The sequence below is a fragment of the Adiantum capillus-veneris genome, chromosome 25, assembly GCF_014529385.1.
Source record: "Adiantum capillus-veneris isolate H3 chromosome 25, ASM1452938v2, whole genome shotgun sequence".
Lineage (NCBI taxonomy): Eukaryota > Viridiplantae > Streptophyta > Polypodiopsida > Polypodiales > Pteridaceae > Adiantum > Adiantum capillus-veneris.
Window position 1 is genome coordinate 97,748,151 of NC_140955.1, and position 144,179 is coordinate 97,892,329.

Sequence of the window (144,179 nt, forward strand, 5' to 3'; positions counted from 1 at the left end):
CTCGTAGCTACACTTCAATGATGGTCCTAGGCTATGCAACCACTCTCTACCAAGTACCACATCTGCTCGCTCCATATTCATAACCTGAAAATCCAAGGATATGGAATAGTCTTGAATTTCCAACAGTACAACTCTGACTTGAGTATCCCATACTTTGGCATCATAGCCATTCAACATTGCTACCTTGTAGCGGTGGGAACTCAGAGTTTGGGGCAATTTGAGTCTTTTCACTAATCCATAGTTAATGAAATTGTGAATAGCACCGTCATCTACCAAGATACGCCCCGTGTTCCCTTGAAGAGATCCGTGCATACACACTAACTCATGTGGACCGAAGTTCTGTTGCCACATGGAAGCTCTGATACAGCATTCATGCACCACCTCAGTGCGTGTGATCTCCACCTCCGAGAAACGAGTGAAAGACTCAAGAGACAGCAGTTGCACCGTGTGCACTGCTTTCTCCTTGCCTCCAGTAGCAGATTTCCCTTGGGACAATCCTTTTTCCCATGGCCGCTTCCCAAGCATTGAAAACATAACTTCTCTTTTTTAGCCTTCTCAAATTCCTTAGGAGAGAGAGACCCTCGAGACCCTTTGGGTTTTTTAGCTACTTCAGAGTTGGCTACTATAAATTTCCTTTTATTTTTTTAATGTTATGTGCGTATATTAACATGTGTATTTGTAGGCACATGAGTACTATGTAATTTCTTCTCATCTAGATCATCATGAATGTGAGCTTTCACCATGGCCTCATCAAGTGTTTTAGGGTCTTGAGTCTTGACGTGCTTCTTCTTAAGCTCTGGTGTCAGACCATGGATAAACCCACGTACTTGTTGAAAGGTGTCTAACCCTTCCAACTTGAGGACAACATCCCGATATTGTGAGATATATACAAGCGATGATGGGTGTTGGCGCATGGAACATGTGTCCCAAGCGGTCCAATTTCTATCCGCCTCATTTGTGGACAGGAACTCTTTTCTAAACATAGTCTCCAAAGCTGTCCAACTCTGTGGTATGATATTCTTCTCCTTGAGAGACATCCACCATTTATGGGATTGCATTCCAAAGTTAGACTTGTCTGCGGCGCCCTGACTGCATTCGGAGTACGTCGTAAGGCGTGAATTCCATCCCACTTGCTGAGAAAGATATTCACTGCATCCTTCTTGCGCTCTTGGTCCTCTCCCTTAAACATTGATGGCTTTGTATTTTTCAACAACTCGTCCACCTCCTTCGCGATGAGAGAGTGCAGAGAATCCGGAGATGGACCTTGTCCATTACTAAAGTGGATAATTTACTGACATTTTCATTTAGTGATGCAAAATTCGCTATGTGTGCTTGAAATGCTCGAAATTCTTGGATATTGAGCATTCATAAGCATCATCTCCTCCCGTAGCTTTGCGGGTACCCTCCGTGAGAGTATCCGACCGCAAGGCATGATTGGGAGGATCGGGCATACTGTGCTCGAAATCAAAAGTCATGTTGATATCCGAATCCAAGGCGACTGTGTAGTGCTAAGAAGAAATAGAAGAATACCTGGAGATCAAAAGATTTGATGCCAACCTGTTGTATCCGTCATTGGTACCGAAAATCATCGCTAATCAGCCATGCTAATTACGTGATTTTTAGGTAAGGTAATCCCGTCACGTTTATTGCGGAACTTGTCTAATCGATTGTCGAATCCCAAACTGTTATCAATAGGTCGAGCTTCGAACACTTTGCAAATAGTTGAAATGAATGAAGAACTACGACTGTCTCTAGTCGAAAAACTAAGAAATTTTTGAAACTTCGAAAATTTCTGCAGAAATTTGGTGACTTGCCAATGAATTTTCTGGCTCCGGCCGAGGTTGTCACAGTGTTTACCGTCAAGGAGAGTGGAGGGCCTTTAGCCGTGGGCACTTGCCCTAAGGGGAGAGGTGTTCCTTTTTTTAGATTTGCCCTAAGGCCTCAGACAGCCCGAGTGTGGATGGTAAAACACAAAAACTCACCAAGTTTGGCGATGGCGCACAGGGCAGGCCGCCTAGAGAGAGAAAGAGAGAGAGACATCATTGCGTTGCTCGACTGCGCCCGCCGATGTGCGGATTCTCCTCGGCTCCCCCTCGCGCTCCTTCCAGGCCTGCTTGTGCCGGTCAAAAAACCTTCTTCCTCCCCCCTTATAGGGCTGCTGCCCAGGCCGCGGCTTCGTCTTCCGGCTATGTGTAGAGAGCTTCCCTGCCTTTGGTAAGAGAGGAGCTCCTCGGCCCTATTGCATGCACATGCAAAACCATGAGAGGACCACGCTTGCCCTTGGACTATTTTTAGCTCTGATACCAAAATGAAGCCCCGAGAACTACCTTGTTGGATTCACCGCCCAACCTCCCATATATATAGCCCTTGGCCTGAATCCCTAATCCACACTGATAGCCGGCCTCTTCGCCCAGGTCCGTGACCCCCCTTGGGTATGCCCTTGGCATGACACTCCACGAGGTACATAATCCCCAAGTGATTTATTACTTGCTTACATGTGAGTGTCACTTCTCCTCCAAAATCTCGTTGGCTCTCTTGGTGTAACTATTAGACTCTACATGTATGATCAACTCTACTACTCATGCTTACAGTACTATCTAAACTTTTAAGGATTTTCCTTCAAAATTATATTTGCTTTCACGTCCTTTCTAATCGCTATAAAATGAGGGGGGTAATCGTAAAAGAGAGAGGAATGTGTCACGCACACGCACACGCACATGCACGAGTGGGTGGGAGGTAACACCTTTGTTTTGCAGCTACACCTCAAAGAGGTGCAATTAGGGGAGGTAGGAGGGGGTAATTTAGAACAACTATTCCCCTCCATGTGGGGGTACCCTTACTTACCAAGTAGGTCTCCCCAATCTCGGAAAAAGAAAAATGTTCGTGCAATGTCATTGAAGATTCAAAATCAAATGTAAATGGTTGTCTTATTGTGAAGAAAGTGGAAGGTTTTGTAGAATTTAGAAGGCTGAGTGTCTGCCTGAGGCGAGTGCCAAAGAATTACTTGTGTTTCTTGTTGATCCGATGACACCAAAGTTATGATGCTCTAATTTCCCTTCACAATAACCTTGGTTGAACAGGGACTGATTCCCTCTCTCTGGATATCGATATCTATGCATCCATGTGTTTTTTTGTGTGTGAGCTTTTACTTTGGTATTTTAAGCAATTAAAAAACGAGCCAAGAGAATCGTGAATCCATTAGGTTATCCTTTTAATTTTTTTAAGCCATTAAGTGATCCATTAAGTAGTACCAAATGAGTGCAGTAAACCTTCATCCTTGAAATGCTCAATTTTTTTCACGTTCAACTTATTGATTTGCAACACAAAGTTTTGGAGGCCATATGAAATAAACTTGGCCAATAAAATTGCATCTTCAATGTGCGCATAGGGTAGAGGAGCCAGGTTAGGTACAGTTAAAAAGCAGGGGCCAATTTAAGAAATTTCAAATTGTAATGCTTCAATTTTACATTTGTGCTCAATGATTTTCATTGAATTGGATATCAAATTGTAGCACTCGTGAAGATCTACTCACACATCTATCCATTTCCATCCTCTATTTGCATTATCTCAACAATATATTAGCTTCAAGTTATATGCGTACTTGTATTGGTCACGTCTTTTCAGTGGCTCCTGTACCCTAGATCTCACTAAAAAAAAGTGCTTCACACCAACAATGTTAGACATTTTCCCTTGAAGCATCTTTCAAGTGATGTGGATGATCTACATTGCCAATTTTCGAGAGCATAAAAAGTTCATGGTACTTCTCACTCATAAACCAAGTCCTTATAGTGAGATTCATTAAGATTTTATTCTCAAATACAATAGGGTTCCCCCTAAATAGTAGCAACACTATTGCAAATGCCTCACTACTTGGCTCAATCTCCAACATAAAAAAAAATCATTAGGGTCGATAACACTCAAAAACATATTGAAGCCATAGCTACTTTGATATTTTCAAAGCTACTTTGGTGTGGATAGTTTCCCAATTGATACTTTTTAACTTTGATTGCAAGTGGTTAGTCAACATCCATGTAAAATCCTTCACATGCTATCGGTAGAAACCAGGCATGCCTAGAATTAGTTTGCGATTCCTTGAGACTCTTTGACATGAGCCATTTGACAATAAATTTCTTTTTTTGAGGTTCCTTCGTGTCTATCTCTATAGAAAAATGTAGATTTCATTTTTGTAGTGTTTATTTGATTGCCGTTTAGGAAATCTTTCGCTTTCTCGATGTAAGCCGTTAAGGAAATCTTTCGCTTTCTAGTTCCATCCAACTACTTTTCTAAATAAATCGAGGGCTCAAATAATGAATCCTTTTTGTAACAAAAAGAAATTTCCCTCTAAAAGTAGAGTGTGCATATGTAAGACTCAAACACTAATTGTAAATATTTTAGTTTTTCATTGTGTATCTAAATATATAGATATTGTAGTAATTATAGATGCATAACATTGTCCTCAATGTTTCTTGTGCATTGTCCAAACCAAATGGCATGACCAAGAAGTCATCATGTCCAAACTAAGTTCTAACATACTCTAGACTTTATCCTCATGATTATGCCCTAATCTCTAGTCAATTCTAAAAAAGTATGTTCCTCTATGGAGGTTGTCAAATAACTAGTCCATTTGAGACATAGGGTAACAATCACTAACCAAATGTAGTCCATGAATGTCTGCATTACAATCACCAAAGAATAGGCAATGCAAATGGTGAGGAACGGGGGTGAATGAATCCTCTTCATATAATCAACCAAATGTCATTTCACTTTTTGTACCATGGAGTTTCTCAATCATTAATATAGCCTGTTTTTTGTGTGACCTTTGTTGCGCCTCTTGTGTAAACAACCACTCCACCTAGGTCAAGCCATGTAGACAAATCCACGTGAAAATGATGATGTAAGTGTGATGGTGAAAGAGATAGCCAACCTATAAGGCGGATAGAAATGCATCTTGTGATGAGGTTAATGAACACAAATAATATCTTTGATTATTTCCACACATGTAAATGTTACCATATACATGTGGCAGTGATATGTGTGAACACACTAGGACCGTCAGGGCATTTTTTCCCTCTTTAGGAGGTTTTTTCCCCCGAGCATTGTATATACGCCCATCACTCTAGGGCTATCTATCTTTCCATTGCATACTAAGTAACACACTCTCTATTGTGTGCCTTGAGCTTCCTTCGTCTTCCCCAAGCTGTGTGTGTTTCTCTGCAACCCTAATTCCAACAATTGGTATCAGAGCAGGTTGCGTCCTCCCGGGCTTAGTCGCCAGCTACTCCAGCACACGCCTGCTCACTTTCTCCGATTTCAGTGAGCTTTGGCGAACGTTTGCAGGTCAACAAATATTTTGGGTTCGGGCTCATTTCGGCCTCCGTTTCCACTACAGGCAGTATTGCACATGCAATTTCGTCATTTTGTGCAGAGATTCTGTCAGTGTCATTTTTTGCATAACGGGTGCCTTACAGTCTTCTACATTTTGTGCTATATAGCACGTGTTGTTCCCGCTCCGTTTCTCCTATTTTCGAGCAGTTTACACATCAGGTGCAACATTTACCATGGCTGACAACAACACAGATGTCTTCAAGATGTTTGTGGTTGAGGACATGTTGGATGGGGACAATTACCCTATCTGAGCTTATATGATGCAACACGTTCTGATGTCAAAGGGCGTCTGGAATATTTTGCAAGGCATTGATGTACGTCCTGGTTCTGAGGATGTAGGCGATGTTGAGGATGTTGCAGGTCTTGCTGCAAGGATTGCTGCTATTAGAGTTGTTTTTCCTACGGTAGAACAAGCTCGTTGGGATGTAAAGGATGCGTAGACTCATGCATTGATTGCGTTGTCTGTGAAGCGCACTATTGTTCCACACATCCGTTCAGCAAAATCTGCAAAACAGGCTTGGGATATTTGGCTGGTCTTTATGCAAGTTGCAATGAAGCTAAAATTGCTTTGCTGCGTAAAGAGTTGCAGTCGAAGATTATGCACGAGGAAGATGATATGGACACTTTCCTTTTTAGTGTCAAGGATATCAATGAGCAACTTATTTCTACAAGTGAAGTCATTTCAGACAGTTACTTTGTGCAGACTGTTCTTGATGCCTTACCAAAATTCTTATCAGACTTTTGCTAGTACTTGGAGACTTATGACCCAAGGAAATCCAGAAGTTGTCAAGTTTGATGCATTATGCACATTGTTGTTGCAAGTCACTTTCTAGAAAAAACAAGACTAGACAGAGTGCAGTTGAACAGGCTTTTATTGCTTCTCAAAGAAAGGGTGGCAACAGCAATGCAGCCACTTCTTATGGTTCTTCTACGAGTGGCAAAACTTCTGTTCCCAATGCTTCTGCTGGCAGCACTTCGTCCGGCAATTCTGGTGATAAGGGCAAAAAGAAGATGCGTTGCCATTATTGTAAAGCTAATGATCACTTGATCAAGTCGTGTCCTAAGTTGAAGGCCAAAGAGGCTAAGAAGAAAGAGGGTGGTTCCACTGCAAATGTTGGTTCCACTACAAATGCAGCCATTGTTGAGTCTTCTGTGAAAGGAGACTATAATGCTGATGTTGATGCAGAATGGGCTTTTAGCGCAGAGTGCACTTACAATCCTGTTGTCCATGATGCATGCTTGTCAGTTGCTGCAGATTCACATGTGTGATATTTCGACAGTGGTGCTACAAAGCACATTACCTCACATCATAAATTGTTCACCTCTCTCGAGTCTGTCCCTCACGGGAATTCAGTCACTTGTGCCAACAATGCCTCTTATCCGGTTTAGGGAGATGAAAAGATTGTGCTTACTGCTGCAAATGCCAGTTCCTTCACACTTGTTGATGCACTTTATGTACCTGGGATCAAGAAGAATCTCGTCTGTATCCGCACTTGCTAGACTTGGACTTGTAGTCAAATTTGTGGATGACAGATGTACAGTTCATGTTCTCAGTTTTGGTAATGAAATTGTTGCATCTGGCCTTTTGTGCCGTGGTCTGTATAAGCTCACTTTGTATGACAAGTGTGGACAAAATTTTACAAATGCAGTTGCAGATTCAAGGGCTATTTTAGATGCAAAACTTTGGCATGCACGTTTTGGTCATCTGAATTTTGCCAGTTTGCGGCGTTTGCAGAAATCTGATATGGTTGCTTCTTGCCGCCTCTTGAAGCACCTGTCAAACATGTTTGTGAAGGCTGTATTTTGGGTAAGATGCAGCGTTCTAAGTTTCCAAAGAATGGTTCAGTTCGGGCTACATGCAGGTTGCAGCTTGTGCATAGTCATGTTTGTGGGCCCATGCAAACTCCGTCCTTGGGCAATTACCTTTACTTCGTGACTTTCATTGATGATTACTCCAGGCATGCATGGGTATTTCCGCTTAAAGCAAAGTCCGAAGTTTTTATGTGCTTCAAACAATTTCTGGCTATGGTTGAAAATGTCTCAAAATGTACTATCGGTACTCTCCGTTCCGATCGAGGGGGGGAGTATATGTCTCATGAATTCAATGCATTTCTGGCTAGTTGTGGGATAAAAGAGCAATGTACAATGCCTTATACACCTCAGCAAAATGGTGTTGCTGAGAGGAAAAACAGGTCACTTACGGAAATGGCACGATGTATGGTCAAAAGTCAAGCTTTGCCTCATTCATTTTGGCTTCGGGCCATCATGTGTGCCACTTATGTACTAAACAAATGTCCTCCCGAAAGCTTTGCAGTCTATTACTCCATATGAAGCATGGCATGATAGAAAGCCTTCTATTGAGCATATGCGTGTTTTTGGCTGTTTGGCATAGTGCTTTGGTGCCACAAACACAACGCAGAAAATTGGATGATAAGGCTGTCAAATGTATTTTTGTTGGTTATAGTGCTAAAAGCAAAGGTTACAGGTTGTATCATCCGCAAACAAAACGTATTCTGGTTTCACGAGATGTAGTGTTTGTGGAAGATTCTGTTCAACCCTTGTCTCATGTAGTAGAGACAATAATGTAAGCTCACATGACATTTATGACACTTTGTACCCTCTTTTCAGTGGTGGAAATATGAATGTAAGTTCCAATGAGGAAAATGTACAACCTATGGGGGTTTCAGAAAATGTTACAGATCAGCCTATTACTGATGCAGATGTACATGATGTACTTGATGAGGAAAGGGCTCAAAATGAGCACGCTAGAGGTATGTCAAAATGGTTGGTGCACACTTTGTGTGACAGTAAATTGGATGCACCTTTGTCTAGTCGTACTCGTTCAGGCTCTCGCCACGCATCAGATTGTTATGCTTTGGCTATGTCTAGCTTATGTTGAGGAGCCTCTGTCTTTTGATGAAGCACAAAATTCAGAAAATTGGATGGCTACCATGCAATCAGAATATGATGCACTTATAGAAAATGACACAAGAACTTTATGTGATTTTCCTCCTGGCAAAAAGGCCTTTGGTACGAAGTGGGTTTACAAGGTGAAACGCAAGCCGGATGGTGAGATCGATCGCCATAAGGTTTGACTTGTTGTAAAGGGTTATGCACAGCAAAAAGGCATAGATTATGAAGAGACCTTTTCTCCCACTTGTCGTATGACTACTCTGCGTTTTCTATGTGCATTGGCAGCTCATTTTGGTTGGGATGTACATCAATCAGACATTGTTACTGCGTTCTTGAATGGTGACATATTTGAGGAAGTTTATGTAACGCAGTCTCGCGATTTTGTCATAAAAGGACAAGAGGACAAAGTGTGCAGATGTAAGAAGGCTTTGTATGGGTTGAAGCAATCTCCTCGTGCTTGGTATGAGAAAGCTGACACTCATTTGGTCAAACGAGGCTTTCGTAACAGTCCAACAGAAAGCACATTGTATGTAAAGTGTGAGGGTGATGTACTTTTCATTGTAATTCTTTATGTTGATGATTTGTTGATCACTGGACCAAATGAGAGACATATTGCTGAATTTAAGACTGATTTGGACGCTACTTTCAAGATAAAAGATTTGGGGTTGTTGTATCATTACTTGGGTATACAGTTTGAGCAGTGTGATGGTGGTATTGCCTTGTGTCAGAAAAGTTACATGGAGACATTGCTATGTAAGTTTGGACTTGAGGATTGCAAACCTATTGCCACTCCCATGGAAACAGGTTTGAAGTTGAGTCTACATGATGCTGGCGATCCTGTTGATGTCACTCTTTACCAAACTGCTATTGGCTGCCTCATTTCTGTATGCAACACGAGGCTGGATATTCAGTTTGCAGTCTCACAGGTCAGCAGATTTATGCATAGCCGAGGGTCTAAGCATTGGCAAGCTGTCAAGAGGATTTTCCACTACCTTAGTGGCACTTTACATCTTGGCTTGTTTTATCCCAAAGGGGGATCATTACCGCCAGACTTACATGCTTTTTCGGACTCATATTGGGTTGGTTGTTTTCACACGCGAGTGTCCACAAGTGGTTTTTGTTTCATGCTTGGCAGTTCATGTATATCATGGTTGAGCAAGAAGCAACCTACTGTGGCCACTTGGAGTTGTGAGGCTCAGTACAGGGCAATCTTCACAACTACAGTTGAGTGTGTATGGCTCAGACGCCTTATGGCTGATTTGGGTGTTGGACAAGACACTGCCAACACTATCTACACTAACAGTCAGAGCGCATTCGCAGTTGCGAGGAACCCACTTTTTCATGCTCGCACAAAGCACATTGAGGTGCATTACCACTATGTCAAGGAGAGTCTCTCAACAGGAGAGATCAGCTTGGCTTATGTGCCAAGACAACCTTGCAGATCTTTTCACAAAGGCATTGTCTCGTGAGAAGCTTGAAGCTTTCCGCAAAGCTTTGGACTTACTCCCCTTTGTGGACTAATCATGTCATGGCACTTCCCTTTACTCATGTGCCAGCTCTCGTTCACCGCATCACTCCAGGGGGGATTTGTTACCATATACATGTGGTAGTGATGTGTGTGAACACATCACTAGGACCGCCGGGGTATTTTTTCCCGCATCACTCAGGGGGGATTTGTTACCATATACATGTGGTAGTGATGTGTGTGAACACACTAGGACCGCCGGGGTATTTTTTCCCTCTTTATGAGGTTTTTTCCCCCGAGCATTGTATATACGCCCATCATTCTAGGGCTATCTATCTTTCCATTGCATACTAAGTAACACACTCTCTATTGTGTGCCTTGAGGTTCCTTCGTCTTCCCCAAGCTGTGTGTGTTTCTCTGCAACCCTAATTCACAACAAAACACATAAGCAAGATTCTTGGAATATGCCAAAGTTCTTGCCTCTAAATTGGGGGTGGATATGTATCTAACCTGGGGGTCAAAAAATTTCGTCTCTAAACTGGCTGCCTTACCCTAGTTTGCATACTTCCATTGCAATAGCTGCAACCACAATCGACGTTCCATGTACAATAAGTGACGTCAAGATGGATATATTGTAGTTGAATTTTACTAACTTGGCACAACACCTGGCTCAACATACAGTCAATTGAAAACAAACCTTCATGTCTTAATGGTAAGACTAGGTATGCTAGGTAAAAGAATTATACGCCATGTCTTCAGCTTTTTTGCAACCCTCACCTTGGAAACCCTATTAGTTCTTTGTAACAATGCAAGGATATAAATGAGAATGTGGAGTGAAACTAAGTAGTGGAAGGGTCAAATCTTTTAGAAGCAGAATGATTTTTAGACAAAGGGTGAATAAGTGGCATTAGGCAAGAAAAAATCTAACCAGGTAAGATTCAAACTCTTCATCCAAAAGTTGGCGTGTGTTGTAGACGCTTGGAGCTATGTCATGGGAATTTATCCCCCCTACAACTCTTGAGCCATCATCTTCAATTTAGTCAAGGTGCTCCAATTTTTCTCAACTTAAAATGTGAACACTTGTTTCAAAACTCTCATAACCCACACACACATCTTATTCGTACATTGAATAAAAGTACTTCTAGACAAATTGGTCACTATTTATATCAATTTGGTACACGTTAATTGGACCATGTACTGGCCGAGAGGTTTTCCATCTTTTTTAAAGGCTTCCAATTAAGGGCATCCTTCAATCTAATTGTATTAATTTGCTAACTAGGCATTGGGCCTATCGGTAAAGCTCAATTTGTTCAAGCTTGTACACTTAATTGTTTGACTATCTATAAGATATGATCAACCGGAAGACTTTCTCTCTAGCTCGCTACTGCTGCCCACCTGCGCATGCCTAGCCCCCCCCCCCCCTCCCCCACTGCCCCGCTGCCTGTCCTCGTGGGCCGCCCCCTGCCTACCCGCGCTCTTTCTCTCCAGGAGTCTCTGGCTCGACGGGCTACAGCAAGAGAGGAGGAGCAGCGCCTCAGACGGGGCATTGCTTCACTACAGAGGATGCAGGAGCAACATCCAGACAGTCCATGGTTGAAGGAGCAGTTACAGCAGCCTCGACAGCAGCTTGCTTGCACAGAGGAGAGGCATCCTGAGTTTTCCTTTCATCGACAGGCATCTCAGTGGACTCAGGTTGGTGACAAAGTGACAGGTGCTTTTTTTGAGACAGTGGGACCTCGGCACTCGCATGCCAAGGTCAATCAGTTGAGGAGACCCGATGGGTCAGTTGTTTGTGAGCCCGAGGATATGCGTGCAGTTGCTACTGACTTTTATCGTGAGTTACTGTCGGCTGAGCCCCAGTCAGAGCGGCAAGATGCATGCAGGGAGCAGGTTTGGCCACAAATGCCTTGTCTTGTGACTGAGGAGATGCGCCACAGGCTAGAGATGCCTCTTGAGCTTGAGGAGCTACACACAGCTCTTAGGGCCCTCCCTCGTGGTAGCTGTCCAGGTGAGGATGGGTTGACTCCCAGCTTCTTCTTGGATTACTGGGACCTGCTTGGCCCAGATCTTTGTAGTGCCTTACAGTACATTTTGCACACAGGAGTGATTGCGGATAGCATGAGTGAGGGCCTGATTTACCTCATTCCAAAGGAGGGTGGCTCCTTGAATGAGATTCGACAGTGTCGCCCCATCACATTCCTCAACTGAGCCCTAAAAAATTCTTGCCAAGGCTCTGAGTTTGAGGATTCAGCCACTTTTGGAGACCCTTATACATGGGACTCAGACAAGTTTTGTCAAGCACTTTTTGGGAGGCTTCTGCCCTGGCACGGCTCCGTGGGGAGGACCTTGTGATTCTTCTTCTCGATTTTGAGAAGACATACGACAGAGTTGACTGGGACTTTCTAGAGGGCACTCTATGCAGGATGGGCTTCTCAGATGCTTGGATCAGAGGGGTGTCAGCTTTGTACAGACAAGCTCACATTCAGGTGCTTTTGGCAGGAGGTAGAGGTGAGCGTTTCATGCTCCCCCTTTCTCTTTTTGTTCTATGCGGAGGCGATGAGCAGATTTTTGGTGTCACAGCAGGTTGGTCTGAGGGGCTTAGCACTCCCTATTCAAGGAGATGAGCTTCTGGACGCTGAGCTTGCCGACGACTCAGCCTTGTACTTAGAGGGCCAGGAGGCCAATCTACACAGATGTGAGCAGGCTTTGGAGACCTTCTGTTGTGCATCGGGCGCACTGATCAACTGGAGAAAGACAGTGGCTTTCTCGGTTGGCAGTGCTCCTGTGCGCCAGATTGGATGTCAGGAGAGGGTTTCAGGTGGATTCCCCCAGGCATTGCAGTTCGGTACTTGGGTTGTCAGGTTGTTTTGGACTTGTCCCGCGAGCAGCAAATTGCTCCTCTTCTCCTATCCATCAGGAGAAAGCTGTTACATTGGAGCTCAGCACGACTTTCGCTGGCTGGTAGAGTAGTAGTTGCCAACCAGGTGTTGTTGGCGACTATGTGGTACATCACTTCTTGCTGGATCTTCTCCAGTTCTTGTATCAGCCAGGTAGAGAGCCTAATCAAGAACTTCCTTTGGTCAGGTCGTGACACTCAAATTGCCCGAGCCAAGGTGGCTTGGTCGGTCATCACACTTTCTTGTTCTCAGGGAGGGCTTGGGATCATTGATCCAGTACAGCACAGCAGAGCCCTTCTTAGGAAGTTCGTCGTCAGAGGACTTCTTCCAGGCGAGGAGCCCTGGAAGAAGTTCTTGCTGCAGAGGCTTCGTGCCAGGGTGCCTCAGTCAGGAGGCCCTTGGCAACCTTCGGCCAGATGGATCTTTACCGAGTTGCGCCGAGTTGGTTTGAGTAGGAGACTGGAAGACCGCTTCGCTGTGAGTTTGCTTCGATCTTGGGAGCTCTTACGGCGTGGCCTAGAGCAGAGACAACCGGCATACACGGAGGAGAGCCTACGGCAGTGACCCCATGGTTAGCACTCAGAGAGGCCACTTGGTTGGGAGTCGGCCTCATGTTTCTTAGGGTCCCATGGCAGCAGGTCCAGCACGCTCTCTAGGTGACCGGCTAGAGTTCACAGGTTTGTCAGAGGAGGTACAGGGTTTCCAGATCCAGGGCATGAGGGGTGCAGAGCATGTGTCAGGACATCTCAGAGTCAGTTCCAGATGAGTGGCTCACGCCTCTCGAGCCAGTAGCACCCCGGTGGATAGGAGCCTTCACACGACTGGAGGTTCTCATTTCAATCAGGGCCTGCTCAGAGATTGTCCCAGCCTTGTTCTTCGAGCTTCAGGGTGGGGGATGATTACAGCGAGTTGCAATAGAGGCCCCACAGGTAGCAGAGTGCTGTTTCCAAAGGATCCGAGTTGTGGGCATCTGTGGGAGCACTTGCGTCATAGACCCTGACCCAGCAACTCTTGAGACTGGACACTGGAGGCTATGGGCTTGTGAGTGTTGTCCACTGGCACGAATACAGTGGGATCATGGTGAGTGGCTATGGAGGGACCCCTTCTCTTCTGCAAACCGCCTAGGAGTCCCCTTCTTTCAGTACACTGTTCGGCTTGGACGTCATATACTTGCAGCACAGAGAGAGGCCCGCCCCGCTGCAGCACGTCATTGGCAGGAGGAGGGCCTCACAGTCGAGTTCTTGGCAGCCTTTTAACAGAGGCTGTGGGACTAGCCGAGGCGCGTCACTTTGTTTTAGTGGTTGGTTGCACACAGAGCCACAACAGTAGGGAGTTGGCTTGTGCATAGTGCTCTCTCGGCAACATGTGCAACCTGTGTGACCAGTTGGTGGAGAGTCAACGTCATTGTCTTTGGGACTATCCCTCGGCCCAACAGGTGTGGCTACGAGTTCTTTGACTGATGTCTGCTCTCTCCACGGCTCGACAGTACACTTGGGGGGCAACGGCCTGGTCCACACTCACGGGCCCGACACTTCAGTTTGAGCTATCTTCCACCAACACGATGATAATGATGCAAGGGGGACAACCTACACTCCAGCCTGCTACAGAGCTTACTCCACAAGAGTGGTGCAGTGAGAGAGGAGTGTTGGGAGCTCATTAGTGGCCTGACACTTTGGTTCATCTGGCGGGCCCGCTGTTTCCGCATCTTTGAGGCTCGCCCTGTGCCACCAACAGAGACTGTTCGTGACTTTTAGCTAGAGCTGATCCATACTCTCAGAGGACAACTTGAGGGACTACAGGGTAGCTCCGACCGCATGCACAGCGCCGCGAGGCTTTCCTTTGACTCTGGCGCCCTGGGCCTTTCTACACCATACTCCAAGGGGTGCTCAGATGGCACTACTGTCCACCTGTGTGGCTCTTCCCTCCTCCCATCTCTTGATTTAGCCTCATTGTATATATGTTTTTTCATTGGGAGAGTCTGCCCATCATGCTTGTTGTAACCCTCTCTTGCAGAGGTGGATGTAGCCCTATGGGCAGTTTTCATTAACTAATATAAGGATCTTTTTCTCGGAAAAAAAGAAGATATGATCAACCAAGAATGCAATTAGCAACCAAAGTAATGAAGCTAGCAACGTTTCCATAGTACTCTTGGACTTTCAAGCCATGGTCATTTGAGTCTTGTCATTGTTGCTGGCATAGGACCACCTCTCACACGATAGATGATTAGTCTACGTGCCAATTGCAACCATAGCACTGACGAAATGATAACACATACCTAAATGCACAATGATAAAAGGGCTGAGTGATATAAAGGCAACGAATAGAGAAGCCTACGCTTTAACCATGAGCTCTAATACCAAGTTGGAACATGAAACTTAAAATAAATCGCTCTCAAAAGAGTTCAATGGCACCCATGAAGCACACTCTTTTTAAATGGAGTTCGAGCCATTGAAAGCTTCAAGCAGCATGTTTTCCTCATAACCATGCAACAATATTCTCTCTTGCATCCTCCCTTCCCCAAGGATTTATTGATGGTAGCTTTCCTGGAACATAAGCGTGTACCATTGGGAATTGGAATCATAAGTGTGTCCTGATACTAATCTATTGCTCATTACATGCTCTTTTTCCCTTTGCATTAAGATAAAGCTCAAAAGCATATGTTTCGATGTAGCTCATCATTGAGATAATTCACAACATCATATTAAGGCCAAAAGAGCACCAATATCAACTTGTGCAACGTAGTACGCAAATAAGGCAACAAACACGGTCAAAACCCCCAAAGAAACAGAGAAGCACATCCGTGCCCATACACATGCAATGCTCACACACAACATGCATAACCATACCCACCCATACACTGAGCATATGCCCATAAACCATACACTTGACATGCATATCCGAGGGCATCTTATCTATCACACAGAAGCTTGCATGAATCACGATGCAATATTTAAAGCAACATGAAACGTCACAAAGGCCTATGTAAGAATAAGAGGACGAACAAGGTGCAACTTTATAGTAACCTACATAAGAGGATGAGAAAGAGTGTGAACCACTACTCAAATGTCCATAGTTACAGGACTACGAAAACAAATGTCGAGTATCTCTCAAATTGGCCTAGATACACACACGATGATGATTAGTCAACGCCCTTTTTACAAGAACAAGGCTGGCCATCATTAGCTTGCAATGTGGCACTAATCCACAGGCTTTTTGAGAATGTGTGCACGTCTGGGAATAAGGGGTTCTTGCCATCTTTCCATGAGAATACATGGAACTGAGCACATAGAAAAAAGCAAGACAGCCACCTTTCACAGCGCACATTGAAGTTCAACATTTTAAAGCTTGACCCAGACCTGCTTTTGCAATCTCCATCAGTAGTTTCACCCTCATTTGTTTGTTTGGGAGGACAAAACAAGTTTTCATGTAACTTTGTATTCTCAAAACATAATGAGAACCCAAGAAAGAATTCTCACAAAGCCTTCAGCCCCTGTGGGAGTGAACATAACTAGAGGGCTTGAGGAACTTGCATCTCATTTCTTCTTTTTAATGTTGTGTAAAGAGCTCATCCAATGTGGCTTAGAAAACTCATCATCATACACATCAGCTTAATTGCAAATTGGAGAACACTTGTAAGAAATTGTCCGTTCCACCACTAACAATTGAATCCCCATTCCACCAGTCAGCACACAAGACCTGATAAGAGACACAAGAACATGGTTGGATCTCTCTCTCTCTCTCTCTCTCTCTCTCTCTCTCTGTGTGTGTGTCTGTGTGTGTGTGTGTGTGTCCAAGGAAAGGAGGCTGATTCTATTGCTTGAAAATCTCCCAGAACGCCCAAATGGTTCCTATTCTGAGAGCAAGTACATCACTGTTACATAGCAAGCCTTAGGCATCAAACGGAAAATTGTAAAACGAGATACAACTAGGCACATGGCCGAACGGAAAAGACTGAAGGCTAAGGCAAAAAACCTGTCCTGATAAGAGACACAAGAACATGGTTGGATCTCTCTCTCTCTCTCTCTCTCTCTCTCTCTCTCTCTCTCTCTCTCTCTCTCTCTCTCTCTGTGTGTGTGTCTGTGTGTGTGTGTGTGTGTGTGTGTGTGTGTGTGTGTGTCCAAGGAAAGGAGGCTGATTCTATTGCTTGAAAATCTCCCAGAACGCCCAAATGGTTCCTATTCTGAGAGCAAGTACATCACTGTTACATAGCAAGCCTTAGGCATCAAACGGAAAATTGTAAAACGAGATACAACTAGGCACATGGCCGAGCGGAAAAGACTGAAGGCTAAGGTAAAAAACCTCTCCTAAAGAAAGTAAAAAGTGCCCTGACAAGCTAAGTGGAGAGATGATGGCAGTAGAGTCTGAAAGATATGCGCTTCAACTAAAAGCCCATTGAGCAACCGTAAATCAAGCACTGGAGCCACCAAAAGCCACCAGAGCTGACAAGGCGCTTTCTTATAGAAGATCGAGTAGTCTACTTGTTGATGGTGGCTCCTGGAGACCATGGCTGGAGATGGAGCTTCCCGGAGACAGTGTAGGAGGCTTTGACACAACATCCAGGTGAAAATCTGCCGAAGAAGCTTGGTAGAGAGAACAGAGATGAGAGCAGCTAGCTGACCCTGAACAAACCAACCGCCAACAAGCAACAAATACCAAAACCCCAAAAACAACCCCCCAACCCCACCAAAAAAAGAGGGAAGGAATATAACACAAACAAAAACAAACAAACAAACAAACCAGAACGACAAGCTTTCACTCGCACGCACAAACCAGAAGGACAAGCTTTCATGCACGCACATTCGCACGCGTGCAACACGCCCGAAAGCAAGCCTTGAGTGGCCAACAAGCGACACACATTCACAAAGACTCAAAGCAAGCTTCTACGCACACACTCGCATGCACTCAAACACACACACCCAGAAGCAAGCCAACAGAGAGATGCACTGACCAGAAGCAAAAAGCAAAAACAACCACAAAAGCAAAAACAAAACAAGAACCAAAGAGGAAAGACCAAACCCGAAACCGGAGAGCACCAACGAACCAACAGGATCAACATTGGGAGAAGCGCCCGAACAAGTGTCAGGGAGTCTGCAGCACCAAGTGAAGAAACTGGTGTGGAAGCAAAGCCAGGGAGGCAACCTTCTCCAGGCAGAGACATTGTCCTGACGGGCTCGGTGTTGAAGGTGGGGGCGTAGCTTGGAATTCTGGCAAGAAGACGGAGAAGCTGAGGAAGAGGCCACGAACAAATCAGTGCAGAGGCCATTGAAGATCTTGCGAAGCCTGGATCTGTGAAGGAGAGTTGCTGTGGCCAAGGGAAAGGGAACCAGCCCGCAGGGGAGTAGAGGGGAGCCAAGTTGCGGAAGAGGGGAGGGGACCAGGCCGCATGGGAGCAAACTGCGATAGGGCAAGGGTGCGTGGAGGGGCAAGGGTAGATTGCCGCAGGGTCACAAGGGAGCAGCCTTCGCGAGGGACAAGCCTCCTGCGAGGAGTAGAATCAGCCATCGCTAGGGCTCGTGCTGCTTCTCTCTCTCTCTCTCTCTCTCTCTCTCTCTCTCTCTCTCTCTCTCTCTCTCTCTCCCCCCCTGCCCTGCTCTGCTTTGCATCTCTCTCGCCCCCGCTCTGCACCCCGCGCCTGCCCTGCACTTCGCTCCCGCTGCCCTGCCCTGTTCTGCAGCCCCGCTCACGACTTCTGCTCTGCACCCCGCTCCCGCTGCCCCCCCCCCCCCCCCCCCCCCCCCCCCCCCCCCCCCCTCGCTCCCGCTGCCCTGCCCCACTCGCGCCCTGCCCTGTTCTGCAGCCCCGCTCACGACCTCTGCTCTACCCCCGCTCCTGCCCCCCCCCCCCCCCCCCCCCCCCCCCCTCCCGTTGCATAGTGAGAGAGAGTTGCGAGCGTAGAGAGAGAAAGAGCGGAAAAATGTGGCGTGGAGAGAGAAAGAGGGGGGCAAAATTGCGTAGAGAGAGAAAGAGGTAAAAAAGAACGTGATGAATAGCGTAGAGAGAGAAAGGGTAGAGAGAGAGTCTATGCCCGCGTAGAGAGAGAGAGAGAGAGAGAGAGAGAGGGGGGGGGGGGGGGGGGGGGGGGGGGGGAAGAGAGAGAAGTGTGCATAGTGTGGGTCCCGTCGGCGACAAGTAAGCATGAGGAAGCAGAGTGACAAAGCCGACCCCTTAGACGATGCCATTCAAAAGTGCAAAGAAGAGATGACGGAAACCATTACCAAGATGAACCACAACCTGCTGGGCACGATAAAAATGCTTGAAGGACGCGTGTTGATCCAAGAAAGTAAAATAAATGCACTGGAAGACCGTGTGACGGCTCAAGATGAAGAAATTGTCACTCAAGAAGTACCTCACTGACACACCATCAGGAAACACACTTGAAGAAGGAGAATTGCAACCCTCAGTAATAGAAGAACTAAACACGATCAAAGAGCAAGTACGCGCCATCAAAGAGGGAGAAGAGCAGCACAAAGAAATGACCACTTCCTCGGTGGCACCAAGACTCAACAGAAGATAGATGAAGCCGAAAAATGGACCGAGGTTGCCAAGAAAGAAAAAGGCAAAGAAATCACGTCCACGCCCACACCCACTATTTTTAATAGGACACTAGAGGAGGAGCAAAGAAAACAAGTGCGCACTTTACATGTGAGAATTTTCCGCCTTAAAGACAAAGATAATGTGGACGAAGAAGTAAAAGAACTCATGGCCCTGATGGGGGTTCATGAACCGATGCACACAAGAGCTTGGAGAGTAGGCAACAAGAAAAATGGAAGCAATGGGGAAACCTCGAAGGAAAGGGCACTCATCCTTCGTTTTCCCTCCATTAAAATGAAGGACTTTTTGAAGAAAAGGCCAACTCTTAAGAAGACGGGCATCTTGATGATCTCACCCTCTCGCAGATCGCTCATATGCAAGAGGTAATGCCGGAGATTAGAGCGGAAAGGGAAAAAGGCAAGATTGCCTTCTACCAAGATGGAAGAGTGGTAATACTAGAGCCACACGCCACATGACGGTGCGAGACCTATGGGACCACACTAAAAGTTGCCACCTAGAACTGTAATGGATCTATGCGCCTTGATATGGGTGCCTTTGAAGATAGTTTTAACGGGAGAGACATCATCTTCTACTCTGAGACACATCAGGCCCCTGGGCAGTCTATGCCCCACTTTAGTGGATACAGATGGGAGACAGCTTGTAGACGGGAGACACGATCAGAGCACAGAGGACAGGGCTCAGGAGGAGTGGGAGTGTTATTTAGGGAGGGTTTACAGCTACATATAGCTCGCAGGGTGAGCAAGCCAGGTACATGTGGGTGAGACTGAGAGCAGAGATTGGCAGATATCTCTACATTGCTATATGCTACTTTCCCCTGAGTACGTCAGTATATGCACCACCCGGAGGACAGTCCCCCTCTATTTTGGATGATGATATATGGAAATTCTCTAGAGATGGTAACATTATCATTCTAGGGTACTTCAATGCTATGACTACCCATCATCAGACAGTATTTTATGATACTTCAAAGGAGATGTTGAGAGAACTGGATGTTGCAGAGACGGGCCTAACCTGACTATCACACGATGGGGAACAGACTGAGTATGGATGGCACTTGATAGACATGGGGACCGCACATGGATTGGCCATCTTGAATGGCCTACAAAGATTTCCCGCTACGGGAGGCTTCACATGCTTTCCACACACACACACGGAGCCAGCACAATGGATTATGTCATGGCACAACCAAGCCTCATCCCTAGTATCCAGGATCTCATAGTTGGGCCCAGACCTGTTGGGGTGGCAGTGGATCATGCTATTGTGTCGCTGACAATCTCTTTCCAGTTCAGTGTAGCACACAGTCCACGGGTGGCAGCCCCTACTCGCTATACCTTCACACGGGAGACAGATTCTAAATACATAGACGAGATCTACAAACGCCTATGCACTGAGGACCCAGGGCAACCTTTGGAGGAGCTTACTACTATACTGACACAAACATTACATGATGTAGCACCAGAGGCATACCCACACACCCAGCCCGAGCATAGACGTCGTTTTGGGAGCATGCCTCAGAACAGCTGGTATGATGAGGAATGCCGCCAAACTAGAGCTAGACTTCAGAGGGAGGTGCTTTTGGGAGACATCACTCACAGACAGTCACAGATTGACTTCCGACGCCTAGTGCGGCGGAAAAAGAGGGCATTTTTGGCTCAACTAGAGCACGATCTCTACCAGCTATTCTTGAGTCAGGAATCGCATGAGGCATGGCAGCTCTTTCATGAGTTGTCCCCCCCCCCCCCCCCCCCCCCCCCTCTCTACAGAGACTTGGGGTCAGTACGCATCATCGTTGTACACAGTTTCTGGACAGCCAACCCTTCCTGACCCCCCCAACCCATGCCCACACACGTGTTTTTTTTCACCACTAAGATGGTGAAGAAGGCTATTGACAGGATGAGGACTGGGAGAGCATATGATCATGATGGCTTGGTAGCTGAGCATTTCATGCATGCCAAAGATCTACTAGCAGAGCTTCTAGCAGTCATGTTTAACCGTGCCATGTGCGAGGGCTTGCCTGATACTTGGAGCCTATCTACGATTGTACCTATTTTCAAATCTGGAGACCCTATGGAACCTAGGAATTATCGCACTATCATGATTGGACACACACTGGCAGGGTTGTACGCATCCATTCTTGAGCAGCAGCTAAGTAGATGGGCAAAGAGGAAGGGAATGCGTGCAATTGGGCAGGCAGGGTTCAGGAGAGGCTTTTCTACTCTTGACCATATCTTAACACTCAGGGCCATCATCGAGGAGGGCAGATCCCGTGGGAAAAGGATCTATTGTAGCTTTGTGGACTTCCCCAAAGCATTTGACACAGTACCCAGAGCTAGACTGATGCGCAGATTACAGGAGATGGGAGTACCCACAGAACTCAATTGGGGGATCATGGCATTGTACAGATCAGTAGTAGGGCATGTGTGCACCCCAGGGGTCTATCTACACCGGTTCACTCCACTATTGGGGTGAAGCGCGGCTACCCGCTCTCTCCTACTCTGTTTGGTATGTATGTAGATGAGGTTTCTAACTACATTGAGAGAGATGGGGATAGAGGTGCACCGCTGGCAAGGACATGGATCCCGCTATTATTATACGCTGATGATATCCTGTTGATTTCAGACTCCCCGGAGGGGATGCAAAAGTCACCTGGATGCTTTGCATAGGTTTGCCCATGACAGTTGTTTGTCCGTTAACCTTGGTAAAACCAAGGTCATGGTATTTAACAGTGGATCAGGAGGTCAACGCCCGCATTCGCATATGGCCAGGAGACGGTGGAGTATACAGATGCTTACACTTACCTTGGAGTGGTTTTTAGTGAACCAGCATTCTCATTAAGGAGGGCAGCAGAAACTAGATTGACCAGAGCCCATTCGGCATTGGGTAGATTGGAGAGGATGTGTTCACAGGTTCAGTTTCAAGAGCCTCGAATGAAGCTCTGGCTCTTTGACACATTAGTGGCTTCTGCATTGCTATATGAGCTTAGATTTGGGGGCCTTCATTGGATCATCGCAGGAGAACAGGTCGCACTGATGGATGGGAGAACATGGAGAAGCCCCTGGTTTCTATGATTTCGCAGCTCATTAGAGCCAAGGCTTCAGTACCACCTGCCATTATCCGAGCAAAGCTAGCTGCCCCGCCACTAGTGATTGAGGCGCTCACCAGATCAGTCTCCTTCATACACCGCGTGTGGAAACTTCCTAGAGCCAGATACGCTCGCCTTGCACTTGAGTCCTCTCCAGAGTTAGCCATGCAAGGAGATACAACATGTTGGTAAGGGGAGATGACATCATGGTTCCAGGCGCATGGGTTCAATATAGACAGATTGCCCCCCTTCCAGTACTCACTGGACGCACCCTCCATACACAGTCTGAGATCGCCAGGCTCATCCGGCAGGACCTGACTCAGCTAGACACTAGAAGGACATGGACACAGCTAGCACAAGAGTTGGGCACAAAGATGGCTTTCTACAGAGAACATCTTCTCCAGCTTACGGCGGACGGTTTCGTGGTGAGGCCCAGATACATGGACACCCACTTGTCCCATGGGATACGGTGTGCTATTGGCCAGATACGCCATAGTTACCAGGAACGGGAAAACGGAACGAGAACGCGGAACGGGAACGCGGAACAAAATGCCATTCCCTGTTACGGGCACTCACGTTTGAAACACGGAACGGGGATTCGGAACGAGAACTTGGAATGGGAACGGGGAACGGAGACCTGAAAACGGTCATTCCCTGTTACCACATCTTCACACCAACTGCGGATCGAGACTGGGAGATACAGCGGAGTACCAGCAGAGGCTAGGACATGCCCCCTGTGTAACATGGAGCCTGAGACAAAGTTACACTACACATGCCACTGCCCCGTCTACTACGAGATACGAGGACGCTTCCACTGCTTGTTCCGAGAGGGCTTTGGACCACTCTCCAAATTCATGGGGTACGAGGATCAGAGATGCCTAGGTTTGTTTCTGCTCAAGCTGCGCAGACACAGAGAGAGCCTGCTGAGAGGAGAGGCCAAACAATCTCAAAGACACATCACAGACTTCTTTAGAGCAGACACTGGACACCCGGAGGAGTTACTACCACAGCAAATCTTGTCGCCTCACACCACAGGCACACTGATCGACCGAGCGACTGAATTGGGGAGATCCAGACGCCCACAACTGCGGAGGACTACACAGCATCGATGGAGGCTACATCAGAGAATCCGGATTGCTTAGGCCCGATATGCACGACGCCCAGTCAGACTGCCGGCCGTGGAGAAGATTGATGAGATCCACCAGCGACCAATGCTGGATCTCTTGTGATTTGTGGTTTAGCTATCCCAACTAGCTGCTTTGTTCACACCTACCGGCTTAGGATTTCACAGTATTTATATTCCATCATTTTGTCATTTCATTTCATTTTGTCACTCTGACTTTGTATCAGATCCACCACATTGTAACGCTTTGGTCACATAGGTCATTTTGGCCTCTTGAAGACGTTAATATAACATTTCATTTCATTCATTCTCTCTCTCTCTCTCTCTCTCTCTCTCTCTCTCTCTCTCTCTCTCTCTCTCTCTCTCTCTCTCTCACACACACACACACACACACACAAAGGAAAGGGGGGCGGGCTGGTAACCTATTGTATTACGTAATCGATTACAGGCCCGCAAGTATTACGTCAGCCCGCAAGCACACAAATATAAGAGATCTAACAATGAAAAAACCCTTGGGATATTCAGCAACCACAAATTATAGGGAGATACTACAAAAGATGGGTGATACTACAAAAGCTAGGAGAAGGGAAGTAAGGGAATAAGGTAGCAGAGAGTTGAAGTAGAAACATGCCACCCAAAACTCAACGAGGAGGCCGAAAACTCCACCAAAGAATCTGCAAAAGCCAAGTTCAGGTCTCTAGCGCATCCCAGCAGAAGGAACATCACCACCGCAAATAAATTGTGCATCAAAGATCTCGGAGAGAGAAGGCCTCTACCCATCCTTGGCAATAATCGACAGGGGTATGTTTCCAGAACCTGTAGGGCAAGCCGAAGACGAGGCTAAATGGTAATCCATGCCCAAACCCACAACCCTGCCATCCAAGGACTTTGCATATGCCCAACAAACGATGAAGGAAACAACAACATGCAAGCAACAGACGGGCAGATATGCAAACACACCCACATATCGCACACATCCATACCATACAAATCAAAATGCAGAAACAACAGATACAAAAACAAAAAACACAGGTAGAGGAAACCAAAGAACGGTGAGAAAAAAGGCAACGAAGCAAACCCTGATCTCTCTCTCTCTCTCTCTCTCTCTCTCTCTCTCTCAGATTTACGAGTTTGTTTTGGAAAGCAATTTGGGAGAACATTGGCACGCGGTTGCAGTTCTCGTCATCGTTCCACCCGCAGACTGACGGGCAATCTGAGATTGCCAATTCAGTGATTTTAGATTTAATGAAGTCTTATATCTCGGAAAAGAAGACTCAATGGGAAAAGTATCTACCTTTGGTGGAATTTGCTTACAACAACACGATACACTCTTCGACGGGGAAGGCGCCATTTGAGATTGTTGAAGGTGCTGCTAAGGTTCCACCCTTCCTAAGCACGAAATATAAGATTTTTGAAGCTGATGAGTATACGTGCGACTTAGACACGGCTTTTGCCAAGGTCCGCGAGGCTTTGCAAAAATTTCAAGAACGACAGAAAAAGGCAGCACATCGCCATCCTCGCGATTTGAAATTGGAGGATGATTGGGTGCTCTTACGTTTTGAGAAGGCACGCCTGAGAAAGAAGAAGGGAAAGGAGAGGCTTTTTCCAAAGCTTAGTATGCGATACTACGGACCTTTCCAGATCTCTGAAAAGATTAGTGATGTCTCCTTCCGACTGAAACTGCCTGACACTTGGAGGATTCACAATGCATTCCATGTTAGTCACTTGAAACCTTTTAAAGGTGATGTGCCTGATGATGGGGAGCATGATGAGCAACCTGAAGTGGAAGAAAACGGGAAGATCCTTGTTCCTGAACAGATTTTGGCACATAAGGATACGAAGAATAAAGGTAAAGTCCGAAGGCGGTTCTTGGTCAAGGTCAAGAACTATCCTGCATTGGATGCGAAGTGGATGGAGGAGGAGGACCTAGCAGATACTCCTCAGATTGTGAAACTTTACCTCGAAGCTTTTGGTTTAGCATAGTCTACTACAAATGGAACCCAGAATTCAGCTTGGCCGGATATCTGGTGCAATGGGATGCACAAGAGGGGAGTTACTCCGCTCCTTTGTCAACAGATGCCTCGATTTTGATACTAGAGTCACTGATGTCTCTATGAGCTTCAAGGATACTGAGAGCTGACAGTATTCTGCTGTATGACTTTATGAAATGGAAATCCTGTATATGAAACTCATTTGTTCTTGACTTGTAAGTGCAGGAACTGATAGAGAAAATGGCTGCAACATTTTGGTCTAATTGATCTCGAATAGACATGGTTGCAATAGGGGTTGGTCAATCGGGCATCGATGAGGTCCCGATTGGATCTAGATGCGATTGCTAGCTACATTGCCGAAAAATCATGGTCTAAGATCCGAATGAATGTTGAACGTCATGTGATGTCCTGTGATGTCTAGTGATGTCCTGTGATGTGACTGTCGATTGGTACATGTGCTAGTGTGTGTTCCTAGTGCGTAGGTACTAACAGTCAATGTCTGCTAAGGCAGTTATGGCTTCTGTCTGTTTTGCAGGCGTAATCGAGGGCGATTACAATGCTTTCAAGAGGGGGGTATGTGACAAAGTGATGACGTGGCTACCCGACTGTTGAAACCCTAACCCTAACCCTAACCCTAAACAATCTGCAAGCTAAAATGCTGATGTGGCATGACCGTATGGCAGAATCTAGAAAACACTCTGCGTTTCACGCTGGACTGTATGGTAGAATTTCCGCTTTTTGCGTTGGGAAAAGCAGCAGAGAATTCCACGGGTGGGGCTTTAAGGGTTGCTTTATTTTATAAGAGCTGAATTTTTAAAAGCCTTTAGGAGCAGTTTTTTTATGAGCAAGCTTTTGATTTTAAGATTTTGGGGCTCTGCTTTTGGGCATCCCTTGTAAACAAATAGATAAATGGTTTGGGCTCCCACTCTGCAGAGCATCTGGACGCAGAGTCTGAGAGTGAGACCCAACCACTCTTGTACTTTGAACTCAGATTAATACAAAAAGAAACACCGAAAGGGGCGCCAGTCTTTGGGGCCAATATCTCTAGGCACGGAACTCCGTCGGGCCAGTGTAAATCAATTGTGAACTGTGAATTGTTTTGAAGTGGTTATTTGGTGTTGTCGGTCGATTCTTGACTTGGTGTGTCCAAGTCTTTTACAGTGGTATCAGAGCACAGCCAATTTCGCTTCTACGGGAATCCGATCCCATATTTTTTTTTCCAAGGCACCTATGGCTTCACGCTAGGACCAGTCGACTCTCTCTACATCCAGAGATGCGACAAGGGATCACAATGAAGATACCGGCAAGGAGTAGGGCCCGCCTCGGCCTACTCAGGCGGAGTGATGAGAGATGGAGCATCGTCAATTGATCGGCGATGCAACAAAGATGATGCTCAATTTTGCAAAGGACCCAAAATTTGCAATATATATGAGCGAAACTTCTTTTCAAGAAGTGCACGAGTAGTGGCAAAAAACCACACCAGCCCCCCAGAAACCCGCTCTCAAGAAACCTTCTACTCACAAGAAATATCCAGAGAAGGAATTAGAAGAGGTGGTTGATGCATGGATTGCTCAGCTTTTTGATGCGCAAAACAAAGCTATAAAGCACGGCAAAAAGCAGAAGAAAGGCACTGACTTCCCGAGTTATTTGGGTCATCAGTCGACATTTGTAAAGGCAAAGAAACAGAAGAAGCGTGTGCGATTAGAAGAAGTACCCAGTTCTTCTTCTTCTTCTTCTTCTTCTTCTTCTTCTTCTTCTTCTGACAGTTCTTATAGCTCATCTGACTCGAGCGAAGAAGACCGCAAAGGCAAAAAGCGAAGCAAGAAACAACGCTTTGGAAAGGGCAAGAAAAAGGCAAAGAATTCTAAATCTCGCCCAGTGAGTGACAGTTCTACAAAGGACTCGTCCACACGGGTTATTTGGGTTGTCAGTCGGTATTTGAAAAGGCAAAGAAACAGAAGAAGCGTGTTCGATTTGAAGAAGTACCCAGTTTCTTCTCCTTCTTCTGACACTTCTTCTAGCTCGTCTGACTCGAGCGAAGAAGACCGCAAAGGCAAAAAGCGAAGCAAGAAACAACGCTTCGGAAAGGGCAAGAAAAAGGCAAAGAAGTCTAAATCTCGTCCAATGCATGACAGTTCTACAGAGGATTGGTCTATAGACAGTTCAGACTCTGACGACGGCAACTTTTATGCAAAGAAGAAGAATTTTTATAAAGCCAACCAGTATGACTTTCTGGAAGACAAGAGCAAGAAAGTCCGAGAGTTTAAGCAAGGTGGACAGTCAATTAAATTTGACACGTTTTCTGGTTATAGAGATACTTCAAAGGCTTTGTCTTTTGTACAACAGTTTGACATCGCTGTCGCGAGAGGACACTACTCAGAGCACTCTAAGATTCGGAGAGCTGTCTCTTTTTAACAAGACTGCTCGAACTTGGTGGTCCACACTTCTTTTTAACAAGACTGCGCCAGTTAAATGGCTGAAATTTAAGAAGCTTTTTATTTCTTCTTGGCTGACTCAAGAGTATAAACGCGATATACGAGCTGCTTGGAACCATCTTCGCATGACCAAGAAAGATACAGTGGACGCTTATTGCGAGAGATTCTGGAGCTCTTTTCTACCCGCCTCTTCATTCAAGAAGATCTCGTTCAGAGAACAGATTTACCTTGGGTCTACCTACAGAGATCCGAGATCACTGCTTGGAACAGAAGTCAGCTTCTATTCAGGAGTCGATGAGCCATGCGAAACGGGGTTTTGCCATTCACTCTGGCAGCCTGACCTACCCCACCGATGAGGTCATGACACAACAAGCAGAACAGACTTCAGCAAATGAAAGTAGAAAGAGAAAGAGCAACCCAGAAAAGAAGGATGCACAACCCAAGCTTACTCCTCAGGAGAGAGCTCGCTTCATCAGGGAGTGGAAGTGCTTTGGATGCGGGGAACATGGACATATCCCAGTGAAGTGCCCTAAAAAGGCACCGAGAGAACAAAATGACAAGGACGACAAAAGGCCTGAGAGTTCAAGAGCAGTTGAGGAACGTGGAAGAAAAGGCAAGATGAAAACAGGACTGGTTCCAGATTGTGTGGGTACCGATCCCAACACCGTGGACGAGAGTACGGAACTTTGCCAAGCTTGGGGCAAAGTGAAAGACCAAGAGGCCCTGATCTTCTTTGATGGAAGAGCCAAGGCCAACTTCATTTCATCGGAATTCGCGGCGCGGCTCGAGATCACTCCCGATCGGATGGGACCACTTGCGGAGGTTGTTCTAGCGGCACCCGGCAGGGACGTAGCCATTACACCTGTCATTGGCAAACTTCGGTTGCATTGTCAGGGGTATTTGGGGCATGAGGACTTTTACATAATGCCTTCGCAAGGTTGTGATGTCCTCTTGGGAATTCCCTGGTACCACAAGAACAACGCCGTGGTCGATTATCGCGCGAGGCAAGCGACATTGACTACAGAGAAGGGTAGAACCATTGTACTTGACATTAAACTGAAGGGCGAGTCTGCCCCTATTGTATTGGCTTCGGCCATTTCTAAAGTAATGAAATCCAGTCTATTTGTTTACTCGATCTTTATGAAAGAATTGAGTGATGAGGATTGTCTAAACTTGATAAAGAACGCCAAGATTTTCTCTACTCTCGCGCTTATTGCTTCTGAGAGGGCATACCAGGCGAGTTATCACCTGCTCGTCCTGAAGATCATACCATTGATCTGATACCTGGAAGCACACCACTGGACCAGCCACCTTACCGTGTGAGCCGAGCACAGAATAAACAGATTATGAACCAAGTGAAAGACCTCTTGGAAAAGGGTTTTGTCTTGCCTAGTACTTCACCTTATTACTCTCCAGTGTTGTTGGTTTTGAAGAAAGACGGATCTCGGAGAATGTGCATCGATTATAGCACTCTCAACGAAATCACCATCAAGAACAGATTTCCAATTCCTAGGATCGATGATATACTCGACAGGTTACAGGGATCCTCGTGCTTTAGCAGGATTGACTTGAAGAGTGGATATCATCAGATCAGGATAGTGCCGGGAGACGTCTACAAGACAGCTTTTTGGATTACTTTTGGGTTATTTGAGTTTTTGGTAAGCCTTTTGGCTTAACCAATGCTCCTGCGACATTTAATCGGATGATAGACAGGATTTTTCGAGAGTACAGTCTATTTGTTGGCACTTTCTTTGACGACATCATTGTTTTCTCTAAGAATGAGGCAGAACACACAGATCGTCTGCTTCAAATCTTTCAGGCATTACGAGATCACACGTTAGTGATTAATGCAAAGAAAAGTGAATTTTTCATACCAGAGATACATTTTTTGGGAGACATTGTGTCAGCAGCAGGAGTGCAAATGGACCCGGCCAAGATAGAGACTATCCGTGATTGGCCCGATTTGAGGAATGTCCATGAAGTTAGAAGCTTCTTGGGACTGTGTTCGTACTACAGGCGGTTCATACGTAAGTTTGCAGAGGTTGCTTCCCCTTTGCATATCTTGACACTGAAACGAGTCCCTTTCTCGTGGGGACCCACAGAGGTGACTGCCTTTCAGACTTTGAAAGAGAAATTGACTACGGGACCAGTTTTGACTTTGCCGAACTTGCAGAAGTCATTTGAAGTATATTGTGATGCTTGTGGTCGTAGTCTGGGTGCAGTCTTAATGCAAGAAGGCCATGTCATTGCTCACAAGGGCTGATTGTTCTCACGGCCGGAAATTACAGCACAGATTTATGAGAAAGAGCTTTTGGCGGTTATCCATGCTCTTACTCAGTGGCAGCACTACCTACTTGGAGCGGATTTTACTGTCTTTACAGACCATCAGAGTTTGCGCTACTTCTTGTCACAGAAGCAGCTATCGGAAAAGCAGATGCGGTGGGCGAACATCTTGTCACAGTTTCACTTCCAGATTGTCCATGTTCAAGGACAGAAGAATGTGGTGGCAGATGCTTTGTCTCGGAAGCCGTTGGTTCTGGCTATTTCCGCGATACATCATACGAGCTTCGAGGATATGGTCGACCAGTATGCCACAGATACAAATTTTGCAAACGTTTTCACACGGATACGGGATGGGGAGACAGTAGCGGGATATTCCATTCAGGATGGCTACTTGATGAGAAAAACCATGTTGTGCGTTACACAGCTGTTGAGGGAAAAGGTTATGACCGAATGCCACTGTCCACCTTTTACGGGTCATCGCGGCATTGCTACCACCATGAAAGGGGTAGAGAGATACTTCTTTTGGCCAAGACTCAAGAAGGATGTGGAAGAATTTGTGCGCAGTTGCTTGGTATGCCAGAAGGTCAAGTTTGACAGGCATAAAGCACAGGGATTATTACAGCCTTTGCCCATACCCACCCGCCCTTGGGAAAGTATTGCAATGGATTTCATTTTTGATCCCCCGAGAACGCAGAGCGGTCACGATGGTATCTGGACTGTTATTGACAGATTTAGCAAGCAGGATCATTTCATTCCAGTGAAGAAAACAGTCAAGCAAGATCACTTAGCAAGACTATTTGTGGCTCAGATTTTTAGATTACAATGCATGCCTGAGACGATTGTCTCCGACAGGGACCCCAGATTTACGAGTTTGTTTTGGAAGGCAATTTGGGAGAACATTGGCATGAGGTTGCAGTTCTCATCATCGTTCCACCCGCAGACTGACGAATCTGAGATTGCCAATTCAGTGATTTTAGATTTATTGAAGTCTTATATCTCGGATTAGAAGACTCAATGGGAAAAGTATCTACAATAACACGATACACTGTTCGACGAGAAGGCGCCATTTGAGATTGTTGAAGGTGTTGCGAAGGTTCCACCCTTCCTAAGTACGAAAGATAAGATTTTTGAAGCTGATGAGTATATGTGCGACTTAGACACGGCTTTTGCCAAGGTCCGCGAGGCTTTGTAGAAATCTCAAGAACGACAGAAAACGGAAGCGGATCGCCATCGTCGCGATTTGAAATTGGAGGAGGATGATTGGGTGCTCTTACGTTTTGAGAAGGCACACCTGAGAAAGAAGAAGGGAAAGGAGAGTGCCACGCTACGGGCCGGTAGACGTTAGCTTTCACCTGATTCTTAACACTTGACTTTACGACATAAAGCAATAGGTTAAAAGGAACCTGTAACTGAGACTGAATTACAATTCAAGACACATAGCACGGCCAAGAAGCTAGAATGCTTCCAAGTAGACATCGACACTTGTAGGCCCCAAAGGTTGGCGCCCCTTTCGGTATTTCTTTATTCTTTAATAGAGGGAATAAAACCTTTGGTTCTTTACAAGCTGCCCGGCACAATCTGGGCTGAATTCCAACTGTTCTGGCCCGATTTCGGTAGCATAACTGTACTAGGACCCTTCACAATCAATATTCCCACGCGTCAGATGACTTTCCCGACACATACGGACACTTTGCAAAACCTGGCAAGAATCTGCAGCACGCTGAATCTCTGTTTTCTGCCCCGAAAATGCGCTAGATCACCTCTACAGCGGTCCCCTCGCGTCCCCGAACCTCCTGGGGGTATTAGGGTCCGTTTAGGGACGAAACCCTAAACCTGCAAAAATACACAGCAGGCTGTAATTCCCTGTTTTGGGCTCCGTTTCCGTGCCGGTCACATCCGTAGCAAGTCCTCATGCTCCCGCACCCATAGGGCTACTTGCCCTTTGAATCGGACGAGATTTCGCACGTGAAACCTCTCCAAATTCACATGTACCTGCGGGGGATTAGCCACTAGCTAATCCAGTACCTGTGCAAGAGGCTCTTGCCTCGGCAATGGCGCATGAACCCACATAGCTGTACATGGGTCAAATGAAAAGCCCACTAGAGGGGCATAACATACTGCTCATAGGGGAGAGAGAGAGCAGTGCGTAGCGTGCAGGGCATCACTCCTGGCACCGCACTGTACATAAGAGGGAAAGAAAGCACTCCATAGCTCTTGCAACCTGTTGCAATCCGCCTACTACTGAAAAATGCGCCCCTTCCTCTTGTAGACTCCCCTCAAAGTGGCAGAAGTGCTCACAAAGTGACACCTCGCCCAGTTTTCGATTTTGGCCAACTTGGCTAAAAATATCTCAATTGGTGCGTCAGTTGACTTGGCAGCAGAGCAGTAAAATGTTCCCCTTGTCATTCCAGAGCTAATGACGCAAACACATTTCACGGCCCAAAATAGCAGTTCCCTAAATTTTAGGAGATGCTTCCACGGCACTCACATTGGTCGTCTGACCATCAATCACCACTAGAACCACATCGGAAAATGCAATGTCGGCCAGCTATAAGATGATTTACACTCGTAGCCCCACCATGGCCAACCTTAGTCCATTTGCCCAACTTCAGTGCTCATTGGCCCTCCGGCCTAGACTCTCATTGTCCGCCTCACACCATGCAACTCAGGCATTGGCATTTCCAGAGGCGTGCTTTAAAAGAAATCAAATAAATTTCCCCCAAAAAGAAATCAACAAGTAAAGTTGCCACAGACTCGTGACAGAGAGGCTTTTTCCAAAGCTTAATATGCGATACTACGGACCTTTCCAGATCTCTGAAAAGATTAATGGTGTCTCCTTCCGACTGAAACTGCCTGACACTTGGAGGATTCACAATGCATTCCATGTGAGTCTCTTGAAACCTTTAAAGGTGATGTGCCTGATGATGGGGAGCTTGATGAGCAACCCGAAGTGGAAGAAAACGAGGAGATCCTTGTTCCTGAACAGATTTTGGCACATAAGGATACGAAGAATAAAGGTAAAGTCCGAAGGCGGTTCTTGGTTAAGTTCAAGAACTATCCTGCATTGGATGCGAAGTGGATGGAGGAGGAGGAACTAGTAGATACTCCTCAAATTAGGAAACTTTACCTCGAAGGTTTTGGTTTAGCATAGTCTACTCCAAATGGAATCCAGAATTCAGCTTCGCCGGAGATCTGGTGCAGTAGGATGCACAAGACGGGAGTTACTCCACTCCTTTGTCAACAGATGCCTCGATTTTGATACTAGAGTCACTAATGTCTCTTTGAGCTCCAGGGATACTGAGAGCTCACAGTATTCTGTTGTATGACTTTATGAAATGGAAATCCTGAATATGAAACTGATTTGTTCTTGACAGTGTAACAGGGAACGGGGGAACACGGCCCAAACGTTCCGAAACGGTGTTCGCACGAGTCCCGTTCCTGAAACGGAGATGGGAACGAAACGCAGTGTCACGGGGACGTGGCAGTGTCACGGAATGTAGCGTCAGGGAGATGTGGCAACTGTTAACTATGTCACGAGGATGTGGCAACTGCTAACTTTAGTTGTTGGTTTCTTTCCAAGCGGTTTTGTTTTGTTTTTGAGACCCTCTTCTTGAAGTAGCAAACGGTCGAACATTGCATGGCCAATGTGAACAGTAGTTTCACCCGCAGATGGGTAGTGGTCGGCACTGGAATTCGTATGGTAAGAGGATGTCTAGGTCAGAGCAAGATCATATAGGTCCCCCCGTCGCACTTAGCAAGTTGGTGGATACTAGGAAGTGAACTCAATTACGGCGTAAAGTCAAGGTGGGACTACCAACAAAAAGTATCCGACAGTTGGGCCACATTGCACTTTTGGATGCGGTCCCAATGAGGATAGATGGTCAGAAGACCAGTGGGAGCCCAACAGAAGCATCTCCTAAAATTTAGGGAACTACTATTTTGGGCCGTGAAATGTTTTCACGTCATAACCTCCGGTATGACTAGGGGAACATTTTACAACTCTGCCGCGAAGTCAACTGGGCAACCGGTCAGGATATTTTTAAGCGGCAAACCCGAAACGGGCAAATGCTTGTAAATGCGCCAAGTGTCGATTTTTCATGAACTTTCCCCTTGCAAAAAAATGGGCGCTGATTTTTAAGCTGGGAGAGGCCTCATTTCAGCTTTTGTCACAGGTTAAGAGCTATGGAGTGCTTCCTTTCCCTCTCATGTACAGTGTGGTGCTAGGAGTGATGCCCTGCACACTACACATTGCTCTCTCTCTCTCTCCCCTACGTGCAGTTATGTGATGCCCCACAAGAGGGCTCCTCATTTGACTGATGTACACCTGTGTGGGTTCATGCTTTTGTGCTGAGGCAAGAGCCTCCTTGAGCAGGAACAGGGGTAGCTAGCTGCTACTCCAAAGCAGGCACTGGTAAGGGTCATAACCTCACCATACACATGCAAAATCAGCGCTGTGTATGCGCTGTAATTTTACTGTTTTTCAGCCATACGGACGCTAGAACCTTTGGGAATCGTGCCCCACTGGCAGAGGACAGTTAGGGGACTGTTTGGGGCTGAAAACAGGGCAAAAAACAGTAAATACAGCGTGCTGAATTTATTTGTTTTTGGGCAGGAATCAGAGGGTATACGCCAATGCAAGTGAGTTCTAGCAAGGGAATTGGTTTCGCGCAAGTTTTGAGGCTGTTATGCTGCCGAAATTTGGCCATATCAAATGGTATCTAGGTGGATACACGTGAAGGATTCCCAGGACCTTACCTTCTAATTTACCCTCCTAAAGAATAAAGAAATACCGAAAGGGGCGCCAATTTTGGGGCCTACAGGTTGTCGGCGTCTCCTCGGAGCATTCTAGCTTCCGAGTTGTGTGTATTCAAGTGTTAATTCCCGTCGCAGGTTCTCTTTGCAAAGTGCTCTGTGTGTGTGTCTAAAGTAAAGAATTTCGGGTGAAAGCCAACGCCTACCGCCCTACGGGCCGGTTTCATGGTTCTGTCGCCGGGACATCAATCACTTTTTCCTTAAAGAGTGAGCCTGGATTGTTTTGGGATAAAGACACAAGAATGCAGGAAGGCGGCGATTACACTATGGCCAACAAGGGGAAAGGAATTATGGAAGAGGGTTCCTCTTCAAAGGACAGGCACGAGATTCCTATGGTTTTTGAGATTGGCGAGAGCTCACGGCCACGTCAAATTGTACCTCCTGCCAACGTGAATGTCCCTCTAGTAGTACAGGGCTTTATGACAGGGCAACTTCAGGATTGTCACAAAAATACGGAAGCGTAAACTGACATTTAATTGTACTTCAAATACTCAAGAGAATTGGAGAGAGAGAGAGAGAGGAAAAGCTTGACACTTCATTGGGGACCAGAAGATGGGCTGGTCCCCCCCCATAAAGAGAATATCTTTATTACTAAGGGAGAATCTTTACAAGCACAAGAACGGGGCAATAGCCCGTCCTCTATTCTTTTTTTCTGCTTCTGATTGAGAGAGTGCGAACGCTACTCTCTGAATACTGAGAGGATCTTCCCTCTGCTATGAGATTTTTGGGAAGCTCTCAAAAACGAGAGTCTATCTTCCACAAAACTCAACGGAAGCTCTCGAAAATGAGAGTCTACCTTCCACTAATTGAGTCCCTTTATGCATAATTATTCCTGCAACAAAAACAAGGGAGAAACACGCAAAATGCGCGCACACATGCTTGCTGTAATTTTCTGCACATAACCTGAAAATGTTACCTGAGCACCTTCCAGAGCCGAAAAAGAGACCTTTTCCGCGATGGAATTGCACGAAACTTGGTATACGCGTAGTGTAGGTAGAGAAGAACTAGATTCTATATGTATTTTGCTGAAATTCAACCTAAAGGAGGTGATTAAGGGCTGAAAACAGAGAATTTACAGCCACCACACTCTACGAAGAGAGTGCCTGCTGCAACTTCTCGCGATGAAACCTCACCAAAAGCTGGCTATGGCTATGAGAGCCCTTGTTCTAAACAATGGGAGCACGAGGCCACCACATATGTCACAAGGGGCTGGCTGCTCTCAATCTTCCATGGAGGGCTCCAATGCGTAGGGCATACTCACACTAGGCGGGGTAGGAGCACTACCAACCTGGCAAGAGGGGGAGGGGCTGCTCTCTTATAGCCTCCCAGAAGAGGGGGCGCTAGCATGAAGAGAGAGAGAGAGAGAGAGAGAGAGATTGCATGGGAAAGTGTGCCAAGTGGCACACTCACTTTAAAATTTAAAAACCATTCAACTTTTGACTTTAAAAATCCTATGCTAGTTAATAAAATGTGCAATTAAGTGCACAACTGCACACATAGATGCAACCAATTAAATTGTTAGCTGCTCCCCAGCGCAATGCCGTACCGACACTGCTCTGGCATTACCTGTTCACACTTGTCCGGCCATTTGGTCCAGCGCAAATCATTTAAGAATACTTTAACTAACTTATCCTAAGGCCGTAAAATAATCAGGCCTTAGGGTTATTAATCTAAGGACCCCATCTCATTCCTGTGCTTGCACTAGCGCACGTAATTTTCTGAGCCTGAAATCTGAGGCTACCGTCTACCCCTTCAAGAAGACCCGATTTCCCAATCGCTAGGGCTTCAGGGTATTTTCTGCTAGGGTCTCCCCAAGGTGCACTGGCCCAAACTTGGGCGCACCTGAGGCCCCAGAACTGCTAAATCTATTCTGATGTGCACACAACTAATTAAATAATTCTTTTCTCGTAAATAAATTAATTATTTACAAAGTCTGACTTAGTTACAAGGATGATGCATTCAAGACTCAGTTAGTTGCCGCGGTGAATGTCTTTTCGCAGCTGGTGCAGAATCCGAGGTTTATGGAATTCTTGCAAGCGCCACCAGTGCAACAGCAAAATAGGCAACCTACGCCCCGTATGGAGCTTGTTGATGCTCAAGCCAAGATACTTCATGTCGCGCAGGAGGAAAGGGAACACTCACATGTTGCGGAGTCGGGGGCTCCAAAGCAGGTTCCTCCCGTGCTTGAACAGGTGGCTAGAACGTCTATTCCACAGGTTATGCCAGTTCAGCCCGCCACCTTTCAGAGCCAGTATGCTGTCTTGAATGGACAGGGAGCTGGATACCAGGCTATGCACTGAGTTTTTCCACCACCCACGGTACATCCTGGGTATTTCGGGGGTGGATCAGTGTTCCAAAATATGGCTGGTTATGCACCTGGAAGTCAACCGTACATGCCCGTAACAGTGTTCGGGGGTATGCAAGGCATCATGCCAAACCCCATGTATGGTAGTATCGGCATGCAGCAACGTTTCCACTGCAACCAGGGCCAGTTTGGGGTGCCACAGGGTCATTTTGGCATGGCTGGTTTTTCTGGACAGCAGCCAGATATCGCACCTTTGACGCAAAATGTGAATGGCCAAGACATGCCAATCATGCCTACTACAGTGCCCATGTTGCAGACCATTCCGTATGACAACTTGGGGGCACTAGAGAAACCGAAGGCTTACAAAGAAGGTGGTGCAGCGGTAAAGTTCAGTACCTTCAGTGGTTTCGAGGATAAGACAAAGGCCCTCACTTTCCTCCAGCAGTTTGATACAGCTTATGCGGGAGGGAATTTTACAGAGGCCTCGAAGGTCAGGAAAGCTGCCACTTTCTTGAAGGACAATGCGCTTACATGGTGGACGACATTGTTAATGCAAGGGCAGGCATCCGCCACTTGGGTTTACTTCAAGCAAATGTTTGCATCTGCTTGGCTATCAAATGAATTTGAAGCCGACGTCATCACAGACTGGCACCAGCTTACTTCAGCTTCGTGCAAGAGCTTGCTGGAGTACAATAGGAGGTTTTCTAAAACGTTACTCTCAGTGACCTCCTACAGATTTGTGCCATTGACAGAGCAGATAGAGAAGTATTGTTGTGGGCTACCTAAAGGGCTTCGCGATTACTGTACAAAGAACAGAGTGGCTACCCTTACTCAGCTTATGGAAGTTGCGAACACTGGTCTTGCCTTGTTGAAAGGACAGGATAGTGGATTTCTCAACAGTGACAAAGGAGGGCAGCAAAAGAAAAATTCAGCGAAGAAGCCCTTTCTGACAACGGCTCCTGATGCGTCACAGGGGTCAAAAAAGGCCACCAAAGACAAGGATTCAGCCGGGAGTTCTGGAGCGCAGGCAAAGAAACAGAAAAGGAAGCCTTTTGTGCGCAAGTCGCTCGAGGAAAAGAAGGTCCTAATGGCTGAGAACAAATGCTTTTTATGCGAGCAGCCTGGTCACTTTTCTATCAATTGTCCACAAAGGAAAAGACCAGTTGACTCAGAGGATAAAGAAGACCAGAAAGGCAAGAAGCCAAAACCCACGGCAGGTTTAGTGCCAGACATGGTAGGTGACAGGCCCAGCACAGATGCCAGTGAGTTATGCAGGACATGGGGTAAAGTTAGGGATCAGACGGCACTCATCTCCTTTGATCCAGGTGCCAAAGCCAACTTTATCTCACCAGAGTTAGCTATGAAGCTGGGCATCAAAGCTGAAGAGATGGGGTACACAGCAGAGGCATGATTGGCATGTCCTGGCCACTCACAGCGTGTTACTCCCATCATTGGAAAACTGCGTCTGCATATTCAGTCGTATGTGGACACTGAAGAGTTTTATATCATGCCGCTGAAAGGTTGTGACGCCTTGTTGGGGATCCCGTGGATGTTCCGAGTGCATGGAGTCTTGGATGCTTACAACAAAAAGATCACTGTACAACATAGGGGCAAAACTCACATCTTGAATGTAAAGCTTAAAGGAGAGTCAGTCCCTATTGTATCTGCTTCTGCTATCACTTCTGTAATAAAGAATCATCTTTCTGTGTACTTGATTTTTGCACGTGATGTCTCAGATAGTGATCAGTCAAATTTGTATGTGTTAGATAAAGAAAGGTCAGCATTTTTGCAAAAGTTTAGTGACTGTTTTTCTGATTCATTACCGTCACAATTGCCGCCAGAGAGACCTGAGGACCATCGCATAGATTTGGTGCCAAGGTGTAGCCCACCAAATAGACCTCCCTACAGGGTTAGTGCGACGCAGTAGAAAGAGATTATGGGCCAGGTTGAGGAGTTATTAGAGAAGGGGCTGATTCAGCCTAGTTCTTCACCCTTTTGCTCCCCAGTGCTCCTAGTGCAGAAGAAGGATGGCTCATGGCGCATGTGTATTGATTACCGTGCGTTGAATAAGAATACCATCATCAAGAATAGGTTCCCTATTCTTAGAATTGATGATATTCTCGATCGTTTAGAGGGTGCTGCAATTTTCAGCAGGATAGACCTTAAGAGTGGGTACCATCAGATTCGTATAAGGCCAAAGGATGTGCACAAGACTACCTTCAGAACGACATTTGGTCTTTATGAGTTTCTAGTGATGCCGTTTGGGCTAACAAATGCTCCTGCCACGTTCAACAGAATGATGGACCGGATTTTCCGCTTGCATTAACAGTTTGTTGGAACGTTCTTCGATGACATGATAGTGTATTCGAAGAATGACGAGGAGCATAGGCGTCACTTGACCATTGTGTTCGACGAGTTGCGCAATCACAGGTTACTTGTCAATCCTAAGAAAAGCGAATTCTTCCTCGAAGAGATCCACTTTCTGGGCCACATAGTCTCAAAGGATGGTGTTAGAATGGATCCCGCAAAGGTCGAAGCTATCAAGACATGGCCAGACTTGAAGACTGTGCACGATGTCAGAAGCTTCTTGGGATTGTGTTCCTACTAAAGAAGGTTTATTAGAAATTTTACAAAGATAGCATCGCCTCTTCACGCATTGCAAAAGAAAGAGGTCACACCTCTTAAGTGCTGATTTTGTTGTCCAAACAGATCATCAGACCTTGCGATACTTCTTGACACAGTCAAAGTTATCTGAAAAGCATATGCGATGGGCAAACATTCTTTCCATGTTCCACTTCCAGATTATGCATGCGGAAGACAAGAAGAATGTTGTCGCTGATGCATTATCAAGAAAGCCACAAATTTCAGCTGTGTCAATTCCTTATCATCATGAGTTAGATGACATGAAGGAACAGTATACTACTGATGAAGATTTTGCAAGGATCTTTGAACAGTTACAAGAGGGGCAACATCACGAGCACTACCTCCTCAGAGATGGTTTTATGATGATGCATGGCAAACTTTGTGTCACTAGGCCATTGCGACATAAGGTCATGGAAGAGAGTCATGTCCCACCGTATGCAGGGCATCGTGGCATTGATGCAACAGTTAAAGCGGTAGAGACATTCTTCTATTGGCCTACCTTGAGGAGAGATGTGGATGCCTTTGTGCGAGCATGCATAGTTTGCCAAAAGGTCAAATTTGTCAGGCAAAAGGCACCAGGGTTGTTACAACCACTCCCGATTCCGGATAAGCCATGGGAAAGCATTGCTATGGACTTTATCTTTGATCTTCCAAGGACGCCAACAGGGAATGATGGTAGATGGACCATTATCTGCAGGTTCAACAAGCAGGCCCATTTTATCCCTATCAGGAAGAAGATAAAATCTGATCAGATGGCACGCTTGTTCATGTACAATGTGTTTAAGTACCATGGTATGCCACAATCGATTATCAGTGATCGTGATCCTCGCATGACCAGTTTGTTCTGGAGAGGATTGTTTGAGAACATGGGCACTACGCTCAGATTCTCGTCTTCGTTTCATCCACAAACTGATGGACAGTCAAAAGAGGCTAATTCTATTGTCTTAGATCTGTTGAAATGCTATGTGTCAGATAATAAGGGCAAGTGCGAACAGTATTTGCCTATGCTTGAGTATGCGTACAATAATACGGTGCATTCGTCTACTGGCAAAGCACCTTTTGAGATTGTGGCGGCAAAAAGGTTCCTCCCATTTTGCATACAAAGGACAAGATCTTTGAGGCAGATCGATAGGTTGAGAACATGGATGAGATGTATAAGAAGATTAAAGTTGCCTTGGAGAAGACTCGGGCAAAGTAGAAAAAGGTTGTTGATCGTCACCGTCGTGAAGCTACTATCACCTAGTGATTGGGTTCTGTTAAGGTTCAAAAAGGCAAGGTTAAAGAAGATGAAGGGCAAGGAACGGCTGTTTCCTAAGCTCAACACGCATTACTATGGGCCTTTTCAAGTGGTTGACAAGATTAGCAATGTGGCTTACAGGCTGAAATTGCCTGATGCATGGAAGATTCATAATGCGTTTCACATGAGTCTTCTAAGACCCTTCGTGGGTGATGTGCCAGAAGATATGCCAGATGAGGATCAGCCAGAAGTTGAGGAACTTGATGAGATCCTGGTACCTGAGCAAGTTTTGGTACATAAGGACAGAAAAGTTAAAGGACCAGTTGCAAGACGCTATTTGGTGAAGTTCAAGAACTATCCGCCTATGGATGCAAAGTGGATGGAAGAGCATGAACTGTAAGAGTCACCAAATGTATTGCAGCTTTACCTTGAAGCCTTTGGGTTACAGCCTACTTATGCCCCAACCCAACGTGTGCAAAGGAGGGGTAATGATAGAGCTAGTACATCAAATGTACATATGAATTCAGTGTAATAGATGGAAATGACAAAAGTATGAAGGCCTCATTAAGTCATTTGTATCTATATGTTATGACCTTTCTTGCCGATACATGCGATGATAAAAGAGTGTTAATCGCACAAGATCATCAGTGGCGTGTATTTATGGTATGCAATCGAGGACGTTTGCGATTTCAAGACGGGGGTATGTCACGGGGGCGTGGCAACAGTTAACTATGTCACGAGGACGTGGCAACTGCTAACTTTAGTTGCTGGTTTCTTTCCAAGGGGTTTTGTTTTGTTTTTGAGACCCTCTTCTTGAAGTAGCAAACGGTCGGACATTGCATGGCCAATGTGAACAGTAGTTTCACCCGCAGATGGGTAGTGGTCAGCATTGGAATTCGTATGGTAAGAGGATGTCTAGGCTCAGAGCAAGATAATATAGGTCCCCCCGTCGCACTTAGCAAGTTGGTGGATACTAGGAAGTAAACTCAATTAAGGTGTAAAGTCAAGGTGGGACTACCAACAAAAAGTATCCGACAGTTGGGCCACATTGCACTTTTGGATGCGGTCCCAATGAGGATAGATGGTCAGAAGACCAGTGGGAGCCCAACAGAAGCATCTCCTAAAATTTAGGGAACTGCTATTTTGGGCCGTGAAATGTGTTCGCGTCATAACCTCCGGTATGACTAGGGGAACATTTTACAACTCTACCGCGAAGTCAACTGGGCAACCGGTCAAGATATTTTTAAGCGGCGAACCCGAAACAAGCAAATCCTTGTAAATGCGCCAAGTGTCGATTTTTCATGAACTTTCCCCTTGCAGAAAAATGGGCGCTGATTTTTAAGCTGGGAGAGGCCTCATTTCAGCTTTTGTCACAGGTTAAGAGCTATGGAGTGCTTTCTTTCCCTCTCATGTAAAGTGTGGTGCTAGGAGTGATGCCCTGCACACTACACACTGCTCTCTCTCTCTCCCCTACTTGCAGTTATGTGATGCCCCACAAGAGGGCTCCTCATACGCACGCCATACGGACGCCAGAACCTTTGGGAATCGTGCCCCACTGGCAGAGGACAGTTAGGGGACTGTTTGGGGCTGAAAACAGGGCAAAAAACAGTAAATACAGCGTGCTGAATTTATTTGTTTTTGGGCAGGAATAAGAGGGTATACGCCAGTGCAAGTTAGTTCTAGCAGGGGAATTGGTTTCGCGCAAGTTTTGGGGCTGTTATGCTGCTGAAATTTGGCCAGATCAAATGGTATCTAGGTGGATACACGTGAAGGATTCCCAGGAGCTTACCTTGTAATTTACCTTCCTAAAGAATAAAGAAATACCAAAAGGGGCGCCAATTTTGGGGCCTACAGGTTGTCGGCGTCTCCTCGGAGCATTCTAGCTTCCGAGCTGTGTGTATTCAAGTGTTATCTCCCGTCGCAGGTTCTCTTTGCAAAGTGCTCTGTGTGTGTGTCTAAAGTAAAGAATTTCGGGTGAAAGCCAACGCCTACCGCCCTACGGGCCGGTTTCACGCAGCAGGTGACGAAACCCTAAAACAGGTGGCGAAAACACAAAAAAGAAACCTAAAACAGCTTCGCAGCAGGTGACCAGGTCGCACAGGCAAAGATATCACGCAAGATACCTCTCTCTACAGCGGGAGGTGAGAGAAGCTCTCTAAAGCACGGGTGAGGGCAACACTCTGCAGCGTGAGCGTGAAGGTCTGCTCTATTGAGCAGCGTGCAGGTGGAGGGTGTGGGCAGCAAACAAGAGGTCTGCAACCTCTGTCGAAAATGGCAAGCTAAAGGGTTGTTGACAGCAGACGCGCAGGGTTGTGGAAACGCAGGTACGCCACACACACCCTTTCTCTCTGGCTCTTTGTAAACCGTGTGCGCACCGCTGCTATGCTCTCCCAGCCCACGCGTCGTTGTTGTGCTGCTAAGCCTTGCGTCGTACCCTTGCTGTGCTACCCCAGCCCTCGCGGGTGCTACTACTTTCCCAGCCCTAGCATGCCATTGTTGTGCCAAGTTGTTTATCAGCTCATCTGCGTGCCTGTTACCACTGCATAGGCGGCCGCTAGTTCTTCTTGCCAATTTCCTACCATTAAAAGGATCTCCCTTGCTCCACCTTCAGAGGACACGGAAGCCATGAATGTTTCACCTACTTGCAAGCCGTGAGGAAAGGCCACCTTCATGCTCACGAACAAGCGGATGACGCAAATGGAAAGGGAAATGAAGGAATGGAAAACAGAGATGAGAGGATGGTGGAAGGAGAAGGCCAACCTTCTTCAGATGGTCTTCAACCAAGGTGCACATTGGAAGAAGGAGAAAGAGAACCTAAACGCAGAGATACAAGCACTTAAGGCGGACTCACAGACACTCAAAGAAGAAGTCTCGGCCCTCAAATGGGAGCTTGTTGATAGAGCAAGCAGGGGACTAGAGGAAGATGAATTTCAGCCCTCTGTGATAGAAGAAATCAAGGTAATCAAGGAACAGGTAAGGATGATCAAAGAGGAAGAGAAACTGAATTTGGTGAAGACGTCTTCATGGGCGGATATGATAAAAAGACACAGAAGATGTCACAAACGGGAGCGCATAAACAATATAAAATACATTCGGATAAATAGAATTTATCACTTAATACTGAAGCCAGAGTATATAGAGAGAAATAGATAAAGGGAGAGAGATAGAGAGTGAGAAGATCCACACAGTACTGGGGACCAGAAGATGGGCTTGTCCTCCCCCGTAATAGTATCTTCATTATTGAGGAGAAGTCTATACAAGCACTTGAACCGAACGTATTACCACGTTTGTTCTAGAATAAGACTTGATGGTTCCTAGAAGCCTCGGCTTCCTATTCCTAGGGCAAAGCCCTATTCCAAGGAACTTCCGTTCCTTATTCCAAATCCTCGAGAATCAAGGTTCTCGCCTCTGGATCTCACCTTCCGGACTCAGGGCACGACATCCCTGCAACTCTCTTTTCCAACTCTGTTTCCAGAGTCCTCTTCCCACAGAACAACTCTGCTTTCCCGGACACGAAGTCCTTACTTGGGAATTCCAACTTTCGGATCACAACTTGAGAGACTACGTCTCTGCGATCCGAGGATCTACTTCCCAAACTCGGGTATGAACCCTTGGGCTGATCTGGCTCTAGTACCTCAGAGCGCTTTTCTCCTGCAGAGGCTCATGCCTTCCTCTGCTCCTACTCCCTCACTAAGAGGAACTACACCTGCAAACAAATACTTAGAGACCATAACATGAAATCGTTACCTTCAAAGTCTCGACGCTCGAAACGCAACTCGGGTCTCGAAAAGCAATTCCCCAGAAGAGATCTCTACATAGAAAATCCTCTCTTCCAATCCTACACACAAAAGAGGTGTGTTCTCGGGTTCCTTCTCATAAATCAGTCCCGTCTACGACATTTATGGGCTGAAAACAGAGAAAAACAGCAACTTGTCGCGATAGAAACACGCTCCGTAGGCACTTCTTCGCGAGGGAACTCGCGCACTGGGTCTTGGTGACATCTGGTACACTTGGGACAGTCGTGGGCATCACCGGCAAACGTCTTCCTTGCGGGTGAACTCTGCAGAGCAGCATCTCCTTCTTGGAAAAACTGATCCTCCCCTCTGAGTGAGGGCATGTGATGCTTTAATAGCTCCTAGCCACGGGCACGAATAGCTGCTCGCGTAGAGATCGCGGCCGTTTTTTTTTTTTCTTTTTTTTTTCGTTCGCTATCTCCCAAAAGAAGAGAGAGAGAAAACGTTGACTGATCTGTAGCCTTATTTATCAGATGGCTGCCCACTTATTAAATGGGCGGCCGGCGTATTTTAAAATAGTCTGAATCTGCCCAAAAACTCAATAAAACCTTATAAGTTAAAAACAATGCTTTCACAGCACTTCCCAGGCGTCCGTGGATGCAATCACACGCACAGTTGCAATGCAGGCATAGACTTCCTCATGCTAAAACATCTGCTTTCCCGAAAAGCAATCCCGCTTTCTCAGAAAGCATCTGTTTTTCCTCAAAGTTTCCTCTGAACCCATCTTCATTCAAGTGCTTGCATTTCCTTGTGCACAATTCTAACACAGTTCGGAATTTCCTCCTGACTATGGATATCCCCTTTTCCGATGCACCCGTCACCCACCTTGTGACGCATCAAGAATACCCATCACCTAGTCCTTTCCTACCGAACTTACGGTACAATCTCCTTCGCGATGCTCTATGTCACCCATCCTATGACGCATCAGAGATGTCCGTTCCTGGATGGTCGGATACTTTTTCTCGATGCTCCTTGTCACCCATCCGATGTGACGCATCAGAAGTACCCATTCCTGGTGGCCTTACAGATATTCCCTTTCACAGTGCTCCCGTCATTACTCTGAATGACGCACTAGGAATTCTCTGTACTCGGATGTCTCCAGTGAGAAAACCCCTCTCACTTAAAATTCCAATAATTCATTTAGAATCATTTTTCCTGGTGTTCCAAGCATAGTTACCCGGAACGCGACACGGGAACGGCAACGAGATCCCCGCGGAAGGAGGGAACGGCTAGTGGTCCGGAACGGGAACGTCGCGGAACGGGAGGTATAAAAAACACCCAAATAGTGCAATTTTTAGCTCCTTGTGTTTAAATACAAGGAGTATTAGAGTGCTTTGACTCTAATACTCACAAAAAACTCGTTTTGAAGACCATTCAACCTTGCTATGACTAGATGATGTGTGTGTGTGTGTGAGAGAGAGAGAGAGAGAGAGAGGGAGAGATTCGAGAGAGTCGGAGGGAGAGGAAGAGAGCTTGAAGGCTTGAAGCCTTGAGCCTTGAGAGAGTGAGTCTTGAGAGGGAGAGATCTTGAGAGTGAGAGGGAGAGCTTGAGCCTTGAGGATTAGCTTGTGAAGAGAAAGGGGAAGGGGGGTGCATTTTATGAGTCCTTGAGGCCTTGCACACTTTCAAAAGAAGCCCAAACATTTACTTCAATTTTTTCAATTTTTGCCAAATTTGTTTGTAGCCATTGGCCGTTCCAGGGGCATTCCGGAACGGTCCGTGGGCGTTTCGGAACGTTCCGGAACGGCCGTTCCGGTTTGCATTGGCCACCCGGAATGTCAGACATTCCGGGACGTTCCGGAACGTTCGGGAAGAGAACTACCCCCCGGAACGCCGGAACGGGGGCTAGGGGGCGTTCCCCGGTAACTATGGTTCCAAGCGAGAAAACCCTCTCACTTATAAATCCAATAATTCATTTAGAATTATCTTTCTGTAAGATAAAGCCAAATTAGCAACAGAAGAAGGTGGATGAGGCTGAAAAATGGATTGAGGCCGCCAAGGAAGGGAAAGGTAAGGAGGCTCCTTCTACACCAACCGCTTATCAACATAAGCCTTGAAGAGGAACAAAGAAGGCGGATGCGGGCTCTACATGTGAGAGTGACTGGCCTCAAGGACATAAACAATGTGGAGAAAGAGGTCACAAGCCTCACATCCATGATGGGGGTGGAGAAGAATTTGCACACAAAGGCATGGAGAGTAGATAAGAAAAGTGATGGCCCGGGAGAGTCTTCAAAGGAGAAAGCTCTCATACTACGCTTCCTTTCCTTGGAAGAGAAGAAGGAATTCTTGAGAAAGAGGCCTACTCTCAAGAAGACAGGTATTTTCCTCGGCGATGATCTTACTCTCTCACAGCTCGCACATATGAGAGAGCTAATGCCAGAGATTACAGCGGCAAGGGAGAAGGGAAAGATAGGCTTCTACAGAAATGGTCGGGTGGTGATTGTAGAGCGGCGCGTTGCATGACGGTGTGAGACCTATGGGACCACACTGAAGATTGCTACTTGGAATTGTAATGGGTCTATGAGGTTGGACGTTGGTGCATTTGAGGACAGTTTCAGAGACAGAGACATTGTATTATTCTCACAGACTCACCAGGCCCCTGGACAGGTGATGCCACATGTGGTGGGATATAGGTGGGAGACAACCCATAAAACAGCTATGAGATCTGAGCGTGGGAGTAGAGGTTCAGGAGGAGTAGCAGTGCTATTTAGAGAGGAGCTACAGCCACTACTACATATTGTACGGAGAGATGAGCATGCTAGATACATGTGGGTGAGACTGCAAGCTGACACAAGTCGATTTCTATACATTGCCATATGTTACTTTCCTCCCAGTACATCAGTATATGCTGCATCCAGAGGGCAGTCGCCTTTCTCTATACTAAACGATGACATATGGGAGTTTTCTAGGGATGGTGATATCATTCTCCTAGGGGACTTCAATGCCCGAACCGGCAACTCTCAAACGGTCTTCTACGACACTTCATATGAGATGCTTAGCGAGATGGATGTGGGTGAGTTGGGGCTTGACAGACACTCACATGACAGAGAGCAGACAGATTATGGGAGATACCTCATGGAGATGACGACTACACATGGGTTAGCCATATTTAATGGCTTACAGCGATTTCTTGGAGCAGCCGGCTTCACATGCTTTCCACACAGACATGGGGCCAGTACAGTGGACTATGTTATGACACAACCGAGCTTTGTCCCTCGCATTCAGGATTTCACAGTAGGATCCAGGCCAGTGGGCGTAGCAGTGGATCATGCTCTCTTGACACTCTCCGTTTCATTTCAGTATAGTACAGCCTAGACATCAGAAGGCAGGTCACACACCCATTATACATTTACACAAGAGACTGATTCCGTTTATACAGAGGACATTTGGGACCGTCTATGGGAAGGGACAGTTGGCACAACTCATTCACGCCTCTCTGTGGAGGAGTGCACCACTCTATTGACTGAGACACTGCATGGTGTTGCATCAATGGCATACCCACACACTCAGTTAAGTAGGAGACGACAGTCTGGGAGCATGCCCCTGAATAGTTGGTATGATGAGGAGTGCAGAGAGATAAGAGCCCAACTTCAGAGGGATCTTCTTTTATGAGTCATCACTTACAAACAATCTCGGATTGCTTCCCGGTACCTTGTGCGACGGAAGAAGCGAGCTTACCTGGCTCAGATGGAGCGAGATGATCTTGAGTAGGGACTCAGAAGAGGCATGGCGACTCTTTCATGAGCACTCCCCTCCCCCAATGATTACTTCACCTGATGTGTGGGGCCAATATGCGACATCGTTATACACGGTTCCTGGACAGGAACCCCTTCCAGACCCTACAAAGCCATGCCCAGCTACAAGCACCTTCTTCACCACTGAGATGGTACAGAGGGCCATTGACAGGATGAGGACCGGGAGGGCATATGATCATGACGGTCTAGTAGCGGAGTACTTTATACATGCTCGGGATATGTTGATGGAGGTTCTTGCAGTGTTGTTCAATCGTGCCATGTGTGAGGGCTTACCTGAGACTTGGAGGTTGTCTACTATTGTGCCTATCTTCAAGGTAGGTGTCACGAGTGTGTTTCAACTAACTTTACTTGTTGATTTCTTTTTTGGGGAAATTTTATTTGACTTGTTTTAAAGCACCCCTCTGGAAATGCCAATGCCCGAGTTGCATGGTGTGAGGCGGACAGTGAGAGTCTAGGCCGGACGGCCAGTGGGCACTAAAGTTGGACAAATGGATTAAGGTTAGCCACGGTGGGGCTACGAGTGTAAATCACCTGATAGCAGGCAGCAAGGTGGATTGCAACAAGTGCAAGAGGTATGGAGTGCTTGCTTACCCTCTTATGTACAGTGCGGTGCCAGGAGTGACGCCCTGCACGCTACGCGCTGCTCTCTCTCTTCCCTACGGCCAGTTATGTTATGCCCCTCAAGTAGGCTTCTCATTTGACCAATGTACAGCTGTGTGGATTTATGCTTTTGTGCCGAGGCAAGAGTCTCTTCGAACAAGAACGGGTGTAGCTAACTGCTACACCAAAGCAGGCACCGGTGAGGGTGATAACCCCACCACAAAAGTGCATTTTCAGCGTTGCGTATTCGCTGAAATTGGACTGTTTTGCAGCCGTCATGGTGCCGGGAGCATTGGGAACAGTGCCCCACTGTTAGATGACAATTCGGGGGCTGTTTAGGGAGGAAAAGAGAGGAAAAACCAGTAATTACAGCGCGCTGTAATTACTGTTTTTGCGTAGGAAACAAGGAATCTATGCTATTGGAAACGAGTCGGAGCTTGGGAAACTGTCCAGGGCAAGTTTTGGGGCCGTTATACTCCCAAAATTTTGCCTGCACACGTGCCATCTAGCTGGATGCACATGAAAGTCTCAAGGACTTGGGTTTTGTAGCTTATTCCTCATTCCTGAAGAGTAATAAAGAAATACCAAAAGGGGCGCCAACCTTTGGGGCCTACAAATGTCACTATCTACTTGGGAGCATTTTAGCTTCTTGGCCGTGCTTTTGTTTTTGAAGTGTAATTCTGGTCTCAGTTACAGGTTCCTTTTAAGTCATTGCTTTGTGTCGTAAAGTCGAGTGATAAAGAATCGGGTAAAAGCGAACGTCTACCACCCTACGGGCCGGTTTCAACAGGTGATCCTACAGAGCCTGGGAACTACCGCACTATTATGGTTGGACACACATTGGCACGGTTGTATGCATCCATTCTTGAGCAGCACTTGAGTAATTGGGCAGAGGGTGAGGGTGTACGAGCAAAGGGTCAAGCCGGTTTCAGGAGGGGTTTCTCCACTCTTGATCATATTCTCACACTCAGAGCCATCATTGAGGAGGACAGGTCACATGGGACACGGATTTATTGTAGCTTTGTGGATTTCCGCAAAGCATTTGACATGGTACCAAGAGCTCCATTGATGCGCAGACTACAAGAAATGGGGGTGCCCATAGAGTTGATTTGGGGGTTTTTTGTACAGATCAGTGATGGGACATGTACACACTCCAGAAGGGGTATCTGATTTAGTTCACTCTACTTTGGGGTGAAACAGGGCTGCCCATTGTCTCCTACTCTACTTGGTATGTATGTTGATGAGGTGTCTGATTACATTGACAAAGAGGGTGACAGAGGTGCCCAGCTGGCAGGGACGTGGATCCCATTGTTGTTATATGTTGATGATATTGTGTCGATATTTGACTCACCAAAGGGTATGCAGCGACATTTGGATGCACTACACAGTTTTGCAAAGGGTAGTGGATTGTGTGTAAACCTTGGTAAAACCAAGGTTATGGTGTTTAATACTACACTACAATGGATCAGGAGATCAGCACCTACTTTCACATATGGTCAGGAGACTGTGGAGTATACAGATGCATACACTTACCTGGGGGTAGTCTTTACTGGGCTGAGATTTTCTTTGAGAAGAGCAGCGGAGACTAGACTAACTAGAGCTTATGCGGCTTTGGGAGAATTGAAGAGGATGTGTTCACAGGTTCAATTCCAGGAACCTAGGACAAAGTTATGGCTCTTTGATACTTTGGTTGCCTCTACTATGCTATATGGGGTGCAGGTTTGGGAACTTCTATAGGCCAGGATGGTTGGAGACGTATGGAGAGGCACTTGGTATCTATGATCTCTCGGCTGATTAGAGCCAAGGCCTCCGTACCGCATGATATTAGTCGAGTGGAGTTAGCTACCCCCTCTATGGAGATTGAGGCGCTTACCAGATCAGTCTCCTTTGTACACTGCCTATGCGATACTACCAGAGATAGATATGCCATGTTGGCCCTAGAGTCCCCCATACAGTTAGCTCTACAGGGGGATACATCATGCTGGTATGCACAGATGACATCATGGTTTCAGACACATGGTTTCACCATGGACAGGCTGCCTCCTTTTCAGTACTCTCTACAGGCACCCTTGCTGTCTGTAACACGGGTGGAGATTACTAGGCTCATTCGTCAGAATCTGATCCAGTGGACATGAGGAGGACATGGATAGAGCCGGTACAAGAGTTGGCACGAAGATGGCTTTCTATAGAGAGCATCTTCTCCACCCCACATGGGATGGGTTTGATTCGACCTAGCTATATGGACACACATCTTTCTCATAATATGCGTTGTGCCATTGGCCAAATACGCGCATCCTAGCAGATAGCAGGATATGCCGCTTATGTCATCTAGAGCCAGAGATAGAGTTACATTACATATGTCATTGCACAGTGTCCTATGAGATATGAGGCCATTTTCATTGTCTATTCAGAGAAAGGTTTGGACCTCTATCTAGGGTCATGAGTTATGAGGATCAGAGATGTCTTGGACTATATCTACTTCAGTTACATAGGCATAGAGACACTTTACTGAGGAGAGCTGGAGAGAAACAGTCCCAGAGACAGATTACAGATTTCTTTACACTAGATATTGGACACCCAGAGGAGCAGCCACCATTGCAGATCTCGGCCCGCACTCGTACTACCACTACAGGCATTCTCATAGACCGAGCATTGGAGCTAGGGAGATCTAGACGACCACGATTGAGGAGAGAATCTACACAGTATTGACGGAGACTACAGCAGAGGATTCGAGCCATACTTTCTCGACGTCCAGAGTGCAGATGAGGATGGATCTCTGTCACGAGGACGTGGCAGTTATTAACCATGTCACAGAGATGTGGCAACTGCTAACCTTGGTTGTTGGTTTCTTTCCTATGGAATTTATTTTATTTGTTTTGAGACCCTCTTTTTGAAGTAGCAAACGGTCGGACATTGTATGGCCAATGTGAACGGTAGATTCACCCGCAGACAGGCAGTGGTCGGCACTGGAATTCGTATGGTAAGTGGATGTCTAGCCTCAGAGCAAGATCATATAGGTCCCCTCGTCGCACTTAGCAAGTTGGTGGATACTAGGAAGTGAACTCAATTAAGGCGTAAAGTCAAGGTGGGACTACCAACAAAAAGTATCTGACAGTTGGGCCACATTGCACTTTTGGATGCGGTCCCAATGAGGATAGATGGTCATAAGACCAGTGGCAGCCCAACGGAAGCATCTCCTAAAATTTAGGGAACTGCTATTTTGGGCCGTGAAATGTGTTCGCGTCATTACCTCCGGTATGACTAGGGGAACATTTTATAACTCTGCCGCGAAGTCAACTGACGCGTTGGTTGGGATATTTTTAAGCGGCGAACCCGAAACGGGAAAATGCTTGAAAATGCGCCGAGTGTCACATTTTCGTGAACTTTCCTCTTGCAGAAAAATGGGCGCTGATTTTTATGCTGGGAGAGGCCTCATTTCAGTTTTTGTCACAGGTTAAGAGCTATGGAGTGCTTTCTTTCCCTCTCATGTACAGTGTGGTGCTAGGAGTGATGCCCTGCACACTACACACTGCTCTCTCTCTCCCCTACGTGCAGTTATGTGATGCCCCACAAGAGGGCTACTCATTTGATTGATGTACAGTTGTGTGGGTTCATGCTTTTGTGCTGAGGCAAGAGCCTCCTTGAGCAGGAACAGGGGTAGCTAACTGCTGCTCCAAAGCAGGCACTGGTGAGGGTCATAACCTCACCGTACAGGTGCAAAATCAGCGCTGTGTATGCGCTGTAAATTCACTGTTTTTCAGCCATACGGATGCCAGGATCATTGGGAATCGTGCCCCACTGGCAAAGGACAGTTAGGAGACTGTTTGGGGCTGAAAACAAGGCAAAAACCAGTAAATACAGCGTGCTGAATTTACTGTTTTTGGACAGGAATAAGAGGGTATACGACAGTGCAAGCGAGTTCCAGCAGGGGAATTGGTTTCGCGCAAGTTTTGGGGCTGTTATGCTGCCGAAATTTGGCCAAATCAAATGGTATCTAGGTGGATACACGTGAAGGATTCCCAGGACCTTACCTTGTAATTTACCCTCCTAAAGAATAAAGAAATACCGAAAGGGGCGCCAATTTTGGGGCCTACAGGTTGTCGGCGGCTGCTCGGAGCATTCTAGCTTCCGAGCCGTGTGTGTGATTAAGTGTTAATTCTCGTCACAGGTTCTCTTTGCAAAGTGCTCTGTGTGTGTGTCTAAAGTAAAGAATTTCGGGTGAAAGCCAACGCCTACCGCCCTACGGGCCGGTTTCATGGTTGCGTTGCCAGGACATCAATCACTTTTTCCTCAAAGAGTGAGCCTGGATTGTTCAGGGTAAAGACACACAGTGCAACAACACGGGGATTACACTACGGCCAACAAGGGAAAGGGAATTATGGAAGAGGGTTCCTCTCCAAAGGACAGGCAGGAGATTCCTATGGTTTTTGAGATTGGCGAGAGCTCACGGCCACGTCAGTCTGTACCTCCTGTCAACGTGAATGTCCCTCCAGTAGTACAGGGCTTTATGACAGGGCAACTTGAGGATGATGCGTTCAAAACTCAGATAGTTGCCGCGGTGAATGTCTTTTCGCAGCTGGTGCAGAATCCGAGGTTCATGGGAATTCTTGCAAGCGCCACCAATGCAACAGCATAATAGGCAACCTACGCCGCGTACGGAGCTTGTTGAAGCTCAAGCCCAGGTACTTCATGAGGTGCAGGAGGAAAGGGAACACTCGCATGTTGCGGAGTAGGGGGCTCCAAAGTAGGTTCCTCCTGTGCTTGAACAGGTGGCTAGAACGCCTATTCCACAAGTTATGCTAGTTCAGCCCGCCACCTTTCAGCGCCAGCATGCTGTCTTGAATGGACAGGGAGCTGGATACCAGGCTATACACTCAGTTTCTCCACCACCCACGGTACATCCTCGGTATTTCGGGGGTGGATCAGTGTTCCAAAGTATGGCTGGTTATGCGTCTGGAAGTCAGCCGTACATGCCAGGAACAGTGTTCGGGGGTATGCAAGGCATCATGCCAAACCCCATGTATGGTACTATCGGCATGCAGCAAGGTTTCCACGGCAACCAGGGCCAGTTTGGGGTGCCACAGGGTCATTTTGGCATGGCTGGTTTTTCTGGACAGCAGCCAGATATCGCACCTCTGACGCAAAATGTGAATGGCCAAGGCGTGCCGATCATGCCTAGTACAGTGCCCATGTTGCAGACCATTCCGTATGACAACTTGGGGGCACTAGAGAAACAGAAGGCTTACAAAGAAGGTGGTGCAGCGGTAAAGTTCAGTACCTTCAGTGGTTTCGAGGATAAGACAAAGGCCCTCACTTTTCTCCAGCAGTTTGATACAGCTTATGCGGGAGGGAATTTTACAGAGGCCTCGAAGGTCAGGAAAGCTGCCACTTTCTTGAAGGACAATGCGCTTACATGGTGGACGACATTGTTAATGCAAGGGCAGGCATCCGCCACTTGGGTTTACTTCAAGCAAATGTTTGCATCTGCTTGGCTATCAAATGAATTTGAAGCCGACGTCATGACAGATTGGCACCAGCTTACTTCAGCTTCATGCAAGAGCTTGCTGGAGTACAATAGGAGGTTTTGTAAAACGTTACTCTCAGTGACCTCCTACAGATTTGTGCCACTGACAGAGCAGATAGAGAAGTATTGTTGTGGGATGCCTATAGGGCTTCGTGATTAATGTACAATGAACAGAGTGGCTACCCTTACTCAGCTTATGGAAGTTGCGAACATTGGTCTTGCCCTGTTGAGAGGAGAGGACAGTGGATTTACGAGCAGTGATAAAGGAGGGCAGCAATAGAAAAATTCAGCGAAGAAGCCCTTTGTGAAAACGGCTCCTGATGCGTCACAGGGGTCAGAACAGGCCACCAAAGACAAGGATTTAGCTGGGACTTCTGGAGCGCAGGCAAAGAAACAGAAAAGGAAGCCTTTTGTGCGCAAGTCGCTCGAGGAAAAGAAGGTCCTAATGGCTGAGAACAAATGCTTTATATGCGAGCAGCCTGGTCATATTTCTATCAATTGTCCACAAAGGAAAAGGCCAGCTGACTCAGAGGATAAAGAAGACCAGAAAGGCAAGAAGCCTAAATCCACGGCAGGTTTAGTGCCAGACATGGTGGGTGACAGGCCCAGCACAGGTGCCAGTGAGTTATGCAGGCCATGGGGTAAAGTTAGAGATCAGACGGCAATCATCTTCTTTGATCCGGGTGCCAAAGCCAACTTTATCTCACTAGAGTTAGCTATGAAGCTGGGCATCAGAGCTGAAGAGATGGGGTACACCGCAGAGGCAGGGTTGGCATGTCCTGGCCACTCACAGTGTGTTACTCCCATGATTGGAAAACTGCGTCTGCATATTCAGTCGTATGTGGACACTGAAGAGTTTTACATCATGCCGCTGGTAGGTTGTGACGCCTTGTTGGGGACCCCGTGGATGTTCCGAGTGCATGGAGTCTTGGATGCCTACAACAAAAAGATCATTGTACAGCATAGGGGCAAAACTCACATCTTGAATGTAAAGCTTAAAGGAGAGTCAGTCCCTATTGTATCTGCTTCTGCTATCACTTCTGTAATAAAGAATCATCTTTCTGTGTACTTGATTTTTGCACGTGATGTCTCAGATAGTGATCAGCCAAATTTGTATGTGTTAGATAAAGAAAGGTCAACATTTTTGCAAAAGTTTAGTGACTGTTTTTCTGATTCATTACCGTCACAATTGCCGCCAGAGAGACCTGAGGACCATCGGATAGATTTGGTGCCAGGGTGTAGCCCACCAAATAGACCTCCCTACAGGGTTAGTGCGGCGCAACAGAAAGAGATTATGGGCCAGGTTGAGGAGTTATTAGAGAAGGGGCTGATTCAGCCTAGTTCTTCACCCTTTTGCTCCCCAGTGCTCCTAGTGCAGAAGAAGGATGGCTCATGGCGCATGTGTATTGATTACCGTGCGTTGAATAAGAATACCATCAAGAATAGGTTCCCTATTCCTCGCATTGATGATATTCTCGATCGTTTAGAGGGTGCTGCAATTTTCAACAGGATAGACCTTAAGAGTGGGTACCATCAGATTCGTATAAGCCCAGAGGATGTGCACAAGACTGCGTTTAGAACGACGTTTGGTCTTTATGAGTTTCTAGTGATGCCGTTTGGGCTAACAAATGCTTCTGCCACGTTCAACAGAATGATGGACCGGATTTTCCGCTTGCATTAACAGTTTGTTGGAACGTTCTTCGATGACATGATCGTGTATTCGAAGAATGACGAGGAGCATAGGCGTCACTTGACCATTGTGTTCGACGAGCTGCGCAATCACAGGTTACTTGTCAATCCTAAGAAAAGCGAATTCTTCCTCGAAGAGATCCACTTTCTGGGCCACATAGTCTCAAAGGATGGTGTTAGAATGGATCCCGCAAAGGTCGAAGCTATCAAGACATGGCCAGACTTGAAGACTGTGCACGATGTCACAAGCTTCTTGGGATTGTGTTCCTACTATAGAAGGTTTATCAGAAATTTTGCAGAGATAGCATCGCCTTTTCACGCATTGCAATAGAAAGAGGTCACTTTCAGATGGACCCAAAAAGAGATTTCAGCTTTTAGTCTCTTAAAGGAAAAGTTGACTTCAGATCGAGTTATTGTTTTGCCAGATCCTAGGAAGTCATTTGTGGTCCAATGTGACGCGTGTGGCAGTAGCATAGGAGCAGTGCTAATGCAAGATGGACGGGTAGTAGCCTATGAAAGCCGAATTTTGCAAGCGCCAGAGAGGACTATGCAAGTCTATGAGAAAGAGCTCTTGGCCGTGATTCATGCGCTTTCTAGCTGGAAGCACTACCTCTTAGGTGCTGATTTTGTTGTCCAAACAGATCATCAGACCTTGCGATACTTCTTGACACAGTCAAAGTTATCCGAAAAGCATATGCGATGGGCAAACATTCTTTGCATGTTCCACTTCCAGATTATGCATGTGGAAGGCAAGAAGAATGTTGTGGCTGATGCGTTATCAAGAAAGCCACAAATTTCAGCTATGTCAATTCCTTATCATCATGAGTTAGATGACATGAAGAAACAGTATACTACTGATGAGGATTTTGAAGGGATCTTTGAACAGTTACAAGAGGGGCAACATCACGAGCACTACCTCCTCAGAAATGGTTTTATGATGATGAATGGCAGACTTTGTGTCACTAGGCCACTGCGACATAAGGTCATGGAAGAGAGTCATGTCCCACCGTATGCAGGGCATCGTGGCATTGATGCAACAGTTAAAGCGGTAGAGACGTTCTTCTATTGGCCTACCTTGAGGAGAGATGTGTATGCCTTTGTGCGAGCATGCATAGTTTGCCAAAAGGTCAACTTTGACAGGCAAAAGGCACCAGGGTTGTTACAACCACTCCCGATTCCGCATAAGCCATGGGAAAGCATTGCTATGGACTTTATCTTTGATCTTCCAAGGACGCCAACAGGGAATGATGGTATATGGACCATTATCTGCAGGTTCAGCAAGCAAGCCCATTTTATCCCTGTCAGGAAGAAGATAAAATCTGATCAGATGGCACGCTTGTTCATGTATAATGTGTTTAAGTACCATGGTATGCCACAATCGATTATCAGTGATCGTGATCCTCGCATGACCAGTTTGTTCTATTGTTTGAGAACATGAGTACTACGCTCAAGTTCTCGTCTTCGTTTCATCCACAAATTGATGGACAGTCAGAAGAGGCCAATTCTACTGTCTTAGATCTGCTGAAATGCTATGTGTCAGATAATAAGGGCAAGTGGGAACAGTATTTGCTATGCTTGAGTATGCGTACAATAATACGGTGCATTCGTCTACTGGCAAAGCACCTTTTGAAATTGTTGAAGGCGGCAAAAAGGTTCCTCCCATTTTGCACACATAGGACAAGATCTTTGAGGCAGATCGATATGTTGAGAACATGGATGAGATGTATAAGAAGATTAAAGTTGCCTTGGAGAAGACTCAGGCAAAACAGAAAAAGGCTGCTGATCGTCACCGTCGTGAAATGCTACTATCACCTGGTGATTGGGTTCTCTTAAGGTTCGAAAAGGCAAGGTTAAAGAAGATGAAGGGCAAGGAACGACTCTTTCCTAAACTCAGCATGCGTTACTATGGGCCTTTTCAAGTGCTTGACAAGATCAGCGATGTGGCTTACAGGCTGAAATTGCCTGATGCGTGGAAGATTCATAATCCGTTTCACGTGAGTCTTCTAAGACCCTTCGTGGGTGATGTGCCAGAAGATATGCCAGTTGAGAATCAGCCACAAGTTGAGGAACTTGATGACATCCTGGTACCTGAGCAAGTTTTGGCACATGAGGACAGAAAAGTTAAAGGACAAGTTGCAAGACGTTATTTGGTGAAGTTCAAGAACTATCCACCTATGGATGCAAAGTGGATGGAAGAGCATGAACTGTTAGATTCACCAAATGTATTGCAGCTTTACCTTGAAGCCTTTGGGTTACAGCCTACTTATGCCCCAACCCAACGTGTGCAAAGGAGGGGTAATGATAGAGCTAGTACATCAAATGTACATATGAATTCAGTGCCATAGATAGAAATGGCAAAAGTATGAAGGCCTCATTAAGTCATTTGTATCTATGTATGTTACGACCTTTCTTGCGGATACATGCGAGGATAAAAGAGTGTTGATAGCACAAGATCATCAGTGGCGTGTATTTATGGAATGCAATCGAGGACGTTTGCGATTTCAAGAGGGGGGTATGTCACGAGGACGTGGCAGTTATTAACCATGTCACAGAGATGTGGCAACTGCTAACCTTGGTTGTTGGTTTCTTTCCTATGGAATTTATTTTATTTGTTTTGAGACCCTCTTTTTGAAGTAGCAAACGGTCGGACATTGTATGGCCAATGTGAACGGTAGATTCACCTGCAGACGGGAAGTGGTCGGCACTGGAATTCGTATGGTAAGAGGATGTCTAGGCTCAGAGCAAGATCATATAGGTCCCCTCGTCGCACTTAGCAAGTTGGTGGATACTAGGAAGTGAACTCAATTAAGGCGTAAAGTCAAGGTGGGACTACCAACAAAAAGTATCTGACAGTTGGGCCACATTGCACTTTTGGATGCGGTCCCAATGAGGATAGATGGTCATAAGACCAGTGGCAGCCCAACGGAAGCATCTCCTAAAATTTAGGGAACTGCTATTTTGGGCCGTGAAATGTGTTCGCGTCATTACCTCCGGTATGACTAGGGGAACATTTTATAACTCTGCCGCGAAGTCAACTGACGCGTCGGTTGGGATATTTTTAAGCGGCGAACCCGAAACGGGAAAATGCTTGAAAATGCGCCAAGTGTCACATTTTCGTGAACTTTCCTCTTGCAGAAAAATGGGCGCTGATTTTTATGCTAGGAGAGGCCTCATTTCAGTTTTTGTCACAGGTTAAGAGCTATGGAGTGCTTTCTTTCCCTCTCATGTACAGTGTGTTGCTAGGAGTGATGCCCTGCACACTATACACTGCTCTCTCTCTCCCCTACGTGCAGTTATGTGATGCCCCACAAGAGGGCTACTCATTTGACTGATGTACAGTTGTGTGGGTTCATGCTTTTGTGGTGAGGCAAGAGCCTCCTTGAGCAGGAACAGGGGTAGCTAACTGCTGCTCCAAAGCAGGCACTGGTGAGGGTCATAACCTCACCGTAAAGGTGCAAAATCAGCGCTGTGTATGCGCTGTAAATTCACTGTTTTTCAGCCATACGGACGCCAGGATCATTGGGAATCGTGCCCCACTGGCAAAGGACAGTTAGGAGACTGTTTGGGGCTGAAAACAGGGCAAAAACCAGTAAATACAGCGTGCTGAATTTACTGTTTTTGGACAGGAATCAGAGGGTATACGACAGTGCAAGCGAGTTCCAGCAGGGGAATTGGTTTCGCGCAAGTTTTGGGGCTGTTATGTTGCCGAAATTTGGCCAAATCAAATGGTATCTAGGTGGATACACGTGAAGGATTCCCAGGACCTTACCTTGTAATTTACCCTCCTAAAGAATAAAGAAATACCGAAAGGGGGCGCCAATTTTGGGGCCTACAGGTTGTCAGTGGCTGCTCGGAGCATTCTAGCTTCCGAGCCGTGTGTGTGATTAAGTGTTAATTCTCGTCGCAGGTTCTCTTTGCAAAGTGCTTTGTGTGTGTGTCTAAAGTAAAGAATTTCGGGTGAAAGCCAACGCCTACCGCCCTACGGGCCGGTTTCAATCTCTACCATATCTTCCCTCCCCCCCCCCCCCCCCCCTTCCCTTCTCTCATTGTACTACACATTGTACTGGGCACCTTATGTATTAGCTGGCACATCCATGCAGTCCCAGCTTGTAGTAGTAGTTGTTTTTTTTTTTTTTCAATTCTTTTTTATTCCGGACATGGTATCAGATTCACTATGTTGTAACAGCTTGGTCTCATAGGTCATTTTGGCCTTTTGAAGACGTTAATATATCATTTCATATCTCTCTCTCTCTCTCTCTCTCTCTCTCTCTCTCTCTCTCTCTCTCTCTCTCTCTCTCTCTCTCTCACATTCATTCATGCAGGAGGCTGATTTCTATTACTTGAAAGTCCCAATAACACCCAAACGGTGCCAATTCTGAGGGCAAGTACATCACTAATTACAAAGCAAGCCCAAAGGCAGAAATCTGGAAACTGCAAAAACTGGATACAATTGGCCTCATGGCAACTCGAAAACATGAAAACTAGGGTTAAAAACCTCTCCTAAAGAGAGTAGAAAATGCCCTAGCAAGCTAAGTGGAGAAAGGATGATAGCAGCCTTTGAAAGATAGGCACTTCTACCAAAAACCAACTCCACTTCTGTATATCAAAACCTGAATCACCAAAAGCCACTAGATGTGAAAAGGTAAGGAGAATTTGCAGTGGCTAAAGCTCGAAAATCGGGCATAGCCCACCAACTGGTAAAATCTAACACCAAAAGGCAACGGATAAGCAGAGAGGAGAGAGCAGTCAGTGACAAAGATGAGGGAGAAGAGGCAACCAACATCACCAGGGAACTACAAGAGGATGTCAGAAGATGAGCAACAAAGCACTGCACTGGAGCTAACAAGGTGCTATTAGTCCGAATAGAAACCAGTCCACTTGCTAAAGGTGGCTCCTAAGGACCAGAGCTGGTGAGGGAACTTCAAGAAGATAGTGAAGGAGGCTCTCCAGACAGCAACCTTTAGGAACCTGGTGCAGGAACCTCGTAGAGCAAGTAGATAGCAGAGTAGCAAGCTAACAACAGCAAACTCAACCAGCCCAAAGCGGAAAACACGAGGAAGAAGAAGACAAAGAAATAAACACCGAAATAAAGAAGCCAAGGAAATCAAACAACAAAAAAAAAAGCTCCAAAACAAACTTCACACACGCTTACCCACCCTATTGTCTGTTCAAAGAGCACGGGGAAAACAGAGCATGCAAAACTCAACTGTACACACACACCAAAGCAAGGAAATGCAAGCTGAAAAACATAATAAACCAGGAAAGTGAACAAAAAGCAAACCCGCCTAGCAGCTTGCACTAGAGTTCGTCAGGTGACGTAACTTCTCCACCTTCACAAGGACCAGCAACCGTGGCTCGATTTAGGGTCCTTGCTTGCAGGAGCCCCTCCAATTGGTTTCCTCAACACTGCATGGAAGGTGTCGTCAATGCAATCTAATGCTTGAGTTCTCCAAGCATGCATTGCAGGGCAGGAGCCATCCAACCAAGGTTGTATACACTAGATGACTGTAATTAAATTGCGGATGAAACAAAGGAGATCAAAGGTGAAACGAAGGCAAGTCCAGGACCCAAAGGAGGAAGGGTACACGGCGTGGACGGAACAAACCTCTGGCGGTGTACTTGTGCCACAACAGGCAGCAAAGGACCAAAGATTGCGGCATACAACAGCACAACGGGTAGTTTGTGGGCAGCCTCTTGTTTGGAACCCCATGGTCAGAGCACACTGCAAGGCCACTTGGTTGGTAGCAGACCTCATGTTTTGTGGGGTCCCATGGCAGAGGGTCCACCCTGTACTTTTGGAGACTCGCTCAGTTTTCAAGCCTTCTCGAGTAGATTCAAAGCATCCAGCTACAAGGCGTGAGGGGGGTGCAGAGCATGTATCAGGATATTACATAGGCTATACCTGCTAAGAGTGGCATACCCCTCTTGAGACAGCAACTCCCAGTTGGATGGGGGCTTTCAAGGATTGGAGGTCCTCGTTGCAGTTAGAGATTGCTCAGAGTCAGGACCCTGCATGTTTTTTGAGGTTCAGGGAGAGGGTCGTCTTCACAGAGTCATAGGATCCAAGATATGGGCATCTGTGGGAGAACTTGTGTCATAGATCTCGACTCAATAGATCTTTGAGTCAGGACATTGGCGGCTTTGGGCTTGGGAGAGTGGCCCTTTGGTACGAGTGTAGTGGGACCCGAGAGAGTGGTTTTGGCGAGATCCTTTCGTGAGCAACTTTAAGCACTTCAAATAACAACTAAATAGAAAGAGATGCACGACACGAGACGGGAGTGGCGGAGTTCCACCCCAAGAGAGCACTGGCCCCAAACCTTGGCGCCCCTTTTGATATTTCTTTATATCGCTTGAACTCAGTACAATGCCGGTACTCCAATCCCTGCCTGCACCTTCACTCGGAAGCGTGCCAAAGAATGAGCCCTTGGCACATATTCAAAGGCTCTTGGCCTCTCAAAAGCAGTTACATAAAAAGCTTCAAACTCAAAAGCATCTGGTCTCAAAAACTAACACTAAAAGCTGTCTGGCGTAAATCACGGAGATCCGTACAACCTGCCATGTCATCAGCGTAAACGCGGGCGTCCGTACAGTTGCCACGCCATCAGCAATTTCGAAAGAGAGTGTGTGTGCATGTGGTCTTGCATTATTTTAATGCCTTTAGGTCCCCTGGGCCACATCGAGCGGGGTCCCATAAGTTGGTGGGAACTCTTCTTTAAAAAATAGGCCGCTCGACGAGACTTTCCAAGTTGGTAAAACTTCTTGTGCCGCTTCTACTTCTTCTACTGCTTCTTCTTAGGGTTTAGGCCCCTCAGCCAGGATCTGCAGGTTGGCTCCGTTCTTAGTGGCTTGACACGTTAGCGATTTGAAACAGCATTTCTCACTACTCCACCCGAGAGATCACCAAGCATTGAAACCAATATTAAAACCAGAGTCAAAAAGTTTAAATCGGCACCAAGACAAGCTTCAAACAGATTCCAAACAACAAGCTCTCAAATAGATTCAGAAAACTGAAAACATTCTCAACATCGATGAAGCTCGAAAGTCGACAAGGCTTCCATTTTGAAACCTGCATCAAAATTAGGGTTAGATTTCTTCCATAAGGTTGTAGCCGACCGTAGCATGGTGTAACAAACTTGAACACCCCAAGTCTGTCGCGACACGAGAGAGAATCACTTAAAATATTTCACACTTTAAAATCACAATTCAATTTGGTCGACACGGTCCGGCGTAGTTCCGTGCCCAAAGGGATTGGCCCCAAAGACTGGCACCCCTTTCGGTATTTCTTTTATATTAATCTTTGAGCAAAGTACAACTCCCGAGGGACCTCTGCTCTCAAACTCTGCATCCAGATGCTTTGAAGAGTGAGGCCCTTAGGGCTCTTTTATTCTTACAAGGGATGCCAAAAGCAGAGCCCCAAAATCAGTTAAACTCAAAAGCAAAAGTTCCAAAAGCAATTGTTTCCAAAAATCTGCAGTAAAAGCACTCAGCGTAATTTACGAAAATTCACTGCAAAAAGTGGGCATGTTCGTACAACTTGCCACGTCAGCACGTCAACGGAAAATCCGGGTGTTCCATATTGTTGCCACGTCAGCGTCCATATTGCCTGCCACGTCAGCATGTCAGTGCAGGATCCGGAAATCAGTACTACTGTCTGCGTGTGTGTCCGGGCAGAACTGCCATGTCATCAATTTGTGACACATGGTCCATAAGCTCTTGAATAGTCAAAACAACCCTCGACAGACAATGTTCATGTAGCAGTGATGATAGCCCCAAGATATAGCAATCACACTAAGCCTCCAAGGTTATCGGTTCGAGAAGAGAGACTCCCTGAGAGATGTCGAGAAATTTCAAGTAATGATCTGCTAGTGTTTCCTTGGCAAGCATTTCAAGATACCCCACTTTGCCAAAAGTTGCACTCCGAAAAAAAATGTATGAAGGCATGTAACTTTGGAGGAAAAAAACGGTGGCTCCAAAGATCTTTGATTCTTCTGATTAATTCACCATGGCTTATGCCCTATAAGACAGAGCGATGAAGACAGGAGTGCGCCCGATGCGCAATGTAGTAAGGGTGGGAGTGACTAAAAAGTCGGGGATCGGGACACAAAGATTCTTTGATAAAATATCATGTAGGACTTGGAAGCGCCACCTTGCTCTGTCTGCTCTTTGGTAAGACCGGTGTGCTTTCAGAAAAGCTCATGCATGAAGCTCTAATACCACTGTCACATGGACCGGCACCACATGCCAACGGAAAAGAATAGAGTGAGCAACTTGAAGCACTTCAAATGACAACTAAACAGAAAGAGATGCACAACACGAGACGGGAGTGGCGGAGTTCCACCCCAAGAGAGCACTGGCCCCAAACCCTGGAGCCCCTTTCGAGATTTCTTTATATTGCTTCAACTCGGTACAATGCCGGTACTCCAATCTCTGCACCTTCACCCGGAAGCGTGCCAGAGAATGAGCCCTTGGCACATATTTAAAGGCTCTTAGCCTCTCAAAAGCAGTTACATAAAAAGCTTCATACTTAAAAGCATGTGGTCTCAAAAACTGGACCTAAAAGCTGTCTAGCATAAATCACGGAAATCCGTATTAGCTTGCCACGTCATCAGTGTCAGTACAAATGCAACGCTATCAACAATTTCGCAAGAAGAGAGTGTGTGTGCGTCTGGTCCTGCATTATTTTGATGCCTTTAGGTCCCCTGGGCCCCATCAGACGGGGTCCCATAGGTTGGTGGAAACTCTTCTTTTTTAAAAATAGGCCACTCGACGAGACTTTGCAAGTTGGTAAAACTTCTTGTGCCGCTTCTACTTCTTCTGCTGCTGCTTCTTAGGGTTTAGGCCCCTCGGCCAATATCTCTAGGTTGGCTCCGTTCTTCAATGGCTTGAGACATCAGTGATTTGTGATAACTTCCATCAGCAGGATGATAGTGATTCAAGGGGGCGGCCTACACTCCAACCTGCCACCCACGGAGCTCATCCCCCATGAATAGTGCAATGATAGAGAGTGGTGTTGGGAGCTCATCTGCGGCCTGACACTCTGGTTCATCTGGCGGGCCCGCTGCTTTCGCATCTTCGAGGCTCGACATGTCCCATCGACAGAGACTGTCCGCGACATTTGGTTGGAGTTGATCCACACGCCAGTTTGAGAGACTTCAAGGCAACTCCGACCGCATGCGGGAGTGCCGCGATGCTTTCTTGCGACTTTGGTGCCCAGGGCCTTTCTTCACCACATTTCAGGGTATGCCTAGATGGCATTACCAGCCACCAATGTGGTTGTTTCCCCCTCCCATTTCATGATTTAGCCCTCAATGTACATATCTTGTCTTTCCATTGGGAGAGTCTCCCCATGTTTCTGATGTAACCCTCTCTAGCAAAGGCCGGTTGTAGCCCTTTGGGCACTGTTATTAACTAATGGAAGGATCTTTTTCTAGGGGAAAAAAAATGCCACTGTCAGTGCCCCTGTTTGGGTATTCCTTTATAAGTATAACTCTTCTCATTAATGGAGTCGGAGAGCTCAAATCTGAGAGTGAACCGACGGTGGTGGTGTGGAACCGAAGGTGGAGGTCCATAAGGCAACGGTAGTGGCACTTTGGACATAACAAGTAGATGTTCTCTTAAAGCCTTGAAGATACGTCCCAAGAATTGAGAAACATCTCCAAAGCTCCAAAGTGAAGAGGTAACAAGAGGATTATGAGAAAGCGAGCAAGGAAGACGAGTAGATCTGAGAATTTTGTTGAGGGATAGAAGGGTAACATGAGGATTAAGAGAACCTAAGTGATTGTGCAAAGCCTCCAAATCAATCCGATCATCCGTCTATTTCTGCTTTTGTTGCTCGGCCAGACACCTCAATTGTCAAACCATGTACTGAGCATGGGTCTCCTTTGGATGCTTTGGGTGGAAGGACTGTGTGAATTTTTGCGTTGTCCATTCTGGTGATCTCCATGTTCTCGGTCCATGTTGTTAAGAATTATTTCGGTTTGCAAAGGGCAAGGAAGCAATTGAAGCTCTGATACTGCTATTATCACTTGCGGCGAGTAATCTGATGGAATACACAAAGGAAACCACAATCTGCAAAACTTTGGAACACTTCATCACTTCAAACAACTTGAACTGAACTGAATTGAAACAAAGAGTGAAGAGAGAGAGAGAGAGAGAGAGAGAGAGGATGTTGGACCAGGATGCCCCTTTGCACAGTTGGTGGCCCTAAACAGCCACTGTCAATGCCCCCATTTGGGTATTTCTTTATTAGTTTGACTCTTCTCATTCATGAGTCGGAGGACTGAAATCCGAGAGTTGGTGCTCATGCAATCACGCGGCGTCAATCCTCGTAAACTGGTGCAAGTGACCCAAAAGTGCTTTCAAAGTCTGGAAACGAATCGGCTCACACCAAGCCCTTCACATGCTTTGTAAAGACCACCTCTAGTGAGCTCCTACTTCTTGGTTCTCGGTCTCTCAGCCCTCCTAACACATACATTTTATCAACTCTCTTAGACTGTGACATTAGAATAGCCAGAGAAATGTCTATTATCCTCTCTGTCTAAACCAAATGAAGGGACTACCATATCCTCAGGAGCCTTGTCAGGCTATGGGGAAAAAGGGTGGTAAAACTGTTGAAGGTGGAAACGCCTCGAGGAGGACCCTAGGCAATGGGGTCCCTACGTTTATATACCTAGAGTAATCCAAGGAGCCTCTATCTCCCTCTGTTGTTTTCTTTCTTTCCCTCCTTCTGGCTCTCTCTCCCTTTGATCTCCTAGTGTCTATAGACCCCACGGAGTCCCCCACAATCTCTGACATGTGCAGCTGGAGTGAACCATAAATACATGCCTAAACAGGTTTCATATTTCTTGACATGTGGTCTCTTGGATGGGCTTGGAGACTCTGATGGATGGGATCAGGGTGCCACATACGCAGGCACCCCGAGATTTATCAAAATCCATGATAGTGTTGGTCCCTGAAAGCATGATGCTGATATGTAAACAAGCAATGGCATCTTTGTTGGGGTTGGATCATGCAAAGCCACAGCCTACATTTACTAAAGTCGCTTGTAGTAGGGGATTTGTACTAAGGTCCAAGACACACTTTCATGGTTCACTTTATGGTACAGTCTGACTGGAACAAATTTTGAGAACATAAAAAGACAAACATCCAATTTTTCAATAGCTAGGATGCTGAAAAAAAAACAAAGAAAACTAAAGTTACCTTGCCCTTGTGTGCATCTATTGTCTGTAAGGGAATCTGCATTTGCAAAGCCACAACTAATCAATCAGAATTCTAGAATTCTTCAAAACAGACTGCAATCCAATTCACATTCACAAGAATATGAACACTGTAACAGAAGCAACTACAGCAGACTTCCTTTTTGTTACAGAAGCAACTACAGCAGACTTCCTTTTTTGTTACGTAAATAAGAAAGATGAGGTTTTGATTGCTAAAGTAATGTTGAAACTCACAGAAGGTTTTACACTAACTGCAAGATTAGAATTGCTTATAAAATGTTCACAACAAACCAGACAAAAGAAGATAAGTTCTAGAGAAGAAGTGGCATGCCTTACAAGGATGAGAACGGACTTAAAGCAAACATGACGACGGTATGGGCTCTCACTCAGCAGAATTAAAGCCAATGCAAACATGCACATTGCAGTGGAGAAATGAGGAAGACGCCATGCAAGTAATGACTTGTTACCAGCTGAAAGCAACAAAAACTCTTGTAATCCATGTGTAAGTCAAACTTGTTCAACTCTTCATTTAAAAACTGTTGAAAATCTTAACATCATCGATCTGTCCGTTGATGTGAATACCAGATACAGGGGGCAATGATATATTCTTTTTCCAAAAAATAAGCCTACAATCAACCTATATAAGAATAGATATTCCCCAAAACATGATGAATAGCGTAACGAACATATAAACAGGTATTTCTGAAACAGACGTCTGTGTGTCTCTACATATATGACCTAAAATCAAGGTCGTGCAATCACATGGGCATGCATCAGGACAGCTGGAACATCAAAAAGATACCTTGCTTCGTAGGTCCCATAGCTTGACTGAACCATCATGAGAAGCTGATAAAATATGGCGCCTTGAGTGTCGATGCCTTAAAAATTAAGTAACAGCTGTAGTAACCATCCTTAAAAGGTCCAAACAGCAAATAACAGTTCAGCAGAACCTTACCATTTACAAGCAGTAATCCATGCCTTGTGAGATGATAGCTGAAAAATAGGTGTATTAGTGCCTGAAACAAAATGTTGAAGGTTAGTTTACATATCTCTTTTAAAAAAATAAGATCTCAGTGCTTGGAGAGTTACCTGGCATACGAGGATCCCAAATCCTTAAAATTGGGTCAGCTCCACCTGCTGCAAACAGTGCCATATTATCTCCTCCCACGCTAAGGCAATGCAATGCTTTGGGACCTATCTGCCAGCATCCACACAGTAAAAGATGATTTTCAACACAATGCCCATAAACAGCAATAGACTTATTTACCAGTGTTTCTGTATTGATATTAGTCTCAACATCCCAACTTCTGATTGACTGATCCCACGAAGCAGACACAATTGAATCTCGCTGACCCCAACTGACTGCTGAAACACACTGTGTGTGACCCTCTAAGGTAATACTTGTACCAACCTGCTCTCACGCACAAGAGTTTGTAAGACAATCAAGAGACTGAAAAAAACAAACAAATCATAGTGCATAACAGCTAGTAAATACACCTCTAGCTCTTGAGCCTCAGCAGAAGCATCCAGTTTCCTCTTTTTACTACGAACAGTGAGACTCTCTCCATTTTCATCTTCTGAAATATTCCACAGCTTTATCGAGCAATCCCAAGAACCTGAACAGACCTGCAAAACAAACTTTTGGCTTAGTTGCCATACATTGCAGCCCAAGACATTCCAATTTTGATGCAAACGTTAGAGGCTCTCACTTCACTGTTGGCTTGCAAAATGAGCAGGAAATCATGTCAGCTGAAAACTTTTTTTAAAGAGATGGTGTCTAGCATCCCAAAGCAAACTATAATGCTGCCTCATCAAAAAGCCAAAGATGTGACGTCTTATACCAAAGAACTTACAGCAGTGCCGGAACCGTTTGAAGCAACACACTGAACCGCAGAAGTATGACCCTTCAAAACTTTCACAGGCCGCTCAAGAGTCACTGCAGTATTCACAGCCTCCTGAGAGCTAGTGAGAGATAACTGCAAAGGAGCAAACAGAGCCATGACTAAATAAAGAACAAGGAGTAAACAATGACTTATGTATTTAGAATATAACATGTCCTGCAAACTCTAGAACAAGATAAGTAAATCATCTACTGACCTCCCACCTACGAACTGTATGATCCTTCGAGCCAGAAATTAATACCCACATCTCATCCCCTAATGAAGTCGGAAAAAAAATTAGTAGACTACATAAAGCGTAAATGATCTGTTTTTTACCTGGGTTCCTCAATAAAAGGTTGATACCTGTTGGTCTAGAAGCTTCAAGGGAGCTTATTGCATCACCATGGCCCTCCAGGGATTGCACAACTGATCCATCAGCACCCCAAATCCTTAAAAAATTGTCCACAGAGTCGAGGTGTGAGAAAGTTTTCATTCCACACAACAATTCAACAAGAATTACAAAGAGCTCAGTAAAGGAATTAACCTTATAGAAGTATCATAAGATCCTGTTGCGATGTACCTGCAAAAGAAGCTTCGCGATCTTCACGATATAGTTCACATGCTTGAAGCATCTTATAGAACTCAATGAACCAAAACATCTATACAACGTACAAATAAAAGAAACAAAAAAATCCACAAACACTTAAATAGCAAAGGCTTTTCCAGCAAAAAAAAACCTGTATTGGTCACCCACGGAGAGAGAAAAAAATCATAGGCTGAAAACGTACCAATCAACAATTACAGCTCTGACAATTTCATACAGGTGAAAGCACTTGAAGTATGTTTACTCAATGCATAAGCGAAAAATCTTAAAACTAGACAATTTGAAGAACAGTGGAATCCTTAGATGTCTTAATCCTCTAAAATCTAAACAAAAGCTACCTGATCTCATTAGGCTAATGTAACTAGCTAGCTCGAAGCAGAGATCACTAATCAATTGAAAATGTAAATTGATTCCAAAACCAACCTTGTCATTTCAAGGTGATGATGGAGATAATTGCACCCGCCGGTACCAAAAAAAAGGATTAAAAATGTCTTCCATGCATGCATATAAAAGATTTAGGAATTAAAAACAAGAGCTCATAAGTAAATAAGAGGGTTAATCCCAGTTACTCATTCATTGATAAACAATTACCCTCCATCAGGGTTGTCCTCGTACGGCGTACTAAACGATCCGTACGTACCGTACCGTACCGTACGACTCGTACGTTCCATACATGACTGGTCTTTTTTTTTTTTTTTTTTTTTTTTTGGGTGCGTTGCTTTGTGGGGTGGGATCGACTGCATGTGACCAAGAGCCCAATGGTTGCATTGGCTCAAGCAACCATGACCAATGTGTGACGAGGCTCGGGTAGCGGATCTACTATGGTCGCCAGCACTTGGAGATCATGATTCTTCTTTTTTCGGACATTGCGTTTCCAATGTCCATGGATAGATCTTTTATGTTCTAACTTGTAAGACTTAAGTTGCAAGTAGTTAGTACTAAGTACTAAGGTCTATGTCATGACTCATATGATCTATCATGTTCTAACTTGTTTAGTCTCTCTTGTAGTGTGTAAGACAATTTTTATTTTTTTTTGCATCGTACGTTACGTCAACGTACGTCTAATTTTTTTTAGTTCGATTAGTACCGCACGTCTTCGTACGTGGCCGTACGTGTCAATTTTGACCTCCATAACAATGTTATAACACGAGTGATCAATTTAAAAACGATCAATCTTCTATTGTTGTGCAACCAAGAAGATGGAGTACTTCTATACCTCAGAGATAGTGTGGATTTTCTTCTTGCACACGTGCTAGACAGTAGTTGTTCTTGTTATTTATGTTTCTTAGTGTGATACTTAAAACATCTTCCTTCTCGATTCGTTCTTCAAGAATTAACCAACCTCCTACTATTCCTTGAGCAGATTTTTCATCACGTGTCAACTTAGGGATTTTCAGAGTTTTAGCCTTTCCTTTGTTATCACTGTTAGGTGAAGAGTTCTATGGTTTAGGTGTAGAGGAAGATTGAGAAGAAGAAGAATTACCGTTGGTCCTACCATTGCTCTTACCATTGTTCTTACCATTTTGTTGGTTATGAGGGTTTTTTGGAGTCTTTGAAGGTGACTTGTTCTCTTTAGCCTTACCTTTGTTGTGTTTCATTTCTCGCTCAAGAGCTAACATGACGGGGGCATTGTAGTCAGTAGGGTCTAAGAGTCAAGACTTCTACGCGTCCAAACCAAAGAGGAAAGCCTCCGTGCAATCCTCATCCGAATTATGCAATTGCACACCAAAATACAGTTAGAAAAAGACATAACGGGAGTCCCATTTTTCTTGAGGCCTCTCCAATTCTCTTTCAACCAATCAAGGTACTACAATGGCATAAAACGAGCCTTGAGCTTGTCTTGAAAGTCGACCAAAATGTAAGATAGTGGTTCGCCATCCCGCGGCATGCTCCAGATGGTCGGCCAATTGTGCCTCTTGTTAGTCTTGATACCAATTAATGGCATCATGAAACAAAGAAGCGGAGTGGATCTCCCGACTACACGGACCGCCTACAAACATGCGTCGCGGACGAACCCTCCCCAACCATAGCCACCATCCAACAGCTCTCCCGTGCTCGGGCCAACGTCCGAGGACATAGGCGTGCACCTGTACGACCGAGCATCTCACACCTCCCGGCCTCACCTCCTCAAGCTGACCTTCACACACTCCTCAGGCACTAACCACTGGGAATCTGTTAGTGGGGGTCGATAACTACAAATGAGGCCTTGCCCTCCCTTTTCTAATAATGGTCAGCCTCACTGGCTGTGTTCACACTACGTCCATCCGGACACTGGACGCCCGATCCCCTCTCCTGTAAGGAGGACATAACATACTTCCCCCCTTAAGAACCATTGATGTCCTCATCAATGAAGTTGGGATACTGAGCTTTCAAAGCTCTAACTGATTCCCAAGTAGCAAACCTTTCAGATTGACCCTTCCATTTAATTAAGTACTCGTCATAAGCCTTTTGGCGCGAATGAGGGGTACGATGATCTAAAACTGCCTCTGGTTCTCGAGGAATATACTCAATTTGGATATCTTGCCATACATTTTCCTCGATATGCACAACAATGTCAGCCTGGCCTAGTTTTTCTTCAAGGTGGCTGACATGAAATATTGGATGTACGCTAACATCCGAAGGAAGAGCCAGTTTGTAGGCAACTTGGCCAATTTTTCACACAGACCACAATATCTAGCTGAAAGCTTATAATGCTTTCCCATTCGCATAGTCTAGGAATCCTTAGGTATCCTCTAATAGACCCATTGTCCCACATCTAGAGTCCCTGGAGATCTCTTTTGATTAGCATAAGTGGTGACTCGATCACGAGCCGTTCTTATACTATCCTTAGCCAGTTCGAGCATTTCTTGCATGTCATACAAGAAATCACGAGCTTGGGGTTCCTTGACTTTCTCTAAGCCAATGGCAATCGAGGATTTAGGATCAAACCCATACATCAGCATGAATGGGCTAAATCCAGTAGCAGAATGCTTGCTACTATTGTAGGCAAACTCTAAATGTGGAAGATACCTTTCCCAATCAGACTGTCGATGAGAGACATAAGCCCTCAACATGTCCTCTAATGTCTGATTCATCCTCTCAGTTTGTCCATTGGTCAGAAGACGACATACTCAACTTCATCTGAAGATGAGCAAACACATCTCGCCAAAATCGCTAACGATATCCTCTCACAGATCGTACAACTTGTAAAGCTCATCAGTAAATAAAACTGCCAACTCATGGCTTTTTACTGTCGATTTCGTTGAAATAAATTTCCCTTTTTTTGTAAGTCTATCGACCACTACCCAAATGGCGTCATTGCCTCAACTAGTATTTGGCAAACCATGGAAATACTTTGCCACTTGGCATCTAGGATTTCCAATGGATGTAGCAGGCCAGCTTTCCTAAAGCGCTCTGTCTTTTTGACCTGACACTGAGCGCATCTCTTCACATAGCTCTCTATGTAAGAGCGCATTCTTGGCCAATAGCCAAAGTTCTGTAAATGCTTGGGTGCCCAACGCTAGGAACATCATGGCATTCGAACAAAATCCTTCGTCGAACCTCATCGATTTTCGGCACACAGACCTTTCCATTTCTGAACAATAGTCTACCTCTAATGGAAGATTGTCGTTGTCTCGTCTCTCCAGCACGACTCACTTGGGTCTCCGGACCAACCAAGCCTGTACACAAGTCATGCCCCGCTTCGACCTCGTTCCATATCTTGCCAAAATAGCTATCGGTACGACATAGCCCTTGGATAGAGAGATAGAAATCCGTCGAGATTTCAGCCATAGACAAGGCATTAACTTTAGGAATCCTGCTGACTGTATCAGCAACTCGATTGCTGGATCCTTTTCTATAACGGATCTCAAAGTCAAACTCTGGCATAAGTTCAACCCATCTAGCCTTCGAGCCTCTGAGATCACCCTGATCACAGATGTAGCGCAAGGAGTGATGATCTGTCCATCCAACAAACGTAGAGCCATACAGGTAGTGCCGCCATTTTCTCAAGGCGTGGACTACTGCGTAAAGCTCCTTTTCATACCTTGGATAACGCATCTCAGCGTCAGAAAGTTTCTTACTTTCAAACGGAGTTGAACATCCATCCTAGTATAACGCCGCACCAATGGCATAATCACTAGCATCCGTTTCAACCACAAACGGTTTTCTAGGATCCACAATGTGCAATATTGGCGCGGTAGTCACAAGTGCTTTAGTGTCCGAAAGCTCTCGTCGAGACGCTCATCCCAGACCACAAGGGGGTTACCCTTACGGTGAGGACTCGAAGTCTTCGCTCCTTTCACCCCTCCTTTTAAAAGTTGCGTAACCAGAGCAGCAACTTTGGAGTAGTCCTTGATAAATTTGCGAAAGAATCATGTAAAGCCTGAAAAGGACTCACATTCTTCAAAATGGGCCAATTTCGCACTTTATCCAGCTTTTCAAGGTCAACGCGAATTCCATCGCAAGTAATGATGTGACCCAAATACAGAAGCTCTTTCTTGAAGAATTCACAATTGGAAGCCTTAGCATAAAGCTTCTCAGTTCTCAGTACTTCGAGAACGGCGCGTATATGCACTAAATGCTCAGACAAACTTCGGCTGTAGATCAAGATGTCATCGAGAAATACAACAACGAAGTTGCCTACAAACGGTCGCAGCAGATCGTTCATCATATGCTTGGGAACATCTTCCAGTTGGATCCATATTTGATGATAGCCTGATCACAAGTCTATCTTCGTAAAATACAACGCTCCATGGAGCCGATCTATCAGATCATCTATACGCGGGAGATACGTCTATACGTGGGAAGCAGATACTTATTCTTGATAGTGAGCTTATTCAGGCCCTTGTAATTTCACAAAAGCGCATAATGTTATCCTTCTTTCGAGAAAGAAACACAGGCGCTCCCCACGAGGATTTACTTGGCCGAACAAAACCTCTATCGAGATAATCTTTCAGCTACCACTCAATCTCGTCCTCCTTGGTTTAACTAAACCGATAGGGTTGCTTTGAGAAGGAATGAGTACCAGCCACCAACTCAATGCCGTGATCTATGCCTCTGAAGGCAGCAAGCCAGGAGGTAGATCATCGGGAAAAACATCCTTGAAATCAGTCATGATTTCTCCGATCAGATTGAATTCGTCGAAATCTCGAAGTTCAATAGAAGAACATGAAACATTTTTACGAAATCCAGTGACAGAAGTACCACGCACTAATGAATCAAACTAAGCAGATGGTACACACTGATAAAAGTCGACATCAGAAGACTTCGTATCTTTATACATTTCTATAGCAATAACAACTCGTATTGCAAAACCATTATTTACAGAAATTTGATTACAAAGCGACACAGATACATGAGCTTGTTCAACAAAAACAAGAGAGTGATGTACATAGTCTATATACAATGATCCTGTTTATCATAAATCCATGGAATTCCTAAAATAACATATGCTCTATCCAGGCCAATGATGTGCAAATCCAGGTTCTCTTTGTAATCAGCTAGCTCGAGCAAAAAATCCCGAACCATTTGATTCTATACATCTATATCCTCGCCACAAGCCATCTTCACGCGATACTCATGGTCACTATCCCGCGTCTGCAGGCTCAGTTTCTGCACCAATTTTGCATCCACAAAATTCTATGAGCTTCCATTATCAAGGAGTGCGGTCACGTCGCCACCATTGATCTTCCCGGAGACACGAAAAGATCCTGCTTATCAAACACTTTGGTGCTAAAAGTACAATAGTGCATGAACTGTGCGCTAAATGATGGATTTCAACTTGAATAACATCAGAGTTACCTGAGATCTCGTGAATTTGAATCGAAGCACGACCCTGCGGTTTCTTGGTCTTCTTCTGGGGCAACCCTTGATTTGGTGACCTGTCTGGCCACATCCGAAGCAAGCCCCCTTCTTCACTGCATGAGCAATTGAAGCATTTTTTGGCTTTCTTCTTCTCCAGAGAAGGTCTCGACGGTGATTTGGACCTTTGTTGGAATCGAGGTTGCTTCCTTGAAGCGCCCTTGCCAGATTGATGGTTTGAAGTTCTTTTCTTTTCATGATTCGCTCCATTTATTAAATGGAACGTCTTGGCCTTTGCCACTGCATCCTCGACGTCAGTCGAGGCTTTGTCTTTAATTACCCTCATGTAATCCCAGCAAGTACATGTACACAGCATGAGTAGAGTCCACCTTACAGAAGGTGAGTGCTTCCTTGAAAGTTGTCGTGTACTTATCAAAGGATAGAGTCTTCATCGAAAGACACTGCGATTTCGCATACGGTTTAAAGGATCCATTTTGGCGAAGTCTCTATTGAACTTCACACAAAAATCAGCCCATGTTGTAGGCTTTTCTATCATATCACGCAGAGTCTTTATCGAAAGACACTGCGATTTCGCATACGGTTTAAAGGATCCATTTTGGCGAAGTCTTTATTGAGCTTCACACAAAAATCAGCCCGCGTTGTAGGTTTTTCGATCATATCACGCCACCAGGGAAGCGCCTTGCTGCGCAATTAAAGAGGGATCGTCTGAATCCTCCGTCCATCATGCTACCCATGGGGTCAAAGTACGTGGTCACTCGTGAAGCCAGTTATTTACGGTCAGTTCCGTACATTCCTTCTCTTCTCCTCAGACATTTGTGGTTTTGTACGGAAATGTGGCAGTTGGACCACCCTGTGAATGCCCAAAATCAGCAACCTGCGTCCGCACTTGCTAGAGATGACTTTCTCTGAGAGCGCGCGTGTGCAAAAGCGTGAGAGAGAGAGAGAGAGAGAGAGAGAGAGAGAGAGAGAGACAATAGACACAAACGCCACAGATGGTGAAGACCCTGAGCAGAAGACCCTGTCAGTACACCACATGTCTGTGGAAGTGGGGACCCCCCTGGCCCCATAAATAGGTGGCCAAGGGGAGGTAGGGCAATGCCTGGAAAAATCCCCCACAACCCAACAAAAAAATGATATATAGAAATATATGTGGGTGTCCGGACAAAAGTGGGCAGCTGGCCCCACACTTGGGCGGCCGGACAAGGTAAGCCTAGACTATGGGTGGCCAGCCCGGAGACATACTAGCCGTACAAGTATGCCCTAGACTTGTGAAGCAGCAGAGTGGTGTAAGTCTAACACCCCCTCTCAACACCTAATGCTGAACAAACTGCGTGAAGCCAAAGATATGAGGCAAATGATGAAGATGTCTGCAACAGTCTGGGTTGTCCCAACCAGAGTTACCCGGAACGCGGAACGGGAACAGCGACGAGCCTCCCTGCGGAACGGGGGAACAGGAATGGGCCCGGAACGGGAACGGCGCAGAACGGCAGGCTAAAACAACACCCAAATATTTTTTTTTTTAGCGTTATGTGTTTGAATACAAGTAGTATTAGAGTCCTTTGACTCTAATACCCACAAAAAACACGAATCGAAGACCATTTAACCTTATTATGACTTGATTGGGATGTCAGGCGCCCAGAGTGCATAGCCAGATAAACAACAATGAGCAAACACAATGCCCATAGTACATACACAATGCTCTCAAATAAAATAATTGCAAGAGTAGTAGTCAGAGATAACACTTTGGAATTAATTATGGCTAACATAGTAACAAGCCTCAAGGGCCGCCAGCAGCCAAGGTGCTACAAAAAAACCAAAGGGGGGCAAAGTTCAAACCAGACTTCAGTGACCACAATACCAAAAGACTGAAGGTGACAAATACCATAAAGATGCTAGTAGCTACAAATGGCAAAGAGGGCAAGGCTCAAGCAGCCATACAAAAAGGTAAGGATAAATGGCAAAGACTCAAGACTCAAGAGCCACTAGCCTGAGAGGCCTCCCAATTCGTAGTAGCCGGCTGTAAATCATGCACATCCTCCCATTCCTCATCATCGAGGTCTAGGTCCGGCTCGATCTCAGCCACAGATGAAGTACCTGGTATTGGTGGATGTGCATCTCCACCCGCCTGAGAAGCCTCTTGCTCCATCTCCCACTGTGTAAAAGGATCTGTCTGTTTGTCTGTACTCTTGCAAAGCATTTTCAAATTTGCGCTGACGAAGACAAGATCATTAGCCTTCTCCACTCCAAGCCGATTCCTCTTCTTGGAAGCAATGTGGCTAAAGGTACTCCACAATTGCTCCAAGCATGAGGTACTAACTGACTGGCTGAGAATACGGATCGCCAATCTCTGAAGCTCAGGGCCACCAAAGCACTGAACCTATTTTCCTGCGATCAATCTGAGCATCTGGATTGCCAAATGACCCCCGCATCTCTCTGTACTGTCTCAGCTGATCTCTGACAATGCGTCGCCCATCTCTGTCTAGAACCATCTTGTTTAAGATCTCTGTAAATTGGTTCATGACTTCCCTATCTGTCTCTTGCCCTGCACCTTGGAACTCTGGATCCACCATGTACGTTGCCCCGTGTAAAGGAGAGGCATATGAATTCCACCTCGAGCTGCAAAGCGCATGGATCTCCCCATATCGCTCTGCGTTCAGCTCAAGCTGTGCAAGCTGCTCAATCATGCGGTCCATTGCCTCATAAATCAAATTTGCGCTGACGAAGACAAGATCATTAGCCTTCTCCACTCCAAGCCGATTCCTCTTCTTGGAAGCAATGTGGCTAAAGGTACTCCACAATTGCTCCAAGCATGAGGTACTAACTGACTGGCTGAGAATACGGATCGCCAATCTCTGAAGCTCAGGGCCACCAAAGCACTGAACCTATTTTCCTGCGATCAATCTGAGCATCTGGACTGCCAAATGACCCCCGCATCTCTCTGTACTGTCTCAGCTGATCTCTGACAATGCGTCGCCCATCTCTGTCTAGAACCATCTTGTTTAAGATCTCTGTAAATTGGTTCATGACTTCCCTATCTGTCTCTTGCCCTGCACCTTGGAACTCTGGATCCACCATGTACGTTGCCCCGTGTAAAGGAGAGGCATATGAATTCCACCTCGAGCTGCAAAGCGCATGGATCTCCTCATATCGCTCTGCGTTCAGCTCAAGCTGTGCAAGCTGCTCAATCATGCGGTCCATTGCCTCATAAATCTTGCCAATGCAAGGATCCATGCCATCCAGAACTCGAAGCAAATGAACCACCGGTTTTACCTGTGTATCTAGACTCTTGAGCTCCTTCCAGAACTCAAGATCCTCTGCCTTATCCTTGCACAAAATCCCTGCAACTGTCTTTGCATAAGAAGAGGTGGTGAACTCATCACTGATGAAGACCTGTCGGACCGCATTTTGACATTCAGACAGCCTGCACGCAAGAAGAAAGTTGAATGTGAAGCGAGTATCTGAATACTTTAGAAGCACTTTGCCGCCCGACCTCTTGAGGTACTCACTCCAAACCAAGTTGTGATTGTTGATGAAACCATCTTCATTGCATCAGCAATGACTGGAGCAATCCAGTCTAGCTTGCCGATGTCTTTTAGAAGATTGTTCAAGCAGTTTGCCATGCAAAAGCACACTGTCACATGCGGATAGTGGCCCTCTATGATAGCTGCTGCTGCCCTGTTTGATGTCTCCCCATCTGTGACAAAGGCCACCACGTGTTGCTCACCGATGGTTTCTATGGCCGTTGTCCACTCTGTAGAGAGGACATCGGCGGACTTGCCACTCTCAGTGGCATCATGAGAGTGCACAAAGTACATCTCTCCACCGGAGTATGCGACGAGACCATGGATAGATCTCTTCCTTGTATCGCTCCACCCATCCGCAATGAGGGAAACGCCATGTTTTGCCCAAAGACGCTGAATGTTGAGGGTTGCTTGCTCCACGATAGCCTTCTCTCGATCGAGCAAGGTGGTTCGGAGAGCCTCTGAAGATGGCGGCACATAGCCGGTGCTATACTCTCCTATCCGTTGCACCATGACTTTCCAATACTCCGACCTATTTCGATCAAACCTAGAAGAGGTTAGTATCAAAAAAGTGGAACCGACGATAACGGAAGAAATGAGAGAGAAATTTGATAAATCATAAAACAATGAACATACCTCGCTGCGACAAATGGGATATGGTCGTGATAGAAGAATCGGGCCACGGCCGCATCCACCTCTTTCTTTTCTTTGGGTCCCAAGAGGTGGCAAGGGTCTTTTGGCGACGAATTGGACCTTGTGAAGATGCACCAACACCTACACCGGGTAGAGAGGAAGAAGGGAAAATGAGGGTCTTTGGATCAATACCTTTGCGTGCCGGCTTGGCTTTATGGTTGAATTGCCGATCCTTTTCCTCGAGCTCCTTCCTCTTCTCGATGGTTACGTTGGCACAAAATTTCACCTCATGTCCCGACACTCGAAGAAAGTGTGCCCTCACTTTGCCATGCCCCCCTTTCCGTGTGTAACAGCATAGCTTGCATCCCCATGCACGAGAACCTCCCGCCGCCGACAAGGTGCCCTCCGAGGTCACTTCATCCCACCACGACCATTCCTTCGCCTTTTGAGTGTTGCCCGCATGAACGGAGGGGGTTGAACGAGAAGAAGAGGCCATGGATTATCCGTGAAAGAGAGAGAGCTTGATCTTTGAGGATTTGAGAGAGAGAGATAGCTTGAGAGAGGGCTTGAGAGAGAGAGAGGCTTGATTCCGTTGTTGCTTGAGGCTTGAGCAATGAGAAGTTGAGATAGAGAGCTTGAGAGAGAGGCTTCACCTCTTGGAAGTTGAGACCGAGAGAGAGAGTTTGACCCTTGAGCCTTGAGGGTTAGCCCAAGAGCTTCTTTTGTTGCTTTTGCTTCTTCTCTTAGGGTTTATGCTCCTCGCTCGGGATCTGTAGGTTGGCTCCGTTCTTTCAATGGCTTGACAAGTCAGCAATTTGTGACATCCCCCCTTCTTGAAAGAAACTAATCGTCCGCGATTACAGCATATCTGCAAAACAACCAAGTTAGCTCAAAAATTTCTGAGGGTCGTTCCAGGGACAATCAGTTTTCTCATTCCGAATTGGAGCTCTTGATATCCTAGGTCGTTGGCTTCCCAGAAAAATCTCATCCAATAAGGAGTATATACTCATTCCAAATCGGAGGTCTTAATATTCCAGGTGTAGTAAAATTAGCCATTACACACAGACCACGCTCATCTCCAACAGGTGTCTTGATGCACTAGAATTACATACCCAGGCAATCTCATCCAATAAGGAATATTCAGTGGTTGGCACATCACAATGCAACACAAATGCTCACATATGCACGTAAAATTAGCCATTACACGCAGACCACGCTCATCTCCAACAGGTGTCTTGATGCACTAGAATTACATACCCAGGCAATCTCATCCAATAAGGAACATTCAGTGGTTGGCACATCACAATGCAACACAAATGCTCACATATGCACGTAACAAGACATAGAAACATACAGCCGCCAATGAGCACTCCTCCGCAAATAACCATCTTGGTCCGAGCCATGAGCTGTTCAACGACTCCCTCATCACTTCTCCCGCAAATAACCTAAAAAGGTTTGGGCCATGAGATATAGCCGCCTTTTACAACCAAATGTCCCCTAGACTGAGAGTAGCCACTGCTCAGACTTCTTAATACTCCCCCCGTAAATAACCATCTAGGTCCGGGCCATGAGTAACAACAACAATACTCCCCCCGTAAATAACCACAAGGGTCTGGGCCATGAGTACAAACAGCACTTTCAAACATTCAATATTCCCCCCGCAAATAACCACAAGGGTCCGGGCCATGAGTATGTGCAAGAATTCTCAAACATCATTTCTCACTACTCCACCTGAGAGTAAATCACCAAGCATTGAAACCAGTATTCAAACCAGAGTCAAACAGCTCAAATCGGCACCAAAACAAGTTTCAAACAGATACCATCCATTTCAAACGAATTTCAAACAATACTTCGTCAAATAGAGTTCAAAAGTATTTAAAACAACTAGATAATTCATTCAAGTTTTTGTTTGGACAACCGAACTTTGAGGACGATTGGCTTGTCCTTGTGCATTACAGTAATGGTTCAAATCCGGATTTGGAGAGTCGCATCATCGTGTTGTGCCGAGGCATGCCCAAGAGAACGTCGCAATTGCCCAACTTCATAATGTGGAAATCTGCTTTTCCCTGATATCCTTGGATGGTCACTCGAAGGGCACCAATGAGAGGTACCACCTTCTGGGTCTCTGACCGATGGCTAACTCAGCTTCAATTTTGCCACCCTGTGGATCATAATCAAAGTCCATCTGCTTCAGGAATTCTAGATGGATAAAGTTTTCGGTAGCTCCTCAGTCGAAGAAAATTAGGGCTTTCAAGCTGTTAACTTTGCCATATGCTCGACACAATTCATTTGTACTTTCAAGGCGTATGCCATAGATGTCACGTACAAGTCCAATGGCCACTTTAGCTCGTTTGGGTGGAGATGGTCTCGGGGTTCTATCGACCTCTACGCGGGCATCAGCTCCGCTAGTCTGTCAATGCGTTGGGGACAACCAAAATAGTTATGCCTATTTGAAAGCATCCAAAGCATCGGCCTTCTTCTAATAAGGTGTCTCCTTGTTGAGGCGTCAATAGGGGCCTTTGAGGTTCATTTTCATGAGAATCTCAAGAATTTGTTCTTTGTTGCCGAAAGTTCTGGTTATTGGCCGGAATTACCTCTGTAGTAAACTCTAGCTTGCCTTTCATCAATTTGTAGCCGGCAGCGGCATGGTGCATAAGTTCTGTTGAGACTTGCTTGGACACGCAATATTCTTGCAATGGTGATGGTAGTCCAATGGTGTATCACTTGCACTGGTCGTCCAAGGAAATAAACTTAAAGAAGGATCGGAAGGTAGACGTCGAGAAACCTTCGGTTATAGTCGTCCGTGGTCTCTGTGACAAGCATTTTCAAGTTGCCCCATTCTGCCAAGATCCGGACTTCAAAGAGAGAAGTCATAAAACTGCGTGCAAATATTGTCTTGAAAGCTTGCCAAGTCCTTGGAGCATGCAGTTGCGTCGCGATTGAACTCTGCATGCATTATCTTTAAGAATCTTGTTGCTTGAGAAATCTTAGATTCTTCTGTATAGTTCCCCAAAGCACAGATGTTGTCGAATTGTTGTAGGAACTGCAATGCTTTCTTCCGATCTTTCATCCCGGAAAAGGTGAAAATTTTGATCCTCTTGCCACCATCCTTGAAATCTTTTGGTTGGTTAGGCGCATATCCCTTGTACGGATAATAAGGATATCCATATGGGCTCCAACCATTGCAGCCTAGTGGTAGTGGTGGTGGGGGAGGTGGGGGCAACGGAAGGAGCAAAGGCGGTTGCACTGGATCAGGGTCAGATGGTTGCACCATATTCCTGAAGACTCCCTCGTAGGAGCCCCTTTCGGTATTCCTTTATATTGCTTGAACTCAGTAAAATCCTGGTACTCCAAGCTCTGCACCTTCACACTGAAGCGTGCCAGTGGCTCGTATTTAAAGGCCCTTGGCCTCTAAAAGCAGTTGCAATGAAAAGCTTCAAGTTCCAAAAACATTTGGCCCAAAAGCAGACAGCATGAATTACAAAAATCCGTACACCTACCACATCAACAGCGCGATTCGCGAAAGTCTGTGCAGTTGCCACGTCAACAGCGCAATTCGCAGAAGTCCGTAATGCTACCACATCATCATGCTCCACGTGATTTGTGTGTGTTCATCCTTTTATTTAACATCTTGTGTCACTTGGGTCCCATCAGAGGAGATCCCATAAGTTGGTAGGAACTTCTTTAAAAATAGGCCACTCGGCAAGACTTCACAAGTTGGTAAAACTTCTTTTGCTGCTTTTGCTTCTTCTACTACTTCTTCTCTTAGGGTTTAGGCTCCTCGATTGGGATCTGCAAGTTGGCGTTGTCCTTTCTGTGGCTTGACACGTCAATTGTTTGTGGCATCACCCCCCCCCTCATGCCCATATATATTGCCTACCCTTGGCTATCCTACCCAGCCCTCAGCCCCCATGACCCTGCATAAATCCCATAAATGAGGAAAAATAGCAGAAAGGGGCATGCTAACTATTAGGGCTCTAGGAGGGCATTGGAGTTTAAGGGGGAGAGGTACCCTATAGAAAAAGGAGCCTGCGTGGCTATGGAATTGAGCCAAAACCCAAGACTAAGCATATTTAGACACAACCCGACATGAGAAACAACCTCACACTGGCAGGGCACAGCCACAAAACAGTCCCCCACTCCCTAACACTTGTCCCTGGGAGAAATTGAGACCGATTGGACGAATCCAGAGAGGTGCCTGACCAGGAAGCTAAAGTGAGAAATCTGCAACTGGAAAGAGAGGGTTTTGTGGAGGAGGAAATCTGCTACACGTCTCCGCAATAGAAAAGTATCCCGCAATAAATACGAGACAACTGCTACCCCCAAAAGACATCCGGGAAGTAAAATGTTGTCCATTGAAAGTAAGTCTAACTCTAACAACAATCTCCTCAACTCAACCGACTCACAAGTCACACAACCAACATCTACAGAAGGTATTGTTGTTGCTGACCACTCCAAGAGAATGCATCAAAACTGAGGGTAAAGGCATAAACCTCTCGTACCCTGATCGTTTTCCAACTCTAAAGTGCTCCACCCTCGAGGAAAGAGTCTCAAACCTGCACCTCTGGTCATATACCACATGCCAAAATCTGCAAGGTGCTACAGGAAGTCCAAAGAATGAGACAACCGAGGCTCTGAGAAATCAATTGTCCGCCCAATGACGAAGAAGCAAAGAATTGCACCAACCACCATATACAATGTTGAATTGCAAACTATATCTGAAGGACCTTCATCGGAGCTGAGAGTGAAATTGCAATTGATCTTCAGTTGTTTGGAACACTGTCCGAGAGAATATCACCCCTCTCTCAGAGTGAATCCGGAACTAACATCCAACAAAAAGGAACACACATCAATATTGAGATTGCAGCTAACACGGCAAGATCAAGAGACCCTCCACCCAAGCTCTGTAAGTGAAGAACAAGGTGCTATAGAAAGCCACCAGATAGACTGTCAATCTTGTTCGCCACACATGGAGCCACAAGAATTGTAAGGAAGTAGTGTGCACAAACGAACTCACAAGAACTGTAAGGAAGTAGTGTGCACAAATTGACTCGCAAGCTGGCTCCACATCCCCCTCTAAAGTGAAAACACCCGAACCATGGATAACTATCATAACTCTCCAATAGTCTCTACCTATGTAACTGGATCATGTAACAGACTTGGACACTAGAAGTCAACAATCTACCACGACAGCACCAAATAACCACCTCAAGACATTTCACAATTCACAATTTATTCGACACTGGCCCGGCGGAGTTCCGTGCCTAGAGATATTGGCCCCCAGACTGGCACCCCTTTCGGTATTTCTTTTTGTATTAATCTGTGTTCAAAGTACAAGAGTGCGGCCAGGCGCTCACACTCAGACTCTACGTCCAGATGCTCTGAGTTGTGAGAGGCCCTACCTGCTTATTTAAGGAGTACAAGGGATGCCAAAAGCAAAGCCCCAAAAGCTAAAATCAAAAGCCTCAAAAGCTTCAAGTTAAAAGCTTCTTGAAAAATAAAGCAAGAGACTCTTTCTCTCTCATTCTTGCCTAGAGTAAAATAAAAGCAAAAAGCTTCTCTCTTTCTCAACTTGCATAGGGAAAAGCAAGTCCAAAAGCAAAAATTCAGCACTGCTTTTCCTACTGCCGCAAAACGCGGAGATTCCGTACAGCGGCCACGTGTCAGCTTTTCGGTACGGCAGCCACGTCAGCATGCCCATCCGCAGCAGCCAGCCGAATTGGGTGCACCAGGGGTGTGTGTGTGTGTGTGTGCACTAGGCAGCCACATCACCAGTTTGTGACATACCCCCCTCTTGAAAGCATTGTAATCGCCCTCGATTACACCCGCAAAATAGACAGAAGCCATAAATTGTCTTAGCAGACACTGACTGTTAGTACCTACGCACTAGGAACACACATCTAGCACATGTACCAATCGACAGTCACATCACAGGACATCAGTTGACATCACATGACATTCAACATTCCTTCGGATCTTAGACCATGATTTATCGCAATGTAGCTAGCAATCGCATCTAGATCCAATCAGGACCTCATAGATGGCCGATTGACTAACCCCTATTGCAACCATGTCTATTCGAGATCATTTAGACCAAAATGCTGCAGTCATTTCGTCTATCAGTTCCTGCACTTAAAAACAAGTCAAAACTGATCTTGTGGGAGCTGTAGAAGCATTGTGGTAAGCATTCGAGAAAATTTTCAGAGGTTTGTTGTCACAAGACGGGCATCACGTGCCAATAGAAAAGAACAGACTAAACAGACTTTTGATGAGCGCACAACGATGTGTGCAAGTGAAAGAGCACGCGAGGGAGTGCACTGTGTGCAGAGAGGGGAGGCAAAGGCCAGCAGGAGAGGAAGCGCTAGCAAAAGAGAGAGGGCACGTAAGTTTCTCAAGGGGATAAGTAAGTGAGTTTTAAAAACTCACTATCCCTTTCTTATTTGTATAAGGACCAATTTAATAAGTTAGTGGCCAAGTTCACAAAGGTTAGTTACCTTTAAAATGTACATTAAAGGGGGCCATTTGGGCCTTTAACCCAGCAACCTCCCACTTAAAGGCATAAATGGCGCCTTTAAGCTAAGTGACTCCCACCATCTCTATGCATAGATGATGTTGTGCTTTGGGTAAGCACTTAGTGAGAGCATCTGCTGGATTTTGTGATGTATGGACCTTAACCAATGTAATAAGGCCATCCTCAAGCACTTCTCATATGAAGTGATACCGCACATCAATATGCTTTGTGCGTGTATGAAACATGGCGTTCTTTGCCAGACATATGGCACTCTGACTATCACAACCAAGCATAGGTGCCTTGGCAAGCAAACCAAACTCACTGCATAGGCGTGGTAACCAAATAGCTTCTTTGGAAGCTTCAGTGGCTGAAATATATTCAACCTCTGTCGTAGACAATGCAACAATCTTTTGCAATCTAGAACACCATGAAACAGAACCTCCCGCAAGAGTAAATACATAGCCACTTGTGGATTTCCGTGTATCCACATCTCCAGCCATGTCAGAGTCACAAAATCCTTTCAATTCCATTGGTCCTTTACCATAGCAGAGGCATTTGTTTTTAGTCCCTTTCAAGTACCTCATAATGGACTTTACTGCATCCCAATGCAACCTGCCTGGATTAGCCATAAATCGGCTCACAACTCCCACTGCATGGGCTATGTCAGGCCTAGTAGCAACCATAGCATACATAAGTGAACCACAAGCTGAAGCATAAGACACACTTTGCATGTCATTGGCTTCTTCCTTTGACTTGGGACAATCATCCTTGGAGATCTTGACATATGGTTGTAATGGCACACCAAGAGGCTTTGCTTCAACCATGTTAAATCTGTTTAGCACCTTTTCAATGTACTTTTCTTGCGACAAATACAATAGGCGCTTGTCTCTTTGCCGTGTAACACGCACTCCAAGTATATGTTCAGTTGCTCCAAGGTCTTTCATTGAAAATGCAGATTTCAGTTGTCCTTTAAGAGCATCAACAGTGCTTCTTTTCTTTGCAGCTATCAACATATTGTCTACATAGAGCACAAGAATGATAGGGCTGCCATCCTCATCACGTTTGGTATACAAACAATGGTCTGCATGGCTTCTTTTGTAACCATGTTTAAGCATGAAGCGATCAAACTTCTTGTACCACTGTCTACATGATTGTTTCAGCCCATACAAGCTTCTATTGAGCATACATACCAAATGTTCCTTGCCAGGGATCACAAAACCCTCGGGTTGCTTCATGTAAAGCTCTTCTTCCACATCACCATGCAAGAAAGCGGTATGTACATCCATTTGGTCCATTTCCAAATCAAGAGCAACCACAATGGCAAACAATACACGCAAAGTGGTCATCTTCACAATAGGAGAGAACACTTCCTGAAAGTCTATGCTCTTGGTTTAAACATATCCCTTTGCCACAAGCCTTGCCTTATACTTGGGTTTTGCATCAACAGTTTTGATTTTATACACCCATTTGTTAGGAATAGCCTTCCTTTCTTTGGGCAATTCAACCAAATCCCAAGTATGATTAGCATGCAAAGCTTTAATCTCTTCCTACATAGCAAGCTCCCACTCGTCGCTGTGCTCACATGTCTTTGCCTCTTTATACGTAAGAGGCTCTCCCTCATCCGTCAACATAATGTAATGCAAAGAGGGGTCATATCGACTCACAGGCGGTCTTTGACGAGTAGACCGCCTCACCCAATGATCCACATTATCCGGCAATGGGTTTACATCAGGTGGCACGACAAAATCATCAACAATGGGCTGCTGTACATCATTTTCAGCACCATTTTCAGCATTGTTTCTTAGCTGCAAATGCCCTTCATAAGCCTCAATTTGCTGTCCAACATCATCTGGCTCAAACACCACTGGATCATCTACATTTTCAGCCATTTGTGGTGCATCCTGAGGTTCAAAAATAGGCCTAACAGGTGGCTGGTCATGCTGAAATTTCACCCTTTTATGGTCATGCTTTGAGGCACAATTGTTTTGAAGCAGCCTTGCCTCATTAAAACCAACATCCCGGCTGCGTACAACCCTTTTGAGCTGAGGTAACCAAATCCTGTAACCCATTTCGCCTTCTTCACCATATCCCATGAAGAGGCCTTTAATGGACTTCGCATCTAGCTTACTCCTCAACTCAGGTCTAACATGCACAAAAGCTTCGCAACCAAAAATGCGTAAGTGATCATATGAAGCAGGCTTGCCAGACCAAACCTCTTCAGGGATGTCACCTTTCAAAGACATGTGAGGGGATCGATTGTATATATGCACTGCAGTTTTCAAAGCTTCTCCCTAAAATCCATGAGAGAGATTAGCTGTGGACAGCACGCATCTCACCCTCTCACAAAGTGTCCTATTGAATCTTTCAACCACACCATTAGAAGAGGGGCTGTATGGCACAGTAAGCTCTCTCTTAATGCCCAAATTTTCACAAAACTTGTTAAATTCAACACTTGTGTACTCCCTTTCTACCTGTTTGGGTGGTCACAAATGCATGAAATCTCTTAAACGCAGCAAAGGCTTCATCCTTAGACTTAAGCAAATAAACCCAAATTTTCCTAGAATGATCATCAACAAAGGAGACAAAATAACATGCACCACCCATAGACTTAGTAGACATGCTACATACATCAGAATGTACAAGATCAAGCACACAAGATTTACGAGAGACACCAGAGTAATAAGAACGCTTTACTTGCTTGCCATATTGACATTCATTACAAAAGTCAAGCTTTGTGCCTTTAGCATCAAGCTTGTTCAAAGTACAAAGCTTAGAAAGGCCCTTTTGGCTCATATGGCCAAGCCTCTTGTGCCACAACTCCATGTGAGAGTTAATTTCAGCCAATGCAATAAACTTGCCCAACACGGCCTTTCCATGCATGCAGTAGAGTGTCCCTTTCTTTGTGCCCTTTACAATCAGCCTTGAGCCTTTAGTCATTTTCCATGACCCTCTCTCAAACAAGATGCTGTAACCATGCATATCCATCTGACCAACAGAAAGCAGACTCTTCTTGATTCCCGGCACATATCTAACATCATGCAAGACAAGCTCATTTGTGCCATCTATGGAGAGATGCACAGTGCCAATATCCTCAATGGAACATGCATGATTGTTTCCAAGGTATACATGCCCACGCTTGCCTGCATCAAAAGTAGAGAAACACTCCTTGATAGAAGTCACATGAAATGAAGCACCGGAATCAACAATCCAAGTCTGGGACAATGGATCATTAACAGTCAACAAAGCATCAATAAGATCACTCTTGGTGATCTGCATGTCCTGTGAATGAACATTTAGAGAGGCATCAAAGTCATAAGCATCATCATCTGACAAAGTGGCACACAAGATGTCCTCTACATCTGACAGCTCCTCAATCACAACACTAGAAGCCACATTGGCCTTCTCTTTGTCCTTTGAGCTATCCTGTGCATCTGCCTTGACTTCCTTCTTCTCTTTCTTTTTGTCTCCGCCATTCTTTTTCCTTTCTAACTCAACTTTATAGTATCTGCAAATTGGGGCAAATTGGGTTTCTTGTCACAAAGTGATGACGAGGCGGACAGCAGAAACCCTAATTTTTGCCAAAAACCCTAAAATTCCTACAAACCCTAATTTTTGCCAAAAACCCTAATTTCCGGAAATCGCGGAGGCTATAAAAAAATTATTATTATTATTTTATTTTTTATTTTTTGAAAAATGATGAGCGACGCGAATTTTGCTTTTGCTTTTTTTTATAAAAAAAAGAGAAAAGACTCTCTAAGAGAGAGAGAGAGAGAGAGAGAGAACTGATGCTTTTGATTTTAAAAGCTATTGGGGCTCTGCTTTTGGGCATCCCTTGTAATCTTTAAATTAGTGGTGAGGGCCTCACTTCTCAGAGCATCTGGACGCAGAGTCTGAGAGTGCAACCCTAACCGCTCTCTTGTACTTTGATGATTGATTAATACAAAAAGAAATACCGAAAGGGGCGCCAGTCTTTGGGGCCAATATCTCTAGGCACGGAACTCCGCCAGGCCAATGCAAATCTATTGTGATCTGTGAATTGTTTTGAAGTGGTTATTTGGTGCTGTCATGGTTGATTCTTGACTTGGAGTGTCCAAGTCTCTTACAGTGGTATCAGAGCACGGTCGATTTCTCTTCTACGGGAAATCCGATCCCCGAAATTTTTTCCGCGGCACCTATGGCTTCAAGCAATGATCAGTCGACTCCCTCTGCATCTGGAGATGCGGGCTGGGATCACACCGAAGATTCAGACAGAGAGTATGGCCTGCCTCGGCCTACTCAGGCGGAGCAAAGAGAGATGGAGCGTCGTCAATTGATTGGCGATGCAACAAAGATGATGCTCAATTTTGCGAAGGACCCGAAGATGGCAAAATATATGAACCAGACCTCTTTGAAAGAGGTACAGATGGAGTGGCAAAGAACCACAACACCACTCCCGAAACCCGCTCTCAAGAAACCTTCTGCCTCCAAGAAATATACGGAGAAGGAACTAGAGAACGTGGTTGATGCACGGATTGCTCAGCTTTTCGACGTGCGAAAGAAAGGCAAAAAGCACCACAAAAAGCAAAAGAAAAGCACTGACTTTCCAGGTTATTTGGGTCGTCAGTCGACTTTTGACAAGGCAAAGAAACAGAAGAAGTGTGTTCAATTTGAAGGAGTACCCAGTTCTTCTTCTTCTTCTTCTTATGATAGTTCTTCTAGCTCCTCGGATTCGAGCGAAGAACACAGAAAAAGTAAAAAGCGAAGCAAGAAACAAAGCTTCGGAAAGCGCAAGAAAAAAAGGCAAAGAAGGCTACATCTCGCCCAGAGACTAACAGTTCTACTGAGGACTCGTCTACAGATAGCTCAGATTCCGATGAGGGAAACTTTTATGCGAACAAGAAGAATTTTTACGAAGCAAACCAGTATGACTATCTCGAAGATAAAAGCAAGAAAGTCCGAGAGTTAAGGAAAGTGGCCACTCGATAAAGTTTGATACTTTCTCAGGATACTCAGATGCTTCGAAGGCTTTGTCTTTTATACAGCAGTTTGACATCACTTTCGCAGGAGAACGCCATTCAGAGCACTCCAAGATTCGGAGAGCTGCCTCTTATTTTAAGGGGAATGCTCGTACTTGGTGGTCCACGCTTCTATTAAGCAAGACTGTGCCAATTACATGGCTGAAATTCAAGAGGCTTTTTATTTCTTCTTGGTTGACGCAAGAATATGAACGAGATATACGAGCTGCTTGGAACCATCTTCGGACGACCAAGAAAGATACAATAAATGCTTATTGTGAAAGATTTTGGAGCTCTTTTCTACCCGCCTCTTCATTCAAGAAGATCTCGTTCAGAGAACAGATTGAGCGGTTTACCTTGGGTCTACCTACAGAGATCCGAGATCACTGCTTGAAACAGAAGTCGGCTTCTATTCAGGAGTTGATGAGTCATGCGAAGCGGGGCTTTGCCATTCACTCTGGCAGTCTGACCTACCCCACAGATGAGGCCATGACACAACGAGCCGAACAGACTTCTGGGAATGAAAAAAGAAAGAAAAAGAGCAACGCAAAGAAAAAGGATGCACGACCCAAGCTTACTCCCGAGGAGAGAGCTCGCTTCATCAGAGAGGGGAAGTGCTTTGGATGCGGGGAACAGGGACATATCTCCGCGAAGTGCCCTAATAAGGCACAGAAAGAACAAAATGATAAAGACGACGACAGGCCTGAGAGTTCGAGCGCAGCTGAGGAATGTGGCAGAAAAGGCAGATAGAAAAGCAGAACTGGTACCACATGGCGTGGGAACTGCAACGAATCTAATGAATGAAAGTACAAACTTTGCCGCTTTTGGGGCAAAGTGAAGAATCATGAAGCTCTTTTGAAGGAGCCAAGGCCAACTTCTTTTCACTTGGAATTGGCGGCTCGATTTGGAATTACGCCCGACAAACTGACGCCACCGGCAAAGGTAGTTCGACTGGCACCCGGATGGGATGTTGCCATTACACCGACCATTGGCAAACTTCGTTTGCAATGGCAGGGGTGTTCAAGGCACGCGAGTGACGTCCTACTCAGGATCCCTTGGTACCACAAGAACTACGCCGTGGTTGACTACTGGGCCGAGAAAGCGACTTTGATAAATAAGGGCTTAGAGATTGTACTTGATGAACTTCAGTTTCTTACTCACTCTTTTCGGAGAGAACTGAACGCTGGATAAAGGTTGAATATCTTTTGACCTGATCAAAAGAACGCCAAGATTTTTTTTTCTCCACACTCATGCCGATTGCTTTTAAAAGGGCCTGAAGATCAAACCATTGATCTGATACCTGGAAGCACGCCACCGAATCGGCCACCTTATCGTGTGAGCCGAGTATAGAATGAAAAGATTATGAACCCAGTGAAAGACCTCTTGGAAAAGGGTCTTGTCCAGCCTAGTACTTCACCGTATTGCTATCCAGTGTTCTTGGTTTTGAAGAAAGACGGATGTTGGAGAATGTGCAGCACTCTCAACGAAATCACCATCAAGAACAGATTTCCGATTCCTAGGATCGATGATATACTCGACAGGTTACAGGGATCCTCGTGCTTTAGCAGGATTGACTTGAAGAGTGGATATCATCAGATCAGGATAGTGCCGGGAGACGTCTACAAGACAGCTTTTTGGATTACTTTTGGGTTATTTGAGTTTTTGGTAAGCCTTTTGGCTTAACCAATGCTCCTGCGACATTTAATCGGATGATAGACAGGATTTTTCGAGAGTACAGTCTATTTGTTGGCACTTTCTTTGACGACATCATTGTTTTCTCCAAGAATGAGGCAGAACACACAGATCATCTGCTTCAAATATTTCAGGCATTACGAGATCACACGTTAGTGGTTAATGCAAACAAAAGTGAATTTTTCCTACCAGAGATACACTTTTTGGGACACATTGTGTCAACAGCACAGCAGGAGTGCAAATGGACCCAGCCAAGATAGAGACTATTCGTGATTGGCCCGATTTGAGGAATGTCCATGAAGTTAGAAGCTTCTTGGGACTGTGTTCGTACTACAGGCGGTTCATACGAAAGTTTGCAGAGGTTGCCCTCCCTTTGCATACCTTGACACAGAAAGGAGTACCTTTTTCGTGGGGACCCACAGAGGTGACTGCCGTTCAGACATTGAAAAAGAAATTGACTACAGGACCAGATTTGACTTTGCCAGACTTGCAAGAGTCATTTGAAGTATTTTGTGATGCTTGTGGTCGTAGTCTGGGTGCGGTCTTGATGCAAGAAGGGCATGTCATAGCTTACGAGAGCCGTTTGTTCTCTAGGCCGGAGATGACAGCACAGATCTATGAGAAAGAGATTTTGGCGGTTATCCATGCTCTTACTCAGTGGCGGCATTACCTACTCGAAGCGTATTTTACTGTCTTTACAGACCATCAGAGTTTGCGCTACTTCTTGTCACAGAAGCAGCTTTCGGAAAAGCAGATGCGGTGGGCGAACATCTTGTCAGAGTTCCACTTCCAGATTGTCCATGTACTGGGACAGAAGAATGTGGTGCCAGATGCTTTGTCTCGAAAACCGTTGGTTCTGGCTATTTCTGCGATACATCATAGGAGCTTCAAGGATATGGTCGATCAATATGCCACAGATACAAATTTTGCAGATATTTTCACACGGCTACGAGATGGGGAGACAGTAGCTGGATACTCCCTTCGAGAAGGCTACTTGATGAAAAAGACTATGTTGTGCGTTACACAGCCGTTGAGGGAAAAGGTTATGACTGAATGCCACTGTCCACCTATTACGGGTCACCGCGGCATTGCTACCACCATGAAAGGGGTAGAGAGATATTTCTTTTGGCGGAGACTCAAGAAGGATGTGGAAGAGTTTGTGCGCAGTTGCTTGGTATGCCAGAAGGTCAAGTTTGACAAGCATAAGGCAAAGGGATTGTTACAGCCTTTACCCACCCACCCTGGGAAAGTATTGCAATGGATTTCATTTTTGATCTCCCAAGAACACAGAATGATCACGATCATTTTCCGATTACATGGCACGATTGTCTCCGACAAAGACCCCAGATTTATGAGTTTGTTTTGGAAGGCAATTTGAGAGAACATTGGCACGCAGTTGCAGTTCTAGTCATCGTTCTACTTGCAGACTAACAGGCAATCTGAGATTGCCAATCTCACATTGCCAATTCAGTGATTTTAGATTTATTGAAGTCTTGTATCTCGGATCAGAAGACTCAATGGGAAAAGAACTTACCTTATGTGGAATTTGCCTATAGTAACACGATACACTCTTCGACGGGGAAGACACCATGTGAGATTGTTGAAAGTGCTGCGAAGGTTCCATCCTTCCTGACCACGAAAGATTAGATATTGGAAGCAAATGAATATTCGCGAGATTTGGATACGGCTTTTGCCAAGGTTCGCGAGACTTTGCAGAAGTCTCAAGAACGACAGAAAAAGGCATCGGATCGCCATCGTCGCGACTTGAAACTGAAGGAGGATGATTGGGTGCTCTTACTTTTGAGAAGGCACGCCTAAGAAAGAAAAAGGGAAAGGAGAGGCTTTTTCCAAAGCTTCGTATGCGATACTACGGACCTTTCCAGATCACTGACAAGATAAATGATGTCTCTTTCCGATTGAAACTGCCAGATACATGGAGGATTCACAATGCATTGCATGTGAGTCTCTTGAACCCTGTTAAGGGTGATGTGCCTGATGATGGGGAGCCTGATGAGCAACCCGAAGTGGAAGAAAACGAGGAGATCCTTGTTCCTGAACAGATTTTGGCACATAACGATATGAAGAAAGGTAAAGTCTGAACGCGGTTCTTGGTTTAGTTCAAGAACTTTCCTGCATTTGATGCGAAGTGGATGGAGGAGGAGGACCTAGCAGATACTCCACGGATTATGAACCTTTACCTCGATGTTTTGGTTTAGCATAGTCTACTCCAAACGGAACCCAAAATTCAGCTTGGCCGGAGATCTGGTGCAGTGGGATGCACAAGAGGGGAGTCACTCCGCTCCCTTGTCAACAGATGCCTCGATTTTGATACGAAAGTCACTGATGTCTCTTTGAACTTCAGGGATACTGAGAGCTGACAGTATTCTGCTGGATGACTTTATGAAATGGAATTCCTGATAATGATACTGATTTGTTCTTGACTTCTTGTGAGTGCAGGAACTGATGCCGAAATGACTGCAGCATTTTGGTCTGATTGATCTCGAATAGACATGGTTGCAATAGGGGTTAGCCAATCCGACATCGATGAGGTCCCGATTGGACCTAGATGTGATTGCTAGCTACATTGCCGATAAATCATGGTCTAAGATCCGAAGGAATGTTGAATGTCATGTGATGTCCTGTGATGTCTGGTGATGTTCTGTGATGTCGTGTGATGTGACTGTCGATTTTGTACATGTGCTAGATGTGTGTTCCTAGTACGTAGGTACTAACAGTCAGTGTCTGCTAAGACGGTTTATGGCTTTTGTCGGTTTTGCAGGCGTAATCGCGGTCGATTACAATGATTTCAAGAGGGGGGTATGTCACAAAGTGATGACGTGGCGGACAGCAGAAACCCTAATTTCTGCCAGAAACCCTAAAATTCTTGCAAACCCTAATTTTTGCCAAAAACCCTAATTTCCGGAAATCGCGGAGGCTATAAAAAATTATTTTTTTTTTATTTTTTTTTTTGGAAAATGATGAGCAACGCGAATTTTGCTTTTGCTTTTTTTTTATTAAAAAAAAGAGAAAAGACTCTCTGAGAGAGAGAGAGAGAGAGAGAGAGAGAGAGAGAGAGAGAGAGAGAGAGAGAGAGAACTGATGCTTTTGATTTTAAAAGCTTTTGGGGCTCTGCTTTTGGGCATCCCTTGTAATCTTTAAAGTAGTGGTGAGGGCCTCACTTCTCAGAGCATCTGGACGCAGAGTCTGAGAGTGAAACCCTAACCGCTCTCTTGTACTTTGATGATTGATTAATACAAAAAGAAATATCGAAAGGGGCGTCAGTCTTTGGGGCCAATATCTCTGGGCACGGAACTCCGTCGGGCCAGTGCAAATCTATTGTGATCTGTGAATTGTTTTGAAGTGGTTATTTGGTGTTGTCGCGGTTGATTCTTGACTTGGAGTATCCAAGTCTGTTACATTTCTTGTGACCTTTCCTGCCACATTGATAGCAAGTCACATCACCCTTGCCTTTGCTTGCATTTCCCCTTTCTTTACTCTTACTCTTACTCCTTTGTGCATAAGCATTCTTCTTTTCTGTCCTGCCTCTAACCATGTTGGTAGAGCTACCTCCCTCTCCACTTCCTTTCCTCCTGATTTCTTCATTCAAGATAGAACCCCTAACACAATCAAAGGTCAAATTGGGGTTATTGGACAACGAAACCACCAAAGTTTCCCATGACTCAGGTAAGGTCATAAGCAAGAAGATAGCTTTCAGCTTATCATCAAAGGGGGGCAAGCCAGAATCCTGTAACTGCGACAAAGTACCTGCGAACAATGACAAGTGCTCTGCCGCGCTCTTGGACTCATCTAGTTGTATGCCAACAAGTTTTCGCATCAAGTGCACCTGGTTGACAGGCGTTGTATTTTCATACATTCCCTTTAACTTCTCCCACACATCAAAAGCAATCGTGAGACCTTTCACATCAATGACGGTCTCATCTGTCATGGCCATTTTAATGTATGTAACGGCTTTCCTGTTCATGCTAACCCATGCTTCGTCTGTCATATTCTGTGGCTTCACCTGTTCAAGTGTCCCTTCGCAATCCTTTAGAAATAGGATTCCCTGAATCCTGTCTTTCCAAGGATCAAAACCTGTTCCATCGAACCTCCTAATCTCGAAGAGGTTCTTCACATCCGAAGAAGATGAGGCCATAGTTGCACGAAATAAGAGGGATAATACGCTGAATTTTTGGGCAAATGCGCAAAAATCGGAGTATAGCCTCACAGAGATGTGCACTACAGCTCCAAATGGTCACAAGAGCAATTTGGGGCAAAATAGGACGGTTTGGGCACAAAATTCAATTTCTGAAATTTATGCGTAGGAAATTTCAACGAGCGAATTTGTGCTCGAAAACAACAAATTTAGTTGTTTTTAGCCTCAGAAGACATACATAAGGCTAATACACAACCTTTAGAAGCATGTAAGCGCAAAAGCCCCAATTTGTAGTATCAAAGTTGCATGGTCATACATCGACAAAATTTGTCAAATGTGCGTGGATTGCATCTATTTGCACTTCCCCCAATGTAATCGCACCATAAAAACACTTGCAAAAACCTGCGTAAATCTGAAATTTTCTTAAAACACTTGTTTTAGGGCAGGTGTTTTAGGGCTTGTTTTTCGGCAATTTTAGGGTTTTCGGGTAGTGGGGACTTAGCAAAAGTATTCCTACACCTTAATACATCATTTGCAAAACCTGTATTTTGCTGTCATAACCTGTAATTTCCTGTTTTTGACCTAATTTCAGCCTGTTTTAGGTCAATTTTGGTTGCCGGGAGCTCTCTAGTGTCCGGGGACGAGTCCTTTGGCGACGAAATTGCAAAATCTCGCGTGAAAGTTGACCTTCTTGACTGAAATTCAGCGTTTGCAGGTTTGGGGCAAACCCTAATCGAGGCTCTGATACCAGTTGATGAGCGCGCGGCGGTGTGTGCAAGTGAAAGAGCACGCGAGGGAGTGCAGTGTGTGTGCGGAGAGGGGAGGCGAAGGCCAGCAGGAGAGTAAGCGCTAGCAGAAGAGAGAGGGCACGTAAGTTTCTCAAGGGGATAAGTAAGTGAGTTTTAAAAACTCACTATCCCTTTTTTATTTATATAAGGACCAATTTAATAAGTTAGTGGCCAAGTTCAATGTGAACTTGGCCAAAGGTTAGTAACCTTTAAAATGTACATTAAAGGGGGCCATTTGGGCCTTTAACCCAACAACTTTTAGCACTTCAATAACAACTGAAACTGAAAGAGAGACGACACGCGACACGGAGTGGCGGAATTCCACCTCATAGAGTATTGACCCCTAACCTTGGCGCCCATTTTGGTATTTCTTTATGTTGCATCATCAAAGTACAAGCCAGTACTCCATCCTCTGCACCTTCGTCCATCAGCATACCAAAGAATGAGCCCATGGCCTCATATTTAAAGGCCCTGGGCCCAAAAGAAGTTTACATGAAAGCCTTCAAACTCAAAAGCATCTGGTCCAAAAGCAATGCCCAAAAGCTGTCATCGTGATTTACGGAAATCCGTACAACTACCACGTCAACAGCAGAAATCAACCAGTACTCCATCCTCTGCACCTTCGTCCATCAGCATACCAAAGAATGAGCCCATGGCCTCATATTTAAAGGCCCTGGGCCCAAAAGAAGTTTACATGAAAGCCTTCAAACTCAAAAGCATCTGGTCCAAAAGCAATGCCCAAAAGCTGTCAGCGTGATTTACAAAAATCCGTACAACTACCACGTCAACAACAGAAATCCATACAGACTGCCACGTCAACATGTCAGTGCAATTTCCAGGCTGCCCATGCAACTGCCACGTCATCAATCAACGAAAAATCCGAAAGTCCGTACATCTGTTTCTTATGCTTCTACTTCTTAGGGTTTAGGCCCTTTGGCCAGGATCTGCAAGTGGGCTCCGTTCTTCAGTGGCTTGACATGTCATCAATTTGTGACATCCCCCCCCTTCTTGAAAGAAAGTAATCGTCCGCGATTACAACATATCTGCAAAACAAGCGCCGTTCGGAGGTTTTCTAGCATACAACGGAACGCTCCCGAGATATTCGCCCTGCATCATTCCGAGGTTTTCAAACATACAACGAAACACTCCCCAAGCCTCTGCATGCGTCATTCCGAGGTTTTCAAACATACAACGAAATGCTCCCCAGGCATCGGCTTGCGTCGTTCCGAGGTTCAAACAATAAAAAAACTGTATTTCTCACTTCTCCATCCGGGAGTAAAATCACCAATCAATGAAACAAGTATTAAAATCACAGTCAAACAGTTCAAATCGGCACCAAGACAGGTTCAAAACAGATACCATCCATTTCAAACAAATGCCAAACAAGTTCTCAGACAGAACTCAAACTTAAAAAGCAATCTCGACATCCGCCGAGCTCGAAAAGTCGACTGACTTTCCATCCTGAAACCTGCACCAAAAAAAATTAGGGTTAGGTTCCTTCCATAAGGTCGTAGTTGAACGCACCATGGTCTATAAGCTCTTGGACATACAGTGTTCCGGTGGCGGTGATGGTAGTCCCAAGACATAGCAGTCGCATCGGACCTCCGAGGTTATCAACAAGAGACACCTGCTAAAAGATGTCTAGAAATTTCAAGTTATAATCTGCTAGGGTTTCCATGGCAAGCATTTTAGGATACCCCACTCTGCCAGAAGTTGCACTTCGAAGGAAGATGTGAGAAACCATATAACTTCGTGCAAAAATTTCTTGAAAGCTTGCCAAGTCCTTGGAGTGTGGCAAGTCCTTGGAGTGTGCAACTTGGTAGCTATAGACATCAACATCTGCATGGCACTGCTTTTGAGAAAAACAACAGCTCGAAACAAATCTTGGATCCTTCTCTTGAAAGTGATCTTTTTGGCTTATGTCCTCTAAGACATGAGCGGTGAAGACGGGAGCGCGCATTGCGCGATAAAGTAAGGGTGGGAGTGGCTAATAAGTCCGGGGACAGAGCACGAAGATAAAATTTCCAATGAGCTTTGAAAGTGCGATCTTGCTCTGTCTGCTCTTTGGAAGGACCGGTATGCTTTCAGAAAAGCACACGCCTGATGCTCTGATACAGTGTTTAAGGTCAAAACTAATCTTGTGGGAGCTGTAGAAGCATTGTGGTAAATATTCGAGAAAATTTACAAAGGTTTGCTGTCACAAGACGGGAACCACCTACCAATAGAAAAGAACAGACTGAACAGACTTTTAGCACTTCAATAACAGCCAAGGTGGAATCCGTACATACGTACCTTACGATTCCGTACGATACAGCCAGGATTACAAAAGACTCTCTTTTGAAAGTTCTGTGAACTTAAATTTAGTGTAATTTTCTTTCTTTACAAATGGTACGTGCCTATCCGTACCTAGAGGTTGGTTTAGTACGAAAGTACGTTCCGTACGTACCTAAACCGTACCGTACACTACGTACCTTTCCACCTTGATAATAGTTGAAACTGAAAGTGTCACAAACGGGAGCGCATAGCAATATAAAATATACTCGGATAAATAAAATTTATCACTTAATACTGAAGCCAGAGGATATAGAGAGAAATAGATAGAGAGAGAGAGAGAGAGAGAGAGAGTGAGAAGATCGATACAATACTGGGGACTAGTAGATGGGCTGGTCCCCCCCCCCCCCCGTAATAGTATCTTTATTACTGAGGAGAAGTCTATACAAGCACTTGAACCGAACGTATTACCACGTTCGTTCTAGAATAAGACTGGATGGTTCTCGGAAGCCTCAGCTTCCGATTTCCTAGGGCAAAACCTTATTCCACGGAACTTCCGTTCCTTATTCCAAATCCTTGAGAACCAAGGTTCTCGCCTCTGGGTCTCACCTCCATACTCAAGGCATGACATCCCTGCAACTCTCTTTGCCAACTCCATTTCCAAAGTCCTCTTCCCGCAAAACAACTCTGCTTTCCCGGACACGAAGTCCTTACTTGGGAATCCCAACTTCCGGATCACAACTTGAGAGACTACATCTCTCCGATCCATGGATCTTGTCACAAATACGGGAGCGTACACGAGCACTTGAAAATCTGAAAATTAAATAACTTTGCAAATGTGAGAGAAGGGAGAAGATCGACACAGTATTGGGGACCAGAAGATGGGCTGGTCCCCCCCCCGTCAAGAGTATTCTTTATTCAGGGAGAGTTCGTATACAAGCACAAGAACCCGAGAAAACCCCTCCGTTCTGTAATCTTAGACCCGAAGGTCGTTCTTTCCCGTAAAGGACTTAGGTACGAGGCCGTACTTTCCCGTAAGGGACTTAGGCGCGAAGCCGTACTTTCCTGTAAAGGGACTTAGGTGCGAAGCCGTACTTCCCGTGAGGGACTTCCCATAAAGGGAGATTCCTGCAAAACAAACCACACAAAACAATACTCGCAATGCGTAATCGACAAATTATACTTGCTGCTCCTCGCTCGGAAAAGCGATCTCCGTACTCCGTCGGCACACGAACTCTCGCGAAATCCGTCGCCGGCACTTGCTACTAGTTTCTCCAGCGCTTGCACTTCTGGCTTGTTGCGATGTGTCCAAAACTGAACGCTAGGCTTCTCTTTATACCAGAGTTACCGGGGAACGCCTATATGGGGGCTTGGAACGCCGGAACGGCGTTCCGGCCGGTCAAAAATCCCTGAAACGCATCGGAACGGATTGTCGTTCCGACAGACAGGCCATCACCGGAACGGACCGGCTGGAATGGGGCGGAACAGGCCGGAATGGCAGCAACGGGCAGAAACGGGCAGTTTTCCAACTTTTAAAAATGTAGCTGTTTGGGAAATTTGGGCAGCCAATGGCCATTTACAGCCCTATATAAATCCCCCCTTCCCCCATTCTTCACCAAAGCATCAAGGAAGTTTGAAGGGGGCCATCTCTCCCTTGCTCTCAACTCTCGAGTCTCAAGCCATAGGGGCCTAGCCTCTAGCTCTCAAGTTTCAACCTCTCTCTCTCTCTCTTGGGCTAACCCTCAAGGCTCAAGGGTCAAACTCTCTCTCTCGGTCTCAACTTCCAAGAGGTGAAGCCTCTCTCTCAAGCTCTCTATCTCAACTTCTCATTGCTCAAGCCTCAAGCAAGAACGGAATCAAGCCTCTCTCTCTCTCAAGCCCTCTCTCAAGCTATCTCTCTCTCTCAAATCCTCAAAGATCAAGCTCTCTCTCTTTCACGGATAATCCATGGCCTCTTCTTCTCGTTCAACCCCCTCCATTCATGCAGGCAACACTCAAAAGGCGAAGGAATGGTCGTGGTGGGATGAAGTGACCTCGGAGGGCACCTTGTCGGCGGCGGGAGGTTCTCGTGCATGGGGATGCAAGCTACACGCTCCATAGGCACTTCTTCGCGAGGGAACTTGCGAATTGGGTCTTGGCGACATCGGGTACACTTGGGACAGTCATGGGCATCACCGGCAAACGTCTTCTTTGCGAGTGAACTCTGCAGCAGCATCTCCTTCTTGCAAAAATTGATCCTCCTCTCTGAGTGAGGGCATGTGATGCTTTAATAGCCCCTGGCCAAGGGCACGAATAGCTGCTCGCGTAGAGATCATGGCCGTTTTTTTTTTTTTCGTTGTTCTGCTAGAAAAAGAGAGAGAGAGAGAAAAGGCTGCTGATCTGTTGCCTTATTTATCAAATGGCTGCCCAGTTATTAAGTAGGCGGCCGGCGTATTTTAAAAATAGTCTGAATCTGCCCAAAAACTCAATAAAACAATATAAGTTAAAAACAATGATTTCACAGCACTTCCTAGGCGTCCCTGGATGCAATCACATACATAATTGCAATGCAGACACAAACTTCCTCGCGGAAAAGCGTCTGCTTTCCCGAAAAGCAATCTCGCTTTCTCAGAAAGCATCTATTTTTCCTCAAAGTTTCCTCTGAACCCATCTTCATTCAAGTGCTTGCTTTTCTTTGTGCACAATTCTAACACTGTTCAGAATTTCCTCTCGACTATCGATATCCCCTTTCCGATGCACCCGTCACCCACCTTGTGACGCATCAGGAATACCCATCAACTAGTCACTTCCTACCGAACTTACGGTACAATCTCCTTCGTGATGCTCTATCACCCCTCCTATGACGCATTAGAGATGTCCGTTCCCGGATGGTCGGATACTTCTTTCCAATGCTCCCTGTCACCCATCCGATGTGACGCATCAGAAGTACCCGTTCCTGGTGGCCTTACAGATATTCCCCTTCACAGTGTTCCCGTCATTACTCTGAATGATGCACTAGGAATACTCTGAACTCGGATGTCTCCAGTGAGAAAAACCCTCTCACTTAAAATTCCACTAATTCATTTTAGAATTATTTTTCCTTGGTGTTTCCAAATGAGAAAACCCTCACTTATAAATCCAATAATTCATTTAGAATTATTTTCGTGTCAGATAAAGCCAATTTAGCAACAGAAAGAGAGAGGGAGACGACACATGACAGTGGCAAAATTGCACCCCAGAGAGTATTGGCCCCAAACCTTGGTGCCCCTTTCCGTATTTCTTTATATCGCATCATCAAAGTACAAGCCGGTACTCCATCCTCTGCACCTTCGTCCAGAAGCATACCAGAGAATGAGCCCATGGCCTCATATTTAAAGGCCCTATGCCCAAAAGCAGTTTACATGAAAAGCCTTCAAACTCAAAAGCATCTGGTCCAAAAGCAATGCCAAAAAGCTGTCAGCGTGATTTACGGAAATCCGTACAACTGCCACGTCAGCAACGCAAATCGCGAAAATCCGTACAGGCAACCACGTCAGCATGTCAACGCAATTTCTAGGTTGTCCGTACAGATGCCTCGTCATCAATCAGCGGAAAATCCAGAATTCCGTACATCTGCTTCTTCTGCTTCTGCTTCTGCTTCTTAGGGTTTAGGCCCTTTGGCCGGGATCTGCAAGTCGGCTCCGTTCTTCAGTGGCACACAAGAAGCGCATACCTTACGGGCTACTGCATCTGAGAAAGATTCGATCCTAGTTTTCACTTCTCTTTCAAGTTCAAGTGTTTGTTGTTTTATTTCAGCTCTTACTATTGTTGTTTGTTTCACCGCCTTGTCAATGGCTTGCCGGTTTAACAAATACCCAGCAACTACTATATACACAATCTAGTTAATTTTTTGATGAGGGAGTGGACTAGCTCCCCTATATGCAGCGGGCACTTCATCTTACTCAAACCATTGAATCAGCATGTGCCCTTGGAATGGTAGTCTCCAAACCAAAAGCCTTGAGGTAAAGATCCAACAATTGAGAGTCATTTGTCAAGTCCAACTTCGCATCCAAAGCACGATAATTCCTGAACATACGTAAGTACCTTTGGATCATCTTACCCTTCACTTTTCTTTCTTTAAGAAAATATGTCTAAAGAGAGAAAACTCCCAAGAGAGAAAAGATCCCGTTTTGAGAGGAAATCAGTATTTTCTATATAAACATGTTCTCGAGAGCCAAGAATAAAAACTTTGCTTTAGAGAGTGAAAAAATCCATCCAAGAGAGAAAAGATTACTTCAAACTATGTATATGCTCTAGATGATTTTCTTTGTTGTTAATATAGCTGGATTTCATTCCTTTACGACATCCATTCACATAGGCTCTCCTGACCCTCCAGAGGAGCCTTTGCACGTGTATGCAACTAATGCTCGTCGATGTGCATTTAATGTGTAAAGATTTGAATAAAAATAACTTTATTTCGTGACTGACCTCGCATGACTGCCAGTAGCTGCACTAACCCAATCTTTGTGTTCACGAGACTTTTCACGTTTAGGAGGTCCTACAGCATATGCATACTCCACATTGAGTATGGATTCCTGGCTCCAAAAAATACAAGCAATACATAGCCATTGCAAAGTTAATGAAATTACACATCTTCAAGTTTATCAAATTACTTTAAAAGTAGTCACATACAGCTGAAAGTTTGTTGGTCAGTAAAAGCTGTTCCAGAGAAGTTCTCAGCAACTCGTCATCAACAAGAAAATCAAAAGGCTGTGGTTTATCTGACAACAGTTCAAATCTTAAAAATTAGGTCTGTTTTAAGAAACAAAGACCCAATGGAGATACAAACATGGAGACATGATCTGCAGTCTTCAACCAGAAAACTCAAACTTAACAGTACTCAAAGATGAAATGATCATCCTTGTGCACATTTGCAGCTAGAAGAGTGAAGAAGATGAAACGATAATCATTAAGCATACGTACAGTAACACCTTCTTTCCATTATCAAACAATTCAGACCGAAATGTGAATGCATGCATACATACAAGCATGATAATAAGACACATACTCTTGTCAAGGGGAACCTACCTACATGTGCACAGAAGAAGCTATGAGAAAAATGTGGGCTTGAGAGAAGCAATACCTAAACCGAGGAGAGCGTTGATAACTTCGGAGAGACCGTAGCGAGTGAGGTGGGCAGGGAGCGAGAAGGGAGTGGTTGCCACATGCAGCTCTGATGGAAGCTTTGTTACAAACCGGACCTGTATTTGTCTCTCCTCCGCCGCGTCCTCCATGTCCTCGCTGCTCGTTGGCGAGCTACTGGAGTTCAAACGTTCCAGTCGAATGTGCGGGATACCTTTATGTTATGTGAGGCTGAATGTGAAAATGTAATGAAAATGTAAAGAGGACTTTGACAACTGATCATCGATAAGGTGCTTGCTCTTCAGCACTAAAGGGCACGGGCACTTAATGAAGCCAAAGCGGGGGGGATCCACGGAAACGAAGCTAGGACACGGGGATCGAGAGGCGTGCAGTCGTAGGATGCCCAGGGTAAACTAGGACACGAAAAAGTAAACTTGGACAAGCAAGGGGTGTCCAAGTTTATTTATCATTTTATGTTTTGCCCACATGTCAACTTGCTCATCGTGGGCGCAGCGGTTAGTGCATTGGGCTCTCATGGCGATGGCGAGGGTTCGAGTCCCTGTGCCTGCGACGGTGCCCATTTTTTATCACCCTCAATTCGCCTCGAGATGCCCCCTTTCGACCTTCACCGTCAATCCCATCTCTCTCTACCCGTGCCCTTTAGTGGTGAGGGTGCTCGCTAAGTTGCTAACCCTTTTCTATTTGACTCTAAGCAGTTGCCCAAAAAGGCCTCCTTTGATTGACCTTTGTAATCATGCCATCCAATGAATGCAATGAATGATCATCTTATCTAAACATCTACCCACTTTTCCAACAAGACCCCATGCAGATGAAAGAAGGCGACCACCATGAAGGTGAAACAATTGATGTTGGTCAACTCATGGGATGTAATGAATTGACTTATGCACATGAATGTAATGTATATATGGAAGGTGCAAGGGGGCTATATATCAGATTGATATGTGCAACACATCCTAGCCACCTACAAACATCGCTTGTGTCTAGTGTTGCTATCTATTGCGACATAAAAACATTAAAACCTTGGGAACTTAAACACCTTAGAAACTTGAGAGGAATCTTGTGGATGATGAAATTAACTTTTTCAAAGTAGAGAGAGTCACAAGCCCTAATCCTAGGCACTTGCAAGTAGTGTGGCACATTTGCTTGTCATCTATATTAGAATGTGCTTATTACCTTATGCTTGTGTAGTTTTGACATTCAGCAAGGGTAGCTTACACAACGCACTAATTTGGTTTTTTGTAGATTGATGTATCTAATTATTTATTTACATATTTATCACTTCAAGAGAGGGGGAGAGAGGAGAGATATACACAGAAAAGTAGCAGGTGCTCACACGCACATACACACACATCGTGAAAGCTTTATTCCAAGTCACAAAATTAGTGAGAAGGATCGTGTCAAAATGTGGAGAAGCCATGAAACTTTGGAACAATGAGGAGGGACTAAAATACCTCCAAGAAGTAAGCAAAACATATTCGAGGACAACTATGATTTTAAGGGAGAGTTAATGTCACCAATTATGCTTTTTATGGAAAGTGCATTGACTAGTACTCAATTAGTTGCCTTGGTACTTATGAGGTTTTCTGAGGAGTACGAGATGGCCATGAGGGCATTATGATTGCTATTCACAAGGGAAAAGCTGGTCTCTAATGATCTCATCTCTTTTCTCATTGAGGAAGAAGCTATCTTAGTCTTCCAAGGCAAGGTTTCAGTTTTTGAGAAGTGATGAAGAGGCACATGCAGCATCGAAAACTAAAACTCATATCTGTTGTTACAAGTGTGGAAAGCATGGTCATTTGTCTCGGGATTGTAAATCCAAAGGCAAAGCTAAAAGCTCACCAAAGGACAAAGTCAAAGGCAAGCTTGATGAGGATAGCAGTGATAATTGCTACCAATGACTCATCAGAGTCCATCGGTGTTGCATAGACTACACTCACAAAAGTTCTAGCTTTCCAGTTTTTTGGTGGTTGTGCAAGATGCTTCAACTAGAGAGAGGCACTGACCCTATAGAGAGGAGCAAGTGGAGCTCCTAGTACTTGATATGAACCATGTGCTGGAGTTTGTCAACAATATTTGGACCTGTGTGTTGAAGTTCAAGGCACATTGAATTTGGTAAGGAACCAACGTGATGCATTCAACTAATTATAGATGTGATATAGACAAGCCATTATTGCTAGTGGTATTGTGGAAAGGGTGTGTTACAAAGTCCATTATCTTGAAAATCTTGGACGTGATGTGTTCATAGTTCACAAATGAGGATCCTTGGACCTAGTGTTGTCTACATTTCGACTGTTTACGAGGCAACCGATGCTCTAGATGGCATTCTTTTCGGTGATAGGTTGGTGGTTGTGCAAATTTGCAGTGTACTTGGCAGAAGGCTTCTGGTGGGGTGTCCATGGTAGCTTCTACATTGACTTCATCTTCCTACTTATGTCCACCATGAGCTACAAAGAGGGTGTTAAAGTTTATGCATCTCAATTGAATGCCCAGTGTGATCCTATAAATTTATTTTTTCATCTTAGGTATTTATTTTCTTATTTGACACAATACTAGGTTGGGTAGTTCAGGAGAGGGGTACTTAAGGTCCCCCAAGAGAATATATAAGCAGTACTCCGTCCCCATTGTATAATCTTATATTGTCTTGGTTGGTTGGTTTGAGCCAAAACTCTCTCTCTCTCTCTCTCTCTCTCTCTCTCTCTCTCTCTCTCTCTCTCTCTCTCTCTCTCTCTCTCCGTCCCCGCCCCCCCGCCTCCAAATTCACTCTCTAGCTCTATGCTTCCGCATAGTCCTCCCCAAATTTCTATTAAACATGGCAACATGTCACTCCCAAAATAGCATGAAATTGCTTCTCCCAAATTTGATAGTTTCATTTTTATGTTTGAAACATAAAAGGAGGAAAACATGCAAGTTCCCTTTCATAGCATAGTCCTCCCCAAATTTATATTAAACATGGCAACATGTCACTCCCACAATAGCATGCAATTGCTAGCGTGCTCGTTCATGGATGTATCATTTTTTAGTAAAGGATTTAAAGCTTGTCCTTCTATTCGAGCTTTGCTTGTCATTCATCATGATTGGAGCGATGCCAAGTAAAACTTCTTAATTGCATATGCTTCTCTATACAACTTCCCTAATTGAATCTACTTTTCTATACAAGTTCTTATATTCTTTAAATCCCAAATTTCTATCATTAAATCTTCCATGTGTCAAATCTACTTTGAGCATGATACAAAGTAAGAGTGTTTTTTGGCGATTGTGGCAATGAATTATAATTGATTTACATAATTTCAAAAGTTTGCTTATGCAAGTCCATTCCATTCAACACAACTCTCATTAACTTCCTTTGCTTTTTGCACCGTGTAGTAATTACACATCATACTTTCAAGTAGAACATAAATCATTTGTTGATTTTATATCATTAATCAATTGTTTATCTACAAGAGTGCAACAAATACCAACACATAATTTAACCATGCTTTCAAACCACCATTAGATTGAGGGATCAAGACACTTTGCCACCATAGTTTAGAGAAATAGAATCTTTAAATTGGCACTTGTGAAGTTTATAACACCCACCCTTATACAATCATAGTTTGAAAGCACAAAAGTGTTGGAAATAGGGTTGCAGAGAAAAACACACAGCTTGGAGAAGATGAAGAATCTCAAGGCACACAATAGAGAGTAGTATTGCTTAGTGTGCAATGGAAAGATAAGATATCCCTAGAGTGATAGGCGTATATACAATGCACGCGGGAAAAACCTCCTAGTAAAGGAAAAAATGCCCTGACGGTCCTAAGCGTGTTCACACACATCACTACCACATGTATATGGTAACAAATCCCCCCTGGGAGTGATGCAGTGAACAAGAGTTGGCACATAATGAATAGGGAAGTGCCATGTCGTGAGTGCATGATCAATCCACAAAGAGGAGTAAGCCCAAAGCTTTGCGGAAAGCTTCGAACTTCTCACGAGGCAATGCCTTTGTGAACAGGTCTGCAAGGTTGTCCTGTATTGGCACATAAGCCAAAGCTGATCTCTCCTGTTGAGAGTCTCTCTCCGACATAGTGGTAACACACCTCAATGTGCTTTGTGCGAGCATGAAAAACTAGGTTCCTCGCAACTGCCAATGCGCTCTGACTGTCAGTGTAGATGAAAGTGGCAGTGTCCTGTCCAACACCCAAATCAGCCATAAGGCGTCTGAGCCATACACACTTAACCGTAGCTGTGAAGATTGCCTTGTACTCAGCCTCACAACTAGAAGTGGCCACTGTAGGTTGCTTCTTGCTCAACCATGATATGCATGAACTGTCGAGTATGAAACAAAAACCACTTGTGGACACTTGCGTGTCAAAAGAAGTAACCCAATCTGAGTCTGAAAAAGCATGTAAATTCGGTGGCAATGATCTTCCTTGGGATAAAACAAGCCAAGATACAAAGTGCCACTCAAGTAGCAAAAAATCCTCTTGACATCCTGCCAATGCTTAGACCCTGGGCTATGCATAAGTCTGCTGACATGTGTGACTCAAACTGAATATCTGGCCTTGTATTGCATACATAAATAAGGCATCCAACTGTTCTGTAAAGAGTGACATCGTCGGGATCACCAGCATCATGAAGGCTCAACTTCAAACCTATTTCCATTGGAGTATCAATACGTTTGCAGTCACCAGCATCATGAAGGCTCAACTTCAAACCTATTTCCATTGGAGTATCAATACGTTTGCAGTCCTCAAGTCCAAACTTACATAGCAATGTCTCTATGTAACTTGTTTGACACAAGGCAATACCACCATCACATTGCTTAAATTGTATGCCCAAGTAATGATGCAATATCCCCAAATCTTTCTTCTTGAAAGTAGCATTTAAATCAGCCTTAAATTCAGCAATATGTGTCTCATTGGGTCCAATGATCAGCAAAACATCAACATAAAGAACGACGATGAGAAGTACATCACCCTCACGCTTTACATAACTGTAAAAGTGACTTCGCATGCAGAAATGAGTTGCTCATTGATCTCCTTGATACTAGGAAGGAAAGTGTCTATGTCATCTTCCTCATGCATAATCTTTGACTCTAACTCCTTACGGAGCAATGCAATTTTACCTCATTTTGCAACTTGCATGAAGACCAATCATAATATCCCAAGGCTGTTTAGTTGATTTAGCCGAGAGAATGTGAGGAGTAATAGTGCGCTTCACAAATAATGCAATCAATGCATGAGTTGTGCATCTCTAACATCTCAACGAATCCGCTCAGCCATAGGCAAAACAACTCTAGCAGCAACAATCCTGCCACCAAAACCTGCACATCCTCAACATCGCCTGTATCCACAGAACTAGGACGTACATCAATGCCATGCACAACATTCCAAACACCCTTTGACACAAGAACATGTTGCATCATGTGAGCCCACATTGGGTTATTGTCCCCGTCCAATTTATTCTCAGCAGCAAACATGTTGAACACATCTGTGTTGTTGTCAGCCATGGAAAATGCATGCACCTGATGTGAAAACTGTTCGAAAAGAGGAGAAACAAAGCGAGACTAGCATGTGCTATATAGCACAACCCAAAGAAGAGTGTAAGGGACCTGTTATGCAAAAAAATAGCACTGACAATTTTTTTGCACAAAAGGACAAAATTGCCTATGTAATAATACTACCTTTAGTGGAAACGGAGGCCGAAATGAGCCCGAATGGAAATTTTAAGCAAACTACACTCTTTGAGCACTCCCAAAGTATTTGTTAACCTGCTAACACTTACCAAAGCTCATCTAAATCTAAGAAAGTGAGCATGCGTGTGTTGGAGATGTTGGTGACTATGCCGGGGAGGATGCAACCTGCTCTGACACCAATTGTTGGAAATAGGATTGCACAGAAACACACATAGCTTGGAGAAGATGAAGAAGCTCAAGGCACACAACAAAGAGTAGTATTGCTTAGTGTGCAATGGAAAGATAAGATAGCCCTAGAGTGATGGGTGTATATACAATGCACGAGGGGAAAAACCTCCTAGGGAGGGAAAAAATGCCCAGCGGTTCTAAGTGTGTTTACACACATCACTATTACATGTATATGGTAACAAAAAGAACCATATTTAGAGGATGTAAATTTCCAACAGGCCGTTATAGAAGCATTGCAAACTCTAGCATGCCATCAAGCCTCCCCACCTAGAAGTTTACCCCACCCTACTTTCATAACATGGACATATTACAAGCTTTCCTTGACAAAACCAAGCAAAGTTCTACAAGTTTTACTGGAATCACCAACAATTCCTTCAAAGTTTGACCTAAAGACCACAATAGATTTAAGTGTGTCTTTATTGTTTCTGATGAACCTATTGCCAATGTCACAACATACAGTGGTGTCGGTCAAAATTTGATGCTTATATGACATACATGAAGAAAAGCTTAGATAGCCTGCAACAACCTCATCATCTTGACATGTTTGGAACGTAGGCATCTAGCATGAAATGAGAGAGAGAGAGAGAGAGAGAGAGAGAGAGAGAGAGAGAGAGAGAGAGAGAGAGAGAGAGAGAGAGAGAGAGATGGGGGATAAACCTTAAGGTTAGATTACCCATTTGAGCCTCCCAAACTCAATTGTTGGCCTCAAGAATATAAATGGCCATGTTAAGATAGATTGATACATGATAAATATCTGCCTCAATGTACGAGACAAAAAGCACTCTATACAGCTTTCTTCAAGAAGATGACGCATTGCAATCTCTTTACTTTAAAGGGCTCCACATCCCCCCCCCTCCTCATATGAACACCTACGTACCTTAGGGTTTACACATACATAAGTCGATGGTTTCATGTACCAAATATCACCTATAGCATGTGTATCCAAGAGGTACTTTAAAAATCCTCCTACACACATATTTCACCATAAATAACCACTTTTTCTTCAGAAATACTTTTTTTTCCCAAATTTCCACTTTGTAATCCCTCCTATAAATGCATTCTTTTCACTTTTTGAAATTTAAAAAAAAAACTTCCAAGGAACTCATGTGCCACACTTACACATTTTGAGGTTGGCATCCTGACATAAGTAAAAAACATTTTAGATGTGGGTACATAACATAGGCATGTAACAAAAAGAGCTCTCAAGTTGGTACATAACATAGGCATGTAACGGAGAGAGAGAGAGAGAGAGAGAGAGAGAGAGAGAGAGAGAGAGAGAGAGAGCATGCGAATAGGACCACACTATGCAAATGTCATCAAGAAGATGAAGCATTGAAACCTCTTTACATTGCAACAAATATAATAATATTAAGATATTGCAATAAGATATAATGTCACAACTAGGTATGGCCACTTTGTAATCAAGCATTAGCTGTTGTGTTTTCATTATAGGTATCATATGGTTTGTGGTTGAACTTGAAAGGTAGTAGAAGCTAGCATGATTTTGTCTTTTGTACAAGTTGTGTGCCTCCAAATTTGTCGACCTCTTTCTCCTCCATAGTATCTCTTTGTCTCAAGTTGAGTAAGGCCTTAGTTTTCTATTAGATGAATTTTTTCTTTTTGGATTATTTGTGTGTCATTAGAGCATTATTGTTCTTAGTATTATTGGCAAGCATGCCTGAGCAAGAACTAGCAATTGTTGTTAAGATTTAATATGGCATATTAGAAAAAATATATATGTGCAAATATTTATGTTTGTGTGATTAAGGTTGCAATGGGTTATTTGTGTGTAGGCTTTCATTCTATACCTATCCCTGATAGACTTGCAATGATGAAGGTCCCTTTACCCTGCATGCTTACAAATTGACTACCCTTTTGTGGCCTCATTGAAAAGGCTGGGTACAACCCATCAAAAGGGTATTTGATTTATGTGGGGGTGGTTGAAGCAGCCGCAACAAAAAGTTGCAATTGTGTATTGGTTAGTCTTCAACTATTTTTGCATAGTAGAGCAAAATATGGGCCATGAATGTCGGCATGTTCTCCCTCTCCCTCTCTCTCTCTCTCTCTCTCTCTCTCTCTCTCTCTCTCTAGTTAGGAGGATGGGTTACATACTAGTTTCTATCAAAACTTTATCTTTCTCTCATCAAGAAGGCATAAATAGCAAAAAGAACATCTAGCAATTATGAGCCAAAAACTAGACATCCTTCAACACAAAGTTTCTTTTGTGCACGACTAGGACTCTCACTACCCCTAGTGGTAGTGTTTCCATAGGAGAAGTTAAATTATGCTAAATAAAAAGATTATCAAGAAATTTTCTATGCTTTTGTAGATATACCATGTTTGTTGTAGTACAATAGCTTAGTCCTAAGAGCCCCTCTAACAATTTCATCATTAATCTATTTACACATAATCCGTTACATAATGTAACAAATAGTGGTAAACACTATATCCTGCAGATGTAGATCAGATTGATGCACATTGGGTGGAAGCAAATCAAGAGTGCCTCTTATATTACTCAAAGATTGTGAGCATGAAGACCAAATCTATTGGAGAATTCTCAAACAAAGCGTGTAACCCCAGAAATCACAATAGTCATGCAACCACCCCCACGTCACAAATTGGTCTTATTTAGCACACTATGCCCATTGCAAGTTTGAAAATATGAACATCACACCTAGACTGCTTCTCTCACATTTTCAAGCATAGAATGTGATTCTTGCTAGAAGGACTTTGGCCTTTACAAAATAAAATACAAATAGATATCTTGTAAGGAATGTATTTCAAGCGACAACATTCTTGATTGGAAGCTTGTAAACTATGTTTATGATTTTGAATGTGCATTACATTTTGCATATGTTAGGACCAACCCATTCCAAGTATGATGTTTTATTCTAAGAGCCCCATACCAACCATCTCAACATTGTTTTCTCACGTAAACTTCTTGCATGATGCCACATGCTAGTGCAATGATATAGTTTCCCCTCACCTTATCAATGTAATTTTGATCCTCATGTAGTAAAACTAAGTGACTAAAAAAATTGAGCACATTAAAAAAAAGTGACTGCATCTAGAGCGATGCCCTTTAGTTGGATCCATTGAAAAGACTCTAGGGGAGTGCTTGGTGGCTTATAGTCAAGCTGCTCCATTTGCATGGTGGTGCCCTGCGTAGTAGATTTTGCTTATAAGGGGATTTTCATATCAAGCATTGTTAACACACAATGGCTTCTTATTATGATCATTTCTAGAGCCCCATGGTGTAGGAGACTTTAAGAAAAAACCAAATAAGTGCTTTTGAATTAAGTAGGAAGCAAATGATTACATCAACATACCCAAGGAAGGCCTTTGTGGCTCGCCCTTAGGCAAAGATTGATAATCTGTAATCTCCTTCTATGGTTTGCACTTGCAAGTGCTTATGGCTTGGTGTAGCAGCTTTTGCTTATAAGGAGACTGTCATATCAAGCACTATTTACACACAATGGCTTTTGCTTATAAGGAGACTACCATTTCAAGTATTATTTACTCTCATTTGGTGTAGCCGCTTTTGCTTATAAGGAGACTGGCATACGAAGCATTGTTTACACACAATGGCTTCGATCATTTCTAGAGTCCCATGGTTGCTTGCTTTGCAAACACCTATCCTTGAAGATTATGAAGAGTAGCAAGCTGTTGTCATTCACGTGCAACCAAGAAGTTCACCACAATCATTGTTATTGTCATTGTACATGGCATTATACATCAATGGCATTTATGATTTGATTTGTGTACCATGGTAAGACAATTCTTGAGTTGGGCCAACAACTAAAGAGGGTGTGAAAGCACCAACTCAAATTTTATCAAAGATTACGATAGGCGGTATGGGATCTAGAAGCCTGAGGGGTTGAAGTTGGGGTCTTGGAGTTGCAAGCTATTTGAGGAAAGGCTCACAGTTGAATCTCTTTTATCTCCCTTAAGCCTTTGGAGCCTCTCAAATGTCTCTACCCAAGTTAAAGATAGTAGTGAGCCAAGCTCCATGTTGTAGAGTTGCCTCTTGAAAGAGGAGAAGAAGGAAGAGGGGTTGAAGATGATGGGCATGGTGATGGGAAGAAGTGTTGTTAAAGTAGGAGGAGATAGTATGTGGAGTGTAGCTAATGTTGGGATGCGTTTTTTGGAGGACATTTTATGACGAGAGCTTTTTTGGAGCCGGCCAAGCAAGTCCAAAAAAGATTCTCTTTCCCTATCTCATGTTGGGTGGCACCAACATTGCTTATGCAAACTATTTTCCTCTTAATCTCTTGCTTCATGTCTCTTCCTCTCTCATTCCTTTGACACCGTCATTGCCCAATCAAAATAGTAACATCTTCCTCTTTTGGTCTCTCTCCCTCTCTATGTGTGAATGGTGGTGAGAAATTAGCAAACTTAAGATTTTGTCTCTTATGTCATTCCAACTTGCACACACACACACACTCTCTCTCTCTCTCTCTCTCTCTCTCTCTCTCTCAATGATGGTGAGAAATTAACAAAATTAAGATACTCTCTTTCTCACTTATGTCATTCCAAGCTTCTCTCTCTCTCTCTCTCTCTCTCTCTCTCTCTCTCTCTCAATGATGGTGAGAAATCAAAAAATTAAGATAGTATCTTTCTCACTTATGCCATTCCAAGTTCCTCTCTCTCTCTCTCTCTCTCTCTCTCTCTCTCTCTCTCTCTATCAATGATGGTGAGATATTAACAAAATTAGGTTGCTCTCTCTCTCTCTCTCTCTCTCTCTCTCTCTCTCTCTCTCTCAATGATGGCGAGAAATCAAAAATTAAGATAACCAATATCTTTATCTCTTATGCCATTCCAAGTTCCTCTCTCTCTCTCTCTCTCTCTCTCTCTCTCTCTCTCTCTCTCTCTCTCTCTCTCTCTCTCTATATATATATATATATATATATATATATATATATGTATCAATGATGGTGAGATATTAACAAAATTAGGTTGTTCTCTCTCTTATGCCATTGCTACTCTCTCTCTCTCTCTCTCTCTCTCTCTCTCTCTCTCTCTCTCTCTCTCCCCCCTTGCATGTTATGTACCACCAACATTGCCCATGCAAGCTATTTTTCTCTTGTAGACCCACTTGCATCCAATTTCCTTCTTTCGCTTTGGTAATGGCACCAACTCCCATGTTCCATTTGCATCAAGGGCAGCCATCTCCTCATCCAGATCTTGCCTCCATTTTACATCTTTAACACCATTCTCAAAACAATTGGGTTCTACCTCCTCTCTAACCTTTTCCATATATGCACAATGACGAGCCACATCACTATCATAAGTCAAACTCTGCACAATATTTTATACTCTCTGAGTTCTGCATGGTCCAAGATCACTTCCAAGTGCCTTAGTCCCTGATTGCATCTTTCTTGCACCTAGAGTATTCATAGAGGGTATGCCAAACTCCTCATCTAAACTCTGCCCAAAATCATTGTTGTCACCATCATCATGATCAACACTCAAATTTGGCAACTTATGAGCAACATCAACTTTTTCTTTTCCTTTTCTTGATACATTTAAAGAGTTAATAGGACTCACTCTTTCACGCAACCTGCCACTCCATGGCTTCTCACCATGACCTGCACTAGGTGAGCCTTGCGGCTCACTCAAAATTTGCTATTGCGCACATGTATAATTTGTAGTCACATTCTCTCTTACATTAGTCCCTAAAAAATCCTTTACATCAATATACCAACTTTCCATTTTATAAACAACAATATATTTGCTCCCCTCACTTTCTTCGTGATAGAATTGTAACACAGACCCTTTCTGCTCAAGAGAATAACCAATGAGCACACATTTTTTAGCCTTTGGGTCAAGCTTGCTTCTCAACGCATCTAACACATGCACTTAAGAAATACAACCAAACACATAAAAATATAATATATTTGGTTTTTCACCCACTAAACTTCTCTTCGATGTCATAGCATGCATTGTAGCCGTAGGGGTCTTGTTCATAATGTAAAGACCTATAGCAACAACCTCAGCCCAATAACAATGAGGCATGTTCTTCTCATTCATCATAGCTCTAGCAACTTTAGTTGTGTGGCTCTTCTTTTGCTCTGCAACACCATTTTTCTACAGAGTATACCTGCATGAAAACTGCCTTTAAATTCCATGCCTTAAAAAAAAAAAAAAACTCATTTTAGAAGTATTTTTTGCCTCCATCTGACCTCATGCACTTTACATGTTTCTTGATCTGTTTTCCAACCATAGCCTTGAAATTTTGAAAGTGCATAAGCACCTCACTTTTTTGCTTCATGAAATAGACCCATACCTTCCTTGTATGGTCATCAATCGAGCTCACATAGTACCTACATCCACCATAGTTGGTTTCTTTGTCAAGCCCCATATATATATATGCATGTACTAATTCCAATACATTCTTGCTTACATACTTGTCATGAGGAAAAAATGCTTTTGCATGCTTCCCAAATTGAAAGGCTTCACAGATTCTCTACATTTCATCATGCACATCAATGTGCTTTGTATTGGCATGAAACAATGAATTTCAACCCAACTGTATGCTACTAAGATTGTCACAACATATGAAACCAGCCTCTGCACTTGTAGATGCATGGCAAGAACCTTCCACAATCAATAAGGACACCAAATCTGTAAACGATGGAATGTTTTCTCGAAGATGGCTGCCAATTTTGAACTATTGTCACAACATATGAAACCAGCCTCTGCACTTGTAGATGCATGGCAAGAACCTTCCACAATCAATAAGGACACCAAATCTGTAAACGATGGAATGTTTTCTCGAAGATGGCTGCCAATTTTGAACTATTTTTATTCCAAACCCAAACCTTCTAGACAACTTCTACTTTATCATCATCATAGACTGTAACACCAATCGGTGCAAGTGGCTCACAGATGTTTTTTATCTTCAGTGAATAGTCATTGATGGACAAAATTTTCTTCTATATAATATTCAGCTCAGTCTTCAACTGCAGCTTCCTTGCCTTAGTATTAGTCACATCCAATGACAACAAATTGTCCCAAGTCTCCTTAGGAAATTGAGCATCATGTATATGCCCAATCATAGTGTCCTGTACACTGATAGAAAGCCAATACATGACCTTTCGAGCTCCTTGGTTCCAATTTTTAAATGTATTAATTTGCGCAGCATTCGCACCTTTCTTTGGCAGTAGTGGTGCAACCTCATGCTCTCCATCAATGTAGTCCCAATAACCTTTGCCCATAAGGAAATTGGTCATTCTAAACTTCCAAGCATGGAAGTTGTTGTTGTCTAGCTTCTCACTGACAACCTCGTTAAGCCCATCATGTTAAGTATGGAGCCTGATTTACCCCTTCTAATCCTTTGTGTTAAAAATGCACATTTGTAAGGCTCCCCTTATGAGGATAAGCCATCGTGCGTGAAGAAAAATCACTCGCCAGAAAGTGGTTGTTTGGCTTGTTGGCTGGTGGTGGCCGGTGATTGGAAGTCAATGGCCGATGGCTGATTTCAAAGGCAGACTTGTCTTCTCAAGGGTGGCCACACATGGGCGGATTGGAGAGTCCAACTTGGACTTGTCTACACAAGGGTGGCTATATACGGTTGCCTCTCGTGAGAGAGGGCAACCCTTTTGGCCCATAAAAGGAGCCATTCATACACACGTTTTGCAGTGTGAAGTTGATGCAACAAGGTGGGAGTGAGGTGGTGAGAGTGAAGTAAGGCATGAGCTCTATTAAGGGTATAATCCCTTTGTAACCTACTTCTTATTTGAAGTACTAAAGCCATTGAGTGGCTGCTTTCCCATGGATTGACTAGACAAAGGTGCATCCAATTTACTGTCATGCAAAGTATGCACCAACCATTTTGGCATTCCTCTAGCATGCTCATTCTCAACCCTTTCATCATCAAGTACATCATGTACATTTGCATGAGTAATAGGTTGATCTGTAACATTTTCAAAAAACCCCATAGGCTGTACATTTGCCTCATTGGGATTTACATTCGAACTTTCACCTACTCTATGTGTGTGTGTGTGTATATATGTGTGTGTGTGTGTGTGCACAACTACATACACACACTCGATCCTTCACTGTAATGCTCGCTACTCGTCACAATAGATGAATACCATCCTCTGCACTTGTAGATGCATGGCAAGAACCTAAACGAGTACGACGAGACAAAGTGCATCCAATTTACTGTCATGCAAAGTATGCACCAACCATTTTGGCATACCTCTAGCATGCTCATTCTCAGCCCTTTCGTCATCAAGCACATCACTTACATTTTCATGAGTAATAGGCTGATCTATAACATTTTTAGAAATCCCCATAGGCTGTACATTTGCCTCATTGGAATTTACATTCCAACTTCCACCTTACTCTCATTGCGTGACTCTACAGGTGCTCCCCAAGCTTTGCCCGATTCTGCAAAAAATTCCCTTGCAATGCTCACAAGCCTTGAATCTCCCAAGTTGTACAAAGCGCATTTTGGGAATTTCTTTGTTGGGGTAAAGGTAGCATGTGCCTTGCCCAAGGATAGAGACATATCTAAAAATTATGTCCACTATTTCCCTCTGTTTTGATATGGTCTATAACTTTTTAGAAGAAACTTTTTGCACATTCCTCACTGTTCTGTTGATATTCAGCTCAGATTGACTATATACAAGAAATTGCAGGTTTCCTATTTTGCATAGTGTGCAAGTATAATGCACTTTTGAAAGCACGAAAGGTGCTCAAAATTAGGTGCATAAATTTTGAGGTTGAAGTTGAAATTTAAGCTTGTGCAAAGCTTAAGGTTTGAGGCTTTTTTGGTCGATTTGGGTGACAAAGCATGGAGACGTTTACACACCCTTGCAATGATCTCTTAAGAGACACAATTTTTGATCACACACTTGCTCGGAGGCGGAGTCTTCTACATTGGCATTATAGATGGAGCTTCTTTAACAATTTTTGACATATAGAGTGTCTTCAAACTCATCAACTTGGCATGCATTTCTACTTGCCAACATAGAGCTCTTCTTCTGTGAGGTTTCAAACATTTTTTGGTAGCCATTTTGATATGGTCTTGATGTATGGTCTTTGTGGTTTCTGAGAGACTTTGTTCTCTAATCTTTTTGCATAGTCTTGTTACATGACATTTTGACATTGATTCAATGCTTTGGTTTATGGTCATTGGTGGCAATTTGCATATGGCTTTGACAATTGTTTATGCGTGGTACTCTGTTGATGTATGTTGAGTGTGTGTGACAATGTGGAGCCATTTTTGGCATTTCTGCTCAGTGGCATTGAATAGTGTTTACCAGTTTATGGTATTGAGTCCTTTTTTAAAATTGTTGTGGTCAAGATTTACTTCCTCTTTGCAATGATCAAGTTTTGACTAGTTTTGTTAGTTTGGACACGGATTTAGTGTTCTTGTATCCACTCTCACACGAGTGAGATTTGTGTATGCTCGTTGTGGCTACAGGTTTATACAGAGTTTTCAAATTTTGCACATAGATTTGTGAGATGCGTATTGAGCGTCGTGTTTGATCTCTACTTATGCATACGATTATGCATTTTATGCGTTGGTGAGAGTTGTTTATCCCAGTCTTGAGTCTTTGCTACTTGTTGTGCCTTCGTTATCACTTGGCACTTGTTTATGCACTGACTTTGCTTGGTTTTGAGTAGAGGTTAGACACTGCTACTGTACATTGCTTTGGTAGAGCTACATTTTGCATATGCAAGCATTGGATTGATGCATCAATCATGGTTATGGTTGTATAGTGGTCGAGGTGATCTCCCGTGTTGGCATGATGCAATTTATGGCTGAGATTTTACTCAGTTTACAAGGGAGACTCTACCACTTTTCTTCGAGGATTTCTCGCCATAGTTTTGGCTTCAACATAATACACTTTTGTTGCATATGTGCTATTCATTGATATGAAATCCATCATGTGTGACAGTTCAAAGTCAACAATGATGAATTGTGAGTGATGGAGATCTTGTAGTTACTGATATGTGTGATGTTGGAATTGTGGTCACACATGGTAAATTAGGCATCATTGCTTTTGACATATGAGACAGTGGCAGTGATGTATGCGAGATGGAGATGTGGTTTTGACACATGCTAGAGAGGTGGCTTTGTATGTCATTGATGACAATGTCCCGTTTTCTTGTAGCTTTCCTTTTGCTTACATGTCATTCAGAGGTGGCATTTCTTCCTATTGGTTGTTGAATGAGGATGTAGTCTTCCACGTTACACCACATTGTGAATGGTTTAGCACTTTCTCTAGTGGGAGCTTTGGTTGTGTATACTTGGCCGATGGTTTAACATTTGATATTGTAGGTGCAAGAGATGTATACTTGTCATTACCTAGTGGTGCATCCTATACGCTACAACATGTGCGATATGTTCCTCAGCTAAGATAGAGTTTGATCTCAATGAGATAATTAGAAGAGTAAGGGTGTCAGATACTGCTTAGAGAGCAATCATTCTAGATGCATTACAGGTCACTAGTGATTGCCAAGGGAGCTCATAGTGGCTTGGTCTACCCTATGCATGTATCTAAGGTACGAGACAACATAGTCTCGATTTTGTTACTGGCATGCATTGAGCGAGAGACGAGACATTTATTTGAGCTTCATCATGCTCATAAAACACAGTATGTGGTTGTGCAGGATATGTCAGTAGAATCTGTAGAGACAGAGGTAGAGTGGTAGTGCTCTAGTGAGACCTATCAGGTGTCATCAGAGTCTATATAGATAGAGGTAGAGCCGCATTTGCTCCCTAGAGACACATGTAAAGATGACAAACATGGAGTTCTTTGATATGCTCATGCTAGAGGATAATGAGTTGATGCCATGATGCATAGTTCCACCTATGGATGTGAGGGACGTACCCATCCCAATGTTGGTGATGATAGAGTAGTCTTGATAATGCAATGAATGCAGATAGCATTAAGGAGGCGAGTATAGCGAGGTTTGTGCAAATTTTATTAGTGTTCAAGTGTCTCATGTACGACCTACTAATGTCAAGGCCCGATCTTGTGGAGCTATGCAAACCATACAGAGATGTCCATGAGATTTGCATGCATGTTTTAGCATGGATACGCACGCTCGTCTATCACTAGAGCTGATACGACTGCATGTATATCGAGTGAGCAAGCTAGTGGGCATTGATAGAGAGACCCTCTTACCTATTTTCTTGTAGATACTAGTAGTTTAGATAGTAGGCCCCACTTTTTGTCACATTTGTCTTTAAGTGGAAGGTTGTTGGTGCAAAGCCGGCATGTGCCTTGCCCTAGGACAGACGTGTAGTGTTCGTCGCCCACTGACCTCATGAACCCACTCCCATATTATTTATGCACCTGCTTTTGACCACTCTACTCCACCCCACATTGTGCTCCCCCCCCTCGCGCGCATGCACCGTACTTGGTGCACCCTTTAGCATGTATATAAAGAAAAAGTGAGTGGGTTAGTGAGGTCAGTGGGCGACAAACACTGGACGTCTGTCTTGGGGCAAGGCACATGCCGACTTTACCCCAACAACCTCCCACTTATAGGCAAATGTGCCGTCATTTGGGGGTTATTTTGGTAATTTTATCTCTTTTGTGAAATGGAGAGTAGTGAATCATATAAAAAGGTAAAAAAATGTACAAGTGCCCCTAGCGAAGGATAGGGGCCACCTTGATCAACCATATAATAGTGGTCAAAGTACAAATGGGATAACAAGGATACATTATAAGTGACAAAGAAAGCCATACAAGTAATCATGTAGCGAAGGATATATAGGGGCCACCTTGACCAACCATATAATAGTGGTCAAAGTACAAAGGGGATAACAAGGATACATTATAAATGACCAAGAAAGCCAGACAAGTAATCATGTATCACAGAAAGCCTAGAAAAATCATATTGAGAAAGGAGGATTTCTCTCCATCTCTGCCATGTTAGAGACTTTTGCAATTCATTAATATCACATTGAACAACATTTGTACATGGGACTTGATTTCCCTCATTACATTTTATAAAGCTGAGGCTGAGTTAACAACACTTGTGTGAGGCAAGCCAAGAAAGCCTTATTCCTCTCAATCTAGATATGCCAAAGGTAAACTCCTCTCAAGGAAGTAAAAAAGGTTTACATTCACCAAGCAATAAATTTCTCCAAGAAACTTGAGAAGGACCAATAGTAGTCTCTTTGAAGCTCTTTCTTGAGTTCAACATTATGCTTGTAGTAGCTGACAAAAAGGTGTTGGATATATTCTTCATGTAACTTGCATGTGCATCATACCCAATTACATATGCCAACATATTTAGCTTTCTTCCAATCCAAATTCCCTGATGAAGTATAAGCCACATAAGACTCTGCTTGACTAATATAGGATAAGCCCATAGACACTTGAACTTGTAGGACCATTGTTGAGAGCTCCAAGAGATTCCCAATCTGCTATTAAGTTTTGTCACTAATTTAGGGTCCAATTTCCCTTTATTCTCGTTGGGTCCAATTTCCTTTTATTCTCGTTGAAGGTGTCTTTTGAAACTTCAAGCTTCATGAGCTCCATTCTTTCCAAGAGAAAATCAGCACACCAGTTTGATATCTAATACTATTGAATAAGCTCTAATTTAGTGATCCACCTTCCATCTTTAAAGACATCTTTCTAGCATTTGATACCTACCTTGTATCAGATGTGAACACTCCTTGTACAAGGCATATTCATATTCTACAAGTGGCAGCCAAACCAAATAGAGAGCTGGAGTTAGAAGTTCAAAGAGAACACCAATCTCCTAGGAGGAACCCATTCACTTTTTCTCTTGCTCCAAGCTTTCTAATCTCTAGAAATAATAGTAGAACCTTTTGGCACAACATTAGCATTGGAAGTAAAAATCTTAGTTGGTGATAGCCCCTTCCAGGCTTTGTATTCTTTCATGTGAAAACTGTACATATTCCTCTTGATCAACAAGGACCAAAAGTCTGTAGAGGTTGCAAATCTCATTATCCAAGCCTCGATGACAATATATGGATGCTGGAAATGCCTTGCCCTCCTCTTTTCTTTTCCATATAGAAAGTTTGGTAGGCTACCTTAGGGAATTTGTTAGTAACCTCTTTCCTTTTCCATGCAACAGGTTTGTCAAGCTACCTTAGTATCCTCAAAACCTCCCCCAACAAAACCTTCTTGCCAAATTGAAAGTGTTATTTAGCTAGTACTTAGAAGGCATCCAATAGGATAGGAAAAAAAATGAGGGAAGAAAGAAGATAATGATTAAGCACAAAAACTCTCGTAGACAAGTTAGGCTGATAATTTCGTGAGGCATAAAGCTTTTTCTTGAACCTTTCCAAAACCTAGTTTCAACTCTTATTTAAAAAAAATATTAAATCCCATAGGAAATCCTAAAATTATGAAAAGTTGTCTAGCAGCTTTACATCTAGTATGAGTCACAAATGCAACACAGACCCCATCTAATACTTTTTACCATTTTTGGCATGATTTATCACAATAGCACTGACCAAGAAAAAATATTAGCATTCTCAAAAACATTCTACTGACTGCACATCATTTGTCACCAATGCATTAGTGTCAGCTTCAAATTGCTGCAAACATAATTGATCTACATAACCTTGTGTGTTGATGGCCTTCAACTTGCCATGTTTCACATAACATCTGATCAACCATCCCAAAGCATCAAAAGAAATGGCATATAACAAAAGAGGTCACAAAGGACATCCTTGCCTTGTAGATTTTCAAAAGAAAGATGGACTCGGTTAAAAGCCCATTAATGGAAATTCTAGCAAAATCATTACCAAAGAGATATTAAAGTTATGGCATCTCAAGTGAACTTCCCAATGTGATTCCAATTTTATTTTTTTTGGCTTTTAGGTATTTATTTTACTTATTTGTCAAAATTTGGGTAGGGCAATTTACTTACGTGGGTATATATGCAACCCATTGCCACCGTTGTATCTTGCATCAATTATTCATTACCAAGGTTGGTTGGTTTAGGAGACTCTCTCTCTCTCTCTCTCTCTCTCTCTCTCACACACACACACACACACACACACTATCGTGCATTCTCTCCTTGGTCTCTATGCTTCTGCATCATCGATTTTGACATGGTATCAGTGCCTTGATGGAGCAAGGCGATTTGAATAGAACCCATGAAGAACTCCCTCCCTTGCTGGCGGTGCCCTCTTCTTTTCCCTCCACCCTCTATAGCCGGCATTCTAAAATGCTACTTGTCGGATCCTCCCATGCCCTCCTCCTTTGCATGCTGTATTTTGGAATGCTACGACATTGTGAGCGTTTTTTTTCTTCCCTTACTACCTACTCGTGAGCCTTTGCCCTTGTTGTAGCCTGTAGTTTGAAACGTTACGCTTTGTAACCTGTCATAAAATCTAATATCTAACCAACCCAAATGATTTTCTCATATTAAATTTATCATTTAATGTGGGGGAATAAACGGGAACAAGGGTTAGAATATAGACATGTGCTTACAAATCTATCTCAACACGGGGCCAATGGTAAAGGGGTCCAAATGAGAGATGGTATGTCAAAGAGCAAGGCTAACCAATGGAGCTTAAACAACCTTAGGGTTAGCTTCATTGAAGACCTCCAAAGGTTAGTGTTAAAAAGTTATTTGACCTTAGGTAAGCTAGGGTTGTGCTTGAGGTGGGAACCCGGCCCAAGCTTAAGGTGCTTGTCGTGCTTGATGATTGAGATGCTTGAGACCTTGAGATGCTAGGGTTGTACTTGAGGTGGGAACCCAACCCAAACTTGAGGGGCTTAAGGGCCGAGCTTGTGGTGAGAACTGGGCCCAAGGTTTAGGGGCTTGAGGTGTCACAAAAGTCAATGCATATCCCTCCAAGGAGGGGGCTAGCCATGCAAGTAAGGGGGGTGGTTGCTTGACCATTGTCTCTCCCAAAGGGCACACCTTGCTCAAGAGGCAAGTAGTACACATGTCAAGCCCCTAGCTAGGGTACCCTCAAGGAGTGTCCAAAGCCTATTGGTTGGCCTCCCAAGGGGTCCAATGATAATCAAGTAGATTTAATTAATTTTTTTTGCATTCCACAAGTGGTTTGTGTTTCATGCTTGGTAGTTCATGTATATCATGGTTGAGCAAGAAGCAACCTACCGTGGCCACTTCGAGTTGTGAGGCTGAGTACAGGGTAGTCTTCATAGCTACGGTTGAGTGTGTATGGCTCAGACGCCTTATGGCTGATTTGGGTGTTGGACAGGACACTGCCAACACTATCTACACTCATAGTTAGAGCGCATTGGCAGTTGCAAGGAACCCAGTTTTCCATGCTCGCACAAAGCACATTGAGGTGCATTACCATTATGTCAGGGAGAGGCTCTCAGCAAAAGAGATCAGCTTGGCTTATGTGCCAACACAGGACAACCTTGCAGATCTTTTCACAAAGGCATTGTCTTGTGAGAAGCTTGAAGCTTTCCGCAAAGCTTTGGGCTTACTCCCCTTTGTGGACTGATCATGTCCTCAGGACATGGCACTTCCCTTTACTCATGTGCCAGCTCTTGTTCACCGCATCACTGCAGGGGGGATTTGTTACCATAAACATGTGGTAGTGATGTGTGTGAACACACTAGGACCGCCGGGGCATTTTTCCCCTCTTTAGGAGGTTCTTTCCCCCGAGCATTGTATATACGCCCATCACTCTAGGGCTATCCATCTTTCCATTGCACATTAAGTAACATACTCTCTATTGTGTGCCTTGAGCTTCCTTCGTCTTCTCCAAGCTGTGTGCGTTTCTCTACAACCCTAATTCCAACACTTTCTTGCCAGACTAATTCATCACCAATGCCACAAAATTGTAAAATTTTGAAAGGACTTCATCCTTCTTCCTAAGAGGATATACCCATACTTTCCTTGAGAAGTTATCTATGTATGTAACAAAGTACAATGAACCTCGCATGGATATGTTAAGCATAGGTCCACACACATCACTATGCACTAATTGTAATGACTTATTTTTTCGAGTGCTGCCTCTTTTGTGTGATGATTGTGTTTGTTTACCATAAAGACAATGCTCACAAACTAAGAATTTTATGTGATATCAATGGCAACCAAAAATGCAAAATCCATTATGGATATGAGATAAATATCTCCATCAAAATCTTCAACAGAAACACAGTTGATCTCTTCAATCTTCACACTGCTTTCTTTAATCTTGCCTTCTTCTTGCTTCTTGTCTCGATTCTTTACCTTTCTCATGTTTCACTTTCGATGGTCTTTCCTCATGATAGTGATAACACTCAATTTATTTTTGGCCATGTGATTTGCTACGAGATTTTTCTCTCTGATACTGCTTGCTCTTGTCCTGTGTTCTACTACACAAACAAAGAGAGTATTGCTTCTATAACGAAAAGAATCAAGATTCTTCCTATTAACCTCTTCAGTAAACAAATTGCCCTCAATATCAGCACATATTTAAGCTATAAACAGGTGCTATGTTGCTTATGGTTGTGCAAAAAGTATCCCAAATTTCTAGCAATGTGACTAACAAAAACATTGCTTTGATGGAATCGTCAAAATTAACTCCCTGTGCAGAAAGCTGACTGAAAATTGTGTTGAACTCATTGAGATGGTTGCACTTGGTTGTACCCTCATCCATCTTCAATTCAACCAACTTTTTCAGCCCCAATAAATCTGTGATACTACACTTTGCTTCTCATACAAGTCACTTAAGTTTTTTCAACACTCATAACTAGTCTTTTTCTGGTTTGTCCTTGGATTGAGCTTGTGCAAGTACACATGCTTCAACAAAGTCACCATGATGGTGGATCTGCAAAGCTCATCCAACTCTTGCTAATCATACCCATCCATATCCTTAGGCTTTATCTCCTTCAGTCACCATGATGGTGGATCTGCAAAGCTCATCCAACTCTTGCTAATCATACCCATCCATATCCTCAGGCTTTATCTCCTTCATCTTTAGTGACCAGATCTGCTTTTTTTGCACTAAGACATTGTAAATCTATTCCTTAATGTCATCTAACCTCTCAATGTTGGACAAAGCGTTCGTTCATGATGGAGCTATCACTCAATGGAACAAAAGTGGTAGATCCGATAAACTAAACAAGATGATAGAAAACCTGATTTTTTTTTGGCAGAGCCTCCCCTGCAAAACTGCTTTGTGAACCCAAAACAAATGTGTACAATGATTGAAATGCTGATAGCAATGGCTAGACTGGCAAGATAGAATCTCAAAAAAATTCATTATTAGTGTCTCTGTCTTCAACTTCAGAAGAATGTATGTGACCAATTGAACATTGTCAAACACAAACACATAAAGATGACAGCAATGCCAACAATGGTGGGTCAATAGATGCACACCAATATTGCACTAATTACTAAATATACATCCTATGTTAATGCCAAAATCATAGGGATGTTAAGGGCACACTCTAAACCTGTATCACCAAAAGGATTTCCACATTTGAGAATTCCCTAGCTCAATAAAACCTTACCATGACCCTCAACAATAGGCTTTGCATGATCATTTCTATCGATACATAAACCACGTAAGATATTACATCAACCACATAAATCTTTTTTTGTGACCGTTGTGGCAGTTTTTTTGATTTAATAAACACACAAGATCTTACATCAAATACGCATGTATGATTAGAGATTGCAAAAAGAGTTTGCAAAATGAAAACCAATAGGTAGAAGAACCTAGAAAAGTAGATCACCTTGCTATGTGAAGCAAATAACTCTCAAAGCGTGGAAAATTTGTAGAAATTTTCTTCTACAAAGTTGTAGAGCACAAAAGAACGATAAAAAAAGTAGGAATCCTCTTGAAATGCTGATTCTAACCAAGGGAAATTTGATCTAGAAAAGTTTTCAGCCTATCCTACACTACGTGCAGGCAGTATAAGCGACGTAGCTCAAAATCGATGGGGATTTTGGGAAAACTTTCTTCTACAAAGCTGTTGTTAACCCTCACGGCTCACGGACACCCCATCACCTACGACGGACGTGTATTATGTATTTGGTAGAGTCAGGTATCGGGCTTGTCGGACCAATAGGAAAAGGGTAAGAGTGATCGCCGATGAGAGGCGCACTCTAACTGGGACATTCAAGGGATTAGTTGGCTAAGCATTGGCGCCCAAGTGTGTATGGGGTGAGCTCATATAAAAGTCAACTAAACCTAAAATTCACTCATTCTCTCATTTGTGCAATAGAAGAGTGCTCTTGCTCCATCTTCTTCTTCTTCACCTCCTTTGTGTGTGTGTGTATGTGTGTGAGAGAGAGAGAGAGGAGGAGTGTGTGTGCGATCGAGCATTACGAAGGCACGACGGCGACGAAGCGGTTGAGCGTGGCACGACTGCAGCTTCTTCTTCATCGCGGCGAGGAATCCTCCACGACAGGAGCATAGAGCGGTGAGTGACACACCATTGCCCTCTTTTGAGCTTATTAGTTAAGCTAGTTGTGTGCTTGGAGCCGTCTATGGGTCGTACACAGTGTTAGGCAAGGGCCTTGCTCCGACAGTGCGGCAAGGAGCGCACATTGTTGGCGCCGCTGCCGGGGAATCGCCCTACACTAAGCCCAAGAGGCACTTTGTGCTTCTCCTATGAGTTTTTTATAGTAGGAAAGAAGAGGAAGAGGAAGAGGAAGAGGAAGAGGAAGAGGAATGAGTTATTTTTCTGCAAGTTGTTAATTTCTGTATTGTCTGCAAGTTCTGTGATTTCTGCATAATGTTGTGTTTTTTGTTTGCACACAGTCTTTGCACAATTAGTAGTCGTTAGCTTGTTCGCAGTGAATGAATAAGTAGGTAGGCAGTTAGCAATTTCTGTTTGCACACAGTCTGTACACAGTTTTCTGTCAAGGTTTGCCTGCACACCGTCTTTGCACAGGAAGGTAGTGAGAGAGGAAGTAGGTGGACAGTTAGCCCATTGTCAGTAAGCAGGTAGATTAGTTAGTGGTTAGCAGCACTGTTAGTAAGTAGATAAGGTAGTGAGCTGTCTGTGAGCTGTTGACAGAGAGGTTAGGTAGGTGTTGACAGTGTGTGTGGCCAAGAAAGGGTCACCTAAACCGCGCGCGGTCGTCGCCTTTATATATATATATATAAAATTAAAAAAAAACCGAAAATAAAATAAAAAAAACCAAAAATATTTAAGCGTGAGTGACTGGGGGGCCACACTAAAATTTTGATCGGGATCATTTCCCCAAGCCCAAGCCCAAGCCTAAGCCCAGGCCCAGGCCTCAGTCCCCAGTCTTATGATATATACTAGACTCACTCTTATATATATACCCTACCCCCTCAAGAGGGAATGAGAGCATGTGGGGCAAGTCCTCCACTCTCCTCCCTTCTCTTCCCACTTGCACCCTTAGACTCTCTAATTTGGGCCTAGTTCCCTACTAGAAATTGATGGTTTTAGGGATTCCGAGGGCATAAAGTGACCAAACGAAGGGCTGTAAAGCACGGCACGTCCCTCTGACCGAGACGCTTGTTTTGAGCTATCATACGTTCTATTCTATAGCTGGGTCAGAAAAAAAAGGACCAAAAAATAAATAAATAAATAAATAAGAAAAGACTTGGGTTACAAAACACCCAAAAATACTAGGTGAGCAGCCTTCATGGGCACTCACTGACACTTCTAGGGGATCCAAGTCATATGAACCTACGCTCTGGACGAGTGTTAGAGCACGAGCATATTGGTAGTGCCTCCATTTACGGGGGCACCCATTATTCCTCCACCCTAGGTTCTGGACCTTCGACCGGGACTCAAGGTAGCGCGACCCAAGATCCTCATATCGCGTCTAGTGATTCTTCCTCTGACTACGAAGTCATGGAGGGGTATCCTACACCAAACCCTGATAGTTCAAGTCAAGACATGCATGCCATGGGCCCACGGTGCGGGTCCAGCGTGTTTAGCCGCTTAAAAGAGACCCTTAGTAGAGCTACTCGCTCCGAACATGCGGTTAATGAAATAAATGAAGGGAGTGGGGAAGTAAATTCGTCATTCATGCCTAAAATAGACCCTATGCTTGAGAGTGTGCATGTGAATGTTCCATCCACTGCACCTCCTGATCCTTTAGGACTATCTCCCTCTGAGGTTCTACTACCCGATGGTAGGAGTCTTGCCGAAGTGCAAGAGATCGAACGCTATATGCAAGCAACAAGGGAGAGGGAAATTGAGAACCTACGAAGGCTAGAACAAAGTCGAGACCTGAAAGCAAAGGCTCCTATGACAACAATCATGCCAGCCGAGCAACCGAGTCCTCCCAAGGTAGCAGTCACGGAGGGGCAAGCGATGGGGAGTAATAATGCTTCCACTTCGAGGGAAACCTCCAGCACGCCAGGCCTAGATGGGATATTCCTAAACGAAAATTGGGAGTATGACCTACAAGCAGAAGCTTTAACTGATCGGTACACAGGACACACCTATCATGTGGGTTGGTTAGATGTTCTACAATCCACATCGGGTGCTACTAGCATAGATGAGCAACAACAGAAAGTCTGTGATGTCCTCCATAGGATTGTCGAGTTAGAAAGACAGAACACAGGGATCAACATGCCTTCAACAGGCCTAATGAGATTCTTGGATACGGGAAAGGCCAACCAAACAACCCTATCACAAATGGAGACTCCCTCAGTGAGCCCCATTGATCCTCCATATGTTGTTTCGCCAGGAGCCTCAGTACAATCTGAGCCCACAAGTGGCAGCTTTACCTTCCCAGATCTAGCTCATCTTTCTCTTAATGACACTATGGCTACCATGCATATCCCAGTGGTGAGCATGACAAGAAGTACACCATGGAGTTCATTTGTTAACATTGCGCCGATGCCTAGTAGCACAGTGCCCCCAACTATACCTACATGTATGTATCAATCATGTGCACCTGTCGTACCTCAGCCTCATGTAGCTCCTACACCTCCGATTATTCCAAGAGCTTACAATCCACAATGGAATTATCCAAGCTCTTATACAAGTGGAGCCATGCCATTTAATAATAACATGCCATATCAGGCACCCCCTATGCCTAGGGCCACGCCTGTAAACTTTGGACCACCGTCTGGTACACCACCATACGAAATATGGGACCCAAGAGCCGCGTGTATTCCAAGGCCAAGGCCAACTCCCATCTCACATGTGGTTCCAGGAGCACATACACCCATTATACCTGCTCAAATAGGAGATTTGGAAGCATTTGCTCAAACTATCGGTCGCTCTATTGCGGAAAACATGCGTAGTGCACCTGATAGAGAGCCTAGGAGCAAGGCAGTTCAAGTAGCTAAGCTCACACATAAATTCAGTGGAGACGAAGATGCTAGAAAGCATATGGAAGTCTTTGAACATGTGTGTGATTCCTTGGAAGAGCACAATGAGCTACATAAGTGTAAGGCTTTGAGTTTGACCCTGAGCGGAAAGGCTGGAGATTGGTATAGAACCTTAAGAGTAGAAGAGAAAACGATATACTCTACTCTTAGGAGACTGTTCTTAAAAGAATACATACGAGAGGGAGTACTTTGGGGTGTAGCCTCTCAGCTCCAGAAAGCCCAACGAGAAGAAGGTGAATCCGTGAGATACTTCATTAGTCGCCTAAAGAATTTGAATTCTCGATGCAATCCAAACGAGCGATTCAACAACAACCAATTGCTCGATAGATTCATTAGGGGACTACGACATGAAAGTATCTATAATGGCCTAGTCATTAGAGGTATCACTACTTGGGAAGCAGTCACCATGAATGCAATCCAATTGGAGGATAATTTAATGATTGCAGGAGAAAGAGTGTCTGTCGAGCCGAAGTCTAGTAGCTCGCAAGCGTCAGGGCATGAGCCAATGAAGATAAAGACAATCGTGAAAGAGCAAACAATATCTGAGATGACTTTGGCAGATCTCACCAAGGCCATCCAAGAAAGCCTTAGGGGTAATCGTGCTCCACAAAACACTCATATGTATCCAAGAAGGGAGCAACAATGGTGCTCAATTTGCTTGGGCCCACATACTACGAGTGAATGCCCTACTTTCAGAGTAAAGTTTAACGGGACTTGTAATGCGTGTGGTAGGGATGGCCATCAAGCGAAGGATTGCCTAATGCTTAAACGCATCATGGAAATTAGACCGCCTATAGCTTGGGCAGACTCACCTCGAGTTCCTGCATTGATGCCTACCCCACCCATGGAGCAACAGTTGCCATTACAGCACATGGTCCCTAGAACCCAAAATGTGGTCCAAACCACACCGTTGCCACCTCCAGTGCTAGGACCACAACCCCCTCATCCAAGAGTTACACCTATGAACCAAATAGGTTGCGAGTCATCTAGTACTTATGTAGATTGCGAAGAGGACATAGACTCTAGTATCACCTATGGAGTCGACATGCTTGAGGAGTGTCCCATGTACTATATGGAAGACCATTGGGGACAAATCAAACCGGTATATCAAGCTACTGCGCTAGCAGCAAGAGGCCAAAACATTAATAGTTTTGCCCGGAGACCACCTCTTCAGTGCTACGAATGTGGTGGACCACATCGAGTAGCTGAGTGCCCCATTAGAATGCAAAAGAATGCTGCACTAATGCAAACAAGTCAAGGGAGTGCATTGGCAATGCCAATACTCACTTGTAATCGTTGTGGCATAGATCATTTGATCGCACAGTGTCCTAACAATCCAAACGCACCGAAAATCACACCATTGAACATAATAGAGATTGTTGATGGGACACCACCAACTATAAACATAGCACCAGTGAATGCACTCACACGGTCGATGCTCCAAAAGCAAAATTACATCCTCGAAGAGAGAGATGCTGCATCCATTGGCCGAGCGAGAAAGAAGAAAACACGAAGAAAGAAATCCCTTAATGCTTCTAGCTCAAAACCTAGTTCAAAGACTAACATAGGGACAGGAGAGGATCCCGTGTATATGAATGACCCTGAGGATGACTCAGATTCGATAGAGACCACGGAGACCAAAACTGTTACTACAAAGGAAAAAGCCAGTGAGGAGGATCACGAGAGGGAATTACGACGAACACCAAAAGAGTATTCAAAGTTAAACCACCCAGTTGCGAACGCCCAAGATAAGCCACGAGAGACAAAAATGAGGATTGCAAGAGAAAGATTGGAACCTATCCAAACCAAATAGTGGAAATTGAACGAGTCCAACAACTGAGGGGTTTGGTGGAAGAAACTCAACGAACATTAGAACGTGAACCCAAACATATCGAGATGTCGGACACAGTGTTTCCCACACAAGTTCAACCTCACAAGAACTACAGGCCGTTAACTATACCCAGTATCATTCGGGAAGAGAGTGAGGGTAGGACATCTGAAAGTGGACACACACCTTTCTTACTAGAGAGAATGTTTGGTGAGGGAATGCCCGACCCCCTTGAGGAAGTGGAGATTCCATCTTCACCATTCTCTTTCAGGGTCCTACGTCCCACAAGATGCCATTAAATGTTGCCAAATTGATGGATTTCATGTCTTCAGAAGTTAGAACCACCATCATGTCCAAACTATATAAAGACCCCGAGCTAGTCTCAGCTCTTTGAGCCTTCCTCAATGGAGAATTACAGGCCGGATTACCACAGTTTGCACATATGAACAAACCTGACTCGGTAATGAATGATGAGGAACATTTAGCACCACCAGCTGACCTAGCGGGACATGAATCTGTAATTGAAGTACCCGTTAATAAGTTGGGGCAATACTTTGAAGGTGATGAATCTAATGCTACTCTACCAATCACTACTAAAGGATTAACTGTAAAGGGGGTCCTTGACGGTGGTGCGGGAGTCAACATGGTGACAAAGAGTTGTTGGGAGTCTATGGGGCGACCTCACCTTGAAGCCACAAGCGTAGTGGTAAAAATGGCTAATGGATCTATTGTTACGCCTAATGGAATGCTAAAGGATCTCAGGATCAAGGTCTTGGGACACAAGGTAAGGCAGACTTTCATTGTTATGGATTTTTCCAAACATCCTATGTCATTTGAGATGATCTTAGGGCGTCCATTCATGAGGGAAGCAAAAATGGTGCATGACTGGTCCAAAAACCACGTCTACTTGCAGTTCCAAGACTCTGTCATTCGAGTTGATCTTTTAAGTGGTTGAATGCATCCTCTAGGAAATAAATTCATCATTGATAATCGAATAGACACAATAATTCACTCAGCTCCATTACAATATTGTTACACGTGTAACGAAGACACGGATATTGGGGAGAACTCTCCTTATATGGATATCCTACTTGATGACTGAGTCGGACAATGTGGATTGGGTCCACCTAGCAGCAACCATAGACACTTGGGAAAATAGGGGGACGACCTGGGTAACACCTGAGGGGGATGAAATGCCTGTACCCTTAAATATGCTACAAGCAATGCATATAGCTTCTGACAAGACTCATCCTAATGTAAAGAAGAAAACATACAAGTGGGTCCCTAAAGCTTCTTTAGTGACCATAGCTAGTGCTAAAAAATAGAAGCCTTGTAAGAAACGTACCACTCGCTCCAAGAAAAGTAAGAAAATGTTGCGATGGATCCCTAAACGACTATTGGAAGCCCAAGGCTACTACCAAGGAAATGATCAAATCTGGGTGCCAAAACGTAGATTGTGCTCTTACCTATCACCTGACCCATGTGAGCCCAATCCCGTAGCTCCAAAACGAATCAATGATCGTGGAAAGAAAAAATCACAGAATGCTACACACCCGCTCTAGAGCTAGTTTGGGTACCAAAGAAAGAACGATTTGTTCCACCTAGCTCAGGAAGGGGGGAGTCCCATGAAGCTTCTAGCTCCTCATGTAATGCATCCGTAGAGGTAAAAGCTTCTCCACAGCCTCCACCTACAATAGTGGACCTCCATAAAGCTACAAAGGAATCCACACCTCCCAGTGTTCAAGAATCACCTGATGAACTACTTCAAGTTCGATCTCGGGAGAGTACCTTACCACCCTTGCAACTCGACGAGGCGCCTAAGGTAATAGAAAACTACTGGCAAAAATCTCCACCTATTACCAACTGGAACAATTGGTTTCAAAAGGTGACAAGCTCATTTCAAACGGTATGATCTACCCAAGGAAGGGGGGAGTGTTTGCTGACAGTCATCATTCATTTGTTTCCCTCTCAACCTTTTTCCCTGACCTCTCAATCACCAATCTTAGGGAATGTACATATAAAGCTTTATAGTCGCAAAAAACAAAAAAATAAAGAGCAAGAGCAATTAGCAAACGAGTATGCGCAATAAAAGTCAAAACATTGACCCAGACCTACACATTTACATCCGGTACACTGAAACAGAAACCTATGTCATGAAACACCTTTGATCCTCATCACTTGAGTGATAGAGGGTAGGTAAGATTAGTACGATAGGAGTGTTTCTGTTTTAGAGTTGAGTGATTAGCAAAGTTCTCTTTTCCCACTGATGCGTCTCCTAGAGGTATTGTTTGTGTTTCATCGTGTGTACAGGAACGTGTTGCTGTGGTTAGGATTTGGACCTTCATGGAATCTTTCTCTCGTTCACACTTCAGATCAAGCGCGACCATCAACACAAACAGGTGTTTCTTATCCATTAGCATTGCCCCTTATCTTTTTGCATCTATGTTTGTCTGCTTTGATTGTGATTGGTAACATAATATTCAATGCATTTTCTTAGTACTAAACATTTAATTCAATGTAATTTTTTGTCATAATCACTTGTCTAGGTTTAAAAATCAAGCAAGTTCGACTAAGCTAGTTTGACCAAGTTAGGTGTTAGAGATCTTCTCTTAATACCATGGGGAATGCCTTCCTAATAATCAATGGTTACTTAGGTTCTTAATCCGATCTAGGCAGCATTGTGTGAAATGTACTAGGGCTTTCTAGTGGGCTTGATCCTATTGACCTTTAGCTTAAGTATTATAAAGGGAGTTTACTAGTGTGATGAGCCTGGGAAGGTGTATCTGTGTTATATGACCCCCCAAAGTTACAAAATTAAAATGATGAAAATGAACAAACAAAAAATCAAAGTGCCACATTGTAAAATCTTAAGCTGGAAGAGAAATCTCAGCTTGATTGGGTACTTCACTCACATGTATTGCCTATGGTACTAGAGCCCTAGAGGTTCCCAGTATGGGCGCTTTTTCTTGAAAAGCAAAAAACCCAAGGCATACAAAATAAGCACACACATCAAAATTGAATCACTGTGAAAAGAATTTGGGGGGTCAAAGAAAAAGTAATCAATCAGGCGATGATTTCATGCGAAATTCCTTTTATGGTAGCTTAACTACAAGGTCTTCTAGATATAGCCTCTAGTCAGCCCTCGAACATGAATACTTGGCTCTCGCGATTAAACAACTTAATTGACCACAGAAAATTAAGAAACTTATCCATGGTATTAATATTCGATCTCTAGTGCCTTTCGACCGTCAAATTAGCGACCCCAGACTTGTTTAAGTTTTTATCTTTACATCTGTTTATGCATTTGATTACATTGCAATTTAATGTTCATTGCTGACAAATTGTTTGAAATTCTTTAACCAATCAATTTGTCTATCTAAAACTGCATATGCTTTTTAATCACTTATGAGAATGCAATTACTGTGCCAATGTTGTTTGATTTTGCAGTGACTAAAGAAGGCTAAGGACATTCATCTCAAATGCTCTTCCACCTCGACGAACGAGCTTCAACTCAATAGCTTCCGAGGACGGAATCTACATCAGGAAGGGGGGCATGTTAACCCTCACGGCTCACGGACACCCCATCACCTATGACGGACGTGTATTATGTATTTGGTAGAGTCAGGTACTGGGCTTGTCGGACCAATAGGAAAAGGGTAAGAGTGATCGCCGATGAGAGGCGCACTCTAACTGGGACATTCAAGGGATTAGTTGGCTAAGCATGGGCGCCCAAGTGTGTATGGGGTGAGCTCATATAAAAGTCAACTAAACTTAAAATTCACTCATTCTCTCATTTGTGCAATAGAAGAGTGCTCTTGCTCCATCTCCATCTCCATCTTCTTCTTCTTCACCTCCTTGTGTGTGTGTGTATGTGTGTGTGTGTGTGTGTGTGTGTGAGAGAGAGAGAGAGAGAGAGAGAGAGAGAGAGAGAGAGAGAGAGAGAGAGAGAGGGAGAGGAAGTGTGTGTGCGATCGAGCATTACGAAGGCACGACGGCGGTGAAGCGGTTGAGCGTGACACGACTGCAGCTTCTTCTTCATCGCGGCGAGGAATCCTCCACGGCAGGAGCATAGAGCGGTGAGTGACACACCATTGCCCTCTTTTGAGCTTACTAGTTAAGCTAGTTGTGTGCTTGGAGCCGTCTATGGCTCGCACACAGTGTTAGGCAAGGCCCTTGCTTTGACAGTGCGGCAAGGAGCGCACAGCTGTAGGACACAAAAAATCGATCAAGAATCACGGTATTTATGTGTGTTTGGTGAGCTAGGATCAACATTGGGTTGCTTGTTGTGAGAAAGGATGAAAGAAAAGACACAATGCAATGTTTCCAAGCACAAATGGTGCTTTGAAACTTAATTTTCTTTAATTACTATCAATTTAAATGTTTGAGTACAAAACTAACTACAACCAAAGTCAAGGAATTTGTTGAATTTTGCTTAGTTGAGAGTGGAAGCGAGAGGAGTGAAACTCTGGATAAAAGAGCACGAGTGGAAGCGAACTCTTTCCTATCTCGCCTTGCTCTTACTTTATTGCGAGAACTACACATCTCCTTTCACGTTCCCTTGATCGTCCATGTTAATGCTTCTCTTCACTATTGAAAGATCCCTTGTGAACTCCTCTTCTACTAGCTGATTGTCCCCTATCAATAAGAACCCTCAGATGTTTCAAGTGTTGCTCATAGAGTCGAGATTTTGTGTGAGAATGAACTCTTCTTATCTTTGAAGAGAGAAAATAAACAAGCTTGTTTTTATGATAAGCTTCAAAACACTGCCTCTGCACGATGCTTGGACGCAAGTCCTCCCTCAAAGTTCTTTCCCAAAAGTGGCTCCTATATCTTTTGCTTCAATGTCATCAACATGGTCAAATTTTCAACCTTTTTCTCCCACCAACTGAAAGCACACGGCATTTTCAAACGTTGGTTCAACAAAGGTTGGGAATGTTGTTGACATCATTGCCAAAGGGGAGGGGGGTTTGTCGCTGTAAAGGGACTGCTAGAGATAGCGTTTTAAAGTGTTGGACGGTTAACCTTCACCTTGTTGATGTTGCCTATGTGTCCGTGCGTTGACGTTGTCGGATTATGTAATGGAAATGGCCTATTAATTTTGAGAGTAGAGGAAATTAGAGAAAGTACTTTTGTGAAATTACTTTGTGAGCATACAGGGTGAACTTAATTGATGGTAGCAACATAAACATAGTATTTAGTTAACTTGGCATGTCATAAAATCTAATATCTAACCAACCCAAATGATTTTCTCATATTAAATTGATCACTTAATGTGGGAGAATAAATGGGAACAAGTGTTAAGATATAGATATGTGCTTATAGATCTATCTCAACACGGGGCCAATAGTAAAGCGGCCCAAATGGGAGATGGTCTATCAAGAGCAAGGCTAACCAATGGAGCATAAGATCTTAGGGTTAGCTTCATTGAAGACCTCCAATAATGTGTGTAAAAGTCCTTTGACCTTAGGTAAGCTAGGGCTGAGCTTGAGGTGGGAACCCGGCCCAAGCTCAAGGTGCTTGTCGTGCTTGAGGTGCTTGTCCTGCTTGAGGTGCTTGTCATGCTTGAGGTGCTTGATTAAGATGCTTGAGGTGCTTGACTGGCTCCATGCTTGAGGTGCTTGACTTGGTGCATGATTAAGGTGCTTGAGGTGCCTTGAGAAGCTTGCCTAAGATGCTTGTGGGAACACCCCCTACTTCAAGTGCTTAGTCATGCTTGATGACTAAGGGGCTTGCTCATCCAAAGTCAAAAATATCCCTACAAGGAGGGGGGCGAGCCTACAAGGGGGGGGGGGGGGGGGATGAGAGAGAATACACACACACACACACACACACACACACACACACACACACACACACACACACACACACACACACACACAAGGGAAGCCCCAGCTTGAAGAGGCAGCAAGGACACTTGTCAAGTTCCTCCCCATGTTGTCCTCATGGTGTGCCTGAAGCCTATTGGTTGGCCACCCAAGGGGTCCAATGATAATTTAGGATATTTAATTAATTGATTTTGCATTTATCAAGTCCTCTCTCTCAAAGGGGAAAGGGGGACACTTGTCCCAAGGCTACCCATGTTGCTTGTAATGGCTCCTGCTTGTGATTGGCTAGGCCTGGAGGGGTCCAATGAGCTTCAAGCATGAGCTACAAGGGGGGGGTCGACCCAAGCAAGCTAGGGGGGTGCTTAGGGGGTATACTCACCCACACACACTCACAAACACTCTCATTGTGTACTATGAAAAGTGCAAGAACTCCCTCTCCTTCTCCAAGCAAGTAGAGGTTGAGAGCCTACACCAACACTCTTGGCTATGGAGTGCAAATCCATCCAAGAGCCATGCTTCAATGCTTGAGCTTGCTATCTATTTCTTCTTCATTACTATGCTATTATGTATGCTAGCACAAGAGTTATGATAAGTGAGGAACTAGCTCTTTCTCGTATGAAATGTTTCTTCTTCCTCTTCCCTACCCTCATTCCCTGCTAGCTCTCTCCACCTTCGAAGGTGTTTGAGGTCTTGGGACTGAGGCTTGGTATAGTTAAAGCTTTCTTCAAGTTTAGGTTATGCTATGATGGTGATGCATGAAGCTTTCCATCTTCATTGCTTCACCTAGGTCACAAGGAACACAAAGAATGTATTGTAACAAGTCTCTCTTTATGGGAGAAATCATAATACAAATGCCTATTGGAGGGGGGACCGGCTCCACATAAATCCGGTCCTCAACTGTTGTCATGTTCTCTAAATTCTCTCTCTTGCAAAAGTATTGTCCATGCCAAGTTAACTAATTGCTATAATTATGTTGCTATCTTCAATTATGTCTACCCGCTATGCTCACAAAATCATTTCTTGAAAGTACTCTCATTAAATTCCGCTACTCTCAAATTGAATAGGCAAATTCCATTACATGGCATGAACAATACTTTTGCAAGAGAGAGTGTTTAGAGAACATGGCAACAATTGAGGACCGGATTTATGTGGACCCAGTCCCCCCTCCAATAGGCATTTGTATTATAGGTTCTCCCATTAAGAGAGACTTGATACAATACGATCTTTGTGTTCCTTGTGACCTAGGTGATGCAATGAAGATGGAAAGCTTTATGCATCATGAGCATAACATAAACTTTGTAGAAAGCATTAACTATCCCAAGCCTCAGTCCCAAGGCCTCAAACACCTTCGAAGGTGGAGAGAGCTAGCAGGGAATGAGGATAGGGAAGACGAAGAAGAAAAATTTCATAGGAGAAAGAACTAGTTCCTCACTTATCATCACTCTTCTTGCTAGCATACATAATAACATAGTAACGAAGATGGAGAAGATGGCAAGCTTACGCATTGAAGCATGGCTCTTGGTTGGATTTGCATTCCATAGCCAAGAGTGTTCGTGTAGCTCTTGCTATAAGAAAGCCATGTTAATGGAAGACAAGGTGAAGTGGGAGAAAGTTATGCAATCACAATTGGACTCACTACATAAGAACCAAACTTGGAAGTTGATTCATTTGCCTAAAGGTAAAAATGAACTATCATGCAAATGCGTGCACAAATTGAAGATCACACCTCATGATAATAAACCCAAGTACAAGGCACGGATCATTTGCCTAAAGGTAAAAATGAACTATCATGCAAATGCGCGCACAAATTGAAGATCACACCTCATGATAATAAACCCAAGTACAAGTGCTTATTGCTAAAGAATTGAAGCAATACGAGGGTATTGACTTTGATGAGATCTTTTCTCCGGTTGTCAAGATGACTACTATGCAGTGTGTGCTCTTTTTAGTTGCTAAAGAGAACATGAAATTTGACCAAATGGATGTCAAGACAATCTTCTTGCATGGTGATCTTCAAGAAGGAGTTTATATGTAGCAACCAAAAGGTTCTATTGAGAAGAGAAAAGGAGACTTGGTGTGTCAGTTAGAGAAGACCCTCTATGGTCTAAAACCGTCATCAAGGAAGCGATATTGTAAATTGTACTCATTTATGCTCCCTCAGGGCGCGGCTACAAACGGACATATGACCATTGCCTCTACAATAAGCAAGCAAAAGCTGGTAGTTTGATGATTTTGGTTCTTTATGTGTTAATTGTTGCTGGGAAAAGCAGTGAAGAGATTTCAACCTTGAATTCATAGTTATATGTGACATTTAAAATGAAATACATGGGTGAAGCAAGCCATATCCTTGGCATGCACATTAGGCGAGGCAAGTGCAAGAAGCTGGTCTTTTTGTCTGAGTCCGAGTACATTGATAAAGTGCTCAAGCGTATCAAGCATATCAATATGGAGAGGGGGAAGGCATTGAGTACTCCATTGCTTCCATTTGTGAAACTTTGTAAAAAGGATTTCCCTAAGTCTAAAGAGGGAGAGGCTAAAATGGTCAACGTGCCTTATTCATCTATAGTTGGGAGTTTGATGTCTGCTATGATTGCTACACGTCCTGACATTGCTTTTGCAGTGGAAGTAGCTAGCAAATCTATATGTCAAATCTAGGCAAGAAACATTGGGAGGGAGTAAAAGGGGTTATGAGATATTTGAATGGTACAAAAGACATGTGCATATTCTTTGGAAGAAAGAAAGTGTAATGGGTTACATGGATGCAAATTATGTAGGAGACTTCGACAAGAGGAGGTCCACTTCATGCTATGCCTTTGAATTTAATGGAGGTATAGTTTCATGGCAATCTCGTTTGCAAGATTGCATTACCTTGTCTACTTTAGAGATTGAATATGTTGCATCTTTGGAAGCTTGCAAGGAAGCTATATGGCTTGGTAGTGGGAGACTTGGGAATCAATGTTGAGATGCCTATGTTACATTGTGATAGCCAAAGTGCTAGCTTGAGGACAAGCAATTGCACCTTGACAAGGTTCACACCAGTGAGAATCCTATTGATCTTCTAACAAGGGGATTACCTTCAGAGCGGCTTGCATATTATCGAGCACTCATGGGCATTGGGTAGATGATAATGATCATTGTCTAGCTGTATTGTATGTATATATACATTGTCACCCTAGCTTAAAGGCACATTTTCCTTGTTGGAATTAGGGTTGCAGAGAAACGCACACAGCTTGGAGAAGACGAAGGAATCTCAAGGCACACAATAGAGAGTGTGTTACTTAGTGTGCAATGGAAAGATAGATAGCCTTAGAGTGATGGGCGTATATACAATGCACGGGGGAAAAAACCTCCTAAAGAGGGAAAAAATGCCCCGGTGGTCCTAGTGTGTTCATATACATCACTACCACATGTATATGGTAACAAATCCTCCCTGGAGTGATGCAGTGAATGAGAGCTGGCACATGAGTGAAGCGAAGTGCCATGCCCTAAGGACATGATCAGTCCATAAAGGGAGTAAGCCCAAAGCTTTGCGGAAAGCTTCAAGCTTCTCAGAAGACAATGCCTTTGTGAAAAGATCTGCAAGGCTGTCCTGTGTTGGCACATAAGCCAAGCTGATATCTCCTGCTGAGAGCCTCTCCCTGACATAGTGGTAATGCACTTCAATGTGCTTTGTGCGAGCATGAAAAACTGGGTTCCTTGCAATTGT

The 144,179-nt window shown here is 44.4% G+C and overlaps 2 protein-coding genes across 2 annotated transcripts; one reads left to right on the forward strand and one right to left on the reverse strand.

Moving 5' to 3' along the window:
* Positions 1-15,696: 15,696 nt before the first annotated feature.
* LOC147425349 (Transducin/WD40 repeat-like superfamily protein) lies at positions 15,697-105,872 on the reverse strand. The gene is made up of 14 exons (XM_086499410.1): positions 105,652-105,872; positions 105,201-105,289; positions 104,997-105,103; positions 70,126-70,161; positions 69,945-70,030; positions 69,799-69,857; positions 69,555-69,677; positions 69,199-69,327; positions 68,969-69,112; positions 68,791-68,899; positions 68,657-68,717; positions 68,504-68,579; positions 67,685-67,720; positions 15,697-16,356 (listed from the first exon to the last, which is right to left on the reverse strand). Exons 1-14 carry the CDS (start codon positions 105,800-105,802, stop codon positions 16,264-16,266), a joined length of 1,299 nt encoding a protein of 432 aa, XP_086355536.1. The 5' UTR covers positions 105,803-105,872; the 3' UTR covers positions 15,697-16,263.
* LOC147425350 (uncharacterized) lies at positions 43,812-49,611 on the forward strand. The gene is made up of 3 exons (XM_086499397.1): positions 43,812-44,096; positions 47,411-48,162; positions 49,545-49,611. The coding sequence occupies exons 1-3, from the start codon at positions 43,812-43,814 to the stop codon at positions 49,609-49,611; spliced, it is 1,104 nt and encodes a 367-aa protein (XP_086355523.1).
* Positions 105,873-144,179: the final 38,307 nt, after the last annotated feature.

Bases quoted from the DNA above. Each gene is read 5' to 3' on its own strand.
- LOC147425350 (XM_086499397.1), top strand. From the start codon at position 43,812: ATGACGCAAATGGAAAGGGAAATGAAGGAATGGAAAACAGAGATGAGA. The intron at 44,097-47,410 runs GTAAGGATGATC...ACCACACTGAAG, and splicing joins TCAAGGTAATCAAGGAACAG to ATTGCTACTTGGAATTGTAA. The intron at 48,163-49,544 runs GCCAGTGGGCGT...ACTGTTTTGCAG, and splicing joins GATTTCACAGTAGGATCCAG to CCGTCATGGTGCCGGGAGCA.
- LOC147425349 (XM_086499410.1), bottom strand. From the start codon at position 105,802: ATGGAGGACGCGGCGGAGGAGAGACAAATACAGGTCCGGTTTGTAACA. The intron at 70,031-70,125 runs GTTAATTCCTTT...CAATTTTTTAAG, and splicing joins TCTTATGATACTTCTATAAG to GATTTGGGGTGCTGATGGAT. The intron at 67,721-68,503 runs GTATCTTTTTGA...TTGCAAATGCAG, and splicing joins TATGGGACCTACGAAGCAAG to ATTCCCTTACAGACAATAGA.